The following is a 144,179-nucleotide window of genomic DNA, read 5'->3' as shown; positions in this document are numbered from 1 at the left end:
AGGCATAGGCAACCTTGGCTCTCCAGATGTTTTGGAACTACAACTCCCATGATCCCTAGCTAACAGGGCCAGTGGTCAAGGGTCATGGGAGTTGTAGTTCCAAAACATCTGGAGAGCCAAGGTTGCCTATGCCTGATCTAGCCCAACATTGTCCACACTGACTGGCAGCAGCTCTCCAGGGGTTCAGATTGGGTACCTGGAGATGCCAGAGGACCAGGGACCCCCCATCAGATGCTGTGCCACAGAGCTACAGCCCATCTCTGTGTGACCTACAGGTACTGTTTTACCAGATCATCACTAAACCCTAATATGAAGCTCTGTTTCCTGTGCAAGCCCACATTGAAGTAAGTCCCATCAAGTTCAATGGGACTTAGCTTCCTGCTAAGTGCTTACAAGATTACTGCCTTCATCTCTCAAGCATTGAACTCAACCCAGGGCTTGGTCTGAGCATGAGAACCTTAGGAGATCAGGCCCCAACTTGTCCCTGACAGGAGCCCAGAGGAAGACCAGATCAGTTGTTCTTGGGTCTGGGAATGTGCTAGTGGCGGAGCCTGCGAAGTGATTTTAATCCAAGCCAAAGCCTGGGGTGTCCAGAGTGCGGTGGGGAAACCAAAGCTCTGACAAGCTTTGCAGACAGATTCCAGACGTGGCCCCAAGTGGGAGTCCTGACCCACAGTGGTTTTTGAAGGGAGTCGGCCGGAACTGGGACCGATGCCGAGAATAACACTGGTACATTTCAAAGTCTGGGGGAAGGGAGCACGCCTCGCCTCCCAATGCCTCTCAGCAGTCCTGTGCTTGGCTCGGACTGCAGGGTCAGGTCCTATTATTCCGGATTAATTAATGCCGCCTTGCTCCAGTTCCTTCTCCTGGCAGAAGCTGCTCCCTCCTCCAGTCACAATGTTTACGTAGCCAGCCTTCCAAAGAAAGCCCCTCTTGCCGACGATGAAAAGCTGCTCTCAGCCCAGTGTTTGTTTTTCCGCACGCCCCTTCCCTGTGGCATCCTCGGCCAGAGAATAGCGGTTTCTTTGACTGCACGAGGGCCAGTATGCCTCCTTCCCTCCTGTCCCATCCTGTGCACAGTACAAGGCCCTTCTGTTAGTACTCCATGGCAGGCAGGCAAAGGATTAGCCAAACAGAACACAGATCTGCCCTTCTTCTCCCAGCGGCCCCCACAGAGGGCACTGTCGAATTGCCATTTCCTTTCCAGGTCTGGGAAAAGTTTGTGCAGCCCTCCCTTCTTTTCCCTCCTGCCCCTGCAGAACAAAGCAAACTGGAGGATCTGCTTGCTTCTTCTTTTTAACCTGTCCCAATATTACGCTCAGAACTGGACTGGTCCAAAGGCAAGGAGGAAAGTGGAGAGGCCTCGCGATCCTGAGGGTGTTGCTAGACTCCAGCTCCCATCAGCCACAGTCAGCATGGACAAAGGGAGTTGTGGATAGTCACAGGTTTCCCCACCTTCGTTTTTAAATGAAAAGCACATTGAAACCTCAAGAAACCGAGCACACGAGAGGCACTGGCAAGGAGAAAGAGGAAGACATGAATTATACCTGAGGCTTGGATTACCAGAAGGAGAGAAGCAGTCAAAGCTGCAAAGACTGGGGCCCAGGAACAGAATCAAGGGGAGACTGTCCTTGGACCTCGTAGGCAGCCTGCAGGTAGCAAGAAGAGTTTAAAAAGTGTAGAAGTTTTATCCAAGGGTTTGATATCTGAGCAGCCATGTTTGCCCACAGGATGGGCTGGACCTAGGAGGTTGTACATGCAAGGCACTGAAGCTCTGAACTGAAGTGTAGGTGGGTTCCCACAAGGCAAGAAACAGTGATAACAGCAAGGACCTTTATTGAATTAACAGAACTCGACAACAGGGGCACTCCCACTCCCAATGTGATTGGCTGTCTAAACTTCCAAGCTGCGAATCATGACTCAGAGTTTAAGGGCCAATGGCAGAGGCCCAAATCCTGAAATGTTCTGTGACTGGATATCATGTATCGAATCAGAATACAGGGGCTTAGAATCCTTAGCCCTGACTCAAGCTCAGGCAAACAGAGACCACTGAATACGTAACATGATCCTCACAACAACTGGTGCAGCATCAAAACACAACTAAATATTTAGTATTAAAAATGCACTTGCTGACTGCATGCTTGTTGTATCTCCCCCGCACATCATACAAAAATAGCATGCAGGTGCTGCTGTTGTTTCCCTTTGCAGAGCAGGTAGAGATGTGACATCTAAGGCCATTGCACATCTTCTGAGGCCCTTCTTTGTGTGCCTCCTCCACAAGCGGTCTGTAGGGTAGCAACATGAGACCAGGTCTTCTCTGCAGTGGCTCCCCATCTATGAAATGCTCTCCCCAGGGAGGTTTGACTGGCGCCTTCATTATGCACCTTTAAGCGCCAGGCGAAAACATTCATCTTCAACCAGGCCTTGGGCTGATTGACATCTAGTGCTCTTTAAAATGTGTTGTTAGGGGAAGGGGGATTATTGGTTTGTTTTGGTTCTTATTTTTATTACGTATTTTGTGTTTTTTATATTGTAATTTTATGTTGTGAACCGCCTTGAGATCTACACACTATGGGTGATATACAAATTCTAACAGCAACAACTAATTGTCAGACTAATAACATATCTCTAATATTGTATTCTTAACATGAATGGCAACTTAATCCATTGAACATGAGTCTGACCAAACTGCGGGAGGCAGTGCAAGACAGGAGTGCCTGGCGTGCTCTGGTCCATGGGGTCACAAAGAGTCAGAAACGGCTAAACAACTAAACAACAACAAAGCAAAGGTCAGGTTGCTTGCATCACTGTTTCCCTTCATCTTCATACCTCACAGCTACCGGTAGTAGTTCCACCCAGCTTTTTTGCTCTCTGCCTCTAGGCAAAAGCCATCCACACACACACACACACCACACCAACTATATCCTTTCTACTATGCCATCGCTAAGCAGTTGCTAAGGGACCTTACCTTTTTTTTTTAATCTTCAAGGTTGGAACAAACAGCTAGTGAACTTCAAAGCTTCATCTATTATGCTTAAGTTTTCATTCTATCTGGGTTGCAGATGCTAGCTTTATAATGAAAGGATAGGACAGAATTAAGAGGTGCTGTATATTCTAAAAGCATTATATGTAACAAATAACGAGCATAAATGTCTCAAACAAGCGTTGGCAAAGGTTGCCAAATACACAAGTTGACACTGGTGCTTCTGTTTATATTAGGGTTGCCAACTTACTAGAACCATGTGTAAATAACACAAGATGCATTTTCATTGTGCTAAGTAATACTATTTAATTTTCTATTTGAAAGAATCATTCCATACTAAAATTAAGCTGCAGTGAACACAATATTCTTCCTAGTTTGCCTCCATCTTTCTTCTCTCCCATCTGTGTGAGAGGAAACACAGACCCCCCCCAGCAGTGCCCACTCAGATATAAGCTCCGTTGACTTATTTTGAAACTGAGTTACACACAGGTAAGTATGTGTAGAATGGCTTAATGATGTTAGTTAATTTATGGATAATGTATATAGCCAGTCTTTCCACTGTTCAATGTTTAAGGCATTTCAATATGAATATGCCTGAAGCAGCCTGAATGCTCTAAACTAAAGCACTTTAGGAATGTGAAGTATCATTATCATCAATTACTACTTTTATTATTATATAAACTTACAGCTAACATGCTCTTTTTATGTTTCCCTTGAAAGATGACTTGTCTGGCACTGCCAACCTTTACCTGCCAGATAATACCTGTGTGTGTGTGTAGGGGGGGGGGGAGAGAGAGCTACTGTTTTAGGTTTAGATCTACTGAGTGCTGACTACATTGGAGATTCCTGCAAACAAGAGATTACACGTCACCAAAAATTATCTCAGGGTCCTTTTTGGTGACCAAGGATTAATTAAAGTCCAGAACAATAATGAAATGATGAAAATTACAAATTTAATCTTACTGAACACTTGCAATTGGCAGGTGATTTATTAAAATTTAGGAAATGTCCCAATCCAACACCCTAGAGTGGATAATCCCCCCCCCCCGTGGGGTCCTGTGACTTTCTCAGCTAACATGATGAGTGACAGGGAAAGCTTCACTTTCAAATTTTCCACTTACTAGATGTTCACAAGAGGTGCTGGGGCTCAGTCAACAAAACAGCTGACAGCCCTAATCCAGTGAAAATGAAACATGGAGACAGGCTTCTGTATGTGGACCTGATCTCTTAAGGATCCATATGCTGCTGGGTGGTTGGGGTGGGGTGCCTTATTTTTAGAAAGCTGCAAGTTGTATATCTGAAGGAGCGTCTCCACTCCCACCATTCAGTACTGGGCAGAGGCTGTTTAGGGCTTTAAAGATCAGCACCAACACTTTGAATTGTGCTCAGAAACGTACTGGGAGCCAATGTAGGTCTTTCAAGACTGGTGTTATGTGATCTTGGCTGCCACTCCCAGTCAAAAGTCTACCGGTAGCTGGATTAGCTGTAGTTTCCGTGTCCCCTTCAAAGGTAGCCCCACATAGAGCGCATTGCAGTAGTCCAAGTGGGAGATAACTAGAGCATGCACCACTCTGGCGAGACAGTCTGCGGGCAGGTAGGGACTCAGCCTTAGTACCAAGTGGAGCTGGTAGACAGCCGCCCTGCCACTCCATGATTGACCTGCGCCTCCATGGACTGTTCCTTTAGGTAGTGTGGAAGCAGGGGGTACACCTTGGACATAAAAATCCTTCTCCCCCACCTTTGCCTGAAAGGTCAGTAGGAAGCATAATTCAGAGGTGGGAAGTGGAGGGCAGAGGAAGGGTGCCCACACTGAGAGCCAACTGGGGCTGAAGGAACCCCTGACTGTTCTTTGGAATACCACCCACTGGGGCTGGCATGGCGGAAGGCAGGGAGACCAACATCACGGGAAGGCGGAGCCAGTGAGTGGCAGAGCCACTCCCTGGACCAGTTGTACGTAAGAAGATAGGCAGGTGGGGTCTGGCTGGGGACAGACATAGGTTGGTGGGGCAGTGCCCCATTCGCCCTAACAGAGCCAACAAGGAATGCATCAGCAAGTACTTTCATAGCACTAGGGTCATTTGCTTAAACTGAGACTAGACTAAAATTAAATTGAGCTGGGCAAGCAGAGAACTTGGCAAGTGGTTCATTGGAAATAAACGGGCAGGTTCCAGCAACACACTCGATTTCAATTATACTGGTTGGGTATGTAAACAGGAATAAATGAGGCCCTTGTATTGACTGAAAAACACATTTGTGCATATAAACCCTGGGAGTGTTAACTTTACTCCCTGTGTAGAAGATGAACCCATTGGACCATAAAGTGTAATTGAGCTCCTGCTGTTCCAGGAGCACGCCTGATTCAGCCCCCACCCCCCGTGTAAAATCCCGAGGATGGGAATGCTAATGGGCTTGTGCAGCATCCAGATCCCTCCGTTGCTATTTCTGTTTCCCCTTCCCAGCCCATTTTCCCTTGCTGGTCTCGTTTAGCCTTGCGGTCTGCAGCGCACACTCTTCCAGAGCTTTGAGCTGGAATAGAATGGAATGATTAATCAGCTTCCAAGCCAGTTCCAGTAAGAACTCAGGAAACAGAGATCTAGGGAGGAACCCTGAGATGTATGCCTCAGCTCAATTGTCTGAAAGCATTTGCAGATGGTTATAACGCTGGCTCTCCGCATATGAGAAGGTATCCCACTGCAGGATCCATGGCTGTAATCAGCCCTCTTCTCTTTCCCATTTTATCTCTGTATCTGTCCTCCCTGCACTGAAAACTTTAACAACCACCAGGACATAAATGGTCCTCTTTTGCGGGTCTAGGCACGGTGAAGCTGTGGGTGGTGGAGCCAAGGCATGGGAAGTTGCAGTGAGCACAGCACAAACATTTGGGGATTGAACAGGCCACAACTTTATCAATTACAGATGTCAGCAGGTTTTGGCGTAGGCAATGGGCATGTATCCTGTGTCAACCTGCCTGCCTGCTGGCTGATTATTTGGCAGGGTTAACCAAATAATATACATCAAATTGGGGCAACCCTTCCAAGACCACCATTTTGGGAGTGCTATGGCCCATCAGCCCCCATCTGGGCATCTAGTAACAGGGGCCACTGGAGAGCTTGCCATGCACTCTCCAACCCCATAGCCCCTCAAGATGACAGAGAGTAGACCACACAAAATGCAAGAAATTGCTACGATCGAAAACATGTTCTTTAAGGGTAATGATCTGGCTTGGGGTGTGTGTGCGTATTCTTACAGCTAATTAAGCTCAGGGGTTTGTTTTTGTTTTACCAAGCATTGTTCAGTCAGCTCAGCTGCCTTATTCCAATTCCACCCCCCCCCCCGAGCCCAATGGATCTTTCATCTGAAGTTGCCAGCTTTCCATGATCTTGCCTACTGAGCCCCTTTAAGTTGTGCCAAAAATGAAAGCACTCTGCTTTGCCAATAGCAATACAAAATGTGCTGTGTTCCAAACAGCATCTTCCAGCTGAGCTTCCCAGAGCACTTTGTAAACCACACCCTTACGAAGGTTTCGGCCCATTTGTCGGCTCTGGAGCACAAAGATTTTAACCTCCGAAGCCACTTGACAGCAGTTGGGAGATTCCAGCACAGATCTGAGCAGTTTTATTTGGATCGCCTCGTCGCTTTCCCAAAATATTTTCGCTCTCACGTGCCTAACTTTCTGTGCTCTTCCTAGTAGCATAAAGTAAAACAACAAGCCAAAGGGTAAACACGCTGAAGTTCCATTGATATCCATGAAGAGACTGAAGGATGCATTTTAATTCTTGTGTTGAGGCTAAAAAGTGCTAAACCTGGACTACTATAGTTTCTGCAGTCCTGTTCCTCTGCTTGCATATGCACATGTATGAGAAGGACCTGCTTGTGGGTCAAGCCAGCAAGAGGCCAAACGCTGTTGGAAGTGCAACAGCAAGGATTATTCAGGTTGTAATTTAAGCGTTAACTATGGGCTCATCCACATTTCTGCTCCTCCTACGCCTGGAAATCACAGGTCGAAGGGGTTTTGCTTTTGTCCTGCCAGTTTGCCCTGGAAAACCCACTATTAAGCATTAAATTGGAACAAGTGGCAATCCACAGAAAACCCTATTGCCATTTGTTCCAGTTCAACACTAAACTGTGGATTTCCCTAGGGGAAAGTGGCAGGGCAAACGGAAGTGTGGATGTTAGTGCAGTTCTGAGAGAGTTTTACTCTGTGTCTTTGGCTGAATGTCTCCCTGCTGTGTACAAGGTCTGACTTAGGAAAGACAACAACAACAACAACAACAACAACAACAACAACAACAAAAACCCTCTCTGTTCCTTCCTCCTCAAATGATATAAGGTTTCCTTCAGTTTCCTCAGTCAAGTGTTATCAAAGACTTCTCTCCGGACTCCATCAGTACAACTTTGTTATCAAATGTTGCATGTGGATGGACATGAGCACTGCTGTGGAGGGCACAGCCTTGCTGGAATGTATATTCTGGTTCCACCTTCCCCTATCCCTCTTCGGTCTTCAGCTGGCCCCATGGCCCCCCTTTCCCTGGGATATCAGTACAGTTGCTATTTTGGGCTGAGTAGGGATTTTTTTGCTCTGATTCTCAGTTAGCTTATGGTATGGTCCAAGCTAAGGTTTTTCAGGTGGGGATGCACCGCCACCTCTTGAAAGGCAGCAGGCCTCTTGATTGTTTTGATTTGTGTTTTTGTGTTTGAAACTCTGAGCGGGCAGGAAACACTGGCCACTTCCTGAACTGCTTCTCCTGGGCCTTTAGTTGCTGCCTTATGTGTTTGGCAGGATTAAACAGCTCTTTTTGGCAGAGTGCGCTGGAGGACTGAGGTCCAAGTCCACCTATTAAGAGAGCTCGGAATAAAGGCAGAACTGTGGCAGAAGAGGGAGGCCAAGAGATTCCAACATTCCTTCTGGGATGGCTTCTGTGGAAAGTTCAGAGCTGGAAAAAAGGAGATTTATGGTTTCATCTGCTGCTAGAAAACTCTGTTCACTTTGTCTTGAGCAGCTCCAGAGGCAGGACACAACAATTCTTACGAAAGGAGAGAGAGAGAACTAAATTTCTGGCTTTGAAACCTTCGTGGCAATAAAACTGCTAGCACATTTTCAAAGCTAAGCAGGGTCCGTTATGGTTTCAGATTGGATGGGGAACCTCCTGTTGAGATTTCTGCATTGCAGAGGGTTGGACTAGATGATCCTTGGGGTCCCACCCAAGTCTAGAATTCCAGACCCTCCAAGTGTCCCTGTTTTCCAGGAATGTCCCTGATTTAGAGAAGCCGTCACACTTTCTGATTTGATCCTGGAATGTCCCACTTTTCCTTAGGATATCCCTATTTTCATAGGAGAAATGTTGCAGGGTATGGAGTTATCTGACCCCCAAGCCACCTGAAGGCAATCCTTTATAATGTATAATGTTTTATATATATGTTCGAAGCTGCCCAGAGTGGCTGGGGCAACCCAGTAAGATGTGTGTGGTATAAATAGTAAAATTATCGTTATGGAATAGGATGTCTCTAGTTTCATTGGTTGGAGGGTATGCAATTCTATGATTCTGTGTGCATTATCTGTGTGCATTATCTGTCCAACACTAAATATCCTTTACTTTTACGGATGGTGAAAGAAGAGCTAACTGAGGGAAGAAAAGGCCTCATTTGCCCATTTCCACCTGGACCTGTTGGGAAATGACCATACCTAGAGGTCATCCTGAGACCATCCACTGGAGGGGAAGTATGTTAAGAAAATTAGCTCCAGAAGACTATGGGTCCCCCCAGACTTCACTATTTTGTGGGAGAGATTCTGCTCATACCAGAACTTTAGGCCTGGGAACTTAAAGTGGATCATAGTGTTCTGGCACCCTAGTGCAACAAATCTAAGTACTTAAAAAAACCAGCTCACACAGACCTTTTGCAGTTAGAAAAGTGATAGGGAAATACACTGAAAAGTGTGGGATGAATGAATCATGAATGGGAAGTTGTGTAAACACCCTGCAATCAAAGAAAAATGAATGTTATATAAATGCCCTGAATCAGAATGAAGAAGAAGAGAAGAGTTTGGATTTGATATCCTGCTTTATCACTACCCTAAGAAGGCTCAAAGCGGCTAACAATATCCTTTCCCCTTCCTCCCCCACAACAAACACTCTGTGAGGTGAAGCAAAATAAAAAAATTCCTTCAGTAGCACCTTAAATACCAACTAAGTTTTTATTTTGGTATGAGCTTTCGTGTGCATGCACACTTTGTCAGATACACTGAAACAGTTTCAGATACACTACCTGTAACTAGATCTGTGAGTTGAGTGAGGCTGAGAGGCTTCAAAGAAGTGTGACTAGCCCAAGGTCACCCAGCAGCTGCATGTGGAGGAGCAGGGAATCGAACCCGGTTCACCAGATTATGGGTCCACTGCTCTTAACCACTACACCACACTGGCTCATTACTGAATGCTCAGTCATGAGCAGGCACAATCTAAACTTTGTGCAAGCAAATATGATTGAGTGCTCAATAAACAGGCTGTCAGGAGGAGCATTGAATAAAGTCAAGAAATGTGTAAATTAAGCAATAATGGTTTCTGCTGCACTGGCACATGTACATCAATACTTGGAAAGAACATATGAAATGTATTGCTCAAAAAGACCAGAGTGAAGATAGTAACTGAACATTATTCAAAGAGAAATGCCACCAGTTCCCATAAGGATCATTTTCTATACCTGTTCATAAATGGTTTGGATTAACATGATAAAGTTAAATATATATATGTGCAAGTAACACTGTCATATATGTCACACAATTAGTTACTAAAGTCTTTGCTTTTCTACCCGCTTTAATATATATTCTATTCTCATTAATATTTGTGATCTTTCCTGATTTGGGGGGGAGGTGGATATAAGGATGTATAAAAAAATGTTTTAGATAAATGCAAATAAATAAACATTGTGGGACACAGTGGCTGCCTAGAATGCATTCCAGTTATTGACCAAACAGTCTATCGTGTTCCTTGGAATAAAGCAGGAAGTCTTGTTTACTTCAGTAAAAGTTACGGAGATTTGTTTTATTTAATGTATGAGATTGACAACCTACAAATTTAAGAATCACGTGTTCATGTTCATGAATCATGAACATCATGGTGAAAAAGAACTCTTTCACAGCTGAATTAATCACCAACCTAAAAACTACAAATTCAGCCCCTTGAGAATTTATGGTTTACTATTTCTCACTGATAGCCAAGGAGAAGTCTAATTCTTTGGGATGAGTCCTTTCCTTCTGAGAATACTGCCATTGCAAGCACTAAATGTTTCCACCTCGCTCCCTAGAATAATTATTTACTCAGGACAAAGAAGCACTGTATAGGAAGTGGTACCAAGTTCTAGGTATAAACACCAAGCTGTTAATCTTTCAAGACCCTTACACAAAGCAGGTATCATGCCTTGGTAAAAGCAAAGAAACAAACAAACAAAAAAACCCATCCAATTGGTTTTTAAGTTAGTCTGGACCACAAGCTTCTGACAGGTATCTGGTTGGCCACTGTGAGAATAGGATGCTGGACTAGATGGGCCATTGGCTTGATCAGCAGGGCTCTCCGGATGTTCTTAATCAGCTGTGTATAAGAGACAAGTCATTGACCTTCTATCGCTTGGTGGTTGGCATAAATTACACTGAAGCACATGTATACTTGAGCCCACATCAGCCAGTATTCCTGTGTTTATGATGGCATAATTGTCTTTTTATCTATTTATTGCATTTCTGTTGTGGGAAGACAGAAGCTGGACAATTTGAAGGAAGCAATGTCTAGACAATGTGGTGAGACAATAAAAAGTCAACAAGGAGGGAGAAGAATGTTGACATTGTTGAGATTCTTGGGAGTCGTAAGTTATTCTCTGGGATTTATGATTGCAATATTCTAGGACTCTAGGAAGACCCCACTTGAAGCTTTGAATTACATCCTGGACACCACATGAAACGGTGCTCAGGTAACCAACAAAACGCATTCCACTAGATCAGGCTTCATCAAACTCGGCCCTCCAGATGTTTATGGCCTACAACTCCCATGATCCCTAGCTAGCAGGACCAGTGGTCAGGAATGATAGGAATTGTAGTCTCAAAACATCTGGAGGGCCAAGTTTGAGGAAGCCTGCACTAGATAAACTACACTAGGGAAAATGTCACCCAGGTTTGTTTGGCTAAAGTCTGGTCATCATTTCTGATCATTATTCAGAATTTCAGATATGAGGGTAGGGGATTAAAAATAATAATTGCAGTGCCAACTTCTGAAAATTGTTCAAGAAAAACTTAGCTTCATTTAAAAGCATTTCATTATGGACTGTGCTCTTCAATCGCAACTATTCAAAATATTTCCTTCAATTCCTCAACCTTGAAAGTGAAATATTCTCTATGACGGAAGACATTTCTGTTTGTAGGACACCAGAGCTATTATATCAAACTTGCGTATATGCTGTGCGAGCAACACTAGACCTTGTCATAATGTCTAACAGGAAAAAGCCTTTCTGATCATCACAATTTTCTTCTTATAAAATCCTATCCCTATTGGTTTTGAATAAAGGGTTGGAAAAATATGTACCGTTTGAGCAATAAAAAAGTATAGCTTGAGTTGGTAGTGTGATTTTGGGGTGTCAGTAACTTTATCTAGACTCTTTAAAATAGTAAGTTGGGGCCATTCACATAGAACAGGCTGCCAACAGCGGGAAAGTGTAGCACAAGACATTAATATCAGAGACTAAAGTTAGAAGATGGGCAATTTTACAGTAGATCTAGACCAGGCATCCCCAAACTTAGACCCTCCAGATGTTTTGGACTACAATTCCCATCTTCCCCAGCCACTGGTCCTGTTAGCTAGGGATCATGGGAGTTGTAGGCCAAAACATCTGGAGGGCCGCAGTTTGGGGATGCCTGATCTAGACATTCCACCATTGGTACCTTTTTCAATAAACTGGTGACTACTGCCTGCCTGTCATTGTGATACCAGCCACTGTATTGATTTGGGGACTGGAAGCACTTTTGAAGAGTCTACAAGACAACTCTTCTATGGAAACCTGTACCCAATTGTCCAGGAAATGGGAAATAAAGGTCTCTTTGATAATCTCTTACCCATTTTGGTCTGGCTCTCCAGTTACTATTTGGTGACAAAATGTACTTGGCAGTTCTTAGAACGCGAAATCACTAGCAAAGATGGTTTGTTTCTCAAGCAAACCCAAAGGCAATGAAACACTCGGACTCAGTGTTTGGAGACACGATTTAGGAGTGACAATTTTTCTCCAAATGTATCTCTCCTAGACATCAACATCTCCAAGATTAGCTTCCTATTGCAACAGGGCAGAAGGTTGCTTCCTCTTGCGTGTTTTCTATTATTTATTGTTGCTTCAGCAACAAGCTATAAAGTGTGATTAATTGGTTCTGGCTAAGTCTCTCTCACAGGGCGACATATTTTCTGGGGTTCATTGTCCTTACTCTTTGCTTCTGAGCTAGGTATATCAATTTGATATGAATCCTGTGCCCCACATATTTATTTCTACTAATTAAAATTAGTGGGATCCTTTCCCACAAGCATTTACATACTTAATATGTGTTTTTCCATAGCACTGTTAAAAAATATGGGCTGGGAGGGGGACCCTTTCTATTTGTTACCTCCCTCCTTCTGTAAACTTCAGCATCTCCCTCCCACCCTTACCACCTGCCATTTCCTTGTGGTTGAAGTGAACCATATGCTTCTTTCACAAGAAGCTATTGTATCCCTCCCAGTGCCGCTTATTGAAACCACGTGTTGAAATGGGCTCTGGGCCTGGAGACATGCTCGCTCATTAACTCTGCGAAGCCCACAAAGAACGAGGGAGCAATTTCCTTCTTAGCATGTTGCTTCACTTGTAAAAACACACCCTATGCAGAAGACCCAAGGCCATAGCCAATATGTCACCTCCAGTCAGAGAACCATAGTTCTGTTTAGTAATGGGCCATGTTCCTAAGAACTCAGAATACTGGCTACAGCATCACAGAAACAAGGTCATAATTTTGTACTCTATGCTAATTCATGTGGGAAGCCTCTTGAGCCATACACACAGCTGTATGGGCACAGGAGAAGACACAGCTAGTGTACTATCTCAGTGGTTCCCAGCCTTCCTGGAATGGTGACCCCTCCAAGTCCAAATTTATTTATTTATCTGTTTATTGTTACACAAATTTTGGACCTCAGGTCTTTGGGAGCCATCAGTTTTGTGCATCTTAACTGCAAGTTTCCTTGTATTTAACCATCACTTCAGGCACCCAAGCAAAATTTTGCTTAATGTCCCTATTAATGTGGAAGTTGTTGAAATAGAACTTACAAAGTTAGATGCATTATTCACAGTTTTGCTCATGGGAATGTAAGCACCCCATGGGTTATTTGGGTTCACTTATACTGTAAAGCCTGTGACCCACCTGGGCAGGCTTTGCAACCCATTTGTGAGACAAGACCCACAGGTTAGTAAATGTTTAGGCTTGGGTTGAGGTATTGTTTAGGCAGGGAGTTCGTTGCTGTTATTGATATGGATAATTTTTTTGTTTCTTTATTTTGAGATCTTATGATTTATGTGGAAATTGGCTGATTGGGTTGTATACTTTTTGATGTGTTTTATTTATTGTTCAGGACTACTTTTATTATATTTGTAATTATCTATTTTTTCCATGTTGTAAGCTGCCTTGAACATGGTTTTAACTATGGAAAGGTGGCATACTAATAATATGAGGTATGCAAATGCTGTACTATCCTAAACTGGGCAAAAACACTTCTGGCCACAGCTGAAAGGCGTTATGTACACATATGACAAGGGGTTCACCTGGCAGGTTGGACTACAGTGATGCATGGTCCCTTCTGAAAAAACTCCCTCTGGTACCTGATCAAGAAGGCAACATGTCTAAAGATGATATGAGGCAGGCTTCCTCAACCTTGGCCCTCCAGATGTTTTTGGCCTACAACTCCCATGATCCCTAGCTAGCAGGACCCAGTGGTCAGGGATGCTGGAAATTGTAGTCCCAAAACATCTGGAGGGCCGAGGTTGAGGAAGCCTGATATGAGGCAACCAACACATTATATCACAATGTTTCTCACTGTGGGCCATCGTTTTAACCTTAAGAACCCAGGCCAAAAAACAACAACCCATAACACGAAATATCAGCTGTGCTGCGGCCTCCTGCAATGTAATGGCAGAGGTACCAGTTTGTGAGGGTGTGTGTGTGTGTTGTGCGTGTGGCACCAGGATGTCGGGAGGAGCTGGGGCACAACAGAATATGGCAACCACGTGGCTTCAATGGCCAGCTGCTCCTCCTCACAGCCCCACCAGTGCGGGACTGCTTTGACCCTCCTTCCTCTCCATGGCAGGAAGAGGAGGAGGAGCTGGTCATTGCAGCCATGCCACATTCGGCTCTGTGCTTCACCTCCATGCTTTTTGGACGCTGGGGGGGCTGCTCCCCACCCCAAAAATATTTGGGGGCCCAAAAGGGCTCAGCTTCCAGGAGCTGGCTCCCTTGTCTAATGGTGTGTGTATGCATGTGTGCATATATACATGTTGTTGTTTAGTCGTTTAGTCGTGTCCGACTCTTCGTGACCCCATGGACCAGAGCACGCCAGGCACTCCTGTCTTCCAATACATACATACATCTGCCTATAAATATTTTTTATTAAAGTAAAATAAAAAAACCTTAATGTTCTAAATATTTTTTTTGTTTTCTGTTAGCCAAACAGAATTTAAAAGGTTAAATGCTGAGACCCTCAAGGCAATAATAATTAGGTAGGCTGGGAACCGGTACCCACCCGCTGCCCTGAATTCCACCCCTGCTGGCCTCTCATCCACTTTGCTGAATGCGTCATTTGCCCCATATCTGTTCCACACAATCTGTAGCTGATCCATATGCAGAGAAATCTGTTTGTACATGCCGATTGCAGGCTTTATTTACTGGGCAGTCCAATTCCTAGAAAAGAGATGGGGAAACTTCCTCCAAGGCATTGCTTTCTGCCACAGTTTACTCCCCCCCTTTTCTTTTTTGAAGTGGGAAGTGATTTCATGCTGCTCTTCTTAAAATCTCAGCCTTTCTTTCTTCCTGGAAACCAGGAGGAGTGTGGCTTATTCACTGAGCAAAAATAGTTTTAGTTCTATAAATTCTTCTTTTGAATGCAGCAAAGATTTACAGTATTCTTTTCTTGCATTTTATGTAAGGAAATATGAGTCTCAGAGGTAAACTGGAGTGGTTTTAGAAAGTTACTTAGAGACACTTAAAAAAAGGGGGGGGGGTCGGTCCGTATATTCCAGTTCCTTTGATGTGTTGGAGCACCAGATTCCTGCTCACATTTATGAACATTCCAGGCAATGTCTAGCCACCAAGTCTTTTCATTGCATTCTTCTTTGCAAGACCACAGGCAGGTAGAACTTTGGTTGGGTTGCTTGATGGGTAGCTGACAGCAAAGTCTGCTGGTTTCTCTCCCCCCCCCCTTCATATAATTTTCACATGGCAAAGCAATGAAACTCTTGATCCAAACAGCTCTGAACTCTGGGGAAGCTCCGATCTGTCAACAAGGCTTGCAGCTGTCTTCTGATTCTGTAATGGGAAATGGAATGACCTGTGCTCTGTGTTATTTTAATACCGCGCTCCATTGTACAAGCTGAAACAAGCATGTTTCAACCCTCCCAACACCTCTGCCACAAGAGGAGGCTGTGTAGGTAGAAGCAGGTGAAATGTTAGAAGTCGGAAAGGGAAAATAGATTTCCTATCCTATTCTCCTTGCTTCGTGAATCTGATTGCCCAATCATTTAATCCAGGCAAACCAGGGGGGAATGTAAAAACATACAGTAAGTGAATATACTACAAGATCCTTCTGGCACACTGGGTACATTATTTAGCAAGATATTTAGGTGAACAGAACAAGATTCTATTTATCAGAGAAGGTTCTTGGTGATGAGTCCATGGGTCAAGAGTGCAGTTTGATTTCTTGATGTCTGACCAGGAGAGCTAAAATTAGGAATGACATGAGTCAGGGAGTTCTTCCAAAGCACTCTGGGATACAAACTCAGCTTGCTCACAAACTGGTGAGCAGAACCTGAGCTCCGTTAACCTGGGGAAAAACTTGACTGTTCAGAATTCCAAATTGAAGTGTTACGTGTTCCAGAGAGCATGCGGCTTGGCTTGGCTTGAACTCTCATTTCTGGGCTGCATACAACTGCAAATTTGTCCTGAGAGCATGGTAGAGGAAACAAACAACACACCTAGATACCGTGTTTTCCCGAAAATAAGACACTGTCTTATATTTATTTTTCCTCAAGAAGACACACTATGCTTATTTTCAGGGGATGTCTTATTTTTACTACACTTCCAGCCTCGCCTCTTCCTTGGTGCCCTTCAGAACCGCACCTATCACTATGTATTATTTTCGGGGTATGCCTTATATTGCGCAAATGCTTAGAAATCCAGCTACGGCTTATATTATGGGTATATCTTATTTTCGGGAAAACATGGTAGTGAAAGCAAAGAATTACGAATTTCAGATATTAACTATTGGCAGTGCTTTTTTTCCTGGGAGTATGCAGGGGTACGCATACCCCTAAACATTTTGTGAATCTTTGTACTTTTGTCCATTTGCTGTATTTATTTCCCCCAATTTGAACTATAAAATGGTGCTTTTCTTGAGTCAAAATGAGAGTATCTCTAAACTTTTTTTTAAAAAAGAAGAAAAGCACTGACTATTGGATGATAATTAAAACTAGTAGTCTGACCATCAATCATTTTTAAAATTCTCCAAACATCCCAATTCAATAGTGTTTTGGAGCCTACCGGGGACATCCAATCAACTTTGGAGCTGTGAGACTCTACACACACACACACACACACACACACACACACACACACGGGATTGTTCAACCCAAGCACTCCAGCTGTTGAGTTGGCAAGAACACCTACCCCAGTCACCTAGTTCAGGGGTTTTAGAGAGGAGAGCAAACACTTTTGGGGGATGGGTGGGTGGGTAGGGAAGTGGCAATTTTGAAGGAAAGGAAGCTGCTAGGACACGCAAGACTAGACAGCCAGATACATTTATTCTTCAAAGGCTTTTGGACTCTCCACCGCAGCTTACTGAAGAATACTACTACTCTTTTTTGCAATAGTTTTTCATCCTGAAATGAAGGAGCAGTGAATTAAGTGACCCTAAGTGCATAGATAAATCTCACTATGAAGTGAATTACAGTACACGTAAAACTCAATATGCTGCTGAAAATGTTTCTGTGTCGCCAAGCATTTTCAGAGAATTGATTTAATTCAGCGTTGCTCATTTGTTCTACATATTTTATGATGTTTTAATTATTTTATTGTGGACCACCATGATCTTTTTTAGTTGACAGTTTATAAATATGCTTTTAAAATGACTGATTGGGGTCTAGATATTTTTTAATCCTATGATTATCAATGGATGTAGTCAAACCTCCATGTTGCTAATACCATAGCTGCCAAGTCCGGGTCGTAAAGATCCGGGATCGGCAGCGCGCGCATGACCGGAAGTTGCGTGACGCAACTTCCGGTGGCGCTTCGCCCTTCTATGGGCATCAGAAAATGGCGGCGCCAGCGCCGGAAGTCGCTTCCGCGCATGACCAGAAACACGTAAAAGTGACTTCCGGCGCCGGTGCCGCCATTTTCTGATGCCCATAGAAGGGCGAAGCGCCACCGGAAGTCGCGTCATGCAACTTCCGGTCATGCGCGGAAGCGACTTCCGGCGCCGGCGTCGCCATTTTCTGGTGCCCATAGAAGGGCAAAGCGGCACCAGAAAAATGGCCGCCGGGAAGAAGCGAATTTAAGGGAGAATGCCGGGATTTATCACCAAACGGGATACCGCCGGGAAACAGTAAGAAAAAAGGGGTTTTCCCGGCGGATACGGGATACTTGGCAGCTATGGCTAATACTCATTCAGGCTCAAGTGCTTTCTCAGCTATTGGAATACATAGTATGTGATACGTATTCTAATTATAACTTTTTGCTAGCTGCCTTTGGGAACCTGTGAGGTCCTTGCAATAACTGGTGGAGAGTGATAGACAGAAAGGCAACCTATTCTTCCCTTGCTGATTCCTAGTTGATTCTCAAGCTTTACTTCCTTCTTGCTCCTTCTTAAAGAAGTGAAGGCATTATTTGCTAAATATTAGGCACTTACTGATACCGGTAAGAGGCACTGAATGATAGGCACTATCGGAAGTGGGGAGGGTCTAGGAGGAATTGTAGGTAAACAGGCAGAGGGTCCAACCCCCATTTCATAGTTCCAGGCTTCTCCTGACCTCCATTTCCTTTCCTTATATATTAGCCACAGAATGTGGCTACGGCCTTTCACTGAGGCTGAATGATGTTTATGTATCATTTGACTGATTTGTTTAAATACTGCGCACGTTTTGTAATTTGCATAATTTATTTCTGGCTGCAAGAAGAGTAGGAGAATTCTGGGTTATCTCACAATAGTCCTGTTACACCCAAGTGCTCTGTGAGGAATGAAGAATGAGTCAGAGCCAGAGCTGCTTATGCAGCCTTATCAGCCACAATTTAGGGAACAGCCTTGGTGCTTCAGAAACCATTGATGGTGGCCCTAAGCCACAGCTGTTTTTCCAAGACAGAATCCAAAATGTTGTGGGTTTGGATGTGCAAAGCAACTTCGGGTGGGTGGGTTGTGGCTTTTTTGTGCCTGACTGTGTGATTCAAATAAAATGCAAAGCTAGATTTATTTAAGCTCTGCGTCTGCTAATGAGCTACTGCCAAAGCAACATCATACATAGTTTTGTTCTACAACCCTTCATAATATTCCAGTCACAGAGACATGATACAGTTCCACCCACCCTTGAGCATTCATTGATTGAGCTTCAGTTTGTTGCTGGGAAACACCGATCTCCAAAGTGCTGTTTTGCTCATGTCCAGCATGCAGGCTTTCCACAGGCATCTGGTCGGCTACTGTGAGACCAGGATGGACTTAGATGGGCCCTTGCTCTGACCCAGCAGACTTGTCATAGGTTCATATGGAACAGGAGATCGCGTCCTCCCTAACAAGAGGGCACGTGTTGCTGTGCGACCTGGCAACCAGACCCTGTGTTGTGGGTGGGAACATTGGAGCGGCCACAACACCCTATTGGTGGTCCCTCAATCTTGGGAGCAATTGGGCTAGAGGGACGCCAGTCAAAGCTATCGAGGGACCACTATTTAACCCGCTGCGCATGTCCCTGAGATTCTCTTCTGGACTCATTGCATCGGAAGACCCGCCCACCTCTCTCTATATTTAGGGCTTGCGCTTGACCTTGCTATGCCTTCGTGTGTCGCCTGTCGTTGGGACGGGCATGGCAGGAATTTCCCCCACTTGTCTGATTGGCTGGTGCCACTTGGGTTTTGCCTGCTGTGTAGCAAATCGTCACAACTCGTAAGTTTGCGGATAGGCTCTGGTTCAGGTGGATAGGGATGGCAGGATGCCTAGCCATCCCTATGCATTGGGTATTCCTTTAAGAAGGAATCCACAGGCTCATGGTTTGTCTCCCCTGTGAGGGGTTGTGCCTGGAGCCTGAGTCCAGGACTCATCTGGGTGGAGGCCTAGCAGGGCTCCTGCTTGCCACTGTCCCAGGTGTTCACCCATGGCTGACTTATGGTTGGTGCCCAGAGCCAGCGCTGCCTGCAGGGCTGTAGGTAGCTAGTCGAACCAGAGCCTATGAGTGGTTACTCACTTGATTGTAATCAATAAAGTTGTGGCCTAAATTCTGCTAAAAACCAAACCAAAATTTTGAGTCTGTCTGAATTTCTTTCTTGGGGATGGTTAAAAGGTCTCCACACGAAAAGACTGATCTAGCTTGGGATTCATCAGATCCCAAGTCAGATTCACTGCTGTCATGTCCGACCTGGATCTGATCACTGCACATGTTTCAGGATGGTGCTGTGATCTTGCTCCCCTTCACCTTCTGCCCCAATTGCCATGATGGCAGAGCTGCGGATGCAGTCATGACCCCATTGTTCTGCACAGCCCAGCCAGTTAGCTTGGCTTGTGCTTTAAAACCAATGAGCAGGAACTGGGAAAAGTTTGGAATCTTCAAAGTTTGCAAGGATTTGAAAACTAATAGTAATTTGTTAAACAAACCAACCAAACCAACCAACCAACCAAACAAACAAACAACACATGCCAAATTCAAGCCATGGATACAAAGGAAGAATCTTCTTCATATTACCTGCGGGTTACACAATTTCGGTGGTTTCTTATTAAAAAAAAAAGCTCAACAACTTTCGAGGTGTCCTGGTTTTTACTTTTTGAAATATGGCAACCCTACATATAGGGAACAAATTATATACAGATTTGGCAAAGTGAACTGGTGATTTTAATAAGTTTCTCATAAAATGCAGTGTATGAAATAGAAGAGGCCACTAATACTTCTGGGCCACTAATACTCATGAAACCTCTCATTGCTCAGTCTCCTCTAGCCAAATGGAAGATATTAAACGGACAAAGGATGGTCACATTTAAGGAGCAGAGTCCTCAGCTTTCTCAACGCAAACCACAGGCATGAAAATCTGTGCGCCTGTTTAAAACAACACCACAAGGGCGATGATCTAACGGCTATTTCATTTCTCCCTTTGATATCAGCGAGCTTTGGACGATTTCCTAAGAGAACACCCTGCCTTGCTTTCAGTATTTTGCTTTTCTTAACAGATGTGCCTTTTGGAAGGATTTTTATTTATTTATTTATTTTTAAATGAGCACATTTTGCCTTCCACATAGCTCCAACATGAACGCTCCAGACCACTTGAGTACATTTCTCTATAGGCATTTTTGTGCCTTATTTGATTGCCGTGTTCTGCACAGTCATCTTTCAGTTTACCTAAGCAGTGCAGGCATGTGCTTTTGGACAGAGACCATTTCCCCATTTCTAACCCATTGCAGAAATCTGTATATATCCAGTCAGAACAGAGGAGCCCATTCTTGCTAATGGTGTCAATGCCAACCCTACTTACTAAGGAATCTTGAGGATTGCAAAGTACGTTGTTTTTATCTTTGCTTTCAGGACCGTCTTGTCCACCTGCTGTGGAAAGAGATTTGAGATGTGGCACCATATGACACAATCAAGAATCTTTGTAAAGCTGAGGATGCCCTGCCAGTTCATGACAAGACCACCCATGAGATCCTCCCAGAGCCAGCAGCATACTGACAATGTGCAAGCTGATCTGGTTAGTATTTCTAGGCCAGTGGACAATGGCAAACATATGTTTTGCATTCTCCCTGGATGTGTGCAGATTCTGCTGGCTCTTTCCATAAATACCGTATGACAACCACAGAAGCAAACGCCATTCCTCGCACCCAGCCTGACAACAATTGCAATTCTACAATGACCACGGTGTAGTCACATCTTCTCCAAGCCACAGTATGCTGCAGGGCTGCTGCCTCAAGCAGGGTGATGCTGGGCCAAGGACAAGGCAGGAGTCTGAGAAGTGATGCTCACCCAAAAACGATTCCAGTTGGGCTGAGAAATTTAGCTAGCCCAGAGAGGACGTTTGGCATTTGCAAGGGTGTCTCCAGCCTTAGAGTTCTCTCAGAATTCTTAAAGCAAAATCCTTGAGCAGAATTAAGCTGGAAAGCAGACACAAATTGCACTGACATAGGCTGGACAGCAGTAGCAGGTGTACAGTGTATGAGGAATGAAGTGCTTTGTGGTTCACAGTGACTTGGCTACTCTCCAAATCCAAACAGAATTAGCGGCTTGTATTCTCTTACTTAGGGGGTTTCCACCACCCCCTTTCTTAATTTGCCAAAGTGTTCTTTCAGAGGTTTAGGGCCCCAATGAGTCCAGCCTGTGTTGCATCATTTGTTCTTGAATCTGAGCTTTACGCTTTTGGCCGAAGCGGCTCACTGATCCGAGGGTTATGAAACCTCTGATGCTAAAAGAACCAGGCTGCTGTGCACAGCTGAAAGTGTGTCATTAAAACTGACACCCAATGCTAGCTCAGCAGGTAAACATGATCCCACAGCTGGCTCCCTATTGCCCAGCGAGAGTCCAAAGTCTTACTCAGCCTCAGCTCCAAAACATTCTGCAGTGTGTCTCAAATCAACACGGTCAGCGTGTGGATTTTAAAATATTGTGGCGTTTTTTGAGGCAAATGTGGAAAGCTCATGTTTCAGGAATCGAGAAGTAAATGTAAGCCCTGTGTTGCTCAGAATGTGGGGCTTCTTCACATGCTCCACTGCTGAGTCATGTGACACCAGTCTACGACAGTCCCTTGCGGTCCACACAGTCGATGGGGACCAGTACAGCTCATGCACTCTGACACCAATTCCCTGCAATGAGTTTGCCAGTGCATTTGCCTCTATTTGTTTACAATATGTATAAACCATCTCTCCCAACCAAAGCTTGGAGAACTGTGGTCTAGATGTACTCTGGGTAGAAAAAGATACCATAAGAAGGAGGGACCAGGGTTTCCGACTGTGGCACATGAGCCAGTTCTGCTAGAGCACTTTGAGATGACCTCTTAATTAACCATCAATCTTGACTTGTTTGAAGGCAGGTTAGGCAATGTTGCTTATTCATTGCAGACACTGTAATTCAAGATGGTGGTGGCGTTGATGGATTTGGGGAGGCTCGAAATTTTAAGATCCTCCACCCTGAGTCGGTTGAGATCTCAGTAGAGGGCCTCTAAAGGATCAATGGTACTAGCTGCTCTAATCTTGAAACTTTCCCAAAAGTCTAAGGAGAAGAGCCTGGAACTTTCAGTGGTGTGGAGTGGGGAAGAGGAGGTGACTCACAGAGGGTGGGCAGTTTAACTGAGAACCCTTCCATCACAAGCATGCGACCAACAGAGATGGAAACCGAATGCCAAATGATTCCCCCCATCTCAAGCAGAAAAGCAAAATCCGTTTTCTTAGTCTTGCTTAACAGAGCGCAGTCTGCTGGCCCCTTCCAGAGACAGGAAGTTTGGACAGATGTTTTGTTTGATGTTTCCCTATCATACATCTTGGAGCAGCAAAATCTATGGTATGACAGTAAATGGACAGGAAAAGATACTTGGGTGCCCTGGAATGTCTAGAGCTGTCCACGCACCATGCACACTTACTCCAGCAGGGCTCTGAGTTGTGACTGATGGGTTTGTTGCAACAGCAGAGGGTTGAAGGACTCGGCACTAGCCATAACAGTTAGGTCTGGAAGCATTCCAGTATCCAGATGTTCAGTTTCTCAAAGAGTCAGTGGAGTGAGCGGGCTGAAAAAGATGGGAGTTAGCTGGGCTCCTCTGTTCACAGCTGCCTAGGTTTTCTGAAAGACATTTGAAAACTGAAGGGTGAAGGAGCAGCTGCAGTTCACAGCAGGGGGTGGGGTGGGAAATGCCCACATTTGAGCTTAGATCCTTTGGATCCATAGTAATAAAGCAGCAAGCCTTGCAGTCCCCATGGACATGGTAAGAGCTTGTATCCCAAAGAGGTGACTGGAACCATGAGTGTAGCCAAAGGGCACCAGGGGGACTACTGCCCCTCCTAAATAAATAAATAAACAAATAAGTGACCAAGCATGTTGCAGGTAGCTTGGTTCTGCCCCTCCTAAAACAAACCCCGGCTATGTCCATGGTTGGGACACCAATGGACTAAACAAGATCAATGCAGTTGTCTCTGTGTTTTCATTTGGCAACCATGAGCAATGAATGGCTGCCTCTCTTTCCTTCTGCAACATGAACACACAGCCATTGCTCCAAACTTTTACTTTGTGGGTTGTTTGGAGGTGCAGATGAAACAGGTTTTTTTTTTAAGTGCATCAGATGCCACTTGCCAACCAACTCAACCTTCAGTTAAAACCTGTACAAATAGAAAAGTTGTTAACATCCAACAAAATACTGGAGGCAGTGACTTCCACAAGACTGATGCACCAGTCTAGTAAAAAGCATTCCTAGGCACTGAGACCACCTGAGTTTCCAGTGATGATGGATCAAGGATTGTTCCTTCGGAGGTAGTGCAACCCCATTCAGAACAGGTAATTGACCAGTATCCCAGACAAGAAAGCCAAAGAGCCTCTGTCCTCCCAGGATTCAGCTTGGGTTTATTGGACCTCATCCAGCCCACTACTGCATCCAGACACTGGCTCTGGGCTTGCACAGCCACACTTGATTTTAGGTGTCACTGAGAAATAGAGCTGTTGCACCACAACTCCCACAATCTCTGACCGTTGGCTGTGCTGGCTAGAGCTGATGAGACATGGAGTCCAACAATATCTGGAGGCCTGCCCACAGTTATCCCACCCCCATCTATAGCACACTGCTTCCCTCTTATATGTGTGCATATTTCAGAATAAACATATAATTTGTAAAGCATGGTCTCACTGTGTGTTTGCCTTTATGAATTAGTATTCCTTTCTTTGAATGCATTACTTCTAATGCTTTTTCATTCTCTGAAGTTATTCAGTAAAGTTTGGTGGTCCTACCTTATCTCATTACACATGATAAAGCTAATTTTAGCCATCTCACCCCTTGCTTTTTCCTGTAAGACCAATTGCAGTCGTTAACAGTCGTCAACAGGTTTACCACACCTATCAGCCAATCACCCATTCTCACCACCCTTCTGAGTAATACCCCTCCCCACCCTCTCACTATATATAAGGGTCTGGTGACTTCTGTTTCAGTGTATCTGAAGAAGTGTGCATGAACACGAAAGCTCATACCAATGACAAACTTAGTTGGTCTCTAAGGTGCTACTGGAAGGAATTTTTTTATTTTGTTTTGACTACGGCAGAGCAACACGGCTACCTACCTGTAACTACCTGGTGTCTGTTTATTTCCTGAATCTTCACTTCTGAATTTAAGCAGAAAATAGATTTTTTTTAGATAGATAGATAGATGGTCTCTATGTAGAAGGAGGACTAAATTCTAGAAAATAAAACCCCGACAACACAATCAGATCAGCATCCAGGTATATAAACACATGAAGGTACATTGACTCCTGTATATAAAAGGTTTCTCTCCACTCTACCGCCACCACGACTGAGTCGGGAGACTTTCATGAACTGAATCCCTCAAAGCAAGCCAGAATAAATACAGCATGCTAGATTACCATCCCTAAACATTATAAAAATCTGCACTTATGACCCAAAGCCATGGAAGGATTTCCAAGCAGCTGGTGAACACATGAACTATTATTTGGCATGCTTGTCCCAGGGGTGATCCACTGGGAGCTCTGTGTCCTGAAGCCAGAAGAAACTTTTGAGACACAATGTTATTAGGCGAAAGTTCGGAGACCTAGCTCTAGGGCTGCTTTCTGGAGCGATGCTAAGAATGTAAGAAGGAGCCATTTTAAGTCTGAGTGGTAGAGGCCCCATTCCATATGTGCATTAAGACCTTTAACCTGAGGCTCCTGAGGTGATAGGATTAGAAGACAGACACCTCCACCCAATCTACTCCCCCCCACCCTGGCCAGCTTAGTGCAAATGGGTTTTCGTTTGCTTTAGAGATCAAATTATGTTTACCTTGAGTGTCCAGACACATGGTGTGGAAATGAAACTGTGCCTTCACATCTGTCAAGACCCTAGTAATCAACACATGGGAAATTATTTTGAATAGGGCACCTGCACACAAATCCAATGCACTTAGTTCTGAACTGTACACTCAATATCCTACTTACAATCCTGAAATAGTGCTGTATCTGAAGGGCTTCTGGAGTCTTCTATCTGGAGGACTGTCTGGTCCAAGTTCAAAGGTGAGATGATGCTCATCAACAATTAGCTGTTGGATGGGACCTGGTCGCAGTCTTCCCCATTATGGTGAGATGTATTTTGGCTTAAATTAATATGATTATTTCTAAATTTGTGTCTCTCCATATAAATTAGCATATGCAACAAACCCATAGCTGTCAACCCTCCCATTTTTTGCGGGAAAGCCCCTTATTTAAATCGGTTCCCCGCTGTTACCCCGGATTGTAAAATATCCCGTAAATCTCCCAGATTTTAAAGGAAGCAGCTCCTCTCCCTCCCTGCCAGCCAGGGAGGCTTCACTCGGCACCCCCCCCCCCCCCGGTGAGTGAGCAGCCAGCTGCCACCGGGTAAAACGGCTCGCTCGGCAGCTGGCTGCTCGCTAACTTGCCGAGTGCTGCTAGAAATCGCCTCTGCGCATGCCAGGGCATGCGCAGAACCGATTTTCGCTGCTGCTCTGCCCATGTCTGGGCATCGGAAATAGCTTCTGTGCATTTCCAGGCATGCACAGAACCGATTTCCAGTGCCCAGACATGCGGACATGGGCAGCCTGGCACCGGAAGTTGCTTCTGGAGAGCCAGTGTGGTGTAGAGGTTAAGAGCGGTAGACTTGTAATCTGGGGAACCGGGTTCACGTCTCCGCTCCTCCACATGCAGCTGCTGGGTGACCTTGGGCTAGTCACACTTCTTTGAAGTCTCTCAGCCCCACCCACCTCACAGAGTGTCTGTTGTGGGGGAGGAGGGGAAAGGAGAATGTTAGCCGCTTTGAGACTCCTTCGGGTAGTGATAAAGCGGGATATCAAATCCAAACTCTTCTTCTTCTTCTGCAAGTGATCCCTTATTTTTAAATCTGAAAGTTGACAGCTATGAACAAACCTGCTTCCCCCACCCAAATTGGACTTTTCGTGATAAGAAAAGTGTTGAGACAATGCAATGGAAAGTGTGGGATAATGACAGCTTGACACAATGTTCCATAGCCCAAAGCAAAATGTCATCTAAACAGCCCACAACCTAGTGCAAACCAATCAGGATGGGTGTTCAATAAGCAGGTTGCCTGGAAATGACCCAAAAGGGATGAGCTATTCCACCTACCCTTTCCCACCCCCTTCCCCCAGATCTAGGGGAAGTAAGGCGGTTTCCAACATTGCTTTGATTCCCTGTGTTGAAGCGAGTCGGTGATGAGTCAGGGAGAAACCAGGAGTTGCATCCAACACTGTACAGCATAGCTGGCTGAGCTCCACACCTCAGAGAATGTAGCAACAATCTAGCGCAGCCATGAGTGGGATTGAATGCAGGAAACGTATGGGGTTTACTAGATGTAAGCTCTCTGCGAAGCGGTTTTTTTTTAAAAATCTGACAGATGGCTAGATAAAAAGAAAGGGACAAAAGCATGAATAACAGGTGACTAAAGAACTATCATGCACCTGTGCCTCTCAGATGAGAATCAGGTCACATTAAAGTCAACTATGATAAGTCTTGTTTTCTTGTTTTTCTTTTTAAAGATAATGAAGCATTGTGCTTCCTTACAGGGAACCAGGCAGAGGGCCTTCTCGGTAGTGATGCCCTCCCACCAGATGTCAAAGGAAAAAACAACTATCAGACTTTTAGGATGCACCTCTGACGAAGTGTGCATGCACATGAAAGCTCATACCAAAATAAAAACTTAGTTGGTCTTTAAGGTGCTACTGAAGGAATTTTTTTTATTTTGCTTCGACTCAGACCAACACGGCTACCTACCTGTAACTAGACTTTTAGGAGACATCTGAAGGCAGCCCCTGTTTAGGGAAGCTTTTAATATCTGAAGGACTATTGTATTTTGGTGTTTTGTTGGGAGCCGCCAAGAATGGCTGGGGAGGCCCAGCCAGATGGGTGGGGTATAAAGAATATATTATTATTATTATTATTATTATTATTATTATTAAATGTTGCTCACACAGTCTCTGTTCCTAATTTTTTTGATTGTATTGGTGTCTTTCCTGATTGCATCCAACCTCTGTCAGAAGATAAAGTCCTCAAATTCAGCGAAAACCAAGTGACATTGCATTGCTATATGCAAATGGTAGGAAGGAATGAACTGCAGGTGGGAAGAGAAGAGAAGAAGAGTTTGGATTTTATATCCCGCTTTACCACTACCCGAAGGAGTCTCAAAGCGGCTAACATTCTCCTTTCCCTTCCTCCCCCACAACAAACACTCTGCGAGGTGAGTGGGGCTGAGAGACTTCAGAGAAGTGTGACTAGCCCAAGGTCACCCAGCAGCTGCATGTGGAGGAGTGGGGAATCGAACCCAGTTCACCAGATTAGAAGCCCACTGCTCTTTAACCACTACACCACACTGGGAAACACAGTCTGGCATTATCTGAAACCAAGACTGGTAATGTTGGGTTTTTGTGGTGGATACAAATCCCACCACTGCCTAGCAATTTGTGAAGGCCCTTGGCTGATTAATATTCCACAGCCTTTTAAATGTGTCTGTGGGAAGGTGTGTGTGTGTGTTATTGTTTTTCTGTTTTGTCTTAATTATTTACTTGTTTTTCATCCTGTATTTTATTCTGTGGACCGCCCTGAGATCTTATGATGAAGCAATCCTGTGGCTACTACCAGTTTGTCATGGAGGGTCTGTGGGGGAGGTTTACTTACTCACATGTTTATATTGGGGTGTAGGATCCCTGCCATATATACCATAGATTAAAAGTTCCTGCTTCCCTTATCCTATTTAAATCATAACTAGGTATAGGCATGAGATGAAAAGACCAAGATACTAGTGTCTGACATATTACAATCTATTAAATCTTGCCATAACATAACATAAAATGACAAGTTTATGTGTGGGTAGGTTATATAATAATACTTAGTTCGATAGCTGCTTGAAGATATTGCCACTGCAATAAATAATAATAATAATAATAATAATAATAATAATAATAATTTATTATTTATACCCCGCCCATCTGGCTGGGTTTCCCCAGCCACTCTGGGCGGCTTCCAACAGAAAAATAAAATAATCGATCAAACATTAAAAGCCTCCCCAAACAGGGCTGCCTTCAGATGTCTTCTAAAAATCTGGTAGTTGTTTTTCTCTTTGACATCTGATGGGGGGGCATTCCACAGGGCGGGCACCACTACTGAGAAGGCCCTCTGCCTGGTTCCCTGCAACGAGGGAACCGCCAGAAGGCCCTCGGTACTGGACCTCAGTGTCCGGGCAGAACGATGGAGGTGGAGACGCTCCTTCAGGTATACTGGACTGAGGCCATTTAGGGATGGCCACAGTTCAACACTTTGAACTGTGCTCGGAAACATACTGGGAGCCAATGTAGATCTTTCAAGACCTACATTATGTGGTCTCAGCGGCTGCTCCCAGTCACCATTCTAGCTGCTGCATTCTGGATTAGTTGTAATTTCCGGGTCACCTTCAAAGGTAGCCCCATGTAGAGCGCATTGCAGTAGTCCAAGCAGGAGATACTGTAACTAGAGCATGCACCACTTTAAGGATGCTTCATGTATTTTAATGATGTTGCTTATGCTTTAGAGGGGTGTCCATAGATTTGCTCTAGTTACTATCTATCTCTACATTGTGTTCCAATAATAGTGTGTTGTCCAAACCAGGACCTGTAGTTAAGCTGTCTTCTCGCCAACCACAAGCTGTAACCAAGTTTTGTTTGAGTGGATCTGATGTCTGGCGAAAGCTGTGTGACTTGCATTTGGTGCAAAATTTAAGCACTGCTGAATGCAAGCAGTGCTGTCGTGGAACAATTCAGTGCAGAGTTTGAAAAATTCATTTTCAGCTGTATTATCCACTTCTGATTATTAGGGTGTGTGTGTGTGTGTGTGTGTGGATCACATATAGTAATGCCCCTTTTAAAAAGCTAGTACTGTATAGCAGATAGATGAGTGAAGATGTGTTTTCTTTTACCTAAAATGTTAATTTTCCATGTACAGGAAGAAATATATTTGGGAGCGTTCAGAAACGGTACCACAAATTATCCTGAATGAGAAGCACCAGGATCACACATCTGACATGCCATAGACACAAATGCATGCATGGCCCTATATACTCATTCCCAGAGCACCTCTTCTGCGTGTGTGACGGCGCTTAAACTCAGGATGAAAGAGAGAAACATGCTAAGAGGAAGGCATGCTCGGCAAACCCTCACTGTGATCAACTCCTGCCCAGAAACCTAATGGGTATGTCCCCACTGTGGAAGGATGTGTGAATCCAGAATTGGCCTCCACAGTCACTTACAGACTCATTGTTAAGACCGTGTTCATGGAAGACAATCTTACTCGGCTACGAGTGATAGAAGAAGAAGAAGAAGAAGAAGAAGAAGAAGAAGAAGAAGAAGAAGAAGAAGAAGAAGAAAGCATGCATGCACACATACTTACATCTAGAGAACCTCTAATCCAACATTTGACAAATATACGCATTTTGCAAGTTTGATATAATGCAATTTTGTGTGTTATTATTATTTTTTACTAATATTAGTCCTTACCCTAAGACTTGGCTGGAGAACTGCATTGCAAAATTCAGAAAAAGTGTGAATTAGGGAGGATGGTTGTACTGTGGTTTGCATATGCCTTTGCAAAGTGCTAGTGTGGCAAGTTTGCCTTTAAATGTGAACTGAATTCCTTCCTATCCTAATTGAGGAGTGTGTCCTTTCCCTCTCCCTTGCTCACTCTTACCCTGTTCTCTGATCTGCTCTAACGGCACCTGTGCCTCTGCACTATATGTCCCGGGGGCAAGGAGCTGCTGCTGGCAACAGCCCCTCCGAAAGGCTACGGTGCAGCCAGTGGGTGGGTTGCAGTGTCAGGGCCCGCTGCCCATCCCTGGCTCACAGCTTGTGAAATGCTGGTTTAAAACATGATAATTCAGATCATTATGATTTTTTTTAAAGCCAACCTAGTCTGAAAGCAGTCCCTTCTCCCATTCCCAGTCCCTGTGACTGATGCCAATAAAAGTCACTTTTAAAAAACCTCTCTTTTACTAAATAAAAATTAGGAAGTACATTTGCTCGATTTATCAATGCTTTGTGTTCATCTGTCTCTGTTCAACATTTGGCTTTGTACAGTGAACAGGAAATGGGAGATGTATTTCTTGGTAGACTTAAGTTTTTCTGTAAACAGATTGAACTGCTTGCCTGCCTGACCCAGCCTGAGTGGTAGCAAAGAGCAACAGCCCGGGATGTTTACATGTGCACAGAATAATTTTTCCCCTATTCATGTTTCCTTTATTTGCTGCCTTCCTGATTAGATTTCTCCTTTGCCAAGAAAGTGACATTTGAGATTCAGATGCATTTTCCTTGTGCATCCAACTCCAGATGTGCATCTGATCCTAAATAACACCCTAAATTCAGCCCAGACTGGTCCCCAGATTGGTCCCCCATCAATGCCAACTGATGTGGTCTGTAGGTTGGTCATGACGCTAATTAATGTTTGTGCGTGAGGCTCTCCTACATATGAGTCTATTTCTTGAAATCTTCTGCCTCCAGTAAGAACAAGGCCTCAAGAAAGGGCACATGTTCTGCCACTCTTCCAGCATGCTGGTATTTGATACTACTAATAAAAGCAAAGCAACAAAAATTACACACACACACACACACACACACACACACACTCATACAAACTGCAGGAAGTTCTTCTCTGCAGCCTGATGAAAAGCAAAACAACCTGTGTTCAGCAACTCACTCAGGGCACTTCCAAACTATCACTATTTTGAGGTAGGATTCAGTCCCCACCAGGAAATTCAGGGGGCACAATTATAGTTGATGATCGTTGACCATTATCAATCATCTCCTTTCCACAAGGTGGAATCTGAAGAAGTGTGCATGCACACGAAAGCTCATACCTATGACAAACTTAGTTGGTCTCTAAGGTGCTACTGGAAGGAATTTTTTTAATTTTTTTGTTTTGATCCAAATTAGTTTGACCAAAATGGCATAAGACACAAACAGATGTTCATCACTGCTTGGACGTGGAGCTTTTAAGTGTGGATCTGTGCCTGGAAAGAACGGGGCAAAAGGTAAGTGAAATATACTCGGAGTCCTGTAGTGACTTCATGCTCTTTATTGCAGCTTGTAAAACAGTGAATGAAATGCCCCCCCCCCCAAAACACCTCAGGCTTTTATATACATTATTTACACAATGAGTGCCGTCTGATTGGTTGATTCTGCTTCCCTCCAGGAGCCTTTTCCTGCAGGCCAATCAGTTGTTGCATTCTACGATCCTACCAGCCTAATAGGCTGATTAACTTCTTCCTGGAGCCTGATTGGTCTTCTCCTGCAAGCCAATCAGTTGTTGCATTCTAGGATCCTACTTGCCTACTGTTCTAGGATCCAAGCTTAGTACATAACAGTAAGTGTGGACTGGTCCTCAGTTTTCCCAAACGAGGACCACCTCTTTGGCATTGCAATCAGGCAGCAGTTTCTTAGTAAGGCTTGCAAAGACAGAGGGGTGGGGTAGGTGAAAATGCACCCCCCCTGGCAGTTCCTCTTTTGCCTTCTTAGCTCTTCTCTTTTTTGAATCTGCAACTAGAGACATCAATATTTGAACTTGAGGCCATATGGATGGGCAGGGGCGTCGCAATGGTGGGGCGATGGGGGCAGTCCGCCCCGAGTTCCACTCTGGGGGGGGCACTTTGCGCCCCCACCCCCGCTACTCCCAAGCCGAGCCTCCAGCCTCCCGGTAAAAAGTCCGCTCGGTGCGATGCGGACCACGCTGAGCGGGCTTTCTACCTGGAGTTTGTAGCTGGAGGCATGCAGCTTTGGAGGCGCGGAGCGGCAGCGATACCCCGCCACGTAATGACGCATGCGATGCATGCAACACCGTTGCCCCCCCCCCCCGGGTGCATGGCAATTTGCCGCCCATGGTGTCACGGCAGCTTGTTACGCCCCTGTGGGTGGGAAGTATGTCCTCTACAGCTGTGGTACAAAGAGTTGTGCCTCAACGATCCAAAGTGTGGAGTTCCAGTAGACACATAGGGAAAAGAGCTTTGGGCACTTCCTGGCCAGCACAGTCCAGATGGTCCAACAACAAACCCCAGTCTCATGTCTAGATTTTGAGGATTGCTCACAAGCCCCTCCTATTCAATGTCCCATAATTTGTCTAGCTGCTTTTAGCAATGCACGCAGTCATATATTTCATGTACCGTCAATATGCCATGCCAGCTTTGTGACCCTGCAGCATGAGATGCGTAAACTATAAAGCCAAAGCCCCTTCTTTGTTCCCTTCAAAATCCCCCCATACAAATCACCACGACTGCGATGCTTGCAAAGATATAGCTGCTGACATCAGTTGGATTGCTGTGCATAATACTTATCTTGCTGACCAGAGCCATTCCCTTGTTGACCCTTAGTCGGTCTTCCATGGGAACCCTTTTCCTCTTATCCTGTCTGCCCAGCCTAGTTTTTGAAGGCTAGCATCCTCTTCTGTGGGTGAAAATCTGAAAATCACAGGGCTGCGTCTCATGATCTCATTTGCATTTTTACGTTACTAATGTTCTTGAGTTTGAAGAACTTGCATTAGTTGTGAACGGTAACCATATATCGTTTGTGACCATTGAAAATACTCACAGGCCTCCCTGGGAATTGTTGCTAAGGGATGTTTGAACCATTTCATTGCCCCTCTGGGTCTGGTTTTAAGGAAGCAGGGGTGTGTATACTTGAGCAGCTATGGCTTCTCCCAGGCTCCTTTTCACATTTCATGTTAAAGGAATATGGGTGTTTTCTTACAAATCATACCTTTGTCTGAAGAATAGGGTAGATATAGCGTGAGGTTTGATAATGGATGTGACAAGTTCAGAGAGAGACACCTCACGACCTCACGAACAGGAAGAGAACAGAAGCCAAGTGTCCCAGACTCATTCCATGAAAACAGCAATTTCTGGGCAAGGGTGTGTGTGTGTGTGTGTGGAGCTTCCCAGTGCAAGTTATAATTAAAAAACCAATGGGATTTGTACACTTACAAATCCCCCAGTCATCTTGATCTTGTCTCAGCAAACAAAAACCTACACTTGCCGTCTCCATTTGACACATTTGATACAGAAGGACTTAAAAGCCCCAGCAGTTGCAGGTTGCTATTGGGAGGGGGGGCATTTTGAGTGGAGATGTGGAGTGGAAGATATTATTGTTGTGCTGGGGTACCTTTGGAAGCTAGGACAGATAGCTGACCATCACGAGGAAGGAAGAGCTGCTGTGTTTCTCTGGTACAAACATTTCTGTTTTTCAGGGAGAGTTATGGGTCACAAAATTCCTTTAATTAGCCGGCCTTCCTTCTGACACACATTTCACCCAGTGTGGCTTAGCTTCTGTAAGCATTCCTCTGTCTCTGAGTTGCCCTTCGATTTTTTTACAGAACAGCAGCCATTCCAAAAGCCTTCTGTCTTTCTGCTTCTGACTTTGCAGAGAAGGGAAAAACTGAGGTAATAATTGTTATTTCAGAGACCAAATCCCTTTGGAAAAATTCCTGCTGCTTTTTCGCAGATGGTGCTGGCTGGTTTGTTTGTGGTAGCTGTGGAAAGGCTCTCCCTGCCAAGAAACACATTCACACATTGGGGTTAACAAGCAGAAATTCAGCAGGTAAAGCTATTCCTAGCAAGGGGGAAGCAACAGTCTCTGTGCACCATGGCTACCACCTGCATCATTTGACAACCACATAAAACTGAGGTGGTACAAGAGGCCACCAACTTGAATAGCTTTAAAAGAGCATTAGATGAATTCATGGAGGATAAGTCTAATAATGGCTATAAGCCACAATGGCTGTTTTCAGCTTCCACTGAATACCAATTGCTGCCAATCACAAGTGGGAAGAGTATTGTCACACTCAGATCCTGCTTGCAGGCTTCCCACAGACATTTGATTGGACACTATGGGAATAGGATGCTGGACTAGATGGGCCTGATTCAGCAAGCGCTTTTTATGTTCTTTTGGACTCACAGCTGTCCATGGAGGGGCAGATCAATTCTGGGTCCAGGGCAGCTGTCTATCAGCTCCATCTGGTACGCAGGCTGAGACCCTACCTGCCTGCAGACTGTCTCGCCAGAGTGGTGCATGCTCTAGTTATCTCTCGCTTGAACTACTGCAATGCGCTCTACGTGGGGCTACCTTTGAAAGTGACTCGGAAACTACAACTAATCCAGAATGCGGCAGCTAGACTGGTGACTGGGAGCGGCTGCCGAGACCACATAACACCGGTCTTGAAAGATCTACATTGGCTCCCAGTACGTTTCCGAGCACAGTTCAAAGTGTTGGGTGAAGCCCTAAATGGCCTCGGTCCAGTGTAGCTGAAGGAGCGTCTCCACCTCCATCGTTCTGCCCGGACACTGAGGTCCAGCACCGAGGGCCTTCTGGTGGTTCCCTCATTGTGAGAAGCCAAGTTGCAGGGAACTAGACAGAGGGCCTTCTCGGTAGTGGCGCCCACCCTGTGGAACACCCTCCCATCAGATGTCAAAGAGAAAAACAACTACAGTACCAGACATTTAGAAGACATCTGAAGGCAGCCCTGTTTAGGGAGGCTTTTGATGTTTAATAGATCACTGTGTTTTATTTTTCTGTTGGAAGCTGCCCAGAGTTGCTGGGGAAACCCAGCCAGATGGGCGGGGTATAAATAATAAATTATATTATTATTATTATTATGAGTTCTCCACCCTGTGGCTCCTTCCTATATAAGCCTAACTCAGAGGGGCACCTATCTTTTTGGGCTTGTGGACACAGGAGAAACTGCTATGCCTTCTTACCTCATTGCAACCTCATTTCTATTTGCTATGATATAACATATCGGTTCCCTCACTGTGACATTTAGAAAACACATAAAAGCAGCCCTGTTTAGGGAAGTTTTTAATCTGTGATATTTTAATGTATTTTGGTATTTGTTGGAAGCCACCCAGAGTGGCGGGGGAAACCCAGCCAGATGGGCGGGGTATAAATAATAAATAAATAAATAAATAAATAAATAAATAATACTTATTTCAAGCCTAATTTCAGGGAGGGGGGCCCCTCTGTAGACACCAGATTTGGCCTCTGAGACCACATGTGTGCTCGTGGGTGCCACAGTGGAGACTCCTGGCCTAATCTTTCTTGAAAACCAGAGTACCACCGGTAACATAGGCAATCATGGCATAGACTCCTGACATTGGGACCACAGGCATTCAGCGTTGTAGTCAAGCATAGAGCCATTGAAATTAATGGGCCCTATAATAGTCATGTTCATTAGCTTCATTGGATTTGCTCTGAATAGGACTGACATTGGATACTAGCCTCAGTGTGGCCAAGTGGAATGGAAATGAAGACTTTGGTAGGTCTTCATGAGAATATATGGACAGTTTCCATGATAGGCAAGGGCTTTTTCTTTATGTCCACCCATCTCTATACCAGTTTCAAGAGGGCAGAAAGTCTACTTGAGCAACGTTGTGCTTTGTCTGCTGAATTTGTGTTGTCAGCCAGCTTTCAAGGACACAGGAGTCCTGCTTGAGTGGGTGGGTGGGTGGGTGGGTGGGTGGAACTGGCCACCCTAAAAAGAGAGAGAACATTTTTCATCTCATACAACAATTCAAAATGTGATGCTTCCTCCGCACCTGACAGATACCCAAGAGGCACTGCTTGTTACATCTCCAGAGTCCCAGCCTCATTTATATTTGCTTGTTACAGGTAGGTAGCTGTGTTGGTCTGACGTAGTCAAAACAAAAAAATTTAAAAAATTCCTTCCAGTAGCACCTTAAAGGTAAAGGTAAAGGGACCCCTGACCATTAGGTCCAGTCGTGACCGACTCTGGGGTTGCGCGCTCATCTCGCGTTATTGGCCGAGGGAGCCAGCGTACAGCTTCCAGGTCATGTGGCCAGCATGACAAAGCTGCTTCTGGCGAACCAGAGCAGCACACGGAAACGCCGTTTACCTTCCCGCTGTAGCCGTTCCTATTTATCTACTTGCATTTTGACGTGCTTTTGAACTGCTAGGTTGGCAGGAGCTGGGACCGAGCAACGGGAGCTCACCCCATCACAGGGATTCGAACCGGTGACAGATAGATATCTATTGTCATTGTCCCCTTGCGGGAACAATGAAATTACCTTCTGATCAGCAAGCCCTAGGCTCAGTGGTTTTACCCACATAGGTATGAGCTTTCGTGTGCATGCACACTTCTTCAGATACACTGAAACAGAAGTCACCAGACCCTTATGTATAGTCAGAGGGTGGGGAGGGGTATTGCTCAGAAGGGTGGTGGGAATGGGTGATTGGCTGATTGGCTCATTTATATTTGCTTGTTTGACAAGGTTAGTTAAGATGTTTTGGCAATCTCCACCCATCCCAAAGATGATTATGAAAAGGATTTTTGGGGCCCCAAATAGTCTAAACGGTGGCAGCAGTCATAAAAGAACGAAGCTGAGGTTTCTTTGCTCAAGTCTCATCTGGGCAAATTTCTCAGAAGCAGGTGATTCCAAACAGGAAATCATCTCTCTCGCTCTTGCTTTTTTCCTCCAGAAATCTGAGCAAAGGAATGGCAGGCGAATGGTCACAATCTGTTTCTACTCTCTCACACATTTAAACATCACTTTTCACCTCATCAGGACAGAACAGTGCAATGCTTATCCCTCCTTGACAGCGCTTGGAAGACAACTCTTGATGCCTTCTCCTTTAGCAACAGGTTTCATTGTGGCTAATGAGCTGCCCATGTTGCAGAGTTCTGCCATTCCTCCTCAGAGGAATCTTATCTGATTAGCGGGGGGGGGGGGGACCGACTCCTCCATCCAGTTAAATTATGAAGAATTTGCCGCTTCCTCCCTATAGTGTCATCTTTGCTCTTCGTGGCTTTGTGTTTGTGTTAAGGTTAAATGCCACTCAGCACTGGCATAGAGAGGGAGAGAATGCTCCACTCATATTGCTCCCTACTGTTATTCCTTCATCTCAGGGTTACCTTTTTTTCAGCTGGTTGAGTCACCAGTTGCACTGGGGTGTGTGTGCAGCGGGCCACATCTCCAAGCTGGAGAAAGTCCTGGGCACCCCACACAACTGCAAGCAAACATGCATGTGTGCCCAGCAATCCCACTCACCCCTGCCAGTCTTGAAAGAATTGTTTTCACTTATTTCAGGTCTAACTTGCACGTGATCTTCCTGGAGAGAGCAGAGGAGGAGGCTGCAAGCATTAGTCCTCTGTTGGAGCTAATGCAAGGCTTTCCCACCAAACCTAATTGCAATGGGGGAGGCAATGAGGAAGAAGGGTATTGCAGCTATGGAGGGAAGCTTTATCCCTTATTGTTTCTCCTCCACACCCTTCCTTGGTGTTTTTGCCTGGCTGGAACGTGCCATTGAACTCTGATAATGCTTGGTGGGATGCAGAGGAGTGTGTGTAGAAACGAGTCGACGTACAAAGGTAACATTTCATTCATTGCTCTGCCCACTTATGCCACTGCCTTTGGATCACTGCTCAGAGGGGAATGTGTGTTTTGGGTTGAAATATGTCCCCCATGCCTGCAGTACATAAAGGCCCTTTTCCAGATGAAGTGCAGGTAGGTGCAACTAAGGACCAGCCTTCCTAAGTGGCAGTGCTCTGCATGTGGAATGTTCACCCCAGGGAGACTTGCTTGGTGGTGACGTCTTTTTTGCTGCAATGGCTTATTATTTTGATTTTATTGTGCAATCTTAATCAGAAGTAGGCCCCACTAAGTTCAATAGGACTTAGTCCCCCCAGCTAAGTGGCTGTGGGTTTGCAGGTTTGATGTCTTCTCTGTTGTTAGCTCTCCATATGGGTATACCTGTATTTAGCAATGATTCTTCAACATAAACTTCGTTGGACTGGTCATGTTTATTGGATGCCTGATGATCGTCTTCCAAATCAACTACTCTATTCTGAACTTAAAAATGGAAAGTGTAATGCTGGTGGTCAACAAAAGAGGTTTAAAGGCTCTCTCAAGGCAAATCTTTAAAAATGAAGTATAAACACCAACAACTGGGAAGCAGTGGCCTGAGAGCACTCCAATTGGAGAACAGCCTTTACCAAAGGTGTCATGAACTTTGAAGACACTCAAACGCAGGATGAAAGGGAGAAACGTGGTAAGAGGAAGGCACATTTGGCAAACCTTCACTGTGATCAACTCCCACCCGGAGACCTATGTCCCCACTGTGGAAGGGTGTGTGGATCCAGAATTGGCCTCCACAGTCACTTATGGACTCACTGTTAAATCTTACTCGGCAACGAGTGATCACTGAAGATGATCCCCAAGCCAAACTGAGGACACAGATGATGCCTTCCTGGAACAGATGGCCAAGCATTCCAAAGGAAGTGAGATAGTAGTAATGGGGGATTTCAACTATCCTGATATTTGTTGGATGTCAAACTCAGCCAAGAGCATAAGGTCGAACAGATTCCTCACTGGCCTTGCAGACAACTTCATTGTCCAGAAAGTGGGAGAAGCAACAAGAGGATCAGCCATTTTAGATCTGGTCCTAACCAATAGTGATGACTTGGTTAGTGGGGTAGAAGTGGCAGGATCATTAGGTGGGAGTGACCATGCTCTTCTGGAGTTTATTATCCAGCGGAAAGGAGCAACCAAGCATACTAAGGTCCAAATTCTAGACTTTAAGAAAGCCGACTTCAGAAAACTTAGGGAAACGCTGGGTGAAATCCCATGGACAGTAATACTAAAAGGGAAGGGAGTTCATGATGGTTGGGAGTTTGTTAAAAGGGAGATATTAAAAGCACAACTTCAGGCAATACCAATGAGACGGAAACATGGAAGGTGCCTAAAGAAGCCAGGCTGGCTATCTAAAGAACTTTTGACTGAGTTAAGATTTAAAAGGGATATGTACAAAAAATGGAAAAGGGGGGAAATCTCCAGAGAGGAATTCAAACATATAGCCAGCACGTGTAGAGACAAAGTCAGAAAAGCTAAAGCACAGAATGAACTCAGGCTCGCCAGAGAGGTTAAAAGCAACAAAAAGGGCTTTTATGGGTATGTCCGTAGCAAAAGGAAAAACAAGGAAACAGTGGGGTCACTCAGAGGAGAAGATGGTGAAATGCAAACAGGGGACAGAGAAAGGGCAGAACTCCTCAATGCCTTCTTTGCCTCTGTCTTCTCCAAGAAAGAAAACAACGCCCGACCTGAAGAATATGGAGCAGATGATTCAGCAGGGGAAACACAGCCCAGAATAAGTAAGGAGGTAGTACAAGAATACTTGGCTAGTTTAGATGTATTCAAGTCTCCAGGGCCAGATGAACTACATCCAAGAGTATTAAAAGAACTGGCAGAGGTGATTTCAGAACCACTGGCAATAATCTTTGAAAATTCCTGGAGAACAGGCGAAGTTCCAGCAGACTGGAGGAGGGCAAATGTTGTCCCTATTTTCAAAAAGGGGAAAAGAGAGGACCCAAACAATTACCGCCCAGTCAGCCTGACATCAATACCAGGAAAGATTCTAGAGCAGATCATTAAGCAAACAGTCTGTGAGCACCTAGAAAGAAACTCTGTGATCACTAAAAGTCAGCATGGGTTCCTGAAAAATAAGTCATGTCAGACTAATCTGATCTCATTTTTTGACAGAATTACAAGCCTGGTAGATGAAGGGAACGCTGTGGATGTAGCCTATCTTGATTTCAGCAAGGCCTTTGACAAGGTGCCCCATGATATTCTTGTAAAGAAGCTGGTAAAATGTGGGCTAGACAATGCTACCATTCAGTGGATTTGTAGCTGGATTACTGACCGAACCCAAAGGGTGCTCATCAATGGCTCCTCCTCATCCTGGAGAGTAGTGACTAGTGGGGTGCCACAGGGTTCTGTCTTGGGCCCAGTCTTGTTCAACATCTTTATCAATGACTTGGATGATGGGCTTGAGGGAATCCTGAGCAAGTTTGCAGATGACACCAAGTTGGGAGGGGTGGCTAACACCCCAGAGGACAGGATCACACTTCAGAATGACCTTAACAGATTAGACAACTGGGCCAAAGCAAACAAGATGAATTTTAACAAGGAGAAATGTAAAGTACTACATTTGGGCAAAAAAAATGAAAGGCACAAATACAGGATGGGAGACACCTGGCTTGAGAGCAGTACATGTGAAAAGGATCTAGGAGTTTTGGTTGACCACAAACTTGACATGAGTCAGCAGTGTGATGCAGCAGCTAAAAAAGCCAATGCAATTCTGGGCTGCATCAATAGGAGTATAGCATCTAGATCAAGGGAAGTAATAGTACCACTGTATTCTGCTCTGGTCAGACCTCACCTGGAGTATTGTGTCCAGTTCTGGGCACCACAGTTCAAGAAGGATACTGATAAGCTGGAACGTGTCCAGAAGAGGGCAACCAAAATGGTCAAAGGCCTGGAAACGATGCCTTATGAGGAACGGCTTAGGGAGCTGGGTATGTTTAGCCTGGAGAAGAGAAGGTTAAGGGGTGATATGATAACCATGTTCAAATATATAAAAGGATGTCATATAAAGGAGGGAGAAAGGTTGTTTTCTGCTGCTCCAGAGAAGCGGACACGGAGCAACGGATTCAAACTACAAGAAAGAAGATTCCACCTAAACATTAGGAAGAACTTCCTGACAGTAAGAGCTGTTCGGCAGTGGAATTTGCTGCCAAGGAGTGTGGTGGAGTCTCCTTCTTTGGAGGTCTTTAAGCAGAAGCTTGACAGCCATCTGTCAGGAATGCTTTGATGGTGTTTCCTGCTTGGCAGGGGGTTGGACTGGATGGCCCTTGTGGTCTCTTCCAACTCTATGATTCTATGATTCTATGATTCTATGAAGAAGAAGAAGAAGAAGACAACCTATATTTAACAGTAGGTGGACAGATATAGGACCAGCTCTATTTTTAGGCAGGGTGAGGTGGCTGCCTCAGGTGGAAGATGCTGGGGATAGAGAGCAGTGGTCAAGTACTGGAGAAGAGAGCTGTCTGTACCATGCATATTGCCCCTCACCACCTAAGCTAGACATAATGTCAGCCAAATGTTGGGCGATGCCCTGGATGGCTAAAACATTTGGTTTGAATATTAGGATGTGTTTTGTTCCTATGAATACTCCTCTTCATTCTGTCCCTCCAAATGTGTGAATATTCATTCTATAACACACATCTTTCCATGTTAGTTGTGGGTAAGAACTGTTCTGTTGCAATGTTATGATTATTGTCCCCAAAGTTAGCTGACTTGAGGGTCCAGTCACATGCACTGATATGCCAACAGATGTATTGAAGATGTGCCACAGGGTGCTTTGTTGAATTTCCAAAAAACATAGAGGCTGTGTACACATGGCCGTTTACCTGGCATCCAGTGCTCTCCCATCATTGGTTTGGGAAGTGGTGTACCTACAAATTCAGGCACAATCCATATCTATCCTGTCCTTTCCTGGAAATACTGCATTCTGGTGCATTTCTCCCCAACCTGCCTCAATCCAAATTGAGAAAAAGAGCCTCCTAGGTGCATTTTAAGCTGGCAATGTGTACACATCCCAGGTGTTAAAAGATCCAGGGAATGACATTCTAAAACAAATTCCTCACATCTCATGCCGTTCAGTGTAACGTTCTAAGAAGTTTCTGTCTGTAGGCTTTGAAACAAATCACCTATATGAGAGAGAGAGAGAGAGAGAGAGAGAGAGAGAGAGAGAGAGAGAGAGAGTCCTGAGCCAAACTTCACTCACTTAGACACATAAAAACCATGCATGAAATGTAGCCTCCACATGGGAAGCACATGTGTCTAGGCTCCATATGTTTTCTCAGTAAGGAAAAACCAGGGGAGTCCCTAAGGTTTTGCCTTGCAGCTGTTCAGCTATTCTATATGGTCACAGAAAGTGTTCCCCCACCCCTCCTGGTCTCTCTCTCTCTCTCTCTCTCTCTCTCTCTCTCTCTCTCTCTCTCTCTCTCTCATCTTAAAACTTTAGCGGAACTCCTAGGATGGCATTTGTAATACAGTTCCTCATATTTCAATGCACGCTGCCTCAGGCCTCCCATTAACAAGTCAGACCTTGAGCGGAACACAAGCCTCCAATTTCTCGGCAATCAGGATTCAAAAAAATGCGAACTGACCCAAAGGGCAAATGGAGGAGAAGAGGGAGGGCTGGGAGCAGATCTTCAGCTGTTTCTTGTTACTGGACATCATTTCTTTTAGGAATGAGCCTTTCCATCCTCTACTCCTCCTGCTCGTGTTAGCTATTGCATCTGGTTTATTGCATTAAAAAAAGAAAAAAAAAATGAAATTCCTTTGCATGAACATTTTTTGGTGTTAGTTCAAACAATTACTTTTAAAGGGAAATGCATTTTGTGTGTGTTTTCTGTACATTTTATTGCAGTATCTGGCCTTTCTGCTGTTTTTCTGGTACTCTCTTCAAAGGGAAAATGAAAGCCTAAAATGAAAAGTATGTGTTTATGCAAGAAATTTCCTCTACTCTCTGCCTAGAAAACTCCATTGCAGATGGTCAAATGCCTATCAAAGAATTTCTAGTTGTGTAGGACCAGTTAGCTAAGACCATGGTAGTCTCCAGCCTGTGCATCAATGGATTCCTAGATAGTTTTTGAACTTCATATCCTACCAGCAACTCCTTGTGCATAACAGCTTTCAATCTTTTCTCCTTCCAGCTCTCTGTTACATCCCTTCCTCTTGGAGATCTAGGTGAAGAACATGGAAGGTATAGAGTCTGAAGGTTTATAATGCAAGCATTAATATAGGGAATTTTCCTAGAAAATGCATCTAAGCTTGTTCCTTCTTTCTTTCTTTCTTTCTTTCTTTCTTTCTTTCTTTCTTTCTTTCTTTCTTTCTCTATCCTCCCCCAACCATATGCACACTGGATTGCATTAAACTACCTTGTACTCAGAGTAGATCTATTGAAATGAAAGGCCATGACTAACTTAGGTCATGGGTCTACTTATTGGTCAACCCACTATATACAACTCTCTGGAAGATACAGATTCCTGCATGAGCATTATTTCCCAGACTTGTGCATATATATATACAATGCACACCACACCACACCACAACACTGGCACTCGCTAGCACACAAGCAAACACGTACTCTCTCTCTCTCTCCCCCCCCATATTCTGGCATAAGTCCACCTTCAACAGATAGTAGTAGTTGTGGAGGAGGAAAGGAACTTTGATTCCTTTCTGCCAGGCAGCCAAAAACAGCATGGGAAATGGAATAGTTCTCCCCCCTTCTCTACCTACCCACAGCCTAAGTTCCTTCCTTCCTTGAAGCTTATTGCCTTAGGAAAGTACTAATCAGTTGCTGAGACAACCAAATCCAGCAGGACCATAGAAGGCCTGACAAATTTATAGTGAGATGTACTTTCGTAGGATAAAGCCAAGTTCATCAGCTGCTGGGACGAGCTCTGCAGTTCAGTGGGCTTCAGCTCAACAGCTCTGAAGCCCACCCAGCTTCTTCTATGTTGGCTGTAGCCACATTTGTACAGCTCCCACACCCCTCTCTGCAGGAATCTATTGATTTGACATGTTCCCATTGCGCTTTCAGAACATGCCTTAGACACAGACCATAGAGACGAGTTGTAGATCAGGTTTGGGGCAAGGTGGGCCTAATTCGCAGGGCCTGGTAGAGACAGCAACACAGATTTGTCCTCTATATCCTTGTCATACTCTGTTCTTCATACAGATAAACTTGACAGGTCAATCTTAACTGATTCATTTAGGGTTTGTGCCAGGATCAGAATAAACAAAAATGACTATGTAGTCATGCCAGGCATCTGTAGTTTATATCACTCAGAATTTTTGTAACCAATCTGCCTATCCACCCACGTGCCCATTAATGTATCTTGCTTCTAAGATGTTGCAGGAATACAAATCTTTATATAGTTCTGGTCTATGAATAGTTGACTGTGGATTTCCACTCCTTGCTGTAAGCGGCTCTCACAACATCAGACACATGCTTGTTTTTATATTTTGCTTGGTAGGGCCATGTGATCTACTAATACTGAGTCTGAATGCATTTTCGCTGTGCCCTCTGGTCTGGTGGTGCCACAATAAGCTCATGGATGGATGGGCCAACTTGGCATGTATTACCAGTACTTGGATGGGTGAGCTGGGTGGGTCTAACCTAAGTCACCTGTTCCTATCTGGGTCCTAAGTACATCACCAGGGTAGACCTAAGGGTCGAGGCATGTGTTTGTGTTTGCAATTGTCCATGGAAGACATTGCTGGACCGGGAAAGCCTGGTAACATGCACTGTTTACTTCAAGGCCATGAACTCACTGTAGGACCCAGAAAGTGCAGAAGCTGCAACCCAGTTGCTGGCAGGAGTGAGACCAGGGCAAAAGAAGGGTTTCTTTCACCCCTGTCAAAGACCCAGTTTGGCACCTCCCCATGCGTACTTGCATCCACACACAGAGAGAGACTGGGAGCCTCAATGGCACCTTTCTGGATGCTTCACCCAGGGCAAAAAAACCCATCTAGCCCACCCGTAGCTATGGCACTGCACTGCACTGCACTGCCCTGCACTGTGGGGTGGGTCACTGAAGACACAAAAGGCTTATAATAGCTCGGTTTGTTTGATAATGGGAGCCATCAGCCAGGCGGAATATGATGGTGGCCTGGAGGGGGAGGTTGCCGAGGTAACAGAGGGAGTGATGTCCCCAAAGGGAAAAAGGTGTCCCTTTAAAATGAGGTTCTGAGCAAGGGTTTTGGGGGAGGAGAAAGGAGGTGCCAGAACTGTGTTGGAGGCTGCCCCAAGAGATCAGGAGGTGAGGCTGGCAGACGCTTTGGACCCAAGCTTGCAGAAGCTATAAGAGGAGCAATGAGATACATGCTTGAGGTGTAATGTTCTGCAATCCCTCCATCAAAGCTCAGGTTTTATGTGTAAAATAAAATATATTGCTTAAAGACACTTGCTTCCGCTGTGCACCATTCCATTAAGGAAAAACAAACCTTCGTTAAGTGCCATGGCCCCTGGAATCTTGCTACAGCTGTAACAATATCTTTGCCTGTGACCTTCACTTCTCCACTTCCAGCCCCCTCTGTCATTTGAAAGTCTCTTGCTCCATCTGTCCTCCCTCCATTGCTTCCCCTGATGCCTGGAACAGACACCTCTATCAGTTGCCTTGTAGAGCAAAGGGCAGTTTCAAGGGCAGACCAACTTGGATTGGGAGACTGGTGCGAGGAAAGGGTTAATACATGTGCACACATATACAGACATGCACACACATCTCCAAGGAAGTTCAGCCCCACCCCCACCCCACCCATTTTTGAAGACTGTGGAAGATGCAACTCCACTGCCCCATCCAGCTGCAATCCAGCAACCCTATTCTCAACACTCTGTCTCAAGGCCTGTGCTCATCAATTCCTCCTTTTCCAAGGCTGAGAGACACGTGGCGCTGCATCCATTGCAAAATGCACATTTCTTTCTGACATGGTAGAGATTAATGTGCTTCCTTTCACTCCAAAGGGCTGCTCTGCTTTGCTGAATTGAGGAAGTCTGTCATTTATAAAAACATGAGGTTAATGTCAGGGCAGTTTGTTAGACAGCAGGGGTGAGCCCAGACGGCACATAGGCAGGGGACATCAATTAAGAAATGGAGGCTGGGGGGGGGATTGTTCAATGGCATAGTCCTGCTCAATGAAATGAACAAAAAGAGCTTTCTTTCTGGTACTGCCCAAGGGAAGCTGCGCTGGTTCAACAAGGGGTAAGAAAAGCCATGATTTGCGTCAGAGAGGCTGCAAGGCAAATTTCTCAGAAGAGCTCTGGGAATGAATGGGAGCCTTACTTGGAATTTGCTTTTTCTCCAGACAGTGCAAAAATCTATGCTGCCCTCAGAGGAGCTGGTTTGGTATCTATCAATTCCATTCTGCGCAATCCGCTTGTTGCACAATCAATGCACATTTGTTTTCCTTTTATATGCTCTTTTACTGCTTATGATCCTTGCTTGATTGGCATTTATGTGGCTGTGGTGGGATTTTTGAGGGGGAAACAGAGTTCTGATATAAACATTTTCCATTTTGTTTTTGTTTTTTATGATGACCATGGTGGAATTCCAGAAGAGTGTCTTATGCCAGGAGGGCTACATTCCTTCCTCAAAACAGTGCCCAACCAATTACATGAACTTTCTTGTTCTGTTTTTAAAATGTGTTTATTGGAAGCTCTGTACTTGGTCTCCTAAACACAGAGTGCGTGTTTTTAAAAATGAAAGGGGTTTAACCAATAGCACCCACACCTATGCACTCCTGCAATAAAGCAAAGTCCCCCACTTCTCACATGCTGACAGAATTTTGCAGTGTTCATATTTTGCGCAAAGAGCAAGATGTGACTGGGCCTCCCTTAGACTTATCAGGCTCAAAAGGCCTTAAAACACTAGAGACTTCTGCTGTCAGTATATTCCCTGTAGCATTTTAAACAGCAAGCGCTGAACTGAATTATCTGACGTGATAACTTCACAGCGTAATCCTCAGGTGAAAGTCTTCTCAGTCAAGTGAAGGTGCGGCCTGCTCCCGGTTGTTCATCTTCAGAAGCTAGCCGGCTTGTTATGCAAAAGTACCTCAGTGATGCAATTCAGCCTGCATGATCTTTTCTCTCACACAGATTGCATCATGCTGCTATTCCTAAATTAACAGCACTCTGCAGAGCCCAATGCCAGCCATTAAGATTTCAAAACTGGGAGCTGGGAGAAACCTCTGGGATAAACGTAAGCAGAGGAGCCTGAGCAGAGAAAACGCTGTACGGAAGTAGCCAGGGATGTGAGCATTCAAAAGACTGGTGAACTAGCAAGGCATCTACTGTAGGAAGTGGCACTGTGAAAATCTAGATGTTCGCTTTATGTTGTGGTGGCAAAGAAAAACACTGCAATGGTGTGGGGGCCCGATGTAGATTCTCCCCAGCAGAGCACAGGTGAATGAATACAGGTGTGCTGGAAGCCCATGGTGTGCAAATGCTTGAGATCAAGAGAGGCAGAGGATGGAGGGATGGTGCTGGGGAGGCAGGACAGGCCTAGCAGAAACAGCCTTCTCCAAGAAAGAAGAGAGAAATTCAGTATACACTTAGCATTCCGCCCCCACCCCAACCTACCTATTTGCACTTCCTGAAACAATAAGCAAACTTACCTTTTGGAATTTGCATTTCTCTGAATGTTGCGATTCACTTCTCCAACCAAACGATGTGTACACAAATGCATATGCAAGGTGATAGTGGGCATAAAAATGCATGTATTAGTGAAAATAACATACAAATATGTATTCTGTTGGGGGAAATGCTTACAAAATGTGTATATTTGGGACTATTGCAAACAAAAATGCTGAATTTATGGTTGGAAAATGAGAAATGGAGAGAAACCAAAACTGATGGAAGTAACCTTCCCTGCCCATACCCAAGGAATATTTGGTTACAGTAAGACTTCCTCACGTAGGACTTCCTAGCTTACATTTGTGCAACATAGTCCTATATATGTCTCCCTAGTACAGATACTAGAGGAATCTGTTGGAAATGGACTATCAAGCAGATAGATTCTTTCTATCCCCAACTCAACCCTTATCACGGCACAGACTCTTGGTATGAAATGGTTTTTGACTTAGTTCTCTACAATGTAAGAGGGTTTTTTATTTCAATATTCACACATTGTGCATAAATAGATACATAAATTGCTTTGCAATTGTGTGTTATTTAAGACTCTTTGTTGTTTCTGCTGAGAAAGGATCAAGGGGCTACCCCTGCTCTGGGAATTTGTTAACTTTGATAGGAAAACACACAGAGATGGTAACCAATTTGTAAATATCTGATGATGCACGCCCGTTGTGTGCTATGAGATATGTAAAATAAATAAATGCATATTTTCACATCAGCAGCTGAAAAGATGGAAGAAAGTCTTGGGCCAAGTAAATCAATTGCAGTGGTTTAGAAAACACCGGATTAAAGTGCCGATGAGCGACAGATGAAGCCACATTTGCACATCCCTACTTAGAAGAAAAACCTTCTGAATTTAAAGGGACTTACTCCCCAACAAAAGTGTATTGGATTGCCTTATCTACTACACCACACCAGCTCTTGAAAAATCACAGATTTGCCCACACAGACACAGACACAAATCTGGTTTTGTCAGAGATGGAACACCGAGCCTTGCTTCCTTCGTTAACTTCTGTGTGAACAAGAAAGAAAGAGTGAGAAATGGTCCACCACCACTATGAAAAGCCAGTCCTGAACAGTTCAACCCCCACATAATGTGCCGCTGTTCTATATTTCTGTGTCAGACAGAAGTGGCTCACTCTAGAAATATGCAAGCCCTGATGTGACAAGGCAGCTGGCTGATTAGAAGCAGTTAGTATTCTTCACAATGCCAACAAAATATTTTATCAAGATCCCCCCCCAAAGACTATTTTCCTTTAATGCAAACATGAAATGGTCTGCGAGATAAGAAGTCCATTTATACAAGTTCAGCCAAAACAGTGCCAGGGGAGCAGAAATCCCTCCCCTCCCCTGCCCCCTGATCTCCCCAATCAGCTGGTCAGCAGGCACACACCCCACCATTTCCTCACATTCTGCCTCTGTTCTCACAATTCCCACCACAAACTTTGGCTGCCCAGACTCTTCCTGCCTGCTCTGCAGACTTCCACTAATGCAGACAAAGCCAAGGGCTGTGAGGCTGGGGGAGAGATAAGCTGAAGAGAATTCACAAGCGCCTTGGAAATGGCTCTACTCCACCCTGGTGAAGTGAGACACTCTTTGCTGTAGCTAAGCCCATGTCTGTCAATAGTCGCCTTTGGCAGCTCCAAAGAAGGAAATCCTGCTGACAACTTTCCTAGACAATCACATCCATTGCCAAGTGCGCTTATGGTTGGGAGGTTTATCTTAATAGCTGCTAACCAATCTTTGCCTCTCTGTAATGTAAATCATCTGCAGAACCTTTACCTCTGTTTTGCTACTTTTATTATATAATATAGAAGGAGCAAACCCAGACATGAAGATTTCCAGTATAAGAAAAGCTGGATGTTGGAGCAGACAACCTAAGGAAGTTATAAAAGTTCCTTTGTTATTTTCTTAAAGAAAAGCCTGGATAGTGATTGCATATAATTAGTGGTGATGGCATATAATTAGTTATATTTATTCATACTAGTAAAGCATAGCACTTCAGAGCTGTTTAGATGTTGCTGCATTACAGTCTATTCACACTTGAAAGCGTGTGATGATCTAGATGGCGTTCATACATGAAATTAAAAGTGGTGTTCTGAATGTGTACACTAACTTTTAATCCCAGTAGCTCAGCTTTCAAGGGACATACACATTGTGATGTGTTTTACATATTTCTTGGTCTCTTTGAAAATTTGTGCATCACAGGTAAAGGTAAAGGACTCATGGATGGTTAAGTCCAGCTGAAATCAACCATGGGGTGCAACACTCATCTCCGCTTTCAGACTGAGGGAGCTGGCATTTGGCCACAGACAGCTTTCCGGGTCATGTGACCAGCATGACTAAAACCACTTTTGGCGCAACAGGACACCATGATTGAAGTCAGAGCGCACAGAAATGCTGTTTATCTTCCCGCCACAGTGGTACCTATTTATCTCCTTGCGCTGGTATGCTTTTGAACTGCTAGGTTGGCAGGAGCTGAGGCAAAGCAACAGGAGCTCACCCTGTCGTGCAGATTCAAACTGCTGACCTTACGATCAGCAAGCTCAAGAGGCTTGGTAGTTTAGACCACAGTGACAGACACACACAAACACACACACATCACTTTTCACAAACAAGTGGGGCTATTGTTTTTGAGTTGATCTTGGGGTGAGCAATGAGGTGACCAAGTGTGCAGTTCTTTTCTGCTGTCTCAGTCTTCAAGGGAAATAGTGTGTTGCATTGCATTGTGATTTTCATACACACACGGAAACTTTGCAAACAAGTGGGGGAGTTAAGCTGGGAATAAGATTTGAAATGCAGGATCTTGTTCTGAACACAGACATTGACTTTCTGAACACCAGTCTTGGTGCGTGTGGGAGACTATATGCATTGCCCTCCCTCCCTCTTTCTTTGAAAAAGTGTGGGTGTAGTTAAAGAAGAAGGACAAGAAGAAGAGTTTAGGGAAGCTTTTAATGTTTAATAGATTATTGTATTTTAATCTGTTGGAAGCTGCCCAGAGTGGCTGGGGAGGCCCAGCCAGATGGGCGGGGTATAAATAATAAATTATTATTATTATTATTATTATTATTATTATTATTATTATTATTATTATTACTATTAGATATCCCACTTTATCACTACCCTAAGGAGTCTCAAAGCGGCTAACATTCTCCTTTCCCTTCCTCCCCCACAACAAACACTCTGTGAGATGGGTGGGGCTGAGAGACTTCAAAAAAGTGTGACTAGCCAAAGGTCACCCAGCAGCTGCATGTGGAGGAGCTAGAAACTGGTTTTTTACTTGTAACACAGGTAAGGCGTCCACCTTCACATCACCATTAAAGAGGAAATGAATCACCACCACCACCAACAGCAACAAAAAGGACCCAGATTTGCACATTTTCCCAAAAGGAAATTTAGAGGGGAAAATAATCCAACTAGACAATACACTGCATCTTCCTCATCTGTGTGTTCAGTTTGCTCTCCACATGCTAGATATTGATTGGCAACTTCCTGCATGGCAGGGGGTTGGACTAGATGACCCTCTACAATTCTATGATCCTTGACCCCTGTTCTCCCTTCTTAGGTCCTTTACCTTAAACTGTAGTTGGACCGCACACTCTTTCAAACAGAGGCCCTGCTTTCCCTTCCCTTTTAGAATGCTTAAAGCAGATCACGGGATCATAAAAGGACTGGAAACATTTCCCAGAAAACTAATAACATTTATTAAAACCTCTGAGCAGTGATTTTGAAAACCCCCAAAATCTGACATACAGCCAGTAAAAAAGCACCAATTATCTTTAAAATCCTGCTGGAACAAGAAAGCTCCTGCCCTCTTCCCGAAATCCTGTAATGTTAGGTGAGCCAGACCAAGAATGCCCTTGAGAGGGAGTTCCCTGGCTGAGGTGCCTCAACTGAGAAAACTCCTGCTCTTCCATGTTCTTACAGACTTCATCAGCTGGTGTAATCTGAAGCAGAACTCTTTGAGGTATGCTGGGACAAGGCCATAGATAATAGTGTAGGAAACTGGCAACCTGCATCTTGAATTGAGTCTGGGAACTTACATGCAACCATGTTACATATTATCTTTACATTATATGAAATCTTTGCCTTTCTCTTGTCATTTGGCATGGTACAGCATTGTGCACTAGCTGCATTTCCTAAGACATTTTCAAGGGTAGCCCCAATAAGGATGCATTGCAATAGCCAATATAATGGTTTCCATAAACATGGATGACAGATACTAGGTATTTGAAGAAGGAATAGTTAGTTTGTCAGCTGTAACTGGATCTGGCGAGTTGTCTACAGTATTTCATTTTATTTCGTCGTCGTCTTCAAAAAAAGGGGTGGGGAATCCAGTTAAGAGAAATTGAAATCCAGTTCAGATTTCGCATTATCTGAGGTCTCATGTTATCCACAGTGATAATCACATCCATATTGCCCAGATACAAATTCAGTGTGTTTGATCTATCGTCTCTCTAATTACCATATGACATAATCTAGAACCAAATCAGCTGCTCCTGAGTTTGAAGGAAAAGAAAAACAGAACTGGATGCTACCTAAAAAAATGCTAATAACCCCAGTCATTAAGAGATTATCATTTCCAGTTGTTCAACTCCTATCAACTCCAGAAAGCATGGCCAATGTGTTATGTGGGCTAGATCTGATGGGAATTAGATTCAAAAACATCTGGAGGGCACCGGTTTGGGGAAGACAGACATGAATATTAAATGGGATTGAGCCTGCAGTAATTCGCAGGCATATTCACAAGCTGTTGAATACACAGCAGCACACTGGGGACCCTCAGATTTAGGAAGGTCCAAAATAACCTAAGGCAGAACCCACTCCCCAGCCACATTTCTTAAGTTGTAATGATCAACAATGTTGAAAGCTTCTGAAGCTTCTGAAAGATCTAGAAAGAGTATTGCACCACCTATAAATTTCTAGATGTAGATTATCTACCATTAACTTTCAAAAGCAGCTCTGAAGCCACTTGGAGCTAATCCAATATCTTTGATTTGTACAGTTCCATTACTGTATTTCTGCCATTTTGAATGTTTCTACAGGCAGGAAATGTACATTTGAATGACCAAAAAAATAGAATTACTGTCTCTTGCACAATTCCTGACTCTTGAAAGACCTTGCTTGGAAAGCAGACACTGGAGAGACAGATCTCCAGGCAAGATGAGGAGGAATGAAATCTCCTGAAATGTAAACTATGCAAAATTACTTTTGAATTCCAGACTTTGCTGGGATCTAAACTTATTTTTCATCTTTTAGCCTGGGAAAAGTTTCTTCCTGCTACTATCTTTTTGTGGACTCCTCTTGATTCCTTAAGATTAAAAATGACGCATGCATCCCTGTACACAGCCCCACCATTAACCCAAACCCTTTTGGAACATCTACGGAGGCAAGAAGCTCAGTCTTCTTCACCAGTGTTCTATGGCAAAAGGAAGCTGCCCCTTTGCACTTTCCATCAACAAACCATGTGATCAATGAGTTTCACCACGGGCTCTTTAGGTTGCCCTGATCTGGATGGATAGGGTGGAGTACCACTTCATCTTCCTGCCCCAACAAAGAACAGGAGAAAGATGGAAAAGGGAAGGATCTGCTAACAGCTGCTTGTTCCTTCATTAGTATGGCATGGTTCACACTTCCAGAACCACAAGAACCAGTTGCCATGGCAGGCTACATCTGTATCAGTGAGAAGCGATGCATGTTGCTCATTAACTATTATGTGGTTTGTGGCATTTGCCAAGTTATATATGTACATGGTTTCCGTGAAAAATGTTAACCAGATGCAGACCTGCTTTGCTTTTGAACAGAGCTGGGGAAGCTTATGGCCCTCCAGATGTTGTTGAACTACAGCTCCCATTACTCCCTGACCATTGGCTGTGCTGACAGGGGTTGATGGGAGTTGAAGTCCAGGAACATCTGGAGGTCCACAGGTTCCCCACCCTGATTTAGAAAGATTGCATCCTCTGGAAGCAATACATGGGACAATGCCGTTTCTGCCAAATGTCATCCCTTTTAACAGAGTACAGTTCTTTAATCAACTCTAAAAATGCTTCCACTTTACATTCCAGCTGCCTCTTGAAAACAGTTCCATGGCACTTTCTTTTGGTTCCGTCTTGCAATACATTCAATTGCAATGCTAGGAGCTCCCCACCCCCACCTTGTCAATCTGCTACGTTTCAGGCCTGCAGCGATGTTTACGATTAAAGATCAAGGCTCTCATAATCAAAGGCAACCAATCTTCCCAAAATTACATGATCACAGCGCAACATGTATGAATAAGACTTGAGTAGGGGACCACCCAGCTCTTACATTTGTTTGCAAACCATAATGAAACCAGAAGCCAAGGGCATGAGCACAGATCATGAGCACTCAAAACATTTGGAGAAAATTTGAAGAGTTGTATTTGCATCAGCTGGAATGTTATTAAAATTCATCAGAAGATTCAGACATGGAGAGACAAAAGGAGCATCAGTGATGGGTAATAATGACATTTTCAGACATCATTTTACTTTAAACATCAAGTAGCCTCCATGACTAACAAGGTTCATATAGTCATATTTCTAATGTGCTTGCAGCTTCTTATTTATTCATTTTGCCTTGGCAATTGCTCTTTCAAAATCTGTGGTGAATTTACTTTCTCTTTGGTCTGAAAGTAGTCAACAGCCATATCTGTAGAGTCTAATAAACTCTTTTCTGCCTCACACAATAATTTCCACCCGTGACTAATGATGAGCAAACTCAGTAGCAGCTGTGCCCACTTGGACTGGTAGGGATTCAGTTTTATGTTGAGCAGATTGTTCCATCAGTGCAAGGATTTCTCCTTGTGCAATGGAATAATCTCCAGCTCCTCTCCCCATGCACACCTTTAATCTGTTCTGGGGGTTCCACCAATGTTCTAGAGCAGATTTATGGATGGCATGCACAAGGGGCAAGGGAGGAAGTCCCATTGTGCTAGCAGGAATCTTTTCGTTGGCTTCTGTTAGCACAATGATTTAGTGGAATATGGCCCAGTGAGTTGACCTGATCATGTATTTAAACAGTGGCAAAGAAGAAACACAGGGTGGTTGGATGTCTCATTTTTATGGGTTTGTTGTCTACCCATAGGCATCCAGTAGGCCACTATGGGGAAAAATGATGGACTAGATAGGTGTTTGGTATGATCCATCAGTACCCTTCTTAGGTTCTTAATGGGAGTGAAGATTGCAGTAATATAGTTACAGTACTGCCTTCTTTGCCTCAGTCTTCTCCAAAAAAGAAAACAATGCCCAACCTGAAGAAAATGGAGCAGATGATTCAGCATGAGAAACATAGCCCAGAATAAGTAAGCAGGTAGTACAAGAATACTTGGCTAGTTTAGATGTATTCAAGTCTCCAGGGCCAGATGAACTACATCCAAGAGTATTAAAAGAACTGGCAGAGGTGATTTCAGAACCACTGGCAATAATCTTTGAAAATTCCTGGAGAACAGGCGAAGTTCCAGCAGACTGGATGAGGGCAAATGTTGTCCCTATTTTCAAAAAGGGGGAAAGAGAGGACCCAAACAATTACTGCCCAGTCAGCCTGACATCAATACCAGGAAAGATTCTAGAGCAGATCATTAAGCAAACGGTCTGTGAGCACCTAGAAAGAAACTCTGTGATCACTAAAAGTCATGTCAGACTAATCTGATCTCATTTTTTGACAGAATTACAAGCCTGGTAGATGAAGGGAACGCTGTGGATGTAGCCTATCTTGATTTCAGCAAGGCCTTTGACAAGGTGCCCCATGATATTCTTGCAAAGAAGCTGGTAAAATGTGGGTTAGACAATGCTACCATTCAGTGGATTTGTAACTGGCTGACTGACCGAACCCAAAGGGTGCTCATCAATGGCTCCTCCTCATCCTGGAGAGTAGTGACTAGTGGGGTGCCACAGGGTTCTGTCTTGGGCCCAGTCTTATTCAACATCTTTATCAATGACTTGGATGATGGGCTTGAGGGCATCCTGAGCAAGCTTGCAGGCGATATCAAATTGGGAGGGGTGGCTAATACCCCAGAGGACAGGATCACACTTCAAAATGACCTTAACAGATTAGAAAACTGGGCCAAAGCAAAGAAGATGAATTTAAACAAGGAGAAATGTAAAGTACTACACTTGGGCAAAAAAAATAATGAAATGCACAAATACAGGATGGGAGACACCTGGCTTGAGAGCAGTACATGTGAAAAGGATCTAGGAGTCTTGGTAGACCACAAACTTGGCAGTGTGATGCAGCAGCTAAAAAGCCAATGCAATTCTGGGCTGCATCAATAGGAGTATAGCATCTAGATCAGGCATGTCAAACCTGCGGCCCTCCAGATGTTTTGGACTACAATTCCCATCTTCCCCAACCACTGGTCCTGCTAGCTAGGGATCATGGGAGTTGTAGGCCAAAACATCTGGAGCGCCGCAGGTTTGACATGCCTGATCTAGATCAAGGGAAGTAATAGTACCACTGTATTCTGCTCTGGTCAGACCTCACCTGGAGTACTGTGTCCAGTCTGGGCACCACAGTTCAAGAAGGATACTGACAAGCTGGAACGTGTCCAGAAGAGGGCAACCAAAATGGTCCAAGGCCTGGAAATGATGCCTTATGAGGAAGGCTTAGGGAGCTGGGTATGTTTAGCATGGAGAAGAGAAGGTTAAGGGGTGATATGATAGCCATGTTCAAATATATAAAAGGATGTCATATAGAGGAGGGAGAAAGGTTGTTTTCTGCTGCTCCAGAGAAGCGGACACGGAGCAATGGATTCAAACTACAAGAAAGAAGATTCCACCTGAACATTAGGAAGAACTTCCTGATAGTAAGAGCTGTTCGGCAGTGGAATTTGCTACCAAGGAGTGTGGTGGAGTCTCCTTCTTTGGAGGTCTTTAAGCAGAGGCTTGGCAGGCATATGTCAAGAATGCTTTGATGGTGTTTCCTGCTTGGCAGGGAGTTGGACTGGATGGCCCTTGTGGTATCCTCCAACTCTATGATTCTATGATTCTACTGACTTACACTTGTATGCATGAAGGAGTTAACCTGAGCCCAGAGCTCAGGTTGCAAGTGGGTGTGGCTTAGCAGGCTGTCAGCAGCCTCTGCTCTCATTCTTTTCAGTCTTTTCTTTTTGTGCTTCATTGAAAAAGCAAGGAGCCATGCAGCCAATGGCTCACAGCTACAAGAAGAACCAAGTGAACTGAATCTCTCCAAAAGAGAGATTTTAAAGTCCGTATCTTTGGTAACCCAAAGATTGCATGATCCTTTTTGTAAGAAAACCAATTACTTTTAAGTTGCTTGAAACCCTTTTTTCATCTCTGTTTTACTGGGAGCAAATGGAGACTTGCTTGCTGTTATTTTCTGGAAACTCTGTGAGTAAAATATTCACTTATTTGCAAGCTAAGTGCCTGTGATTTATTCTAGCCTAAGTATTTTTTTTACGAGGAACATGTGTTTAATGATGGATGAGGGCAGATGTAAATCTAGCCAAGTATTAATGTGTTTAACTCTGTGCTAAACTCTGCTATGAGAAAGTAAGAATCTCTCTTCCAAACCCCTCTCTCCAACAAAGGTAGCCTTTCTGCACTGTGCTATATTGGTGGGTATAGTTGTGGTCTCATGGGCCTGTCTCACTTGTCACATCCATGCCATACATTTGGCTTGCACATGGCTTCCCCAAAGAATCCTGGGAACTGTAACTTATCCCTCACCATGCTACAATTCCTTAACAAACTACATTCCCAGTATTCTTTGGGGGAAACTATGCACTTTAAATGTATGGTTTGGATGTGACTGCAGTTGCAAATGGAAGATAAAGAACCACAGCCAAAAGGGGCTGATTAGAAGAGCTTAATTCCGTTTATTTTTCAAAAACATTTTCTTTATTATGGGCAGATGCTGTTTCAGAGGATGACTGCTAATGACGGCCAGATTGTTTGCACAGGACTAACTCCCTAGAAGTTCTTGTTTGTTTTATCTCAGCTATATGTTGCAGGTTGAACATATCCAATCAATGGCCTCCTTGCAATAGCCTGGGGGGCAAAATATGAAAGTCTACGTGAGAGGAGAAGAGTAAATGACAGCCTTTTCCACGTCATCTACCATAAAGTCTCTTTTGTCTCTTTTTGTGGGGGTTGCTCGGTGATCCAAGGCTTAGGGCTAGCAGTGCTGTAATATTAACTTACCCAAATCTGTAATAAATTTGCTTTGCTGCCTCATAGTAATCAGTGGCCCCTCCCCTCCTTGCTATGGCACTACAACTTTATGAGCTCTGAAGAACCATAAAGCCTTTTTACTGGCAGCTTTTACAATTGCAAATCAGAGCATGCAACTGGATAAACATTGGACAAAGCACCAATTTGCCATGTGCCCTCACCCCATGCACAGCATGTGGACCGCAGTTGTAGTGACAGATTTATGGGGCCTCATAATTAGCCGCAGTCCCTAGCTGTGGAACACTCACTCCTTTACCCCAGTTCCTGTGTGCATTAGAATAACCTTTTCATTTCAATCTATTCCCCTGCCAGATCTTCTAAGACAGTAGAAGGAGAGAAAGCCTATTGGTCACACTGGATAGAAGCAGGCTGGTGGACTGCCCAGGAATGAGACTGGTGTGTCACATGATGACTAGCAAAAGGAGACCGGTTTTGTGGCATTTGTCCTTGAGATGTGTTTGGGTGACAGAAACAAACTGAGAGGAAGTTACAAGTTGAGAAGCCCCTTAATTTTTCATAAGAAGCGTAGAAAAGGCTCATCCAAAGATCACTACTTAAATCAGAAAAATGTGGACCTAACCCAAATGTTTGAATTTGGATCAGGTGGCAGCCGGTTTCATGAGCATAGCATTTATCTCCAAAGCTTGTTGAAGAATAAAGTCTGGAAGCTTTGTGATGGCACAACTTTCCAGAATTCAAATTCCATGCAGACCCTACTGGGTCACACTAGCATTAAAAAAATGTGAGGCAACATAGCCACAAACTAGAGGTCAAAAAAGAAGTTTGCAGCTGTAATGGAAATACAGTAACCAACTCTGTTGCAGGCTCTAGCAGCGGCCCAACTTCTCTGCCAAAGATTCATATGACACACACCCCACTCACTTTTTGTGTGTGAGATCTGCTTTGCGTGAGTTTTGTGTTCCCTGCCATGAATTCACTAATCTGCAGCTTGGCTCAGTTCCATGAAAAATCTGCTTTGTATGGGTTCTGAGTTGTCTGCCACGAAGCCACTGATTGTCATTTGAATTAGAAACTGACAGCCTCAACGGATAAATGGTTGGCCTGATATCACGGGCGAATGTATCCCTTACTAGGAGGGGATTTGTGAACACATGGAACAGCTTAAAAACTTAGAGAAATTGTATTTTCACATCCTTTTACCATTGGGCTCTCACAAAATTCTGTCCCTTGATCCTAGACTTCATCTCTGAGGTCTCACCCAGGTACCAGAATCTTAAAGGCTGGCAACGTTATTGTACAGCCAAAAATAAATAACATTTATATTGTATTTCAGAATCACCTCGTCTCGGTCATTTACAACTTGGTTACTTGAAGTGCTTTTCTATCTTGGCTTCTTTCTTTTTCTTTTTACAAGGGCTGCGTGAAAAATTACCATTTGTAGCCCTATACTAGGCTCTTTCAAATGGTTTATTTGGCTTTGTAAGGGTTTGGGACTCAAGATAAATATTTATGCATTTCGAAACCACTGCCAGATGTGTGGAGTCTCTTATCTTTGCCACTGCATCATATCCCATGTGGGTTAGAGCTTATGTGCTCCAAAATTCATTGGACACCTCTACCTCTTCCCCCGCTACCCATTTATTAGGATTTGGTAGAGATGTGCAAATGTTTGGACTGGGTTCAATTCCAGTGGGGCTAATGAAGTGTGGAGTAGTGCAGAGACCGGGGGCGGTAGGGGGACATGACTGTCCTCTTTCAGCACCAAGCCATGCCTCAAAATCTACAGAGAACACGCCTGCCTTTTGTGTAAATGTGCCTTGGAGTGAGACCTCAGCCAGATGAGCAATAAAAAAACTTGGTTAACACAGATCGTCCACAAAGGCTTGTATATAAATCTGTGCACATGTATCCCTTGAATTAAAAAAAGAAAGGGAAAAAAACTGCGTTGGCTTTCAAAGCATCTCAGTGTGGACTGTTTTCCTCTTTCTCTTTTTCTTTCTTTTTCCCCCTGTTTGGATTTTGAGGAGCTCCCAACCCTTCCCAGAGTGTGTTTTCAGAGAGCCGGGCATGAGCTCCATGTATACTTTTGAAGTGAGCTCTTAAAAAATATAGGTGGCTAATGTCTTCAGTATGTACGAAATATACCATATGTTGTGAAACAAAAGGGGCTCTGTGCTATTAAAGTTTCAGCTCCACGCTCCCCTTCCCTCCCTCCCTCCCTCCCCCTTCCCACCCCCACCCCCTTTCACCCTTCCTTCCTCTGTTCCTGCTCAGGCAACTAGGAGGGGAGGGAGAGAAAGAGGAGAAACCCAGTTGCTTTGAGATGCAGGCTGAGGTGGATGGAGAAGACAGAATCTGCTGGCTGGCATGGTAGCCGGGGGGGAGAGCATCATTTTACTGCTGCAGGTAAGGGGGCCTAGCGGAGGCCGGAGGGCAAACTTTACTCAAGGCTGTAGGTTGGAAATGGATGGGGGGTGATGAAGCCCAACAGTGATCAGATGTTTGGTATATTTCACAAGTGGCATGTACAGGTCAAGAGACCAAGAACTTGGTATGTTCTCAGTAGTAATGGAAGAGTCGAGGAGATTCCTTCTCCACAGGTTTGGCTTTGCTATCTGTGTGAGGCACAGCCTTTTTCTTGCCACTCCAGTTCGATTTGTGCATTTCTCTCAGCAAGGCAGCTTCATTTAGATCATGAGTGCTTTCCTAGGATCAGGAAGCCTGTCCTGACTGCTTAAAGACACTGACCCGTCTGCCCTTCAGTATCTGAGAGCCAAAGGGCAGATATGGACCTCCAGAAATGGACACGTATATCATCCCTTTCCTGTTCTTATTTAACAATGAGCCTTTCATTAGGCAAGCGTGGTGGAATAAAGTACAGGAGCATCACGTGGTTGGGGGGAAACCAATCAGCATCATTCGCTGGGTTCCGTTACCTGAAGGAATGGAAGTGTGTGTGTGTGTGTGTGTGTGTGTGTGTGTGTGTGTGTGCAAAGAACCATCCTTAGTGAGCTGCAGGCATGAATTCAGCTTCACACAACTATGCACAAAATCTCATTTGCTCATGCTAAATTAAAAGAGGAAGCTTTGAGGGGCCAGCATGTTCATTTGGGCCCTCAGACTTTACAGATTGTAATGACTTATTGACTATTTTTGTGTTCTGAAAATCATCCAGTCAGTGGAATTCTATGCATCTTTACTTTATTCAATGGGGCTTACAGGTAAGAGTGTAGGATTGCAACCTGAACTTTACATTCAACTTGGGGTCATCCACACTTGCTTTCTACACATGGGTTTGCATGGTTTTCCATTTGTGTCACCATTTTCCCTGGGAAAACCCACTTTTTAACACTGAATTGGAGCAAACGGCAATCCATGGAAAACCCAATGGATGTTTGCTCCGATCAGGGGTATTTTTCTAGAAAAAGAGATGCCGGAACTCACCATGAATTTCTCCTCTGTTCTCTTATAATGGCAATGGTGCCCACCTGAGAGGTGCCGGAAATGAGTTCCTGTGAGTTCCAACTGGGGGGGGGGAAGCCCTGGCTCTGATTCTGTGGTAAAGATCAGGTTTTCCCAGTGGAAAGCAGTGGGACAAGCGGATATCTGGATGAGCTCCTTCTCTTTAAAATGCACATATGCAGACACAGATACAGACACAGACATGGGGTACTTTAGCAGTAAAGGTCCTCAAATTTCTGTGTGGGTCTGGAAAGCGTGAGTTAATTCCCTTTGCCTTTTGGATGGCTGAAGGTGCTGACATCTGCCATCGTGATGAAAGGCCTTCCTGATCACCCTTAAATCAACAGAATGTCCTTTGATTTGTCTGTCCTGTCAACATGTTGGGGTTGCTGTTAGTGGTGAAGAGATGCATGGAAGAGGAGAGGAGGGTAAAGGGAGTAAGCAAAAAAAGTCAGGAAGGAAATAATAGTGGGGGGAAAGAAAGATTATAAATACAATGCCACCTGACTGGCACATTCTGAAAGTTCTGTTGTCCCTTGGCCCTGCCTTCGCTTGCCATTACTGCATAACAATGCATTTGATATTGGTGATTCTAAAGCAAGGATTTCCAAACTGTGGTTTGGGAACCAGTGATCTAAAGGAAGACAACAGTTTCTAAAGGGAAGTAGGGAAGTCCAACCACAAATTCATCACAATGTGTTCTCGAAGTTTCTCAAAGGTGTAGACCAATCCAAAGTTTGAATAAAAAGTGGTATATTTAACAATAACAGGGTTAAGAACAACATGGGCTGGAATAGAATGGAGACAGGAGTGGGTGAATCTTTAAATGGAAGTTTCTCTCAGTTTTTCATTTTTCTAATATTAAATTCAAGTTGTCGCATTTCCATATCAGATTGTGATTAAAAAAACAACAACAACCACGATAAAAATTCACCAGCATTTTAATGTGCATTGCTCCTAATATGCATGTTTTTGCAAGGGCTTTTTCTCACCAGGATGCATTTTTGCAAGCAGTTTCCCCTGTTTGCACAGTTTCTCCATATTCATTCATTTTCTTGCCCATGTTTTATGATTGGGGGACTGCATCATAAAATTGCACCAAGTGTGGATCTCAAAGGATGGCTGCAGTTAGGTCTGCACATTTTTTAGGGTGGAGTGGGAGTTTGATAGATTTGCATTAAAATGTTAACTGGACCAAATTGCTCCCACCATCCCTAGTGAGCGTTGGAGACAGACACCCTCAGATTCAGACTACATGGTTTCTATTGATAGAATGGTAAGGAAGCCAAGGGGTCCTTGTAGTCCTCTTATTCTGCATGCCTGTGTTCAACTTCCTCTCTCCTTTCCCCACTTTTGCCTCAAAGGCTGTAAATTCTTTGCACAATCTAATTTTCTCTTACAGCTGTGTGATTCCAGCTCCCCAGCCACGGCTGTCTCCCGCCCACTCCAAGCAATTCTCTCAATAAATGCATTATATTTATTTTGACACTTATATCCTGCCCCTGTCTTAATATAAATCCAATTATTTATTTAGCACAACTGCACCCCACCACCCCCTCCAACAGTTCTCTGTTGAAAATAGGGACATCCCATTCCATAATCTTACTGGGTTGCCCCAGTCACTCTGGGCAGCTTTCAACATATATAAAAACATAGCAAACATTAAGCATAGAAAAAGATTCCCTATAAAGGATTGCCATCAAACGGCTCAGGGGTCGGATAACTCCATAGCCTCCAACATTTCTCCAATGAAAATAGGGACATCCTAAGGAAAAGTGGGACATTCTGGAATCAAATCAGAAACTGGGATTCTCTAAATCAGGGACATCCCTGGAAAATGGGGACACTTGGAAGGTCTGCCCCATTTTCCTCAAAGGAGAGCAGGGGGCAGCCTACACAGGACTATCACTTTCTGTTCAAAGCAGATTTTTATCCTACCCCTTCTCTGTGGGACTCAAGGTGGTGTAGATGAAACCCTCTTCCCTTTATTCTTACTTGTGAAGTAGGTTCCCTCAACCCTGCAATGTAGGTTAGGCTGACAAAGGGTAACAGGCTCAAGGTCGTCCTGACTCTATACCTGTCATGTATAGGGTCATCATCCCTAAGCAAGGATTTGAACCCTAACCCCCTAGCATCGATCTAGCACTCTTTCCACTACAATGGCTGTTCAATCCTTCCAGCAACCTTCAGAGGTTGGTTAGGCCAAGAGAGAGCGATTTGCCCCAGGTTGCCCAGGGAAGTAAGCAAAGATGTTACCAACTATTTGAAAGCAAGTGTCTCCAGCCCAAATTCATCCCACTCTAGTAGCTTCCAGTGCCATCAACCAGCTGGACAATGGTAGCAAGTGCTACATGGGGATGCCCTGGATAAATTTCAGAAGTTTGTGTTGAATGCAGCAGCCAATTTCCTAATGGAGCCACTCAGGTAACGGCTATGCCCTTAAGAGTCTTTGCTGGACCCCTGTTGTCTTTTGGCCACAAGACAAGCTCTGCTCTCAAACTGTAGACCCCTTACTATTCCCGTATTTCTAAGAAGCGGCCCTTCTCCTTGTCCTGGCCTGATTCTCTCCATGTTGCTTAATTAGTGACAGAGCAATTGTGCCTATATACAGAAGCCTGTGCTGCTCCTTGGCTCCGAAGAAGTTGAGGATGGGTAGTGGAAAGGAAGAAAAGAAAAGGAAGAAAACACAAAGTGTAGGCATGAAATGATTGACAGAAGCTATTTGTGCTGCCATGCACATGCCCTTGCAGTGTGCATTTCTAATTCACATCGAGTGTTTGTGGGGAAATGGATCCAGACAGTTGAATTCATTGAATGTTATCAGCTGCACAGAGATACACAGGAAAAGAGAGAGTGAGACGCAAGCCTGCACATCTGTTCTTCCATAGGAGGAAATGTGACTCTGGCCACATTTTTGCACCATGCATTTAAAGCACTATGATACCACTTGAAACACTCAGAGCTACGCTTCTGAGAGTGGTTTGACAATCAATCCCGTTTCACTGGGAAGTGGGAATAGGAGTCTCCTAACAACTCTCAGAACCCTTAACAAGTTGCAACTCCCAGGATTCTTTAGGGGAAGCCATGATGATTTAAAGTGGTATTACACTGCTTTAGATATGTGGTATGAATATGACTTAGCCCCTCTCTTTGTGCCCATCCCCCATGCATTGGCTAGAACACGTGTGCGGTGACTACACATGTAGACCATGGTGCACAGAGGTTGGAATGAGGTTGTATTTCCCCTATTCCTGCTAATTTTTATCTAAGCAGATTGTTTTTGTGTTTTTTTAAAAGAGTATTTTAAACATTTATATCCCAGCTTTCCATCAAGGCACTTTACAGTTCAACATACAATTAAATAATTAAAAGGTCTATTTTAAAATGGCTAAAAGCACACACTGAGTTATGATTAGTCACAGCAATAAAGTACAGTACATTATATTACTCAGCAAAAGGCTGAACAAAATGGAACCGTTTTCACTTGGTGCCTAAAGGATAAAAGACTGAATGCCAGGTAAATATATTTTGGGGAGGATGTTGTACAGTTCAGATGTCATCACCACCTCTGAAGACACCCAGAGCATGGTCTTGAATGATGGATTTGTTCATGTGGGAGAAGGTAGTTTTCTAGAAACTCTGGTTCTAGGCCATGTGGCGCTTTATAGCACAAAGAATCTCCATGGGGCAGATCTACATATTTAAAGAGCATCCAACATACATTTAAAGCACAAAGCATTCTGGGAACTGTTTCTGGGAAGTCTAGCTCTGTGAGGAGCAAACGACCGTTCCTAGAATTCTTGGAGGGAAGTCATGTGCTTTAAATGTACATTGGGTGCACCTTAAAGGTATGGTGTAGACCTACTGATTGTAGAACAAACTGGCCACAAACAGTACCTCCAGCTTCTCTGGATTGACTTTCATTTTGTTAATCCCAATCCAGTCCATTATAACTGCAGGCATCTGTCCAGGACACACACTGCTGCATCTGGATTAGATGAAAAGCCGAAATAGAGTTCTAGTGACACTTGAGCCCCAATCCTTGTATCTTGCAGTTTCATATGGATATTAAATAATATGTGGTGGTGTGGGAATAAACTTTGTAGCACTTTGTAACAGAATTGTGAAGAACCAATAAAGCAAAAACAAAAAACAAAAAAACAACTCCACCAGCACCATTGTCTATCACCTGCCTTCCAGATAGGACCAGAACCATCAAACTGTGCTGTCCCTAATTCTCAAACCAGACAAATACCATGGTGGGTAGCATAACAAACTGCTGAAAGGTCCAGCAAAACCCATGTGTTGCATTCCTCCAGTTCCTGGTGTGCATTGTCCAGCAAAGCAACCAAGGTTAATTCAGTCCAAAAACCTACCCAGCAGCCAGACCAACATGGGTAGGGATTATCCATCTTGATTCAGGAATGTCTGGCGTTAGCCATACATTGGTTGCTCTGTAGTCTGCACATATTCTGACCAATGCATAAGAAGGGTGGTCACATGATAGGGGCAGAGCCTCCTGCCACAGCCTCCCTCTTCCATTCACACAGTGAACATCTGTGTGCAATCCTATCCACTAGACCACCTTCCCAAACCTGGTGTCCTCTGGATGTTGCTGGACTACAACGCCCATCATCCCTGACCCCTGACCATGCTGGCTGAGACTGATGGGAGTTGTATTCCAAGAACGTCTTCTAGAGCATTTCCAGACTCTGGATTGACAAAGTAGAAACAGATTTTCCTGCCCCCCCCCTGCCCCGCAGGTGAAGGACATGTTCAGGCATTTCCCAAGCTTTCTTTTGGAAGGTGTAAATAACTCATATCAGTCATCACCAATGGCACAGCCCTTGCGTCTATTTGTCAGGAAACACAATGCGTAATTACTTTAAAGCCAGGGCGCTTGCTTTGAAATGCAATAGCACTGGATGTGAGCTTTCTTTCAAGATTGATGTGCTTTATGGGAAATCTGGATTACTGCCCCAGATGTTGCTCAGTCATGCTACCCTGTGGCAATGCAAAGGCTGCATCATACTACTGTAATTCCCCACCCACCCACCGCATGAATCTAAATGTATCAGTGCTGCAAGGGATATGACTAGCACTATGGCTTTCCCTTATATTCTGTGGCCAGACAGGATCTCATTGTTTTGAGTCTGTCTGTTACACTTGCAAAAATAGCAGGTACTGTGAGAAAGAAGGAAATGAACTGAGGGGTCTCTACCCCTGTGCACATATAATATTGGCATGCAGTTCTGAATTTGGCTGATGATTTGTACTTGCTGACGGTGATTAGCAATAAGAGGAGAGGTGATTCTAATGCTTATGATTCTGTTCTAGCTACTTTGTACCTAGAAAAATCAATCCATACAATGGCTTGATTTTCATGTATAATGTATCCAGTCCAAACAGTCTATACCACCACCACCACCACCAATTTGCCAAGTCTGTCTGGTCTTGGTGAGGCTGATCTCACAGCCAACTCGGAAGGTGAAGAAGCAGATGTGGCAAATCTAGGTTAGGAGGAGAGAGCAGCTGCAAGCAGACATGTTGAGTCCATCCCAAGCAGTTGGGCAGATCAGAATGAACCAAGCAAGCAAACCTGGGGAGCAAGGGGTATTTCACAGTGATGGACAGGTCACTGAGTGTAGCACATTCTCAAAAAAAATGTCATTATATAGTCCTTGGCAGGACTCTCTTTCCAACCTCCACCCCCCACCCTTAATGAGGATTGGAGATCCATAAAGGGGTTCCTATCTTACCTTAAATCTAGCTTCCCATTGCCTTTCTTCTATCTCTCACTGGGAACATTGTCCACAGTGGTGACTGGACTTTGTGGAGTGTGAGACTTTGGGGGCAACGATGCTGGTACCTTAGTGGTATTTAACTCAGAGGCTGCAACCTCTATGCCAGAGTCTTTGGTCTGAGAGTCCCAGGCTTCAGAGGCCCACTGTTGCTGGACTGGTGCTTGGTTTGAGGGGCAACTTGGTTTGTCTGTGCAAATAGGCCTCCCAACTCTGGATGCACCTATGTAGTGCCTCCCATATGGCCACCTCTTTCAATGAAGAATGTAAAGAGCATCATTTAGTGGGAATTTACATTAAGTGAACCAAGCACCAGTGGAGCAATGTCCCTCCTTCCCCTTCCAAAGGCAGATCCAGGGTTATGGGGATGAGAGCAATGGGCCAGATTTAGCTAGTTGGTCCTGCTTGCAGAAGCCCATACAAAGACATCTACAATGGGGCTTTTCCTCCCCATGCCTCCCCAAATTGGCTTTGGAGGGGGGATGTCAGGAGAACCTCCAGAAGAGCACATGGTGGGGGAGGAGAGGGGAGATTGTTCCATCAGAGAAGCAGATGGATTGAACTCCTCACATAATGTTTTCAAAGTTCCATCCATCAAAGATCCAGGGACTTGGTGCAGGAAGCAGGAGGAAAGCTATCACTCCACCAGTTCCATGGTGGTCCTTGTTGCCGATGCTTCTGGTTTGGGACGGGGCAGCATTCCTCACTTCCTTCTCCTGTTTGGTTTGGGAAGTGTTGGGTTTGGATAAATAGTCCTGGCTCCCCATCTCTTCCTCACCCCCTCCCAACAAAATTGTCATAGTCTCAGTGATGCATGGGAACTCTCCACCCACACTTACTTGCTAGCCTATTCATTTCTGAAGCTGTTGCTGTTGAGAACAGGCCAAGGAAGAACTGGGCTCAGGCCAGCTTCTCCACTCAGGGAGTCTGTGCATGATGAATGGATGCGGGTGGGTGAAGGCTGAGTGGGAGTGGGGAAAGGTCTTGATGTCTCATTCCCTCCTCCACCTAGAGTTTGTCTTGATGTTCCAGACTTTCAAATGCATCCTGTGGTTTTTTGTATGGGAAGGTACAAGAAGGTCAAGGATGGTCAAAATGGAGTAGGAGGGGAAGAGAAAGGCAGCAAAGCAGGCTGCGTGAGAGAGCAGGGGTCTCTAGTTCACTACGAAAGCACCTGGAGCAAGGCAGTAAGAGACTGTAAAAGGCACAGAAAAGTGCTTTAAAACCATCTCCTCTCTTCTACTCTTTCTTTGTCCAAGTTTTAAAAGCAACACTGAGTGCTTCCTCAGATCACATTACTGGATAAGCATGCAGGCTTAATGAAATCCAGTGCATCTTGGGGCTAATGCAACACAAGCCAGACATCATCTCCATCCCATTAGTTTTCTTTTATGGGGCACCCTTTGCCCCATCCCACACTGTCTCCACCCGGAAGGCCTCAGCTCATCTGCTGCTTGGCTAGCACCACGGAAAGGAAAGCAGGAGCAGTAAACAAATCAGAGACAGAATTTTTATTTTAAAAAAGGCTAGATTTTGGACAGGCATCTGGAATATGTTATCCTTTTATAAAAGGTAGTAAATGAATGGCTGGAATGTTTTTTTTAAAAAAACAAACAAACAAAAAACAAGCAAAATAAAAAAAATTCCTTCAGTAGCACCTTAAAGACCAACTAAGTTTATATTTTGGTATGAGCTTTCGTGTGCATGCACACGTCTTCAGATACACTAGAAAACAAGCAACAACACAGTTCTGCACAATGTAGAACATCCCTGTTGGAGGTCCAGGAAGCACAGCAAGATTTTGCCTCATATTTGGGGAGGGTGGGTAGATGAATTATTGGACAGCTTTTCTTCAGAATATTGTTTTCAAATAAATTTTGGATTGCTCAGTGTTGAATGAAATGCTATTGCAAATTCGTACTGGTGGATGAAAGAAGAAATAGGTTAAGACAGGAGGACTGAAAGAAAGAAGAGTTTAGCCCCTCGCTTCCTTTAAGAACATTAAAGGAATATTGAATGCTATGAAAACTGGATCCACAGCTGCACCCAAAATTGATGAATTGGGAAATTGGGGAGGCAATTTCACAGAAAAGTCTCCATAGGAGAGACTACATTCTTCAACAACTCAAGAATACTGTACTTCTTTTTTTCCTCAAAAATTTGTCAGAATGGGATTGATGTGGGGGAGTTTAAAGTCCAACAACTTCAGCAGCGCCAAAAGTTCCTCATCCCTCTTCTAGTGGCTCCATCCATTATTTGTCCCCCAGTACAATGTTGTTGGAAGTTCTCCCCATAAGAAAAAGGTGCAAGGGAGATATTGCAAAGAAGCTCAGAGGGACCCTTTATGCCAGTTCACTGATTGAGCAATATTAGACTGCAACAGATGGCAAGCAAAATATGTAGGGCTGCCCTGTCAGCTCTTGCTATGCATCAGATTTTATCCAGAGCTATACCTGGAATGGCATCTTGGGTATCAATGATTGCATCACTAGGCTTAAGTAGCATTTCACTCTCCTGACCTCTGAATTGACCAGCTGCCCTTCTGAAGTGACTTCTAGCACTCAATGAGGCTGTAAAATGCCCTCTGCTATATTTTACTTTGCCACCCATCCCCAATTGATGTGAAAGTCTAATGTCCTGAGGAGAATATTTGATGAAATGGTTCCATCAGTTTTGTCATTCACAAATAACATGGAGAAATGGGAACACTGTTTGTTCATCCCTCTCCTGTACCATTTCCGTGATGAAAATCTCACCTGCTCACCAAACTTAAATGTATTGCTTATTTCTACATGTTTTTCTTTTCCTAATGGGACTAAGAGCAACTGGAGAGGGCATTTTCACTTGGGAAATGGCATGGAGAGAAGGGTTAATTCCTGCCACCAGCACTTTAGTCCTGATATGGATCCCACCCATCCCTGTACAGCTACCATTTGCCAAAATTTAGAAAACCCATTCATGGATCTCTGTTTTCTGGTCTGGTTGGGTCCCAATAACTTCTTTTCCCCCAAGGCTGCCTTATTCCATTTCATGCAACCTCTTATATGTATTTTTGCTTGAAGCTCAAAAAGGGATCCATTTCAGTTACCTGGTCACTTTATGCACATCTGCAAGCTTTTTTTCATGGCATGGCATAGTATCTCAGAAGTGGTCCCTGGAGAATTCAGTTGACTCCTATCTCATATTCCAGAGTTTTCCCCTGTGAAAGATCCTGCTGACACTCAAAGTCTCACAGGATAGGCTTCTAGGTCTTATTAAAAGGACCCACCAATAATGTTTCAGATTTGTTAGGGGCCAAACTGGTGCTTTTGTTGGTCAGACCACTCCTTGACCTTGTGGCCCTTGATGCCTCAACCATTCCTGGGAACCTGCAAGACTCCCATGACTCATTGAAGGGTCTTGGCCAACCAGCTGTGAGTGACCTTAGGGTTGGGATTGCAATTTCCAATGAAGAGGTTCTGGTTGAGAGAGGGAATCATTTCCACTGTTGTCACAATGAAAACTGGTGAACTACATTAACACGGTTAGAAATTACAGTTTCAGCAATTATCCATACCATAGATGGACTATGATAGTAATATCCACAGTAAGTGGGATCGGAAGAAGGCACATACACCCACTATTTGGGATCTCTACTGTAAAAGGGACCACAGAAACTTAAAAACAGAGGCAACATACCATTCCTGTTGCTAGAGGTCCCCTACTGAGTTGCTGCTAGCACTGATTATGTAATGTTTATTTACAGCTCTATTGAGTAGGGAACAAATGTTAAGGATTATCACATTGTGAGGTCATTTTCATTAACCTTAAAGCAGGACTTCATACAGCAGCCTGCACTAAAAATATCAGAACTCTGTATCAAGATGACCCAGATTCTTTGTGGGTATGTTTGTTCACACACACACTCCAGATTCTGTGCCAAGAAAGGCTGAACATTGTACACACACCACACAAATATACTAGCTTTGATATATTTGCATCCTATGTGTAGGATGGTGATGGCATTCTTGAGGAAGGACAAGAAAGCTACACAGAGCTGTAAAACTTCACCCTTGATCACTCCAGCCCTTCACAAACATCCTTCCTCCCAGAGCTTCTGATATTTCCCCAGGCATTGCTCACACGCTTTTACCTACCTTTGCGGCCAATAACAGAAACTTGCTTTTGAAACCAAACTCTGCATGAACTTGAGCAGCATGAATAATACTTGGTTGCCGAAACACTGAGTTTGCCTAAGACATATTATGGGATTATCCTGCCCATTTGGGCGTTGCAATATTTATGGGGAATTAGGCTGCTGAAGCACTCACCTTCCCCACCAGATGGGGGTAGCTGAATAAGAAGCTTTTTCATGGCCCTTTTCCTCCTCAGTTTGACAGTGCTGAAGAGAGCCGTGCCTGCCAAAACATATTTGTGTAGGAGGTGGAAAGTTAACTTTAGTATTCCTTTTGGAAGGGGGCGTATTCATTCCTTTCATCAAATAAAATGCAGAATGAGTATGCAATAACCTATATCATGGGGAGAGCTTGATACAGTTTTCTTTTTCCACTGTTCTCTGAAAGGAAACTACTGCATTACTGTTAAATTATCAAAAAGCTGGCAGTTCCTGGTTTCAGAGGTCATGCTGTGTGATATTGGAAGCATACAGAATCTTACAGGCTAGGTTCTATACTTCTGAGTCCAGAAGGCTAGAAATTGCAGGGTGCAAAATGTACACACACATATATATATATATTGATATATTGCCCAGGACCGATATGAGGAGCAAACTGCGAAGTCGGCTTCACTCAAGAGTTCCTTCCTCCCATGGGCGCTGCTAGCAGAGGGACTCAGAAGGGGGGGCGGTTTCACCAGTGATATATCGCTGAGTGAAACTGCTATCCCACTCTGCCTTCATACAGGTGGGGGGGGGGCCTATGTGAAACTGCTCAGCTGAGGGGAGTGCAGTTGCCGCTCCCTGCAGTGAGTAGTTAAAGGCCCCCTGATGCTCCACTCGCAAGTGGCGAGAGCACATAGGCTGTCTCAGCTGGGGTGGTGGTGGTATTTCCTCCCCCCAGCTGAGTGCTGCAAACAAGCTGCATTGTCCCAGCCCACAAGCCTGGGTGAAACTGCCTCAGCTCTCAAGGTGAGAGCTGGGGCAGTTTCACCCAGTATCCCGTGGACAGAGGTAAATGCATCTTGTTTTTCAACAACGCAGTATATCGCCAAACTGCGATATTTGGCTGGCGATACACTGTGATGTTGAAAAGTTGATACCCCCCCCCCAGCCCTAGTACACATGCAGACTTCCAAATCTGGTTCTAGGAAATTCAATAGAGATTGCTGGATGTTCACACCCATTGAGGTGTAAGCCACATTTAGATATCTAAACATAGCCTTTGGATTCCTACCTAATACCTACCAGGACTTTCCAGATGCTTAACAGGGCCTAAGTAAATATGACATAATGCACAAAATTAATGCATTCCCTTCTTGTGGGATTGCCAGTCTCATATAACCAACATGCCCACATCTAATTAATGCAAGAAGAGGCTAAAACCATAGAGTAAGCTGTCCTGCCAGGCTTAGCTTGTTTTGGGAGGGACTAGAGACAAGCTTTGTTCCCTTCCAGTCTACCAGGGATGCTCAGTGTGTGAAGAGCATGGCTCTAACAAGGCTCTCTTGAGTTCATAAACCAATAATTTAAGAACTTTCAGGACTGTAACTACGTTTTACTGCCTGTGCAACATTTCCAACTGATGTACAGAAAATCACATGAACCTGACCTTTGAAAAGTTTGAAAGTTAACCATTTTTTAATTTAACAAATGTGTGGTCGTTTTTCTATGGTGGGGGAAGAGGGAGACTTTGGAAAGAAACTATTTAAATGGACACTTTTGGAACTCACAATGGCACATATTTTAAAGGTCTAACAGCCTATATATCCATGCTTTACTATTATCTATCTATATCTATCTATCTATCTATCTATCTATCTATCTATCTATCTATCTATCTATCTATCATCTATCTATCTATCTATCTAGATATAGATATATAGATATATATAAAATTTAAATCTCTGCTAGGGTTCTCGCACCCAAGAGTTCTTTCCCCAAACTTGGATCTTGACATCCAGGAGGTCTCCTTTTATGCCCAATTTTTTCCTTGTCACTAACACTCGTGACATCTTTTTCCCTTGCTAAAAGGGAATGTGCAGGTGAAGATTTATAGATCAGAGCAGCCTAGTCAGAGGGGAAATCCTTCGCCTTCACCAGTTGTTCCTTTCAGGGTTTCTAAAACCTTGAGGGTTTAAACAAGCAGACTGGGTTCAAAGCCCTTTGCAATCAGCCTTGCAAAGGGCTTTCAGATAGCCAGTGCAGTGCTTTAAAGTACCAACAATCAGGCCTTCAAAGCACAACATCACCTGGTGTCACTATGATGTCAGGTGATTGACATATGGGCACACCCACCCACCTGCAGATTTGGCCTGCCATGGGCTGGTGTGATATCTGGCTCACTGACCAGAAAAAGTTCCCTACCCCTGATAGAAGTCTACCCTCTCTGCACTAATATGCAGAAAGCTTGGGACCTTGCATCCCAATAAAATCAGCCTTATTCTACTGTTGATACAAATTCTTTGTGGATTGGGCTCTTTGGCTAGAGTGTTTTGTTTCAGAGTTCCTTGTTTTGTGTCTGCTGTGCACAGCACAATGCCTTATGGACCACTTTTGAAGCAACCATTGAAGTTTGTTTGCATGTCAGGATGGGCAAACATGTCAATTTTGGTTTTTCTCAGTTACTCATTTTTCCAATCTTGACTTCACTTCTTAAGTTGATCAGTTTGGGTGGGGGCGTTGTTCTTGTTTTAAAAAGCTCTCCTGAAAATACACCAGTATTTTAGTGGAAATTCTCCTAATATATACATTTTTTGCTGTATATGAAATTTTCCCAAATTGTGTGTATTTCCCCCTAATATACAATTTTTGCAAAGTGTTTTTGTGTTATTTTCAGTAATATATGCATTCACATGCATACTTTACACTAGTACATGCATTTTTGTACACCTTACTTGGTTGGAGAAATTTGTAAAAGCGTGAATTTTGTAAGATTGCAAAATTTCAGTTTGCCTATTGTTTCAGAAAGTGCAAACTGAGTAAGTTCTCCTTTAAATGCAAGCTGAATCAAATTTCTTCACCATCCTTGTAAATTGCTAGGTTTAACCTGTTGTTGGTTTGTTTGAGATACCCGTTTGCTATTCTTTAGCTATGGCAAGCAAAGAACATCAAAATACAAAGGAATTCACCATGGTAAAAATACCCAAACCTGAGCAGTTGGTTTTAAAGAAACACAGGACAGAAAGCTCTGAGCAAATAAAGAAAGTGGTTTCTAAAAGAAAATAAAGACTCAGAGGAATCTCCCTTGGGAATAAGTTGCACGATCAGGTGGCTACCTGTCTCTCCTGTCATTTTCTGCCTTAAAGCAGATAGCAGCAGGCAGGGCTGGAGGCGGCTGACACATGGAACAAGACCTCTGAAGCTGATAAGGCGTGAATCAAGCAGGTTAATGTGGAGGAAACTGGCCCTTTAAATTGGTTTTACACTGGGAGGTTCCTTGCTAGAGAAAGACAGATAAGCTCTCCCAACACTGCCGCCTCTTCCTCTTCTTCTTCTGTGGGTGTCCAGCTCACACTTGCAAAAGAACAGCAGACAAATTACTTGTGAGTAAGCACTCCCATCTGCCTGCTCCATTTCAAACAGTGAGTGTTTGTGTGTTTGCTTGTTACTCACTCATCAGTAGATTCTCCCCAGCAAGCCTCTTGAAACAGAGCCATTCCTATCTGAGAAGTATGGCGGGAGGGCGGGTTTTTTTGTGGGGGAGTTCCAGCCTGCTGCCTGAAACTGATGCCTGCCACTCCTCAAGCCAACAGATGCTGCAGGCTTTAAGTCACAAGCAGATATATAAATATATATATACCTGGTAGGCAAAGTTCTGTGATGTTGATTCAGGTGGGACAAAGTAGAATGAGGAGAGCTCTGCCATAGAGGGCAATACAGAGACTAGCAGTTCCCAAACTTTTTTGGGCCTCCACCCACTTGGTTCTATAAACTCATCCCCAGTTTCCCCTACTTTACCCCTACCAATAGGTGCTGGCTCCCTGGGGCCCGGGGTCCCTGAGCACCCACAAAATCCCCCATGAAGGGGCTGGGCATCCACAAATTTCAGGACCAGGGCCATGCACACTACATGGTACCCATAGCCCCGGGCACCCACAGCTGTGGGGCCAGGCTGGCATTCCTGACCCTACACTATAAAAGCATTATTCAGAACAGATGTTTGGAATGAATAAAATAAAATTCAAAACAGTTACAATGATATGTTTAGTCAGAAGCCAATTAAAATTATTTGTTTTAATTAATTCAGCAAAACTGAGGAACTTGATCGAATGATGCCAGCTTTTATTTACACATCTCGTGACTCCCTCCCCGCGCCACCCTCATGCCTCTTAGCATCTTCCCAGGTAATCCCATTCGCCCCCCCCCCCCGGATTATTATTATTTAAATGTTCCATTGTTTTGGCTTTGCTTCTAGCAGGAGTCTATTGTATCTATCTTTGTTTATAACTGAAAATCAGAGGTGGAAGAAAAGAGATATGCAGCACGAAAGAGTTTGTACACCTGCCTGTGCCTACCACATCTCTTCTCTTGTACCCAACAGATTCTTTTCTGTCTGGGCCCCCTTTGAATATTAGCCTGGTGATGTGACTCTTGATGAAAAAGCAGTGTGAACTCTCAGGTCAGGGAGATTAAGACTGCCATCCCAGAATGTATGGAATTTTTCAGTGAACTTGAGTCATCAAAGAAGCCCCTTTGGGTGTTTTATCATCACTTCTTCTTTAAAAAACAACAACACAAAGCCAAAAATGAATGAAGCACATATCTTTGAGAAGAAGTAAAATTAACCATTTCTTGGACGACAGTTAAGGGATGTAGTCATCTCAGTACTACAGGGATGACTCAGTAAGAAAAGTCTGTTCTGTTTCTGCCTTGAATTCTATTTATTTATTAACCTAAAATAGGGGTGGGAAATCTTTGAACACCCCCCCCCCCGATGTTGCTGGACTACAATTCCCATCATCCCTGGCCATTGGCCAAGTTTGATGGGAGTTGTAGTTCAGCAGTATCTGGAAGGACACCTGGCTTCTGGACACCTGGCTTAGAGCAACTTCACTGCCGTCACTTTATAGAGTTCTTTTCCTTCCTTTCCCATATGGTGCCTGCTCTAATCCACCCCACGTAAATTCTAGCATGTGGATGAAAGATCACAAAGTGATTGCAATGTGCACACAAACACAACAAAGGAACGGGGAAGCTTTAACTAGAACAACATATTATTTACACTCCATTATAGCCACAAAGTCAGTAAAGCAGGTATACATGTGTAATACAAAATTAAAATTGAGTTGAATAGATATTGACAGGACGATGTTGTTGTTGCTGTTGTTGTTTAATTTTCTATATTGCCCTTCATCCAAAGATCACAGGGTGGTTTACAATATAAAAACACAAAAATACATAGGCCTGGGAGAAGAGGAATGCTTTTGCCTGATGCTTAGATATATATAACCTCAGTTGTAAGTGTAGATCACATTTTTATTCTCCATGTAATAGAATCTAACTTAAATCTGAGACTAAAATTTAGAGCCAAACATTATTGACTGTCCATTCATAGTGTAGGATTTGTAATTTGACTCTTTTATGCACAATACGTCATATTTCAAGTACCGTATATGAGAAGAAAGAAGCATTTCTGTAACACTATAGCTTGCCTCTAACCCAGAAATGTATGTATGTGGCCCAAAAGTGCAATGTCCACATTTATAATTTACTTAGGAGACCACTGTAAGCAGATGAAAACATTAGCAGGATTTTAATATCACTTGTAATGTAACAGGCATTATGGTTAATATGGATGAATACAAAATATAGATTATGAAATAATATGCAGTTGAAAATGTTCACAATAGGACCCATGGAAGGGATGGGGGAAGTCGTGAGATTCAGAGAAATCTCTGCATATGGATATGTATTTGGTATTGTTATAAACTCATTTTTGTAAAATCGAATAAAAATGATTTTAAAAAAACTACCAACCCATCTCCAACTACCAGCAAAAAAACACAGGGTGGGATTCACTAGTGCAAAGCCACCCTTTGTTATTTAAAATATAACAGTATAGCCACACATCTAAGTAGCCTATGGAAAAGCTGGAGATACTGCAAGAGACAAAGTCTAAAAATTAAATGTTGTGCATTTCTTTCCTTTCTGAATACCCGCAGGAGACAAGGAGAATTCCATAAGATGCTCCACTTTGATCATCTTGAGCAGCTAAAGGCCGTAAAGAAGCATCAGAAAGATCAGCTTGATTCCCAGAGAATAATTCACAGCAAAAGGTCTGCAATTCCTCTTTGAAAAGAAGAAATGCAACACCCACACTTGGTATCCTATTCTCTATTCCTGCATTCAATATCTTCTTGTTCAGGCTGGGGCAAAGATTAGTGCATTAAAGCATCCTGGCAATTATTTACTCAACCTTCTTCCCTGGACAAGTGTTCAAAATTGTAGAGGTTTATCTTTTTCCCCTTAGAAGGAATCAAAGGCTAGTCCTTGCTACACCCAATCAATGAAGCCCTGTCTGAATCCTTCCCAGTAAAAGAGTGCAGAAAGGGACAAAATGCTAGAGGCAACCTTACGGCAACCTTGTCTCCAACCTCAATCCAGCTGTTCTGGGACCAGCAAAGCAAAGCAAAATCCATACAGTTTTAAGAAGCCCAAGCCTGACTTGGTTGATGGATATGGCTGCTTGGAAGGCCTGCGAGGAAAGGAGAGAGAAAGCAGTCAAAGATGTCTCCCAGCTGGGAAGAATCGCCCAGCAGAGCCAGAAGAGCACGAGATGAAAGAGTCAACAAGAAAGGGTTTCTTGCAAGAATCTTGGAAAGCCAGTGGAGATATGCTACCGTTCAAGGGAGATGGCAGCGGGCTGATATCAGGGGGCGGGTGCCCCGCGATGAGAGACTCTCCAAGGCCAGCTTTGGACTTGCTCCAGTCTGGGTTTGGCAAAAGCAGCGACCCGAGTCAAGAATGGAAAGTGGTGAAAGTTAAGCGAGTCCTTATTTCTCCTGTGGCTGAACCTAGGAAAGCAAGTAAGTGTGGCCAATTCTTGTCATGGGGAAGATAGAAAAACACTGATGGTGCAGCCCTGTGCTGAGTTACTTGCCCATAAATCCCATGAGATTCAGTGCTGCTTCTACTGAATCACACTGCATGTATGGTTTAGCGGCCAGTACTCGCCCACTCCTGTGAGTATCCTGCAGTATTTTTCCGTCACGGTGAGGCTCTTCACCCCTGCTCTCCTTCTAATGTGGGTGTTCTTGCCACACTGCCTAGAGCAGCAAGCTAATCACTTGCGTGGGGGACGGGACGGGACGACAACCTCACTCTTTCTTGTGGGTAAGGCAAGTAGCTGCTTGTTTGGCCATTATGAGGCTGAGATGGTGATCATAACTTTCCTAGGATGCAAAATTAGCTGGAAGTAACTTCCAGTATGACACAGAACAGAACAGCTTTTAATGTGTGTGTGGAGATGGGAATTATTTAGCCAGTACTGCACTCACCTGATTAGTGGTTGACAGAGATCAGCTCAGTTGGATCTGAGTTTCCTTTGACTTTTTATTTCTCGATTACTTTAATGATTAATTTTTATTACATTTCGCCACCTTTTGTGGTAAGAGAATATAGGAAGGGCCTGACCAGGCATCTACCAGGTCCACGATAACAGCATATTTTGCCCCAGCAAAGCAACTGAAAATGGCATATAACATGTTAGGTGCTATTCATTATGCAGAGAGCGTGTTCTCAGTATATAATTTTTCTAAATGTGGTTACTGTACATTTAAAAACTGGGGGGTTAATGTGAGCCTTGCTTCTCCAGGGTGCCTGCAAGGGCACTGGCCCATGAGATTCTGCCACCTGAGGCAGCTGCCTCAGTCCAGGTGGGCCAGCCCTGACCTAGCCAAGGGTGCCCATGAAAACTCTATCCTTCAGTTATTCTCTTCCATAGTATGTAGGATCTCTTGCCCCAGGTTTTGATGCTAGCATGCTCTGTGCAGGGTAAAACAGCAGCATAATGTCACGGTCTAGGGGACAATATGGTTGTCTGTCTTAGAATCTCACATAATAATCTTTCATCTCTATAAAGCCACATATATATATATATATCTGCAGATGATTGTCTAAAAACCTTGCTTTGGGATTCCCATGATTAGACTTGCTGAATCTCATGGGAACCAATTAGGGTTAGAAACTGATGAAACTGTGGCACCTTGAAAAGCTGCCTTTGGCTCAGAATGCTGAGATGGGTGGACCTTTTAGCTAATCCAGCATGGCCATTCATATGCTTTGATGCCTACCAACAAACCATTTCCAGAAATTGTTGGGTTCCTTTAAGAGTCCAGGTTGGCAGACATGATGGAACTGTAGTCTGTTTTCCAAAGTGAAAAACAATTGTCCCTGGATCTTTTTTTTTTAAATGAAAATTACCGGTAAATAGCAGAGCTGCTACATAAACCAATAGAAATTAGACATATGTGGTGCTTTGCCCCAAAGCATAAGGTTTGCACTGCCAACATTGTTAATGATAAACTTTAAACTGTTTCACCTAGAGTTCTCAAAACTGGGCAGTGATTGGAGATGCTTGGACTTTAAAACTTGACTGATTAGTTTTGTAATGTTTTATAGGGACAACTTGAAAGATATAGCTTATTAGCAACAGCTTATCTGGTGCCTTTGCTGTTTTGACACTCGGCAGTCATAAAGCTACCAGTATTATAACTGAAAGGCCTATCTAACACAGTATTGTCTACAATGATTGGCATGGCTGTCTGGGATTTTAGACTAGGGTTTCTCCCAGCCTTACCTGGAGATGCCAGGGATTGAACCAGGGACCTCATGCATGTAAACTAGATTCTCTACCACCAATCTACAGCCCTTCCTCATGTACAGCTGCCACTTTTGTAATCTGCTTTCGCTTGGCAGGTTTCAGGAAGCCTCTGTGCACCAACCTATTCTGTGAATGGGCCCTTGCTGTTGCGCAGTGGATAACTATATTGGTGATAAGGGTCTTCTTGCCTTGGAGGCAGTGTCTGCACTACTTGAATCTATGGGTTTATTTATTTACTTGTTTCAACAATTTCTATACCACCTAACACCATAGTTTCTAAGTGGTGCACAATGAAGTTACAAAAAATGTTACAAAGGATAAAATGAGTTAAAATTAAAAAGTCAGAAAGCCTCGCTTAAAAGGGCTGCTGAAAACTCTTCACCGGTTGCCTGAAGTTTGATGATGATGATGATGATGATGATGATGATAATTTATACTCCACCCATCTGGCTGGGTTTCCCCAGCCACTCTGGGCAGCTCCCAACAGAATTAAAAGCACAACAAACCATCAAACATTAAAAACTTCCCTAAACAGGACTGCCTTCAGATGTCTTTTAAAAGTCAGATAGTTGTTTATTTCCTTGACATCTGATAGGGAGGGAGTCTGTCCGAAGAGAGTTGCACAGAATTGGACCCACAATACTGGCTATGGGTAGATGCAAGTCATGCATCCAAGCCATGGGGAGACCATAAAGACCTCAGTGATTGGGCAGGGATCTAAGGCATCAAGCATTCCTTAAGGTGCCATGGAACCAAGTTACTAAAGGCCTTGTAAATTAATACAAGAACCTTGCACTTCACCTGGTAGCACATGGGCAGCCAGTGCAAACTTTTAAGCACCAAAGGTATGTGCTGGTGGTAGTTTGTTCCCATCAAGTCTAGCCACAACATTCACCAGCTGGAGCTTTCTGGACTAAGTGTAAGGATAAAGCATTTGCAATAATAATCTAGTCTTGAGCTTAGTGGTGCATGAATTACTGTGGTCGGGCTCTCCAGGTTGCACTGATTTACTGTGCATTTGCCACAGATGTACCACAGAACAGAGACTCTGGAAAGGGAAGAGATAACAGTGCAAAGACCAACAGGGAAGTAGTTAAAAGCTTGGATGAGAGGAGAGACTGGTGGACAATGCAAGTGGGGAGAGGTAGAGAAGACATCAAGGTAACCTTCACCCACCTGGTGTACTGCAGAGGTTTTGGACTACAACTTCCATCAGCCCCAGACACCACAGCTGGCTGGAGCTGATGGGAGTCATAGTGATTGCTTTTTGCCCTTGGTTCCAGTGGATGGATCTTAAGGTTCTAGTAAAAATAAAAAAAGGAGGGGGATAGTAGACAAACTGAACATGAACTGAAGGTACCGTCTGCATTATATTAGAAAGATGTTAGGGACTTCACAGTTGATCTTTGACTTGGGGAAGACTGGTATAGAAAGGCAAAGACAGGTGCATTTAAACGTATTTGGTTTCAGAATTCACTCAAAAAAAGATTCTTGAAATATATCCCCAAAACGGCCGGGGAAAGCTACAATTTCATGCACATTAAAATATCCCAGTACCAGAGATGTCTGCAGATGGGACATTTCTACATTTCTGCCTCAGAATTAGCCGCATGTGGGCTCCCAAAAAGTGAGTTACTGCCACAGTAGTGTGAATTTGGTACAAAGGTAGACCTAAACAGCATAGCTTCTTGAAAAATCTGAAAAGGAGCCATTTTTTCCGTTGTCTCTGATTATCAGCTCCTCCCCCTGCATCCCCCCGAAATCTGTTCCAAAGCTGATGTTGAGGGTGTGTGGGGAGCTGGAGGGCCCAGGAGAGGAACACTGTCTGCATGGAAGCCCCCTTGTGTCAGCAGAGCTTGCAGAATCAGATATGACCCTTTGCCCCTTATCCTCCAAAAACATGGGGCATGAACGTTACCTCTCAGTAGAGGCAAGCACAGTGCAAATCATTCCTCACCTGGGATTCCTCATCTGTGGGACTTCTGTTCATTCATTCATTGAGGATGGAGAACATATAAATAGAAATACAGTATAGAGGGTCACGTTGCCTTGGTAACCTGTTGGGGTCATTGCAGCCAACTCCTAGCCCCCCATAAAATATTTGAGGGGGCTGCCCCCTGAAGTTGATGGGCATTGTGCATGCACCACATGTGCATAATTGTGGTCGATTATGCACGGGGGGGGGGGCGGTTACTGGCCCTCCTCCCAATATTTTATTCAAGTTGGAATCCCTAATTGGGGGCTACATGCCTATAGTGGGCAGGGCACCCCCCTCCCACATTTTCCTCCCACCTTGTCACCTGCATGAAACTGAGGCTGAGGGCCATTTCCAGCTGCCCTCCGGTCCCCTCCTCCTGGCATCTATGTATATACACTGGGATCAGCTTCGGATCAAGGAGGGGCGTGCCTGCATTTCCAGTAGCCGCCCGGAGGACAGAGTGGAGGAGCGACTGTTTTGATCTCTGCGCTTGCACAACGCGTAAGCTGCGTTTGCTACTATTAGGTAGGCTACGACTCCTATTCACCTTTTAGGGAACTGACAAGTTGTGTTTCTTTTTTTTTTTAAAAAAAGCAAGGGGGCGGATAATGCTGCAGGAAACCAAAAGGGCTATATATCTGATGGGGAGAAATTTGTGTGATGAGTTAAAAAGAAAAGAAAAAAAGAAGTGCGCGTGGCGATCGGGGGTGGGAATGAGCGAGCGAGCGTTGAAATAAATAAATAAAAACCGAGAGCACCTCGTCAGGCACTGAGCTTGCGAGTCCCAGTGAGTCAGCCGGGCTGAGCCCAGCGCACTCCCTTCGGCTCTCTGGCTGCCGCCGCTGCACACGCAGCAAGAGCGTGTGGGGCAAAGTCAAGTCCCCGGCTGGCCCATCCTTGATCGCCGTGGGGAGTCCGAGAAGGGGTTTGGGGTGGCGGCGGCTCCCCCTCCCACTCCACCCCTTTTTCCTTTTGACAGACGCGGCCAGTTGCTGCGAAAAGCCGGGTCACCCGATCTCCCGTTCGGAGGAGCCCAGGGAGCCGCCGCCAGCAGACAAACAAACACAGAGCTGCTGTGCAAAAAAAAAACCACAAAAAAACCCGGCAGCGGGAGAGAGAGGCTGGCGGAGGAGGCGCCTGGAGGAGAGCGAGGAGCCGGGCGAGCGGCAAAGCGGGGAGTCGCGGGGTGCAGAGCGGAGGTAAGAGGCGGGGGCGTGGAACGTGGAGGGGATGCGGGGGAGCGGCGGGCAGAAAGGAAAGTGAAAGCTGCGCCTGCCCTCCTCGCCTCCAGCCGGATGGGCTCTCATTCTGAGCAGCGGGCGAGCTGAAAGGAGGGCCGGATGGGTGGCTACTACCTAGCAGCTGGGCTGGGAGGCAAGGGGCGTGCCAAGGCGACCTGCCCCACGAGGCCCCAGGTAAAACCTCTTTCCGTCGGTTCCCCCCCTCCCCCACGTCCACAAGCGAAACCTCCTCGGATCCCCACCCGGTGCGCTTGTTTGGTTGCGCTACTTGTTGCTGGCGGAGTCGAGGGGCAGCTGATGTCACTTCTTTGGCCGGCTTGCGATGTTGGCGTCTCACCGCTCCCTCGGAGTCCAGCGATTGCCGCCCAACTTTCCAGCTGTTGCCAGATAGGGATCCGATCGCCTCCTGCTGCGACCTCAGCGAACTCCTGAGGGTTGTTTCGGGGCGTATATTGGGTGGTGATGGCGGTGTTGGAGAAGTCTAAGGACAGCCGCTGTTGGAGGGGAAGCGTCCCTTAAGGGTCTCCCCCATCCGTAAGACTTAACCTCTGGTATAAGGCATCGATCAGTATATAAACACTCGCAGGATGAAGGACTGAGGTTGCTGCTGCTATTCCCTCTGCTTCTTTCCCAAAGTTTGCACTTTCTGTGGGTTGAGGGGATTTACTGCATGTCCCAACGCATTGATTTGGCGAATCCGATTCCCCCGTACAGGGCAACGGTGATGCCCACAGCCTTGCTGGTGTCACCAGTAGCTGGCATGGCAGAATAGAGGAATTGCAATGGTCAGCAGCAGGTGTTGGAAATGCCATTTGGGAGGGATGGAGGGAAAATGCCCTTTCCCAGTACCTCTATTCCAGGTAGTGCTTTTCACACCTTCGGGATTTGCACTAACAGAGAGCGCACTGGGAGCTCCCATGATGTAGGGATGAGCTCATTCCAAAGGCGCATGGGTCTCTTTGGCTGCTTGGGCTTAAAATGCAGTGAGGTCCTTCTTTATCTCAATTCAGATTGAGGCTGGTTTTGGGGGGAAATGCATGAAAAGGCACTATTTCATAAGAAATGTCAGGAGAGAAATGGACTGTGTCTAATGTGTGTACGTTGCTTCCCAAACCAGTAGTGGAAGAGCACTGGATGCAGCACATAGGGGAGTGTAGACACAGCCTTTAATTATATATTTGGCCTCTAGCCTCTGCAGACCTTATTCATGTGGTGGTCTAAAAGGAATGGGTTGGCTTGCGAATTTGTAGATTGTGGTTCCTGAAAGCAGAGGCAGGAGGAGAACAATGAAGGGAATCCTGTGGGATGGGATGGAGCTGAACATCCTCCATATTTTGGTCATCGAGTCTTGCATCATGTTATTCACTCTCCACTCAGCCTGTCGTTCAGGGTTAGTTTTTCCCTTCCATCTATTATCACCTTGAAACCCAACAGGCAGGAAGAAGGGAGTATAAATAGAAATTATAAGTCAGTAAAAATAATCTGCCAACCGGAGAGCAATTCTGGGGGATGAGTCCATTCACAGCCATGTCGTCCTTTGCTCAGAGCCCAGGTCTTTGGGCATTGCAGCCAAAGCTTTCTATGCATCAGGGATCCAGACCCACCATGCATATTTTGAAACTACTTAAGCTCCCTGTCACTTTACTCATTTATTTATTGCATACGTATATCCCCCACCTTTCCTCCAAGGAGTTCAAGGTGACATAGATTTTATCTTCACAACAGTTGGGAAGGGTTGGTGACTGGCCCAAGGTGAGCATCATGGTTGGTCCTAGTCTATCATTCTAGTCACCGCACTAAAAATACCCAAGGAGAAGAATACTTCTGAGCCACCTCTATGATGTCTCTTTCCCTGTGTCTAGCCAACAGTTCTCCTGCTAGCGCTAAATAAGGTGAAACCTCTTGAGAGATGTGGGCAAGACCTTGCACAAAGCCACAGAAAGTTTAGTTGCTGTAGCTGTCCCTCCCACTAGGCTGTCACACAATGCTGGGCAAGTCACCTTAGAACCGTTTAAAAGTGAGAAAACCCTGAATGTCTGCACAGGGACCCCTCTGTGTTAGAGAAGAGTCTGGTGCATGCTGTAAGGAACACTCAACAGGCCACTGGGTGCCATCAATGTTATATATATATATTTTGCCCTGATTCAAAAACGTATCTTCCACCTCACTTAGGACAATCTGCATGAAGCCCTACATGTACTCAGAACATACTTTAGGATGTACCCAGTACTGGATTGAGAAACTGCCTTAAACTGAGTCAGACTAACTCAGAATTGTCTACATTGACTGGCAGTGGGTGTCCTGGATTTTGGGCCATGGGTCAATCTTAGCCCTAACTGGCGGTACCAGGAATTGAACCCGGGAACATCTGCATGCAAGGCAGATGTTCTGCCACTGCGCTGTAGGCCTTCTCATTGAGGAACCTCTCATAAGCAACCAAGGATGACTGAGACTTCTCCAAACACAGTTTAGAAACCACTGCTTTGTGCTATGTTTAAAAAAATCCAATGTCCTTTTTCTGAGGAATGGGCAGGTTGAACATTCATACTTACAGCTACAAAGAGTACCTGTGGATGTTTATGACACAATAAATGTGCTAGTCATTAGTCTTTAAGGTGCCGCTGGATTCTATGGTTTTGGAGTGGATATTTTGCTACAGTAGCACTAATCTCCCAAAGTGTGAGCCCAGCAGCTTTCTTCCTTGAGTGAAGTAGCAAATGCTGCACCCACAAGTCAAGATACATGGTACCCAAGGCCACGCAAGTTATTTTGCCACCTGAGGCAGAAAAATCAGAAAACATATCCTTTCCATGTCAGTAATGTGTCAATAACTGAATAGCTGGCAATGTGCTGCCCTTTCACTAATGATCCCCCCAAATCAGCTGCCTAAGGTGACTGTCTCACTTTGCTCAATGGTAGGGCCAGCCCAGCTTGACTTTAGCAATTCAACCAAAGTAGAGTGTTCCACACCACAGTGGAAGCAGTGGTGAGTCTGTTGCCGATTTGAATTACATCCAGCAAGTCCCCTAGTAGGGCAAAGAATTGGCAGGTGTAATACTAAACGACTAAACAACAACAACAACAACAATGCATGATTTACAAAAGTGAGAACTAGATAGAAATTAATGGGGGATTTTTTCATGTGTGTGCAAAACTAGGATGATTCTTGGTGGGTACAAGTTTCAGCTTTTTGAGCAGCTTCAAATGCTGATGACTTCAGTTTTCTAAAATTCTCCAGTCATTTGGATCTGGCATTCCTTTAAACTCATATTCAGACATGACAAAATTAGCCCAGGGCTACTCTCTCAGTAACTACAGATCTGCTGTGGCACTGGAAAAATGCCGAATGACTACTCAGGGCAAAAGGGTCACCCTGTGATTGCAAAGGAGTCATCATGAAGTCAGCCTAGAATACTGGTGTATTGCGCAAATGATAGTTGTCTTGGGCAGGTTTTGTGGTGGTGCCATGTGTGAGCTTCAGTGCCGTGCATAGACTGGACTAGATCTTTCTTGGAAAACAAATGCCATCTCCCACATTGTGCTCAGGAGATTTGAGCATAGTTGCCAGTGATGATCTATACCCTTTCAGATTCTTTGCTCATCATCTATGGTTTGTGTTGCTGCATGTCAAATGGACTCTTTTTGTTGATCCTCTCACTAGGCGTCAGGCCAGGCACAATCCACTGGCAAATTTTATTTTATCTCAGATTGCAGTTATAGCTTCACTTGAGTGTGTATTTTCATCACAAGTAAAGAGTCCCGGCTGACAGGGTCTGTGAATGGTTTTTATCCATGTGCTGTTTTTTTCAGTGGTGGAGATGGTATGAACCATTCCCCAGGAGGAATTCAGTGTTGCACTATTATAATCCTTCCATCAAAGCAAACATTCCTGATTGCCAGATGGAACAATCTCCCTTCTCCTCATCCACTCCCCCCCCCGCACTGTTCTGGGGGTTCTCCTTACACCCCCCACCCTCAGCTGATTTGGATAAGGAGAGAGGAAGAAGCCCTGCTGTGCTAGCAGGATTCCTTGTGCTGGCTCCCACTAGCACAACTGTTTAGCTGAGTCCTGCCCCAGCTTCCAATATGCTGTGTTGGGGGAAATTTGCTTTCAGAGATAATAGCTCCACAGCTTCCATGGCTTCTTCGATATTCCACAAGGGATAAGGCAACTGTCCTCTAAAGAGATTTCAAGCAGAGCAACATTTCATAAAAACATCTATCTGAATAACAGTAGCTTTTTGATGAAAGAAGCTATGGAAGTTTATGACTTCCTTGGAACTCTTTATTTGGAACAGAATGCTCTGGGAGGAAGTTTTTTTGTGGTTTTGCAAATTCTTAGGAAATGACAAACTTAAGTTCAACCTTTGCCAGATAGGTATCTGTATCACCAGGCTGTTTCCAACGGACGATACCATCTTCTGATCTCATGGTCTAGTGGAGACGCCCGTTCTACTCCTTTAAGAATGAACAGATGAGAGCCAGCCACACTTCTTCAATTTGAAAGGAATTCAGACTAGGCTTTGTTACCTGGACCTGTGAGGCTGTGAGATGTGCTGGCTGCAGGGTTGTGCTTTGAGAACAACATGATGGCAACAGATCTCAAGGAGAAGCACCCTAAAACATCTGCCCTCTAACCCAGGCTTCACCAACCTGGTGCCCTCCAGTCATTGCTGGATTAAAGCTGCTGGGGTTGGCAAAGGCTGCTCTGGCTCTCGTTGTTTACTGTTCACAGCATGCTATTAAAAATAGGTTCAAAATCACAGGTTGTGGTGGTATTGCCTAGTCCTGGGAGGTTGAATAACCTTAGGACATCACTTGTGTTTTAGTGTAATCTGCAGAAGTTCTCATCCATTGTGTTGCTCTGTTACTGTTAACTTTTTAATATGATTACAATATATATTTCAAATAATCTCCAAAAGGATCTGCCCAATCATTTACTTGGAATATATATTACAACATATATTTCAAATAATCTCCAAAAGGATCTGCCCCGCCATCATTTACTTGGAATGTGATACCTACCAGCAATATTTAGAGACCATTTGTTTTCTTCTGTACTATTGATAAGAGTGAGGCGCTATATTTTGTCTATACATCAGCCAGGGTTGCCAGGCTGCAAGCTGGTGAACCTGCCTTTTCACTGTTGATAAAGGTATGTTTTCCAGCAGATGCAGTGGTAGACATTGCAGCTGCTGTGCTGCTAACTGCTCTAGGATAAAGTTGAGCGCTACTCATTTGAACAGACGGGACAGTATGGTAAGGGATGCAAAGCGGAAAGGGCAGGGGTAGCAATTACTTCCACTCTATTAACATTGCAATTGATAAAAATAACTGTGGGTTCTCTAGATTGCTGCTTAATAGCTCTCATATATCAGCTACATGCAGATGTTGCAGAGAGAGAGAGGGGGGGAGGAAAGGCAACATTTTCCTTTTCTGGTCCTACAGGGCACTATTTATTTCTACCTTGGGCCATTTATGTTTGTGTGTGTAGGCCTTGGGTCATTGCTGAGCTGCCAGCAGGAGTGGCAGTGCTTACACCTGCTAAGGCTCACCTGTGATGTAAAAGAAGCAGTTCTTTGCCCCCACTGTTCTATCTCCCACACCCCCACAGGAGGAGCACGGCAATGCAAGAGCTACTTTTTGGGAGCTTTACTCAATGTTACAAGTGCTCTGAATACCTTCTCCATCACAAGCCAATGCACATCAAGGGAAAAGTCTTCCCACCAGGGTCAATGAGTGTGCAACATCCTCAGAGGAATCAGGGTTCCTGTTTCACTTGGACCAGATGGACCTGCAAGCCCTGTGTTCTGCAGAGCTTTGATGTGTGGGAGCAAAAGTCTGAAATTTCATAGGCGGACAAGCAAACGCGTATGTTGCCTTACATGGGGGTGGGGTGGGGCGGGGAATATCCCACACAGCTGTTGCTAAGGCAAAGAGCCAGTCAGTTGTCTTGCCAAGAAACCTGTCTTTATTTCTTTATTGTCAAAAACTTGAAGCATTTGAAGGAAAATGCAGTGTTTACCTTCTCTGGTTATATATAGGATGCTACATTATGTATTTAGATTATTTATCTTAAATCACTACATGGGATGAATATATGTGTGTTTGTTTGTGCACATGCACACACATGCACACACACATGCAAACACACACACACTAGGTCTTGGGTTCATTGCTTGTAGGCATGCTACTGCCCATGAAACAAAGAAAGGAAGAAAGTCTCACCTGCAAAGGTATTGCTCAGATGACTCAATCCACCCCTGCCTGGCTCATTTTTCCTTACCACTGAAGCTGACAAACCCTACCATAAGCTCGTTCAGCCACACTGGATAACATTCCTAACATAATAGACCTAGCCTGAACAAAGCCGTAACTCACACCAGATACAGTCATGTTTCTACCGGAATGGAATCCAGACAATAATCTTGCCTTGCATTGTCTGGTGGTGAGTACCTTTTACCAAAGGCTCGGTAGAAAATATAGTTAGAATGAGGGGAAAGACAATAACCCTGCCAGCTCCACCTGGTTTTCTTTTAACCCTCACAATATCCTGGAATGGAAGCAAGGAGGCCAGAATCCAGCAGGAAGAATAAGTGTGCTTAGATCTGTGGACTTCAGCTCTTTGCTTGATGATGGGCCCAGTATATTAAGCGAGAATGTGCCTCTCTCCTCCTTCTGAACATGTGGATACATCTGGATGGTGCTAAATTTCCTTGAGTCCATCAGACAGTGCCTCTGCATTCTTTAATCTCTGATTTCTGGGAGTAGCTGGGGAGCTTAAAACAGGGTTTTTGAAAAAGCATTTTTTGAAATGATATACTTTATTTTGATTCCATGTAGCCCATGGGTTATTTGGAGGTCTGTAGATCCCCTGGGCTTCTGAGCAGTCCTTTCTCTTACTATGTGAAAGAGGGTAAAAAGCTTTGATGAGCAATATATAGCCAACCACTATGAACTATCTGGTACCTCTCATTGTCTTGTTTCTAGCCAGCTATTAAAATCCCTCAAAGAATAAAAAAGAACAAATAAAACACTTATAGCAACAAAGCAGATAAAAACTGCAGCCAGTATTTTGTTTTTGAGTTAGCTGATAAACATTAAAGCTGGAGGACTTCTTTTAAAAATAAATCCTGTGACTGTTTAACAGTTGTCTTTGGGACTGATGATGGTGCAGTAATGTATCCAATAACTGGGTGAAATTCTAATTGCCTTTATTTTTTTAGGAGCTGGGTCCTTAGTGGTACATGGTTTTTCAAGGATGCAGTTTTAGATATTATACCAGGTGAGGAAATAAGTGACAGAGAGAGATCTAATTACCAACCATTTTCATGTTCCTGATGGTCATTCAAGGCTGCAGTCCTATGCTTCCATGGATGCAAATCCCCATTTCCAAGTTAGCATCTTTAGGATCAGGCTGTGCAAGTGTTAGCCCAATATGCAGCCGTTCAGCCTCCCTAAATCATTTTACTCCAGAGGGTGAGATTCAGTGTAGTGTGAGTGGGTGTCTGCTCGTGCAACAGTGTTTCTCCTTCCTGCCCTACCCCAAACCTGCACTGCAGGGGGTTGGACTAGATGACTCTTGGGGTCCCTTCTAGCTCTATGAGTCTATGATTCCATGACCCCTGCACATACCCCAAATTGGTTGTGGATGGTTGGGAGACATTCTGGAGCCGGTTCTGGGGAGTCGGGGGAGAAGGTAATCTAGAAGTCCTTTGCAGAAGCAGATTTTCACTGTGCAAGCAGGCTCCCACAATTGGATCCAACCCATGGTTGGTTTCCTTTGTTTGAAAAACCTCCACTACACACACACTCACAGCAATTCTTCTAACATTCATGCAGCAATCACACTGCTGTTATAGGAGTATTAAAGGAATAACATGGCACTAAGGGAATCAGTTGTTCCCTGAAAAAGTTATTGGCTGTACAAATCAGAGGAGAACTCCAAAAACAAAACTTGATTTATTCATGAAGTAATATGAAGTAGACCTTCCAAAGACAGCAAATTCCAGATTGGGCATTTTACCACTCCTAACTCTGTATGTGTAATGATTGTATTCCTATGAATCACCCTGGAATCAATTTCTGATCAAGGGCCTTATGCAAATACTTTGAGCAACCCCTCCCAGTGGCATTAAAAGGATAAATACCAACCCAGAGAGGTGGACTCCCCCGCTGTGAGTACAAAAATATGTCAGGCTGGCACTAGAGCATTGCTGCAGCTGGCCAAGTCCATTAGTTGTTTTTGGTGGGCGCACTAGATAATATAGGATAATCAGCTCTGAGTTCAGATGTGCTGTATCTTTGCTGCTCTGCCTGCACTGAGTTACTGGGAACTAGAATCATAGTGTCATATAATTACAGAGTTCGAACTGACCCTGAGGGTCATCTAGTTATCAGGCTTTGGGGATTGGATCCCCCTATGGTGGCAGCAAAGAAGCAAAGAAAAAAAAGAGTTCTTACCAATTAGTTTATTCAATAATTACAGTGAGAGACAAAGGAATGCGGCCTCTCTCTCTATCATGGTGTTGCTCCAAGTAAAGTGCCCCCCCCCGTCTCCCCTATTAGATGTCACCCCTGCGTCAGCTAATCTGAGCTTTCTGCTTCTGAACTCTCTGTTTTAATACCTTCAATGCCCGCCTGGCTCTGGGAGGGGTTGGGGGTCAGGAATGCTTTCCAAGGACACTAAGTCTGTCAGCTGTCCCTCCCCTGGTGCTGCAGCTTCTTCCTGCTGTTCCTCTCCCAATATTTCCCAGCTTCTGCCCTCTGCAGCCTCTGAACTATGCCCTTCTGCAAACCACTGTTCTAAATCTATACTATCCTCCTGTTCTTGGGAAGGTTCAGGAGAGGGGGGGTGGCCCTCAGTCCAGCCCCTGACACTAGTCCAGCCCAAGTGTTGTTGCAGTCAGGCCCTGCTTGCATGCTTCCCATTGGCACTTTGAGAAAAGGATGCTGGACTAGACAGGTTTTGGTCAAGCTAGTCACTTCTTACATTCTTAATTCAGGAGGTCAAGTGTAATGATTTTTTTACATTCCTCCCCATCCTAGAATTTTTTTAATTCATACCAACATTCTCTCTTATCTTCGGCACTCAGCTTCTGAAGAAAGGAGTGGAAGTCCTTGCCGCATAACGGTTTGACTTTGACAGCATGGAAAGAAAGCATGAAGCTTTCAGTTTCAGGGATGTTACTGGAAGTCATGACCATGACATTTAGAAATCCAGGGAGCTTGTCAAGTGACAAATGCGCAGGAATAAATTCCAGTTGCTCTTAAACAGCTCTGGGCCTGTCAGCATTTTTACTGAATGCTCTCTCGACGTCCCGCCAGAGAGGCCGTGCAGGCAACTAATTTTCTGCTTGTTTTTCAATTTACACTTTTTAATCCACAATGGGTTGCATCGGATTATATAAAGTATCAGGTGGATTTGATAGGGTGGCTCGACACACTTGTGACCAGTTTGTCGGTTTCAGACTCACTCAGTATGGATGCATGTTAAATCACTGACAGTGCAGCCCTAAGTATACCGTATTTACTTAGAAGTGAAGCTCGTTGTCTTCAGCCATTACAATTTTTATCCATTGAAGGGGCATAGGGGGCAGAAAGCACACAGACATTGGAGGCAATGTACCATCCCTCTGCCATTATGTTCCAATTCTCTGATCAAGCATAGCGCATGCCCAGCTTAAGTGTGGATAAAATAGTAGCCCCAGAGAACAAGACTGGGGCAGGGCAGGGAGAATTAAAGTTTGGAGGTGGGGGGGGGGAATGAGATTGGGTTGTTTGTGTGGGTTTGGCCACCACTGTAGAAAAGTAAACAGCAGCAAAGCACTTTGGGTAAGTCTGCAGCAGCTTATTTTGGCATGATTTACCGATAGAAATAGCATGAAGACCTTGAGGGTTCTGCCACAGTCTGTTTACTGATGCTGATTATTGCTCCGCTTTAATGTACCATTGCTCTTGGTACATTATTCAGAAGGTACTAACCTTTTTGCGGTGAGTGTGGACAAATACGCTGCGATGTCAACCCCTCCCAATCCTGGCAATTGTTCAGCTGGTCTGTTCCATTATTCCCCTTATCGCTTTCATTCTCTCTCTTACTTTCTTTTGTTGATTTTATGCTTAGCCACTTAGTCACCATAATTTCTTTTTTCAGGGTAGTGAGAGGCAGTACTTTCCTGACTCTGCGTAACTCTGACTGCTAAACAATCCTATGGCAAACTCTCGGGGTGCTCCCCCTTTCCATGCCACATCACGGACTTTAACTTGATAACTAAGTTTAGGCTCCAATCCTAACTCCAATAACCTGGGAGTAAGCCTCCTTCAATTCAGTAGAACTTATATCTGAGTTAACATGATTAGGGGTGTAAGGATTTACTTTTAGAAACAGGTTGACTCTACTCTTGCCATAAAGCTCTAGAGTGCACTAAATTTTAGTGACTAAAACATTCCTGTGTCTACCTTGATCCTATGTGTTTTTTTTCTCTGAAGTTATTTCTGTTGTGTGCAGTTGCAGTGCTCCAGTGAGTAAATATGGAAAGGATTGCAGCCTTAAAGGGATCTAGCAGTTATCCCCTCCCACAGGCAACCTGGGAACTGTAGGTGCAAAAGAGGATAGGGAAAATCTGTTTAAGAAGATAGAGAAAACCCTCAACACTATTGATAAGTTATGATTCCAATGATTCTTCCAGAGCAGGAGTTGCGAACCCTAGCCCATGGGTCATATATATAGCCCCCCAAGAGGTTTTAGTTGTCGTCGTCGTTCCCACGTTTCTGTGACAAGTTAAATATTGATTGATTGATTGATTTATGCATAGATGCATGCATTCATAAAAACCAAACCACTCACCACCTTTCCATTTAGGTGAATTTAGGATAAGGGAAGAGGCACTTTGAAAAAATAATATTAATTAGGAAAATCAGTTAAACTAAATATCATTTTTTAATTTAAAAAAAGTAAAATAAAATAACTGGTAGGAAATAGGGAAAGGAATGGTCTCACTTTGGATAGATAGCATCATCATCATAAATGCATTAAATAAAAGAAGTTTTAAAAAGTAAAAGAAAATGCAAATAGAATGAGTTTGGGAGGATTAAGGAAGGGAATGGACTGGCTTTGGGTGGAAAGAATTTAACATGAGTTTGGGATTAAGGAAGGGGAGGGATCATAAAAATGAATTTAGACGGTATTAATTTTCCACTCTGACCATGCCCACTTGACCCCCTCTGCTTTAGTCTATGTCATGGCCGTTAAATTGCAGCATACCTCTACCCTCAGTCAGACTTGCTACTGACAAAGGGCAATCTCTGGGGTGCTCATTGCCCCTGAGACTTTTCTTTCACAAGTGCCCGCAGCTCCGAGAAAGCCAAGGTGAAAGGTCACAAACACTTTTGGGTTCGTTGCAGCCATAGTCTACAGACCCTGGCAATGTTTGTGATGCCTCCAACGAAGGAGGTCAACGTTTATACAATGTCTTGTGAAGCTTACAAATATTCCGTCTAGGTCTGAAATCCTTGGCCTCATTTTCTGCCTTCAGTGGCAACAGAGCAGAGCCATTTCCCACCTTCCTGCACGGTGGCCTTCAAAGTAGCCTTATTGAAAATCTGTGGCACTCCTCTTCACCCTCAATAAGAAACTTAACAATAGTGTTTGTGTGGCATTATTCACTGTGGGAAAACATAACTTGCTTCTCCATTAAGAGGCTTCACATAATAGATGGCACACATAAACATAATATCAGCAGTCCAAATCACTATAGCAATTTTGCCGTAAATGCCTGTCATTTCTGCATTGTATTTTAAATCATGTGTGGAGGTTTAGCCTTCATACAATATAGGCTTATTTTTAAGGGGGCACAAGTATTTATGAACAGTTGGTGCAAAATGAGCCTTTATTTTGCTTCCCTCAGTCTGAAATGAACATTAAATGGATGGAGACTCTCTTCTTATGGCTTCTTCCCCTATTTTCATTTAGTCCTTTATAGGTGTATTCCCCACTGTGCAATAGACTGGGCCATTGAACTGTTTCATAAGGCCAACAGGAGGTGGCCGAATGAGACCCACTTTTTAAAAACAAAAAAAACAACAAGCAGTATCTTTCTCACATCCTTGTTGGAAAAAAATTGCCTTTCCTATCCTCTTTTCTTCTCTTGCGCCCTTCAGATTTGCCAGCATTTCATAGATTTGTAGAAATCAAATGACTTATTGCTTAGGCACTTCACTCTATCACAGGTTCTGTCCCTGAAATATGAAATCAGATTCAGATCCAGAGTTGGATTTTGTCCCTTGAAAAGCAGTTCTGTTGAACTTGATACAGGAAATTCTATCTGCTACATCTTTCTGCACCTGAGTGCACAGAGCCAAGGAGCCTCTTCATGTTCTCATCCTGCCTCCCCTTGCTTCTGCCTGCCCTCTTCTTTGCCCTCTGGAATTCACTTCCAGTCCCAATGGAAGCAGGGAGAGGGGCAGTTCGAGTGATGGGGACTGTGGTTACGAACTCAGCAGACTGGAGGATTTGTAGCTGCTTCCATGCCTGGTGATATCAGCACAATTTAAAATGTGATGTAAGCAGCATCCAGATCTATCCCAGAGAAAAGAATGGGCCAACTGGTCTGGGTTAGTAGCACAAGCGTATTGTATAGCAAGCCATGCTCTCACAAAATCGAGTATATTTTCAGTAATAATCAAGAGACTACCCTGCCCTGAAGAGGGATGATATTTTTAAAAATTCAGAATAATGGAGTGACAATCAGGACAGCTGACAACCCTGCTGGCAAGTCCAGCTCAACGTGAGAGTGGATTAAATGACATCTTAGTGGATTAAATGACATCTCTCTTTTTTAATGAGAGACTTATTTGGGGACCCAGGTGACGCTGTGGGTTAAACCACAGAGTCTAGGGCTTGCTGATCAGAAGGTCAGCGGTTCGAATCCCTGCAATGGGGTGAGCTCCCGTTGCTCGGTCCCAGCTCCTGCCCACCTAGCAGTTCGAAAGCACATCAAAGTGCAAGTAGATAAATAGGGACCGCTCCGGCGGGAAGGTAAACGGCGTTTCTGTGCGCTGCTCTGGTTCGCCAGAAGTGGCTTTGTCATGCTGGCCACATAACCCGGAAGCTGTCTGCGGACAAACGCTGGCTCCCTCGGCCTATAGAGCGAGATGAGTGCCGCAACCCCAGAGTCGGACAGGACTGGACCCTTTACCTTTATCTTTTTTATTTGGAACTGGAAAGGGGATGAAGGGCTCCACCCCCTGATTTACAGCCATAGAAGCTGAAACAGAAAACATAAAGAGAGCCTGTTGGATCAGGCCAGTGGCCTTTCTAGTCCAGCATCCTGTTCTCACAGCAGCCCACCAAACAGCTATGTGACCTGAGTGCCACATCACGAGACCTAGTGCTTTTTTCCTAGAAAAATAGGTGCTGGTACTCACCATGAAGTTGTTACAGTAAGTGCCACACTTTTTAACCAAGAGAGAGAGAAGTGCCGGTACTGCATACCCCTGAGTAAAAAACACCGACAAGACCTAAGAGCAGCAGGCAAAGGTTCTGTTATTTTCTCCTCTCTTACGTGAACACGGGCAGATATCTCATTTTACTATGCACCTTTTGGCCAAAGAACTCTTCCTTGCTACAGACACTTTAGCAAGCACCTCCCCTGCGCCTAAGCTGCTCATTCACACTCAATGGACTCATGCTTGGGAATTATCTGCTAATAGGAGAATTCTAGCAAGGCATCTGTTCACACTGTTGTTGAGCCCTTCACCTGTTTCCCGGAGCTGTGGAAACTCCCCCATTCCTCCCTGCATTTGGAAATGTCTGCTGCATGGTCTGGGCACCACAGTATTACAAATTTCTACATTCTGCCCAGAGGCAGGCATAACCTGTGCTCCAGCTCCTTTCAGTGAATACCTGAGGTTCATAATAAGATGAGCGCTCTGCCCAAGGCCGCGATGCTGTTGACACCAGGGAGGAGGTTCGAGGTTCGTTTGCTAGTAAGCATTTCCTTTCTTAGCTTATCTGGCCTTAAGATTCAATGACAGAATGCAGAGTTGAAGATAAAAAAACACACCCTGTGAGATTCTTGTACTGTACCAGAGAGCCCTACAGCACAAGTAACAGCAGCAGCGTGTAATCGGAGTGGGTGTCCAAGCGGCAGTGGTACTCTCCTGACTGTTTCTTCCAGTTTATCATTTTCCCATTCTTCAGTTCATCTCTCTGCATTTCCACATCAGTCTGCATTTAAAAAAAACAACAACCAACCTCCTGAAAATTCTTTAGCAGTTTAGTGCAAATTTCTCCTAAAATATACATTTTTGTATAGAATTTTTCCTAATTACCGGTACACATTTTGGCAAACCAATTTCCCCATATAGAATGCAGTGTGTGTGTGTGTGTGTGTGTGTACAGTAGGAGAATATATACAGTAGGAGAAAGTGTGCATAAAAATGCATATACATGTATATGCATTTTTATGCACACTTTCTCCTACTATATGCACTTTTGGGCACATTACATGGCTGGAGAATTGCACTGCGAAATTTGGAGAAGTGCAAATTTCAAAAGATGGCCGTGTTTCGGTTTGTGTAATGTTTCAGAAAGGGTGGATTTGGTAGGTTCACCTTTAAATGAGAACTGAATCAATTTTCTCTGCTGTTCATAGATGGAGTGGAATGAGGCAGTGGTGAGGTCAGAGTTGGCAGGGGTGGCCTTGCCACCACCTACTCTGCTTCGTCTTTGTCTCAGTGAATGCCAGGAAGGCAGCACTGTTCCTCTAGCCACGCCCCTGCTGCAAAGAAAAAGACCCAAATCACGTTATAATAATTCTTTCCCTGGGCCAGTGGAGTTGCGGGTCTGGGCATTATGCTCCGCAGTCCACAACCTGCAGACAAATAAAGGACCACATAGAATCAAAACAGGCCACAACCTTATTGAATACAGATGAAAGAGGTTTGGCTTGGGCATGGGGCAATCAAAATACTTCTGGCCCGCCACCGGTAGTGACACGTAGGTCAATCCTAAGACTTACATCAAATAGGGAACCCGACAAGGGAAAAGCAGGTAGGGCCCCAGGTGAAGGCTGCTTAAATGGCCAGGGAGCAGACCTAAGGGAAGCCTTCCTGCTCCATGGACTCCGCCCCCCAGTCCAGTCCATGTCCTAGCCTGCATCCCTATTTGCCAATCTGGGAATGCACGCCAGGATCCTGTTTCTGATAGGTGGTACGGGCTTGTGCTCACGCCCCCTATCCGAATGGGACTCCAGTGAAACTCTTCTCTTGTTGGGGCCACAGAGAAGCCTCTGCCGTCCTGCAACGCCTCCTCACCAGAAAGGGACTTATAATACTGTCTCAGTCAGCTTTGTCTTGCGTACTGAAGCACACTTGGGAACCAGAAGCAATTTTCCTGTAAAAGAGACTCTTCCTGCTCTTGCCTACTGGAATTAGAAGTTATATTTCACCTGTAGGAATTTGAAAAAAGGTGTGTGGTTTTTTTTCCTAATGGATGTTTTAGCATTTACTAATGCTTTTACGGAAGGTTGTACTTATATTTGTACAATGCAGGTACTCTTTGGAAATAATGTGGGTTTCTTTATTTGTGGTGGCCCAGGCTGTAATACTGAATAAGCCAAACTCTGAGGATCCAATAGTTCTAGTTACAGGTAGGTAGCCATGTTGGTCTGAGTCGAAGCAAAATAAAAAAAAATTCCTTCATTAGCACCTTAAAGACCAACTAAGTTTTTATTTTGGTATGAGCTTTCGTGTGCATGCACACTTCTTCAGATACAGGTATCTGGTCTTTAAGGTGCTACTGAAGGAATTTTTTTTATTCTGAGGATCCAAGCTACTTCTTAGAAGCCTGCCAACTGGTTATTTGTTGCATTGTGGCTTTGATGCTTGTGAACCCCTTTTCTTTTTAAATCAGAAATATCTGCATTAAAACAAAAAAAGTAAAAATAAAATAAAATCCAGAAGTGAATGGGGCTCGCACACCATTCCTTTTCCCTCTCTGTTTCGGAATACCTGGATTTTTATTTATTTATTTTACACTTCCTTGATTCTGGGCTAAGCCTGAAGAGGTGAGGGAAGGTGAGGAGAGGAACCTAAAGCCCGCCAAGGTGCTCCCAACCTGTCAGAGATAGCAAGCGAGGGATTAAGAGCTCATTCGCTGGGGCAGTAAGTCAGGCGAATGGAGTAGGATGTGAAAAGCAGATGGGAGAATCCTGCAAGACAAGGTCACTGGGGCAAAAGAGACCTTAATGAAGCGTAACAATGAAGAATAAAATTACATTGGGGTCATTTGGAATGCTCTGCCCGTAGCAGGCAGAAGACCAGTTAGCGACTCCTGAGGGGAAGTGGGGTCTGTGAGGCGGGGGAACCCCTCTCCTCTTCTATATGGGATAGGAATGTTAGGACAAGTTGAAATGCCACATTCCATTTCAGACTCTGAGGTATGAGAAAAGGGTAAAGTGGATGAGCAGGTGAAGAGTGCTTCGTTGAGCTTGGCTGTTGACAGGACACAAATTCTTGAAAAATAAGAGTCTGATGTGTAGGGTAGCAGAGGTATGTGTAGGGTAGTAAAGAGGTATGCGACAAAATAAAACCACAAAACCAAACAATAATATTACAACAAGTTAAAAGCAAAAAGAAATTAGAAAAAAACCCATAAATGGACCATTGTGGGGGTATGTACTCTTAACTGCTGGCATAGGCTTGATGGATCAGAAGAGTTTTCAGCGGGCGTTTAAAAGTTGGCACAAAAGACGCCCGCTGAATCTCTAGTGGCAGGGTGTTCCATTAGGTACATGGTTTTTAGGAATGTTTCTATATAACGCTGATAAAAAAATGACAATGCTTGTGTCCCGGATGTGTTTCAACAGGCATGTGTTCAATGTAGGATCAGCCGAAATGGAGGCAGGTAGGTTTCTGAGGTTGGCAAATGACCTGACCAAGCTATAATTCTGTATTTAATAGTGGGGTCCTTCAAACCCTCTCTGAAGGGCCCTCTTGGGACACCGTGGCGCAGTGGCCTGAGAGTGCTGGGTTCAATTCCTAACTCAACCATGAAGCTCCCTGGGTGGCCTTGGATAGGTCACAGCCTAACCTGCCTCACGGATGGTTATAAGAAGAATTATGAGGCACTCTGAACACAGAGAAGATATTATAGAAGCATAAATAATAGTATTCAGAAACAGTTCCTGCAAGGGCCTCGTTTTTCTTCCTCAAGCAGCCTTCAACACTGCAGGGGGAAAATGTTGGATTTGTGTTCAGAGTGTTTCAGCTTCTAAGCCTGAAATTCATAATCATCTGGCCCCTGCGGTTTGTTTTTTAATAGTCCCACCAGCATCCTGCAGCCATATTTCTTCCACATTCTAGGAAGATAAACACTTGAAAGGGTGACCCACTGGAGGATGAAACTCAGGCCTGCTCTGGCCCATCTCCAGGCGGGGTCAGTCTCTCTGGCCAACTGAGGAAACTTTTCTCTCTGTGCTGTTGCCAAGGAAAAGAGAACTGCAATGTTACTTAAGATTGAAAAGAACAGAATATTTTGTACTTGATTCTCTTTGCTGTGTTAGGTCTAGACCTGCTGTTTTGCATATGACCATTCACACTCTTATATCCCTCCGTAGCCAGCAACCCACGCTTTTGACACCTGATCTTAGCTTCTTTAACAGATTCTTCCCTAATGTGGCAACAAATAAGTCATTTTAAATGCAAAGAAGCATTGGTGGCTGCTTTTTCCTCATGAAAAGGACCTTCAGAAGGGGGCAAGAAGATGTTTGCTCATGTTACAAATATCCCCCACACTCTTGATGAAACAGTTTAAAATTTTGAACATATGCCCTGGTTTCTAATATTTGTTGGTAATACAACATTTTGGGGACTCGTAGTCTTGGTTTGCACATCACATTAGACCATTGTTTAAAACAAATGATGGTTTAATGTGAATGAGTGGTGTGTTGTTGCATGCTGCTCAAAAGTTTTCATTGTGCTATGGACGAAATGAAATGTTTGTGGTGGACAATGCACTATGCGAATGGAACTTCATGGACAGACATTGGGGGGACAGGAACATGAGCAGAGTGTGACCATGTTTTGCATATGCTCCCTAAATCACAGCAGACTATGCCAGGTCCTAACCATCTCCAACTCACCCAAAACACATTTAAAGGGCTTATAGCTAAAGCATTTAAAGTAGGCAAGACAAGCTTGATGGTTTTACAAACATGCTGGCTGTTGGTTACATAATGGCTGGATTGCTGCAAGATGCTCTACATGGGACTGCCTATGAAAAGCTGGTACAAAAGTTTTGGCTAAAGTTTTGACCAGAGATGAGGGTTTGGAGCATGTTAATCCCCTTTTATACCATCTTCAGTGGCTTAGGACTTCCCATCTTCCCTGACGAGCCTCTCCATCCACTCAGATACCTTTTTGACTTCTTGGCCACTATTTGAAGTACGGTTCTTGATAGAAAGGCTGTGAGTCCACTCTGTTGTTGTATCTAGACTACACACACACACACACAATCTGTTCAGCACTCATCTTGATTATATACGTCACTGCCCAGAGACAAAAAAAGCCTGTTTTGCCAGGTTTTTCACCTTGGTTTTATCTATCTTGTCTTCCTTGTTCTGATACTGCGTTCATTTTGTTTGCTTTGAATAATATTAAAGTCTATTTTGTCTCTATATAAGTCTCTATATAAAATTTATTTGGATATATAAATCCAGTGCTTCCCCCCCCCCGGGGGGGGTACTCAAGGGTACGCAATATTGGCACCTCTTTTTTTTGTTGTTAAAAAGTGTGGCCCATACTGTAACAACTTCATGGCGAGTACCGGCACCTATTTTTCTTGGGGGAAAGCACTGTATAAATCTATAAATCATTAATGAGGTCGACGGTGACAATTTTTCTGAAAGCCACATCAGACATTTTATCAGATAATGAAAGTGGGATGCAAATGTCCGAAGAAGCAAAATAAAAGCAGTGCCTGTCCACGTGACTGCATGACGCAGGCGGACACTGCTGAGTCTCTGTTGACTCCTTCTAAAAAGGACCAGATCACGAGGCTACAGCTAAGTCATAATTTACCATTGCAATCAGAAGGCAAAGGAATGCTCCCAAGCAAGGAGGATTCCTGGAGCCTCTGTCCAGTAAACCAGTGGGGTGGCTCTTTGCCATCACTTCTGCAAAATTTCAGAGATAGCCACTTTATTTTTTAAAAAGCTATTATTATTATTATTATTATTATTATTATTATTATTATTATTATTATTATTGGAATACCATTTTGTTCATTTGTCTGTGTTGCAGAAAATGGTAAAATGAAATAAATAGACCTTCCCGCGATAAAGAGCATTTTAATCCCCCCAAAACGATAGTAGCAAAAGGGAAGGAACTTTGAGTTGCTACGTAGCCAGCTTGACATTTTTGAAAATCCACAAAAGTTCAAATAAACATGCAAAATCAACAGAAAATGTGGAATGCTGTGTGAGTGCTTCTGGAGGCAGTATATGCTATAGGGTGTGCAATGCACCTGCATCTACAGTATAGCGGTGGCTTATGCTCAGACACAGGGCTTCCTTGGAGGGATTTTCTTTGATATAAGATGCTGTTCTTCTAAATTGTTAACCCTAAACATACTCACTGGGAGGTAAGCGCTGATGAACTTAAGTAAGCATATTTCAGAATGAGCTGCAAAGCTCTTAGACTTCATTAATTTAGGAGATCAAAAATGTTGCTTTTTGAGGAGGCAACTGTCTCTAAGACAGGACATGGTGGAAAGACTCTCTGGCGAAAGACGAGAAAGCGCTTACAGCAAAGTGCTATAAGTTGTAGTGTTGACTGTATTGTGTGGGCACATTCATATTTGGTTTAATTATCCATAGGATGTGCAGCAATGTGTGCATATGTGTCACATGCAGGCTTAAGCAAAAAAGCTAGCCCTTCTCTGTTCTTATTCATAGGTGGGGAAACTCTGTATTTCAGAAATCATAGGCAGCAACTACACTGGTTATCCTCTGTTGTTGTTGTTGTTGTTGTTGTTGTTGTTGTTGTTGTTGTTGTTGTTGTTGTTTAGTCATTTAGTCATGTCCGACTCTTCGTGACCCCATGGACCATAGCACGTCAGGCACTCCTGTCTTCCACTGCCTCCCACAGTTTGGTCAGACTCATGTTGGTGGCTTCGAGAGCACTCCGGCCATCTCGTCCTCTGTCGTCCCCTTCTCCTTGTGCCCTCCATCTTTCCCAACATCAGGGTCTTCTCCAGGGAGTCTTCTCGTCTCATGAGGTGGCCAAAGTATTGGAGCCTCAGCTTCAGGATCTGTCCTTCCAGTGAGCACTCAGGGCTGATTTCCTTCGGAATGGATAGGTTTGATCTTCTTGCAGTCCATGGGACTCTCAAGAGTCTTCTCCAGCACCATAATTCAAAAGCATCAATTCAGCACCATAATTCAAAAGCATCAATACTATCCTCTAGTATCCAACAAATGCAACCTATTTCTATTCATTTATATAACAACAGGACTAGATGGAAGCTACAGCTGTTATTTGGTTCACTGGTTACCAGTTTGCTTTCTGGCCCAATTCAAACTGCTCATCTGGATCTTTAAAACCTTAAATGATCTGAGACCATCTGTATGTATTTACTTGAATACTTAGATCATCTTCAAAGGTCCATGTGATGTATGGCAGGTGAATACACAAGATAGGTTTTTTCAGTCATGGCAGGATATCTGAAATGGCCTGGATCCACGTGACCCTATCATTGCTGACCTTCTCCTACACAGCAAATACATGACTTCTTCCATCGAGTGTTTGATGTGGCACAGAACTCTGTATGAAAGCCCTGCTGTTTCTGCACGATTCTTCTGTACAGACATTTTTATTATGCATTTTGAAATATTATATATAGTCCATGTTTGAGGGTGCAATCGAAACTCCCTCCTGCCCTGTAGCCATAGTAGAAAGTGCAGGTCAGCAAGATCCACACTGTCTGGGACCAGACATCTCCCACAAAGGCAGTGGGACCAACTGGAGATCCAGCAGATCCCAAACTAACTCAGCTCTGCCCTTAGAATACTCTATGTCAGGGCTACCCTCTGGCTTTCCACAGCAGGGATCCCACCAGTGGGCCTCCTGTCTGTCTGCCCATTCATTATTCAGTGCTGGGAAGAGGGAGCCTGGCACCAAGAGAGTGGGGCTCATGTTGCTCCATCTTTGGCGGAGAGAGGGAGATCAGCTGAGCCAAGAGAGAGCTGGACTGCAGACTGACTCTGCCTGATCCAATCCCCTTCAAGTAAGGGAGGTGGATTTGGATTGCTCTGCTATTCAAGCAATATTTCTTAGCTGCCTTGGGGGGGGAGGGGTGTTTTCTTTTTTAAAAAGGTGGGTTATAAAAATAATTAATTTTAATGTATCCTGTGGCAGCATAATGTCTGTGAAGGTGAACATATCTGTTGACACCAATGCAAAAGTCCAGTCCCTGGTGACGTGGTTTCCTATGACACAATTGCGGTGATGTGGCTGTGGGGAAGACAGCTCAGTCTAATTCATGTTCATCGCAACATGCATATTTCCATTATTTGTTTCCACCGATTTGCTGTTTGCCATGGAAAAACTGAAGTCTGTCTCCAAAAGAAGCTGCCCTTTTATGCTAGAGTTCAGGTGTGTGTGTGTGTGGTGTGTGCTTCCTCCTTGCATAAACATGGAATGTGACAAAAGCACATGGTTTGCAGGAATGGTTCACAGGAAGCACAATTAACACATTCCTGTCCCGTGAGTGCCATGCTCTTACTTTGGCTTCCTTTCCTTTGCTCCTCTCCCTCTTTTCGCTCCTCCTTCACACTTCCCTTCTCCCATTGTTATTCATGCAGTTATCATGCACTGGCTTGGTATAAACATGCAGTATGAATGGTCACCAATATGTAATAGTACCTGAAATACTCCACCATTGACTTGATGTATTCCTCCCCCCGCATTTGTGATACATTGCCCAACATCTTTATATCTTTCAATAGGAATGGGCTGCATGCACACAGCCTGTGATTTTAAGGCACAACCTGGTCTGTGTTGGGTGGTAGTTGTTCCCAAGGACTATAAACTGTATCTGTGTGGCTTCAGGTTAAGCAAAGAGGCAGCAAGAGGGAGCAGGAAGGGGTTGTTTAACCTTTTCATTCTCAGCTGTTTGTTCTCTCATCAGTCTCTGCCCCAAGTTATCCCAAGAGCTCTCTGTAAAAATAATAATAATAATAATAATAACCTATTAGAGAGAAAAGCAGTTTAGGGGAGGGGGTGCTTTTGAATGGATAAATTCCTTAAATGAAAGGGTATAAAAAGTTCCCTCTCCTGCCGTCCCACAATTACTTTATCTAAGAAGAAACCCTTTGGAGGGCGGGAGGGACATAAAGGAAATACAGGTCATTATTTATTTTGCTTTATTTTTTTTGCTTTCAATCTAATTCAAAACCTGGAATTCCCTGCTGTCTGCTGCCAGCCAACCCTGCCAGCTCTCTATCTCTTATATATTTTTGGTCTTTGTGAACGCTGAAATTCTTACTTTGAAAATGTGATGGCAAAATAATAACGTACTACAAGCAAGTTTATAAGCGCATGGAAGCTAAATAAAGCTGTGTTTTGACACCCACAATTTCATGTACAAAATTATTATCAAGCTGAAGGAAACTGCATTAGAATACTGCAGACTGAGGCTGCAATCCTAAAACTGGGTTGGAGGTGGAGGATGAGGGAGAAACAAAGGCTTGCTGAATTCTCATATACCGTGTTTCTCCTAAAATAAGACACGTCTTATATTTATTTTTCCTCCAAAAAAACCACACCACGGCTTATTTTCGGGGGATGTCTTATTTTTTTGAGCGGGAGCTGGCAACAGCATGCTGCGCCGAGCCCCGACCTGTTGAGAGCCGGCAGCAGCGCACCGCGCGGGACCCGTTGAGAGCCGGGGAGCAGAAAATAAAAATGGCAAGGCTGCCCTTGTAACAAAGCACAATAATACCGTAATACTGTGGAGCTGCGGAGCTCAGCGGGGTTCCGGCCCTCCCATTTGCGTGCTGCTGGGGAGCAGAAGAAATGCCGTGATCCAAGGATCCAAACGCGTCGGCGGAGCAGGAAGCAGCCGCAGAGGCGGCTGTGAGAGAAGCGGCAGCGGAGGAACCGGCAAGAGGCGGCTGCACGGGAGCCGCTTCGGGGAGCGCAGCGCAGCGCGAAGAGCCTGGTGAGAGGCAGCTGCGGATGCAGATGAAGCCCGGGATCTGCGTGGGCGACTGGGGGCGAGCGCCCTGAGCGCTGCGGCAGTGGCAAAGAGGCGCCCGATCAGCTGAGAAGCGGGCTGATCGGGCGCCTCTTCGCTACCGCCGCAGCGCTCAGGGCGCTCGTCCCCAGTCGCCCACGCAGATCCCGGGCTTCACCTGCAGCCGCAGCTGCCTCTCACCAGGCTCTTCGCGCTGCGCTGCACTCCCCGAAGCGGCTCCCACCCCCGCAAAACACAGTGAGGCGGCTGTGGGGGAAGTGCCGAGAGCGCCCAGGAGCGCGGCTGCAGCGACGGTAATCCCAGGGGCTGCGGAGGTGGCTGTGGGCGTGCGCCAAGCCCCAAAGCACGGTGGCGGCGCTGGAGACAGCCACTGCGAGTGGCATGAAAAGAAGAAGATCGCCAGCAAGCGCGCTGTTGCCTCTTGCTGGCTCTTCCGAAGGCGCTTAAATGCCTTCCTTTCCTTGCCAGACCTGCTCCCCCCCGGCTTATTTTCGGGGGATGTCTTATATTTATTCTACTAATGAAAAGCCTGACATGGCTTATTTTTGAGGACCGTCTTATTTTAGGAGAAACACTGTATAATGTTTTCTCCCATTGGTGACAATGAGAGTAGGGAATTGGGATAAATTCAATTCTGTTCACATTTAAAGGCGAGCCGACCTGATTCGCACCTTCCAAAACAATGCACACACCGAAATACAACCATCCTTTGCACTTTTCCAGATTTCCAATGCAGGTCTACAGCCAAGGGATATGTATACAAATGCATAAGCTAGGGGAAAGTGCATAAAATGTATGCGTTTGTGACAATAACATACCAAAAGGTGTTATATTAGGAGGATTGGCCTTTGCAAAAAATGAATCTATTAGGCAAACTCACTTACAAACATCATGTATTCGGAGACATTCCCTGATGAATTTTCACGAGGATTTTTTTTTTAAAAAAAAGCAAACTGATGTCCAAATTTAAGACTGTAAAAAATGAGAAAGTGAGAGGAACTGAAATTGCCTAGATTCACCCATCCTTACATGAGAGGGAAATAAAGGAGATGCAAGCTGTTCCCTTGTCCTACCCCAGCATGTCCCCAGTTTGCCCAGGCACAGCCATTTCTGGGACTTGCTGACATAGGTCTGACTTCTGCCATTCACTGATCTCTCACTCTGAAGATACCGTAGTCATCTTACTTTGCCCTGATGCTTCCTGTGTGGTCACTGGGACATCCTGGGTCTTTGTGCTACATTAAGAGCATACAGTTTGTCACCCTTCAGGTTCATCAAGACCAGGCATCCCCAAACTTCGGCCCTCCAGATGTTTTGGACTACAATTCCCATCACCCCTGACCACTGGTCCTGTTAGCTAGGGATCATGGGAGTTGTAGGCCAAAACATCTGGAGGGCCACAGTTTGGGGATGCCTGATCAAGACAATATGCATGTTGTATCACTGCCATGAGAAAGAGATGTGCAAATTGCCACTCAAAACTGCTGAGTTGTAGAAAGGTCATAAAGTGACATAACGGACACTGCGGTGATAGTATTAAAGTTGCATTATATGTCACAATACATCTGTGAAAAGAGAAGATAATATAAAAAGAATCCAGGATGTTGGGTTGTGTGTGTGTGTGTGTGTTTAAAGTAACACTACAGAGCTATGAAATGCTATACTAAAACATTACAATGGCAAGGTGAGGAACTCTATAACACTCACAATCTCCTGGAATGCTGACAAGTAGCTTGAAAATTCTGAACTGGATCATCTTAAATGATACAGATGATGTAAACCCTCTTGGGTGACCTGATTCACTTAATGTACTTTATTTGAATAACTTCACAAGGCATGAAATATATAACTCCAGCTCAGACAGCTCTACCACAAAATGACAGTCCCAAGAAGCTGTTGCTTCAGGTAGCGTATTCCACAGGGGATGCTTCTATTTTCTTGCATCTGGCCTTCCTTTCTGTGTGTCGCTTAAAAAGAAAAGAGCACAGGAGGGAGCCGTTTTGAGTTTTTTGCTTCAGGTGGGGAAACATCCAAGGCTAAGACTTGCTTGCAGTTCATTGTGGCTGAATGAATGAGCCTGGGTTGCGTACCTACCATGAATTTAAAGCACCTGGCTTCCTTCAAAGAACCCTGGGAACTGTAGTTTGCCCCTTGTGGAGCTACAGTTACCAGCACCCGTCGCAAAGTTCTGTGAGGGACAAACTACAGTTTCCATGATTCTTTGGTGGGGGAAGCCAGGTGCTTTAAATGTATGGTGGGCATGTTCCCATCAGAAGTATGGCAAATGAGACACACACTACAGTTGTTGTCCAATGAGGACAACTTCTTCTGATGGAGTGGCTTCTTGGAAGGAACTTCACTGCAAAGTTAAGGGAGAAAAGGGACAGAGTTGTGGCCATGGATTAACAGACATATCAAGTAAACACTTACAATAGCAGGGATGGCTGAGATACTACTGCTCTCAGTGATACCAAATAATGGAAGATCAAGTTTGCATCTTGGTACTGCCAGAAGGGAACTGCCAGAAGGCCCTCGGTGCTGGACCTCAGTGTCCGGGCAGAATGATGGAGGTGGAGACGCTCCTTCAGGTATCTTCCCATTACTTGCCCTACCACAGAAGGTCCAGTTTGTTTGTTTATTTAAAAGTAGGTTTGTTGCACAGGAACGCCAAATCCACTTTAATTGCACAACCCGAATTTGCCAGTGTGTGACTGAATTGCACTCACAAAATGGCAGCATTCTGGAATCAGCCAGATTTAGCGCTCTGAAACAGTAACATCAATGCTATTACCGAACAAGATCAGGAAACAAAAAACAAATGAATTGAGAAATGGGAACAAGATCTAGGAACTATAATAGAATATAATAAATGGAAATAATTTTGGGTGAAACAAATAAATTTTACGGCATGCTATACTTTAAAGGAGAATTTTATGAAGTTACACTACAGGTGGTATCTAACCCCTGATAGGATAGCAAAAATGAGTAAAAATGGTAATAACAAATGCTGGAAATGTCAACATGCAAATGGGATGATGTACCACATGTGGTGGTCATGTCCAAAAATTAAAAAATTCTGGGAAATGATTCACGAAGAAATCAAAAAATTAATAAAAACATCCTTTAGTAAAAAAGCAGAAGCCTATTTGTTAGGTATTCTAGGTAGTGATATACCTCAGGATAAAATAAACGTCTACCTATATGCCTCAACAGCAGCCAGAACAATAATTGCAAAAGCCTGGAAAGGACCAAATACTCCAACAAAGGGGGAATGGATTGATAAACTTTGTGAATAACTGGAAATGGCAAAGTTAACAGATTTGATACGAAATAAGCCTAGAGATAAAATTAAGAACCTGTGGAAATGCCTAAATGAATATTTAAGAAAATCAGGTCTGGGGAACAGAACATGGCTATGTCTGGACTAACGGTGCAGGATATGTGAATAAGAGGGAAATGTATTGTTAGGAATTTTTATTTTTACATATGTCAATGTAATTGGAAAAAGAGGACAGAATAATGAATAATGAATTGTTATATTTCTGTGTGTAAAGCGGTGGAAGTGCTGTAGGAAATAATGACTTTATGTTATGGTAGACTGTTGACTCAGTCATTCTTTTTCTTCTATTCAATCTTTCTTAAACTTTCATGACTTTCTTACTTTATTTCTTTCTCTTCCATCTTTAACTTTTTTTCTATCTCTTTCCATATTTTCTTTTTTTGTTTTATTTTTTTCTCTTTTTGTCTCTTCCCCCCCTTTTTTTTCTTTTGTTGATTGTTTTGTTAATCGCTTTTGGACTTATAATTTAGGTACAGAATAGAAATGAAACAGTGTAGGATATAAAGAAAGGGAAAGGAAGTATGAAGTGATTTGAATTTGAATTTGAATATTATGTATTTTAAATGTGAGTGTGTATGTATGTATTCTTCTTTGTGAAATAAAATAAAATTTAAAAAACAAAAACAAAAAAACCATCAATGCTATTACCATTGTCATTGCAATGTGGGATTGCTGAACTGCAGGCTGGTATCATGATGGTTCATCAAACTGACTTCTCCTCCTCCTCCTTCTTCTTCTTCTTCTTCTTCTTCTTCTTCTTCTTCTTCTTCTTCTTCTTCTTCTTCTTATACCTAGAAGCACCTTCACTGTTCTCAGTGCAGGTGGATAGCACATTTGCTGTTCTTAAAATGGAACTGGTTCTCCCAGCTACATTGTCGTCATCCCCTTATCTGCACTGCATGTTAAGTGAGGACAAGAGGAAGTCTATGACGGTGGAATGGCTGATCAAACAGGAAAGGGTCTTTGGAAAGGAGCCACAGATGAGAGTTACATAGAAATCCCGAGGGAGGAAGCTTCACAGCTGGTCCCATGTCCTCCCCCTGCAGCTCAGAGCGTGGTGCTAGAAAGCAGGAGGCAAGGCAGTGAAGGTCAATTGCCTTATGTGCCTTTACTGAGATGCTGGGTAAAAAGAACAGAATTGTATTGAAAGAACATGAAAGACTTAGTACTCCCAGGAGCGAGCACATGTGCTCACTAGCATTCTAGCTGCCAATTCCAGTTTGTTAGTTATAGGACTATCTGAGTTGATTCAGAACCTGGTTGTGTCACACAGCATTGCTGGTGGATACGTCATGAATCTCATAGCTTATTTAATAAAGGTTTTGGTCAGACTCAGAGCAGAGGTCCCCAGACTGCTAGGACCCATCTCTCTGACGTAGCCTGAAATGGCATTGTTGACCATTTCATCTTTACTTTCATTCCCAATATTCTTCAGCAACTGCAAGCCATTGGGACAGGTGTCCCCAGTTTCTATGTCACCACCTCTTCTTCCCTCTTTCCCTCCCTCAAACCACCAAGACATCGCCACATCAATGACTTTTTGAAAACAATAGTTGAGATTATTTTTTTAAAGATGATTTTGAGAAATACCAGGCCCTAGGAAGCGGTTATAGAACTCTGATCACTTTTTACAAGTGCCACATAATGCTCATTCCACTTCTGCTAGGAGCCTGTCAGGGATGCTGTAGTGGCACGTTGCCAGCACTGGCAGGGAATTGGACTAGAGAACTCTATGTCTCTCAGTTAGACAGCTAGTCTTCTCCAGCTTGTGCTGAGCCCCAAGTTTCATACTGTCAAATTTGCTGCAACTTGGTGGCTTTGCACTGGAACCTCCCTGCAAAACTTTTTGTTGGTGACTTTTATATTCTACCGGAGGGCGTCCTGGAAGAGAAAGAATGTCTGGGAGGAAATTTACAGCTCAATATAGGCTTTCCCTTAAAGAAATCTATCTTTCTTCCCTTTACCTCCATCTGGCTGAAGAGCTTTGAATTAGTAATTCCATTTCCCTGCTGCTGGTACATTGAAGGGGTTGAACCACTGCTTAAAATACCCTGGAAAGATTCCAAGCAGCACAGAAGGCAAGAAAATGAAAAACATATTAAATGAATAAAAAGTTAGACAAGCTCTGAGTGGGTGGAATTGGTGGCAGTAACAACCCACAGCATACCTGGCAGCTCTGTAGAACATCCTACTCTTTCTTTCTTTCTTTCTTTCTTTCTTTCTTTCTTCTTTCTTTCTTTCTTCCCCCACCTCCCCATCCCCAGCACCATGACATTTTAAAGCAACAACACGTAATTTAAACAATGCTAACTTAATTGAGATTGTCCTGAGTCCTCAAACACTGATGCAAGGAGGTGGAGTTGCAGAGGATTTGTACAAATTCCTCCAGCAACTAACCTCCCCTTCCCAGGACAAAACAAAAACAGTCTGCCTTCCTGGTCTCCAGTTTTCATCTCCAGCTACCTAGCTATCACAAGAGCTAATTTAAACAGCACTGATGATCCCAACATGGATTTGGGTGGGGAATGTTTCTCAGTCTGAGAGACACATTGCCACATACACTCGCACACATAGAATCAGAATGGTAGAGTTGGAAGGGACCACGGGGGTCTCATCTAGTCCACCCGCTGCCATGCAAGAATCTTTTGCCCAACGTGTGGCTCGAACCCACAACCCCGAGATTAAGAGTCTCATGCTCTACCAACTGAGTTATCCAGGCAGAAATGCATCTTCCCATCCCGGCAAGCAAGAGGCATTACCATAGTTCAAGGACAAATTCTAGCCAGACAAAAGTGCTTGAGGAGGACATGGAGTAATCTTGTGAAAGGTGTGGCTTAGGTGGGCGGGCAGCCTGGGTCAGATTCCCAAGGGCTGTATAGAAAGACCTGGGGAGGGGGCACATTCCTCCCACCCTTCAGATTTGTGGTTTCCCACCAGGGAAAAGGGACGCAGGTGGCGCTGTGGTCTAAACCACAGAGCCTCTTGGGCTTGCCGATCAGAAGGTCGGCAGTTTGAATCCCCGTGACCGGGTGAGCTCCCGTTGTTTGGTCCCAGCTCCTGCAAACACAGCCGTTTGAAAGCATCTCAAAGTGCAAGTAGATAAATAGGTACTGCTCCGGCGGGAAGGTAAACGGCGTTTCCGTGCGCTGCTCTGGTTCACCAGAAGCGGCTTAGTCCTGCTGACCATGTGACCCGGAAGCTGTCTGCGGACAAACGCCAGCTCCCTCGGCCTATAGAGCGAGATGAGTGCCACAACCCCAGACTCCTCCACGACTGGACCTTACGGTCAGGGGTACCTTTACCTTTACTGGGCTTCCTCATGTCTCGCTATCATTCTTTCCTGACTTGCTCATTTTGAGCCTTAATTTCTCTTAATCCACAACCATGCTGTTCTTGATTCACCCATAGTGCTCTGGCAAGGTAGGAAAGGTAAACTTTCACATTACTTTTCAAGGGTGTGTCAGGAGAAGAAATCATTGGGCAGCTGCCAAGGCCTACTACTACCACAAGATCTTTGCAATCTCCTTTTGGTGAAACCTGCATATGATTTAGTATTTTAAATGACCTCCTTCATGTCTTTGGGTATCAAGCTACCTCATAGGAGGCATGCCCAATTTATGCAAATTGTTGTTCTATTTATTCATTCCTGTGAATCTTCCTTTTGAAAAGAATGTCTTTTTATGGCACTCCTTTCTCCCCCTCTAAATTTAGTAAGTGCCCTTACAGCGTATAGTTCTGTGGAACTTTTGGTTATTTACTAATGGTCCCCCACAACCCCCTGGCCACCTTTTGGCAATTTCCCCCTCCTTCTTTGAGGTTTTACCTTTGAATAAACTCACTTGTTGGAGGCAAATGCTGTTAAAACCTGTCATGAATGGATTTGGCAAACTGCAGGTCAAAAGAAAAGGAAAGGAGATGGAAATATTTTAAATTCCCAAGAATATCTCTCATCGCACAAGCATCAAAGGCTGTGAGTTATTATCTTTCTCAATGCATAATCTATGAGTACATGTAGCAATGGTGACAGCTAGATGGACAATGGAGAAGCCAGGCTTTGTTCTCAAATGACTTGTGTAAAATTAAGAGTTGTCAGACCTCCGGCTTCAGGGAATGGCTAAGAAACAGCATGTGCATGGTGCAAGCAAAAAGTATATCTGCTTTAGTCATCCTTTGTAGACACACCTGCAGTTCTTTTATCACTGAAAATCCCAAAATATCTGTGAATCTATAGCTTTATCTTGTCAAGAGGAGAAAAGGCCACGTTCAGCCTACAACATGATCTAATCTGTGTATTATTTTCTCCCTAGTAGTAACTAACAGCTTGTTAACTTGCACCTCAACATAGCTTAGCCTGGCTTCTCCCTGCCACCTCCCTGTTTTGTATTGTGTAGAGCAGTTTCTAACTTCATGCCTGGGCAAATGAAAATGGAGCTGGTGCCTGTTGACACAGCCCAGCTATGCCAATGGTAAGGTGATAGGGAAATGGTTCCATAGGCTAGAAGTCCCAGTTCTGATCATAGTTTTCTGTAACAAATTTCCTGAACGATCTTGGCACTGTAATATTATCAAATGGACCAACCCATGGTTCCCTTATACCAGGGGCTGAAATAATAAAAGACTACGAGGTCACAGGTAGGTGCCAGTGAAATTAGCATGTAACATTCACATTGGATGGAGTGCTTTCTCATAGAAGTGAACAGAGTTCTCTTGGAAGCCCAACTTGGCTCGAGCCTTCTGTGGTGGGAAAACCTACTGGGTATGGATAATGGGACAGAAGAATTCTCTTTAGTCCTGGTACATTTCATCCTATCAGAAAATTATTGCAATGAAAAGTTCAGGGTATGTTGCGGGTAGTCAACATTGCTGGACTACAACTCCCATCATCCCTGACCATCGGCCATGTTGACTGGGGCTGATGAGAGTTGTAGTCCAACACCATCTGAAAGGTGCCATGTTGACTCCCCCTGTTCTATGACCTGGCCAGGGATGGGGTCTGACCAGTTTCTGGGGTAGTTGAGCTGCCTGGTTTTGCCTTGCCCACTGTTGACTTAACTCAGACTCCTTCTCTCACTGTGCTTTTCTCTTGAGATGTGTGGCATAGCAAGCTTCCTTCCCAAGCAGTCTCCTTGGACAGATCTTGAAGCAGTCAGACCTGAAAAGTTTCAGAGCACCTGCTTAATATTACTAGATTGGCTAGAAGAGAACGGGAGAGATGAGGACCACTGCACTTGCTAACATTTCTATTTAGTTTGCAAGATGCAGGATCGATATTCCACTCTTGGTGTCGGTTGCCTGATATTTCTTTTTGTCATTTGTTAATTCTGTTTCCTAAGAGGTTCTATTTGATTTGCAGTTGATGTTAGCCACCATGGGGACCTATTAGATGGAAGGGTGGACTACAAACATATAAACCAATCAATACGTTTTGTATTAGTTCTGCCTTGCTGTCAGGAGTCAATTGTTTCCTGTGATTGTGTCTCTTTCTGCTGCATGAAGTGGGATTTCCTGTTGGTTGGTTCTAAACCAGCTAGTGTTTAATGTGAGCATCTCCTATGGGAGCAATAAGGAGAGGGGTCAGGAAGGAATATGTTTTCCATATTCTTTTGGAAACCTAAACACATGACCACACCATGTCTGCCGTGCACTCACTTTTCCTGTACACAAATGCTATCCATGCAGTAAACTTGCCATGCTTAAAGTGGTCATTAGGGCAGATCCACACCACACAATTAAAGCACACCCAGTGCACCTGACTTACCCCAAAGAATCCTGGGAGCAGTAGTTTGTTAAGGATGCTGGGAATTGTATATCCCTGAGGGGGGAAACTATAGCTCCCATGATTTTCTGGGGGAAGCGGATGTGTTTTAAATATATGGTGTAAAAAGGTAAAGGGACCCCTGACCGTTAGGTCCAGTCGCGAACGACTCTGGGGTTGCGGCGCTCATCTCACTTTACTGGCCGAGGGAGCCGGCATACAACTTCCGGGTCATGTGGCCAGCATGACTAAGCCGCTTCTGGCGAACCAGAGCAGCGCACGGAAACGCCGTTTACCTTCCTGCCAGAGTGGTACCTATTAATCTACTTGCACTTTGACGTGCTTTCAAACTGCTAGGTTGGCAGGAGCTGGGACCAAGCAACGGGAGCTCACCCCGTTACGGGGATTCAAACCGCCGACCTGATAGGCAAGCCCTAGATCTGCCTTATAGAGCATGAAGACTGCTTGAAGGCTTGTGTTAAAGGCGTATGGTTGTGGAAGTTCCAGGGGCAATGCTTTCCTGAGTTTGGTTTCCACAGAACATGGGTGGCTAACCCTCAGTCCAAGGGCCTGATCCAGCTTCCAAGTAAACTTTCCTCCTCCGTAATACCAACAATTTTGGCGTTGGTGTCAAAAAGAGAAAATAAATAAATCAGTCACATCATGCTGTGATTCCCTCAGTGTGTGTGCACACACACAAGGGTTTGTAAGTGAGAATTGGGGTGGTCAAACCCACTCTTGTGGTTTATTTATTTATATTTACATTCTACTTTCCCTCAAAGGAGCTCAAAGTGGCCATAATAATTCTGTGGGGATTGAACCATGGTGAGCCAGTGAGCTTCATGGCTAAGTGAGGATTTGAACCCTAGTCTCCCAGGCGTTAGTCTAACACTCTAACCACTACACCACACTGGTTTACAGCTTACTGCTCTGGGGAAGAGGCAGCGAATGAAATGATTTAACTCCCTCAGTCCACATGAAAATCCCTCACCCTCTCCCTACATAGGCTATTAACCGACAGTGACAGGCTTTCTAATGACACCTTTAGTATGGTGCTAAAACTGCAGCTTCTTTTGTTTCTTTTCACTCATATCTTCCTGGCATCATCCTTAAATGGGAAGCGTGCAAGGCATGTCACTAAACATCCAGGAACTTCCAGCTTTATTTCCTTAGGAACCAAGAGAGATCATCTCCTGGCCACTTAGTTAGAAATCTCCCCAACAAAAGGAATGTATAGGCCAGAGGTTGGCAACCTAAAGCCCATGAGCCGCCCCCGAACCAAGCCGCCCGCTCGGCGAGCCCCCGTGCGCTGTGCTAAACCGGTGCAGTGCGGCGCAGCGCAGGGACCCTCTTTCGCGGCTCCAGAAATTGCTTCTGCGTATGCCCAGATGCCGGAAATTGCATCTGCGCATGTCTGGGGTGCTGGAAATCGCTTCTGCGCATGCCCAGACATTGAAAATTGCTTCTGCGCAGGCACAATTTTTGGCGTCTGAGCAGACGTGATTTCCGGCGTCGCACTGCACCAGCCCAGCCCAGGGAGGATCTCCAAGGGAGTGATCCGGCCCGTGCCGGGTAAGCCTTGCCAACCCCTGGTATAGGCAGACCTGCCCAGAAGTTTTGTCCAACTGAAGTGGTGCTTGTTACCCCATTATTAACCCTCTCCTGCTTAAACCCCTGAACTTACAACAACAGTTGAATCTTTTGGGATCTGCAAAGTCTGCATGAAATGTTTTATGGAAGTTTCCTCTTCTCTTTCTGTTGTGTCAACACCTTGGAAATAATAATAATAATAATAATAATAATAATAATAATAATAGTAGATTATTTATACCCTGCCCATCTGGCTGGGTATCCCAAAGAAGGCATTTACAGTGTTTGTATTATGAGAATGCTAACTAATGAGAGAAAATGTCAGCCTTTTATGAGAGCACAAAAATTCCACCTTCCTATCACAGTTTCACATTTCTATTTGCCAACATTCTGCTTGGTTCGAGGGGGATGGTGTATATATATATAAAATAGCTTTTTAAATAGATACCGTTGTTTTATATGTGCTTTTATTGTATTGTGAAATCACTCTGCGATGCTTCATAGAAAGCAATTCATAAGTGAAATTCATCATCATTATCACCCTGCAATCAATGATTCAGGATATATTAAAAGAGGGCAGCAACCATTGCCAGGCACTGACTTTGCTCACCTCCGGCTATGAACTTTGAGGGTAGACATCAGTCACAGAACCCAAGACTTTGAGATGCAAGTTCCAAGATATTATGTGACCCTTGGGGCACCTGAAAGAGAGACACAATGTCCTGGCTTTCTTCGCTCTTCTTTTTCTTTCCTTCAGTGGTCCTTTGAGTCTTCTTTCCTATCCTCTGCTTCCTATCCTCCTATCCTCTACATTCACCCTTTTTTCTCGTCTCCCTCCTTTGTTTGTGTGTGTAAATCACTCTCTGTCCTCTGTCTGGGCTAGGGTCCTACTTTCTCATTACATTCCTTATGAAGGAAGGAGCTGGCATCCCTATTAACAAAAGTGTTGATTCTCCACAAACAACACTGCCCTTGCTGCAGTCAGAATAATCTAATAAAGGGTGCCTACACACCATGCAGTTAAAGGATATGACTCTCTTCCCCCCCAAAAAAAGAATCCTGGAAACTGTAGTTTTCCCCTCACAGACCGACAGTTTTCAGCACCCTTAACCAACCAGTCCCCAGGATTCTCTGGGGGAAGTCATCGGTAGAGCATGAGATTCTTAATCTCAGGGTCGTGGGTTCAAGCCCCATGTTGGGCAAAAGATTCCCAACTAGATGATCCTTGTGGTCCCGTCCAACTCTATGATCTGTGTCCTTTAAATAATAATAATAATTTATTATTTATACCCCGCCCATCTGGCTGGGTTTCCCCAGCCACTCTGGGCGGCTTCCAACCGAATATTAAAAACAGTACAGCATCAAACATTAAAAACTTCCCTAAACAGGGCCGCCTTCAGCTGTCTTCTGAAAGTAGGATAGTTACTTATTGCCTTGACATCTGCTAGGAGGGCGTTCCACAGGGCGGGTGCCACTACCGAGAAGGCCCTCTGTCTGGTTCCCTGTAAGCTCACTTCTCGCAATGAGGGAACCGCCAGAAGGCCCTCGGTGCTGGACCTCAGTGTCCGGGCTGAACGGTGGGGGTGGAGACGCTCCTTCAGGTATACAGGACCGAGGCCGTTTAGGGCTTTAAATGTGCTTGAAAGGTACGGTGTATATGCAGCCTATTTGTGGAAGGCATGTTTTAACATCGATTCCCTTTGCTGGTCTTTGACCGTATTAAAGTTTACTTACTTACTTACATCGATTCCCTCGTATAGTGGTCCACCTAATCTGAAATAATTGAATATGTCACCTTCTGTTCAAAGAAACTTCACAGGGCCCTCACTAGACGCCAACAAGTAGCATGATTCTGACCCCAGCTGTGAGCCAGAAAGCCTAACGGGGAACTAACTGGAAGAATCCTTTGCCTGGGCAAGCCACCCTGCTTCTCCCTCGTGCCACCGTCCTCAGTAGGAATGTCAGCAGTTTGCCTGTAAACTTTTTATAACTGCCCTTTGTCTCCGATGTTTCCTCTTGCCAGATGTATGAAATCATGGGAGTTTCAGAAAAGTTGCTCATAGGAAATGGCTCACCCAGAGAAAATGCATTCTGTGTCCTTCCACATCCTCTCTGGAACGTTGCTAATAGCCACTTTTGCCATGACCCATGGCCAGACAGTTTTTAAAAGCTGGCAGCTCCCCACCTCCCCTAGGCAGTTAAGGTGAGTTAGGAGGAACCCAAGTGGCCTATATTTCACGCTTTTATGAGATGCTAAGTGGGCTCTATTCTAGGAAGCCGTTGGCTAATTAGCTGGATCCCTTATTGGTTAGGAGTCATACAGAAAGGCCCCAAATGATGAAAATTTATTATCAGACGCTGCCATCTTGTGTTTAGGTTCAAACAAAATTATTAGGCCGGCACTGTGCATCTGCTGTGCAAGAGGTGAGCCTCCAGCAGTGTTCAGAGACAATTGTTTGTTTTTCTAAAAAAAATTGATAACCCGCCGCATTGTGCTTAGCCAAGCCTCTGTAGAAAAGGGGAGACCTGTGAGACAGTTTCGAGCTGGCCAACTTCCTGCTTGGAGCATGTTTGTACAGGGTGTTTGAAACCAAGTGAACTGCAACCTGAAACCATTTGAAGTCTTTCAATAAATTCCTTTTGCATGCAGTCATTTACAATCACAAAGCAAAGCTACGTATGAAACAGGGACACGATCTCCCAGTGACTTTTTTTCCTTGCATTTTCTTGCAAAAATTGATCTTGAATATGAAGAGAGTAGAATGCCTGGGATTTTTCCATTGTAAAAAAGAAAAAGCATTAGAATGTCTTTGCTGGCAGGCAGTTATACACGTATGCAATGGTCCTGGGAGTAGGAACTTGTGGTGTGAGGGAAGGTCCACATAATTCACTAAGGAGAGTGAAAAAATTGTATGCAAGGTTGGGATGAGGAGATCGTTCCCGATTCTTGCAATCAATGATTAACTTCCAAGCCCTCCCAAATAATGGGATGACTGCCCACTCTGTTGTATGTCTGCTTTAATTACATTAAACCTCATTGATAGGAAAGGCCAGAATAGCTTAAATTTATTTTGGTTGGCATTTACCTGAAAATCATATGTATCCTGTCCTGTGGACCCTTGCTCTATATCTGATATATTTATAAGACAGATTTTTGATGCTTATATAACCTATAAGGCGTGGCACATGATGTATAGTAGGAATACATAAAACATTCATATAGTGCTTAAGCTGAATTTTCTGAAAAGTGGAAGAAAAACAATGTGGACTGTTATTGTTGCTCTCGTTTTTGCTGCTCTTGTTTGTTGCTTTCTTTATTCCTTCTCAAACCCATTTAGAAACCCAGTCCCCAAAATTTCTAAAATTTCTAAACATTCTGAAATGCACTTGAAAAAAACACCCCAGCATTTTCTGCCCTCTGACACAGTGGGTCATGGTGAAGTTTACAGTATTCCGAAGAGCATCATCAAAACCCAGTATTTCTGCATCCATGGATAGGCGACAAGGCTTCTGTATTCTAAACTCTTTTTTTTTTTTGGCCACCTGCAGCATAACTAGCAATCATTCTGCAGGAATGAAAAAGCCTGCCTCCAGGCTGCCAGTATTTTATGGAATTCAAGTGCATACCAGAAATTTAGGCTAGAGCAATTAAAGTGAGTTAAAAGCGCTCTATTGGCCTAGTGCAACGAATCTTACTGTTGTCCCCCAGCAACTGGTATTCAGAGCATACAACAGAGTACTGCTGTCCACTTTTTATTAATAATATCAATAATTATGCAGCTATTACTGGTATTTAAAGCAATGACAACCATATTCATTTTGGCCAACTGTGACTAGTAGGTCATGTTTTAATTCTATGTTATGATTACAACTTAGTATCAATGGCAGTTATCTGCCGGAATACATTAGCATCTTAAAAAAAAAAAAAGCCTTGACAAATATTTACCTCTGTGGCTTGTGATTTTGTTGGCTTTGAGTTACTGCTTTCTGAATATGCTTTGCATGCAGATACAGGTAGTCCCCCCCCCCCGGGTCATGACCAACAAGTTTTAGTTTAAATTAATCAAATTCCAGTTGGGTAGATGTGTCGTGTGTAGGTGTGTTTTCTGGGACCCCTTTGATTCTTGAGTTAACACTGTCCTCTGTATCCTTTCTCTTCCTCAGACGTTTCAAGAAGTGCCAGCCTTTCTGAGAAGGAGCTGAAGGAAGCGAAAGCCAGGAGCCAGAGAATTGCTGCTCAGCTGACAACCCCACCCAGCTCCAACTCCAAAGGGGTCCTTCTGTTTCACCGCCGCAAGCAGCGGGTGAATGCTTTTACCTTAGAAGCCCCCAAGACAACAAGCGCCAAGCAAGCAGGGGCTGATCGCACCCCCAGAGCTAGTCATAAGCACCAAAGCAGCCCAAGACATGGGAAAGAGCCCCATTTGAAGCAGGCCTCAATAGACATCGGAGCTTCGGAAGGATTATCCTGTGCCAAGAACTCTGAGTTGGGGCAAAAAGGCAGCATGGAAAAATACGAGAAAAGCCTGGCTCTGGAGCAGACTCTAGGTAACACACAGGGCTCTCAAAGGCATAAAATAAGAAGCGAGGAGGCCATTTCCACAATCCACCCCACATTGTCCTCTGAGGAAATCCCAGCTGAAGACTTTGAGCAAATCCCTCTCAGCGTGTACCTGAAGGAAACTACGGGGACAGCCTCCACCAATGGAATGCATGAACTTATCGCCAACGAGTTTGAAAAGGCACTAGTTACTGAGCAAGTGCCAGTTGTTGACAATACGGAAAAAATTCTGCCTATTTTTGATGCTGTCCCTGTCGCTGACAGGGAGAATAACAGCACCATTCTTGAACAGGCGCCATGCGTACTGCATACAGACAGGGAAAACAATGTTCTCGATAAAGAACCATATTTGCCAAATATTGACAGCAAGAATAACAACAACAACATCCCTGACAAGGCGCCGTATGCACCTGTTCTCGATCAGGAAAACAATATTTTTCTTGACAAGCCAATGAGTGAACCAGTGATTGACAGGAAGGAGAATGGAGAGATTCTCAGCAAGGAGCCAGATGTACCGATCTTTGAGGACAAGGATGTTTTGCCTGCTGCTGAGGAAGAGAAACCCATGCTAGCTACCGACAGGCAGCCCAGCGAGACCGTGACACACACTAATAAGCAGTACTGTGAAGTACGCCTGACTTTGTCTAAACCATTGCCTGTGAAGAACCGAACTGCAAGACCATTTGGGACTCGACTGCTGGCTGCAGCTCAGGCGCCAGCAGAGAAGAGTCCTGTGGCTGAGTTTCCTCCTCCACCCACCTATGCAGAGACGTTTTCCAGCCCTCCTCCAGTAACTAGGGTCAGGTCACCTCCAGCCTACTCAGCGCTGTATCCTACTGAAGAACAGAAAGCTCCTGTTCCCCATGAGGCTACGTATGTGGACAGCGGACCAAGGCCTCTTCCTGGAGGGGAGGACAGGGAGACACCAGCAACCAAAACAGGCCTTCTGGAGGAGTCTGTAGCCCGCAGAGCAACAAAGAAGTCCATGTTCACCTTTGTCGAGAAGCCCAAAGTGGCTCCTAATCCAGATCTCTTGAATTTAGTCCAGAGAGCAGATAACAAGAAAAAGGGGAGAGGACAAGGAGGAGCATCGAGTCTGGAAGAGGAGCCATTTGCTCTGGGCGCAGAGGCCTCTAACTTTCTGCCTGAAAACAGATCAATAGAAGGACCAGCCCAGGCTCCTGCAGATAATGCCCCAGAGTGGTCTTCTTGTTTAAGGTCACCGAGAATACAACCCAAGCCGATGATCAAATCCAACCAAAGCCTATCAGAGGCGAGAGGAAAGGGGGCAGAACTATTTGCCAGAAGGCAGTCGAGGATGCAGAAGTATGTCATTGAGTCTCCATCGCACCCAGACATAGGCAGGTCACCTTCTCCTACCATGTCCCTCCCTCCCTCCTGGAAATATGCTTCAGAAACTCATCTCTCCCCAGTCACATTCCAGGCCCCTCCCAAAAGTCCGGCCAGATCTCCCAAAGCTCCTCCTCTGCCTTTGTACAACAGCAACATGTCGGAGAGCGAGATTTCCAAAAAGGAGCTGGAGATCTCCAAGCAGCAGCCTTACCAGCTTCAGTCCTCCTTGTTCATCCTTTCCCCAGCCAAAGACCCCGTGAGGTCCTTACCAAAAGGGGCACCACCGCCCAAGCCTGTGGTTGCTGAGCCCATGTATATGAGACAGGCCTCTTGCCCAACATCTCCCTTGCCCCCTTCTCCTGTTTTTCATCCACTTGCCCAGTTCAGCCAGGGCAGACCATATCCTGCTCCTTTCGCCCCGTCACCCGGGACTGCGCTTGCCCCTCAGAATGTCCAAACAAGCATGGAAGCATCGCAGGAGCCGCCTTTTGAATACCCTTCCAGAATTTTGTCGCCGAGAGCAAAAGGAGTCTTCCAAGCTCCAAGGCCTTCTTATTCCACCAAGAATGCTGGAATTGAGCCTCAGGTGTGGAGACCTTTTTACTACAAGTAATGGTATCTATACAGGGGTTTGGGCAAATGGCCAGTGTCATCATTAGCTGCTGATTGGTGGTGTGCAAAAGAGAGAGCCAAAAAAAGCAAAACGAAGACAGCTTGCAGGTTACAAATTCAATAGGATTTCCATACGATATAGCCATATCTCAAACTCCAATGGGCCAGGCAACGTTTACACTAAGGAAACTGAGCTCAAGTGAGCAGACAGGTTCTCCCCTCAGGCATTTCTGCGGCCAAGGTCTGTGGTGGAAGCCCAGTCTAACATAATCCTGGGATGCCTTGGCTGTCCTAGCAGAACTTGTGCAATCGGATCCATACATTTGTGCAGATTTAAGTTCCAAAGGGAGCTAAAGAGTGTGTGAATGCAGTGCACAGTAGGAGCATAAAAGTAGTCCAAGCATAGGAGTCCTAGAAGATTGTTAGCAGAAGCTTGACTGAAACAGGAGGAGCGTCTGGTGCCTTCTTTCTTCTGCTGCCCAGAAACTTTATGGAGCATCAAATCTCTGGCTTCATCTCTCCGCCTTGCCTTCTGAATTTCTTCCTTGCTCTGCAAGACTTTTGTTTCTCTGTTCTCTATGCATCTGGAGACCTGCTTGCAACCTCTGCTCTCTGCTGACATGCCAAAAGGCATGTGCCCCTTTCCCCACTCAAACAAACGTCTTTGATTTCGGACAATGTCACTTCCACTGATACCTGTTTCTGCCTCCGTTATGTTTCTGCTTTGTATATTTCCCCACTCTCTACTTTTCTTTCATTGTCTCCTTTAGACAACAACACTGAGAATCACTTCGGGGTGAAGAGAAGATGCAAATAGCCTCTAAGCACCCCATTTGTAATGCACAGCCATGCTGATGTCCTTACCCTGTTTTGCTGATCTGGGAATAATAATACTATAATAATAATTTATTATTTATACCCCGCCCATCTGGCCGGGTTCCCCCAGCCACTCTGGGCGGCTTCCAACAAAACATTAAAACACAGAAATCCATCAAGCATTAAAAGCTTCCCTAAACAGGGCTGCCTTGAGATGCCTTCTAAAGGTCTGGTAATTGTTATTCTCGTTGACCTCTGGTGGGAGGGCATTCCACAGGGTGGGCGCCACAACCGAGAAGGCCCTCTGCCTGGTTCCCTGTAACTTGGCTTCTCGTAGTGAGGGAACCGCCAGAAGGCCCTCGGCGCTGGACCTCAGTGTCCGGGCAGAACGATGGAAAGCCACGCAATAGCCACCCCACCCACCCATCATAAAGGGTCTAGGCTAAAGACACACTTGAAATTGTTCCTTTGGTGGCCAAAGAGGTTTCTGCAGGTGTGCTGCTGTTATCTTACACAAAGAAATCTGTACCCAGACCTATTTAGGATAATGTTCTTATTAAAGTTGGCAAAAGCAGACTTCTAAGCAACTGTGGCATAGGCATAACATGTAGCTCGGTGCCACTGTTTAGCCCTGGGTGAATAACATAGTGAAGTTTTGTACAGCAGACGATAGGATGATTGTGAAGATTGAATATCAGTAGCATTTCTCAAAGTGACTCTGCAGTTGCCCCACAGCAGAGGCAAGATTGTCCACACTAGCAAATACTAACAGAAATCAGGGGTGTACAGGATATGATCCCATGGTGCAGTATCTTCTGTTAACAAATATGTTTCTGGCCCTCATGGCTGTTGGATGAGGGCAGAGGAAGCATAGAATGTGCTCTGAAAAGACCAGAAGGCAAATAAAGCAAACCTCAAAGTATCTCTTTTAATTTTACTGTTCTTTCATTACCTCCCATGGATTTGAGTACTGAGTATTTGGGGTTGACAACACCACCAACACACTGGTCAGGTCAAAAAGAAATTTAGGTGCTTACTGCATTTATATACTTCCCAATAACTGAAGTTCTCCAGGTAGTTTATTTCTTCTGGGATTTGACTAGGAAGGAACCCCCCTCAAAGGCTAGTGGCCTGCGGTGTTTTACTTCCAAGCAGACTTTGAAGTCTTTCAGCAGAGCATCGTCTATGGGGATCTATGGTCTGGTACTGTGCAGAGTAATCAAGCACCAGTCATTTTCTTTCGAAAGAGACACACCAGACACTACATAATACAGTTGACAACCTGGGGTGGCATTAAGACCATGAGGAGCCATCCATTAGTTGCAAAACTGAGAGGCCGTTAAAGTCCTGTATGCAGAAGTGCATACCGCCATACAAATGGATTTCATTCATTCATTAATTTTGGGCTTTAAGGTCTCTTTAAGGAAGCTAACTACAGACTGTCCTTTGGGAACAGACAAGCTCCATAAAACCAGGTGCTCGTGTTGAGCAATCAAACTTCCATTAAATCTAGCATGTACAGGTGAAACTCGGAAAATTAGAATATTGTCGAAAAGTGCATTTATTTCAGTAATGCAACTTACTATTTTTAATTTTTCTTTTAATTTTTTACAAATGCTTTCCTTTGGAAATTCCACAGTAATAAAACAAATAGTTACAAAAATAAACATCGCTATTACATTTCATTAATTACATTCCATTTATAATTGACCCGCCTAACGACAAATAATTACAATTACAACAAATAAAGGCTTGACATATCTTGCTTTGCATGTCATGCATCTATCTCATATATTGGTTTCACCTTTTAAGTTGCATTACTGAAATAAATGCACTTTTCAACGATATTCTAATTTTCCGAGTTCCACCTGTAGCACTTCATAGATCCCATGGCAGTTTGGATCAACCAGCTCAAATAAATTCTCAACCCATTGCCATGAAAGCACACAATCTAGTTCTCTTCTCTCTCTTCTCTCTCTCTCTCTCTCTCTCTCTCTCTCTCTCTCTCATTCTCCATCTCTGTCTTTTCTATGTGATCCCACAAGGCTGCCAGACAAATCCTTCTGTGAGGACATAACTGAAGGGAGTTAAAGTATTAAGCATTTCCAGATAGAAATCCCAATCAAGACTCGTGAGCCAACAATCTCCATTGGTTGGTAGAGCTAAATGCAAATCCCGCATGGCAGTGTTCATTCAGTTCCACTTCTTCACCCCTGGCCCAAATTAGTACCGTGCATCAAAGCTTCGTACAAGTGAAAATTCCCAACAACAAAACATTACAAGCTTGATACCTGGGTTTGGCTCCAGACTCAGCCATGCTAAGAGTGGGCCCGTTGAAATCAGTAGCTAATTTTTAAGTCCATTGTTTTCAAGGGGTCTCCTTGAAGCAGGACTAAAATGTGGATTCAGCCCTAGAGACGAGCCAATTGCTGTAGGCTACATTCCAGCAGAGCTGGCAATTGTAGGCCATGTCCCCAGTAGGAGAACATGTGGAGAAGCTCTGTAATTCTAGTGAATTTATAGGGCAAATGCCTGAGGAGGAGCAGTATTCATAGGTTGGAAAAGATGGGGTAGTTACAGGGATGGCAGGAAAATTACAGGGTAAGTGCTATGGGATAGCTGGGTATTTATAGAGCAAAGGCTTCTGTCATCAGCTCTGAAGTTACATGTCCACATAGGGCGCAAGCTTAGGCTGCTGCTGTTTATGGCCACAGATATCTGCAGTGTAGTTGAGGTATAGCAGTCTTTTTTACCATTTCCTTCAGAAATGTCTGACAGAATCCTTGAGGAGTTAGTTAAGATGGAAGCCTTTATGCACGTGTGCAAATCTCTAGCCAGTTTGATAGAGAGTTCCACCAATGTTGACAACTGAGTTTACCGTATTTTTTGCTCCATAAGACGCACTTTTTTCCTCCTAAAAAGTAAGAGGAGGTGTCTGTGTGTTTTATGGAGCGAGTGCATGGTCCCTGGAACCGAATTGCCGAGGGACTAAAGGCAGATCGTGCTTTTTTTTTTAAAGAAAGAGCTAAAGGCTAACAAGTGTTGAAAGGACCCGCTCAGCAGCTGATTGCAAGAGATCGGGGAGTGAGATAAGGGAGCCCTTGCCCAGGCCTCAATTGTTGTCTGCAGAGAGAGGTTGCTTGTTTCCCCAGCTACATGTGACTGGCTGATTAGATTATCTGTCTGGAAACTGTAGAAATGGGTCCCTTTCCTTTCCTAGAGAAGCTGCAGAACAGGATTTTTTCCCCTTTGCAAGGTAAGCTCAACAACTTTGAGCTGATCCTCAAAAATGGAGCTTTCCCCCTTTGCAAAAAAGATGCACAACTGTGAGGTGACCCCCCCCCCAAAAAAACCGGGGCTTTTCCCATTTGCAAAAAAAGCTGCACAACTTTGAGCTGATCCTCAAAAAAAATGGAGCTTTCCCCCTTTGCAAAAGAAGCTTCCTCAAATATTTAATGGGGGGGGCAAAGGCCCCTAGGAGTTGGCTGCTATGCCTAGGACAAAGCAAAATATTTTTTTCTTGTTTTCCTACTCTAAAAACTAGGTGCGTCCTATGGTCAGGTGCGTCCTATGGAGCGAAAAATACGGTATTTATGAAAGTTTTTCTGTGCTGCCACGTTATAAAATCCAGGGAGGTGTTCAATGATAACCCATAAAACACCATTAAACGAAATTGCATGGGAGTTGTCTTGATCTGATGAGGGGCAAGTAAGGCCCTCTTCACCTCCATCCCAATTGCATTTCAATAAAATGAAAACACATCAGAGGGGACCAAACCATTGTCTTTTAAGTGTTGCTGCCTCTTCAGAAGAGAAAAACAAAACTTGGCACTTCCCATCTGCAGGTATTCAGGTGTGCACATTTTAGATTTCTCATAGTCTAGCAATGAAGAAATAAAAGACTACTGTGTGTGTCACAAACAATATTCCCTGTAAAGGCATTTTCAATGGTTCCACACAGCACAGGAGTTTTTGGTTTGTTTGTTTTTAACTTTCTGGTCAGGTCTGGAGAAAGTCAGACATTTGCAGGAGCAATGCTAAATTCACTATAGGATGTTACCCATCATTGGAGAAAGTGAGGGGGAATTTTGGTCTGGTTCACAATTTTATGCAAACCCACCTAATTTGCATGTCCCAGAACAATACGAGAATCAAAATATGCTTCCGAGTTTGCACTTCTTGAATTTTGCAATGCAGTTCTATAACAACATGTGAAAGCATTATGGGAAAGCGTGAATAAAAATGCATATATTAGTGAGGGTAACATACAAAAATGCATTATATTAGACAAACCTGCATTCATAAATTCCTGTATTAGGAGAAATGGATGCTTAAGATGCTGTTGGATTTTCATGAGGACTTTTAAAAAATTTATTAATGCAGAACTGAGCTTATGATTGTAGAGAAGTGAACTTAAAATTGGAAACTGAGAGGTAGCAAAATAGATTCATCCATCCCTATCCACCACAGGGCTGCCTTCATTCATGATGCCAGTGGGTGGTTAACAGTTCTTTATGACAGTGCTAGAGGTGGCCATATAAGAGGTCATTCTTGTAGTAGTAGTAGTAGTAGTAGTAGTAGTAATTTATTTATACCCCACCCATCTGGCTGGGCTTCCCCTGCCACTCTGGGCGGCTTCCAACAAACATTAAAATACATCAAATATCACAGATTAAAAACCTCCCTAAACAGGGCTGCCTTTAGGTATTTTCTAAATGTCAGGTAGTTGTTTATCTCTCTGACCTCTGATGGGAGGGGGTTCCACAGGGCGGGCGCCACCACCGAGAAGGCCCTCTGCCTTGTTCCCTGTAACTTGGCTTCTCGCAGCGAGGGAACCGGCAGAAGGCCCTTGGCGCTGGACCTCAGTGTCCAGGCAGAACGATGGGGGTGGAGACGCTCCTTCAGGTATACTGGACCGAGGCCGTTTAGGGCTTTAAAGGTCAGCACCAACACTTTGAATTGTGCTCGGAAATGTACTGGGAGCCAATGTAGGTCTTTCAAGACCAGTGTTATGTGGTCTCGGCAGCCGCTCCCAGTCACCAGTCTAGCTGCCGCATTCTGAATTAGTTGTAGTTTCCGGATCACCTTCAAAGGTAGCCCCACGTAGAGCGCATTGCAGTAATCCAAGCGAGAGATAACCAGAGCATGCACCACTCTGGTGAGGCAGTTCGCAGGCAGGTAGGGTCTCAGCCTGCGTAACAGATGGGGCTTATAGACAGCTGCCCTGGACACAGAATTGACCTGCGCCTCCATGGACAGCTGTGAGTCCAAAATGACTCCCAGGCTGCGCACCTGGTCCTTCAGGGGCACAGTTACCCCGTTTAGGACCAGGGAGTCCTCCACACCTGCCCGCCTCCTGTCCCCCACAAACAGTACTTCTGACCTGTCAGGATTCAATCTCAATCGGTATAGGATCTTTTTCTGTCATGGAGCCCTGAGGAAATTTGGTTGGAACTTGCAGTTATATTACCTCCAAAGTTGCTGGCCGGTGCAGCAGTGGCAGGAAGCTCAGAACCTGAGCTTTTTGCTACTGGGGGACCTGGGTGAGATTCCAGCAGCATAAATCTGGAGGGGTTCACAGTCTCTTCCTGAGGAAGGGATGGGAGAGTGACCAAAGTCTGCCTTGTAACAAAAGGCCATCGAAGGCAACGCCCTGTGAAACAAAGCAGCAAGGAAACATTCCTCAGCTCAACTCCTTCCCTTTGCTGCTGAGCAGTTGGGTTTTTAAAGTGTAATAGGAACTTTTAGGATAAGATTGCAAGATGCCTGAGTTAGGCTAGAGCAAAAACTAGGAGCAGGTTTCTGTTTCACTAGGCTAACACACACACTTAGGGAAGTGGGTTTGCTTTTTATTTAAAAACCACTCTACATTTTTACATAGCATTAAAAAAAAACCATAAGCTCGCATTGCACTGAGCCTTTTCTTCCGAATCAGCCTAAGTATTGTGTTCCAACCGCATTTTAGCCTTTGCCCGGTGTACACCCACAGCCACAAAGACCTGGCATCCCAGCTGCACATAATAGAGCAGATGGGGCGGGATAGACTTGCCCCTGTTGGTCCCCTTTAAAAAAAGGAAGTTTGCCTGTGCATTCCAGCACAGGTAAGAGGGAGTACACAACCTCAAAAAGAATGGATTACAAAACCAAAACAAAACACAGAGGGTTTGCAAGATGACAGGGTGTCTCTGCAGAGAAATGGGAGCAGCCCTGCTGAGATTCAGCACTCCATTAAAAATAAATATGGCTGGATGAAGTTTCTGTACTGAAACCGTACAGTGTCCGGCCTCCAAGGTAAACAAATGCAACAAAGAGTCCTGTTCAGCACTGCTACCACCTTTGCCATCACCACACAAAGTGAATGACTGAAGGCTTTTCCCCTCCTTCACCCGCTTCCCCCCAAAGCAGTGGCAGTGATGGCAGTGGTAGTATTAGGGAGAACTAACTAGGTCAGAGGTGGGCTTGCTGATCAGAAGGTCGGCGGTTCAAATCCCCACGAAGGAGTGAGCTCCCGTTGCTCGGTCCCTGCTCCTGCCCACCTAGCAGTTTGAAAGCATGTCTAGTGCAAGTAGATAAATAGGTACTGCTCCGGCGGGAAGGTAAACGGCGTTTCCGTGCGCTGCTCTGGTTTGCCAGAAGCGGCTTAGTCATGCTGGCCACATGACCCAGAAGCTCCAGGCCACTGTGGATTGAGCTCCCTCAGCCAGTAAAGCGAGATGAGCGCCACAACCCCAGAGTCGTCCGCGACTGGACCTAACGGTCAGGGGTCCCTTTACCTTTACCTTTTTAAGCACTTCCTACACTCTTGGGCAGGCATCCCCAAACTTCGGCCCTCCAGATGTTTTGGACTACAATCCCATTATCTCTGACCACTGGTCCTCTTAGCTAGGGATCATGGGAGTTGTAGGCCAAAACATATGGAGGACCGCAGTTTGGAGATGCCTGCTCTTGGGTGTAGCCTCATGTCACGCCTCCTCCCAAGTCACAGTCCTGCTCCACACTCTCCTCCAGGGTTTTTGCCCAGCTGGAGTGTGCCCTTGAATGGTGTTGACAAGGGCTCTTGTTGCCTGGATTAGGGATATGGGAGGGGGGATTTTGATTCAGTTCCTATTGAAAGGTGAGCCTACATTCTTTCGACAACTTTTCAAAACAGTACCGAAATACAACCAATCTTCAAAATCTGCCGTTCCTCCAAATTTTGTAATGGGGTTTTTCCAGCCAAGTAATGTGTAACACACACACACCCCAAAATGTGACTGCTAGGGTAAAGTGTGCATAAAAATGCATATACAGTATTAGTACAAATAACATTTAAAAGTATTGTATTAGGGGAAATTGTTTTGCCAAAATCTGTACACTGGCAAAAAAAAATTATACTGGGAGAAATACTCTTGATGAATTTACATGAGGATTTTTTAAAAAATCGCAAAACTGACATGGAAACCTGGAGAACTGAATTGTAAGATTGGAAATATGTGAAAATAAGGCTGTATACGTGCTATACCTTTAAAGCACATGGGTGTTCATGGGTGCCATCTTTATGCCCCCTTGGGCCACTGTTATGGGTCTTCTTAGACAGTGGGAGGTGTTTGCGAAATGCTTTTGGTTTGACAGATACTTCATGTCTAAACTTCCTCTGTTTGGCCGTGTCTGGATCCCCTTCCCTTTGCTGAAACATCATAGTGACAGTGGAGAGGGAACAGAGCCTCCATAGACAATAGGGTATGGAAGCCAAGGAAATTTAAGCACTCTTTCCAATAGTTTCTGCTGTGATGTAGTTATGGGTGGGATACAGAGCATGAACTAAACCTCTGTAATCCTTGGCACAGAAATGTAAGCAAACCACTTATTTTCATGTGTCAGCATTTCCGCTAGTGGCAGACAGTGAAATGGTTGGTAGCACGAGGAACACACTGAGAAAATAAAAGAGGTTCATGCAGTGGAAGCCTACAGCTGGATAGGAAGAACAAAGAAAGGGGGAGAGAGAAAAAGAAAGAGAGGGAGAGGGAGATTCTACTTCTCTTTGTAATGTTTGTTGCCCAACTGCTGATATGACTTGGAAAATCACATAAAGCATCTGAAACACCTTTCTTGTAGTTTGGAGTGTTTCTATAGGCTGGCAGGGTCATAGATCAGTAGCTAGGACACATGCTTTGAATGCAGAAGGTCATGGGTTGAATCCCTTGCCACTCTAGGCAGGACTGGGAAGGACCTCTATCTGGAACCCTAGAAAGCCTCTGGCAGTCAGTGTAGACAATAAGAGCCATTTGGATCAGTGATCTGACTCGGTATAATGTCTGAATAACCGTGACATCAGTCACTGAAGGGATCACACAACTGGTGTCAGACTCAGCACCACCCCACCTCTGATCCATCATGGCCTTATCCTGCTTATTCTATAGCTAGTTGCCCGAAAGCAGCAAGTGCTGTTTGCAGTGCTTTTTTGTGACAGTACTCACTGGTACAAAGTACTCTCACCTTCTTGCCTGCCTTTTGCTGCCCTTGGCAACCATGTTGTGCTGGTACCCACAGCGCTTTTATCAAGATCTGAGTACCAGCGCCTTGGTTTTTGTGTTAGTTTCTTTTTTAAAAGCAACAACAAAGAACCACTTGCCATTCTTCTGCATTAATGAGAGGAACAACAGACTCATTAATGAATTTCACTTCTCCCGATCTGGGTTCATATGCTAAGCTGGGTCAGCAGCACTAGTCCCCCTAGCAGGATCTGGAGCAATTATGCTCTGAGTTCAATGGCTACCCCTGACCAGTTTGTCAGATTGTACAGTAAGTGATCAGAGGATCCTCAAAACCTGTGCTTAACATCCCAGCCTTTCTTTATAACATGTAGCACATGCATTGGACCTAGGCAAAAGGAACAACAGCAGTTCTGCCTTGACTGGCCTCCTGCCAGTCGCTTGTCTCTCAGTGTTCCTCACTTATAAAATATGAGCATTCACTTACTGTCTTTGATAAGATCTTTACAGGTGAAACTCGGAAAATTAGAATATCGTCGAAAAGTGCATTTATTTCAGCCTTGCAACTTATTATTTTTATTTTTTCTTTTAATTTTTACAAATGCTTTCTTTTGGAAATTCCACAGTAATAAAACAAATAGTTACAATAATACAAAAAATGAACATTGCTATTACATTTCATTAATTACATTCCATTTATAATTGAACCGCCTAATGACAAATAATTACAATTACAACAAATAAAGGCTTGACATATCTTGCTTTGCATGTCATGCATCTATCTCATATATTGGTTTCACCTTTTAAGTTGCATTACTGAAATAAATGCACTTTTCAACGATATTCTAATTTTCCGAGTTTCACCTGTTGGCCAGCTGCAAGGTTTTCTGCTAAAATTCCTAAACTGTAGTAACTCAGATGTATATTTGCCCTAACACAGTCTCTGCCACAGCCTCTGTTTGGGACTACAACTCTCATCAGCCCCAGCAAGCACAGGCATGCTGACAGGGGTTTGATGGGACTTGTAGTCCAAAACTCCTGGAAGGTGGCAGATTTGGGCAGGCTATACTAGTGTCTGAAGGTTGCCTCGGTGTATGGCTCATTGCTCACTGCCCACAAGCTGGAATGTCTCCAACTTGAGTGTCATACCTCGGAAGTCGAACAGAATCTGTTCTGGAAGTCTGTTTGACTTCTGAAATGTTCAAAAACCAAAGCGCGCCTTTTGTTTCCTGCAGCCAATCAGAAGCCATGGAAGCCCCATCAGACATTTGGCTTCCAAAAGAATGTTCGAAAACCAGAACACTCACTTCTGGTTTTTGATCGATCGGGAGCCAGAACATTCGACTCCCAAGGCGTTCAGGAGCTGAGGTACAGCTGTAAGTACCTATTTCAGAATGCCTTGGGTTAGGCTGTCCCAGGATTTATACTGGTAGATGGAGAAAGACAGAGGGGATTCAAACTACTTGTTGGTATATGCAGAGATAGGACGTGAAAACTCCAGTTGCTGCCTAATGTGGTGAAGAAAATTGAGTGTGCCTATGTCTTCACCTAAGACTTCCAGCTTCACCTAAGACTTCCACCTAAGACTTCCAGCTTAAAGGGAAATGATGGTTTGAAAACAAGCAACATATTCCACAGCTAGTTAAGCCACCAGATAGCAGCGTCCCCTGCAGACTCATGCCTTGCTTTTCTCTCTTGCCATTCCCCTCCCCAGACCCTATGCTAGCAGATATTAAATGCTTGGGTGGGAGATACTATCAAGTGGAAGCCAAACTGTCATTGGTTCTAGAAGCGCAGTGTTTGTACTAGGACCTACCTGTATCTGGCTGAAAACTGTATGTCATTTTCTGGGATCTCTCTCTCTCTCTCTCTCTCCACCTTCTGTTTTCAAGGTTTTTCTCACATAGTTCTCACATATGAACCCAGCCCTCTTACAGTGATGTCAGCAGGATATTCTATTCACTGAACTCATTGAGAAACGCGTGAGATCATGTGCCTTGCCCAAGGTCACCCATAGAGAAACTGATACAGCTGGGAAAGGAATTTCAGAGGTCCTGCTCTCTGGACCCATACTTCCTCTTTCAGTGACCATTTGAGACTGCCAAATAGACCAACTTTCCATTGATAAACTTAGCTTGAAGGATGTCAAAGGGGCAGGACACTGACCTCATCTCTTGTTCCCCTTACAGGAAAGAAAGATGTCCCTCCCTGCTTCCCCGACGTGGACTCCCCGACTGCTGCGCCGACCACCTAGCAGTTTAGATGGCTGGGTGAGCCCAGCCCAAACTCCAGAGCCCGAGGAAGGCCTTATAGAGGCCTTTCGAGTAGCCAGTGTCATGACCCCGCCTCCTCCGCCCATGTCTCCATCCTGGAGCGAAAGATCTGTGTCCCCATTTCGGCAAGAGGCCGACCCCAAGTCCAGCCGACAAATGCAGGTGCTGCTGGCCAGAAACATCATCAACGCTGCCAAGAGGAAGAGCTCTTCTCCCAAAGCAGTGGCCATAGAGAGCTTCAGACCCTTCACTCCTCCTGCCACTCCCTCAAGCGGCAGTCCTAAGAGCGTGGGCAACCATTCCCCAAGCCCGCTGCCATCTCCCAGGCCAACAAGGACGGACGGATACAGGCGTGTCTCTCTCCCTGTCTCCGCTGCACCGCCACATGCCAGTGCGTCTTCAAACAACAGTCCCAGGTTGCTAGGCAGCCAGTCTCCGACCTACAAGAGCCCACTGCAGTCTCCCAAAGCAGTGCGGATGAATGGGAACAAGTATTTCACTATGCCTGCCAGCACTGGGGCATCCCTCTGCCACGCAGCAGCATCCAACAATGGCCTGAGAACAGCAGGCACCCATTCTGTGGCCCAGTCTCCGAAACCCTCCATCGTGGAGAGTCACAGGATCTTCACACCCCCAGGAAGCACAACCAGGAAATCATCATGTCCCAGCCCTAAGAATGTGGGCACCTGCTCCCCCACCATCAAAAGCCCTTTGCAGTCCCCCATGGTAGGAGTCCGTTCTCCGCTGAAGCGCTTCACCTCCCTGTCACCCACCAACTCGGATGTATCCCTCGACTCGGAAGACTCTGGGATCAAGTCGCCCAGCATCCGCAGCTTCAACATTTGTCCCCGGGGCTGGAATGGAAGCCTGAGGCTGAAGCGGGGAAGCCTCCCTGCAGAAGCCCCCTGTACCTCCTAAACCTAGGATAGCAGATGAGAAGGAGAAACAACTTGCAAATTTGCCTGTTGCCAAAATATTATGCAGTCCTACTACAGCCACTTAATCCTACCCATCTCATTAAGCATCAGGAGGAAGGAGCTGGGCCTGCAGAGATGTAATCCCTTCCCAACAAGCCTGCTCCTTTCTGGGGGTTTAGAAGAATGGATCAGAGCCCATTTGTTTGTGGGGAAGACCTTTCAGATCAGAGGTATTCTCAAACCGAGAGAAACATGGCTGAGATTCTACCCACCAACACACCAGATCTCCATGGGCTCCATCCTCACAGCATTTGCCTGCTTTTTTTGGCATTCATCTGTCTCTGCTAGACTGGAGCCACCAGTGACTTCCTCACTCAAGGGAGTCTAATGAGGCTTTGGCTGCTTTTGTTGTCACGCAGTAACATCCTGTGGGATGAGGACAATTGTACACTCACCGCCTGCAGCGTAATCCCCGGCAGACTGTCAACACGAGAGAACAGGAGAGGCCTGCCAACAGCTTTGTTTGCCTTCCATATGATAGCTGTTATTGGCTTTCCCCCTCTATTCTGACGGTGGCTACTAGTCAAGTCTGCCCTCCCACCGTGGGGGCTGAACATGAAGGTGAGGCATGGCCAAGAATCCCACCCAGCAGTTACCCCTGGTGGCTGATCTGTGCAATGTAGCTTTAGCTCCAAAGAGAAGGCCTGGCTTTACCCAAGCCCTGTGTATCCAGAGAAGTTAGCCTCATGGAGGTCTTCTCTCTAGGGTGCTGGAAAGCCACATATGGCCCAAGCAATCCTGTATCCTGGGGCGGAGGTGTGGAATATTCCACCACAACACAGGTGGAGTGGCTGCTCAGTCCAGAAGGCAAAAGCGAAACACTCAACATAAAAATGACATCCCCGCAGCCAATGTCCAGAAAGTTATCTAGGTCCCAAAATTGATAAATGCCTGGAACATTTCCTACAGAAAAATAATTATTAGCCAAGCAATAAAAGAGATGAAGACCACTTTTCCTCAGCAATACTATATCAAGGCTAATGCGCCCTAAGTTGGCCCCTGGCAAACATCCTCTTTGTTGGGGGACAGGGACCTAAGCATTTGATATAATAAAGCTTGTTCTGATGAGGATCTGTGTGCCTGGAGGTATTCCTATGGGAGGCCGGAGGCAGTATGACTCTGTTAAGACTGCAGATCTCCTGAAGGGGTTGGGAAGAGAGGCAGGGCCGACCTAGGACTTGCAAGACGGACAGCCAACTGACTCCCAAATCAGTTATATTTCTCATGACAGCAATACTGTATCAGCAGGTTGAGGCCCATTTTAAAGACTGAATAAGACTGTGCAAGGACGACGACTCCCAGAGAAAGAGACTCCTTCAGTTAGGCTCCCCTAGAAAAGAGGCTGGATACAGCAGAAGTGGGCCTTGCCAATGGGCTCGTGTTCCCAACCCACTTGCTATAAGGTGGCATGAATAACCATTAATAAATGGCGAGTGGGCCTTGTTTGGCCAAAGTCAGGAATGCCTCCTTTGTAATGGAAAGGTCAAAAGGAGGCTGCTTTGGACTAGAATCGGCTGACTGGACTTTGCTTCTTTGCTGCGTCCTTTCCACTTGCCACCACCATCAAGGACCTGATAAACGGACTTTTCTACTTTGTGCTACCCAGAGAAGCTCCCTTTCAAATCTGGCCACCCACGTCCAGCCCATTTCCCTGTGCGATGCTGTGTAACACACTGCCATGTAGGCGATACTCTGACTGGCATGGGCAGGGCCGTATCGGATGTTTGCCCCACTTGCCCTTGTCTCTGCAGGCATCCTCTATTTTTATCCCGGTAACCTTTAAAGACAGGAGCATGCCTTAGGTGTTAATTCAAGGGGAGCCATAAATGAGTGAGCTAGGCCCCCGTCTTTGTTTCCTTCTGATCATGCATGCCTCGCGATGGGGGAGAGCAGGCAGGGGGCACTTCAAGTGGTGGGTTCCTTGGAAACGTGGCCAAGCAAGCCAGCCCAGCTTTGTCAGGTGGCATGGACGTACTTTCGCCATTCTGCTGCTCTTGGCTGTGCAGACTCATGGCAGACCCCCCCAGTCAAAGGCTCCCATTTCTGGGGACAAGGAGAAGCAGGGTAGGGCAGACCATCAGATGATTCAAGCAGGCACCATTGGAGGCATGTGGAGATCACAAGCCCTGTGTATATATGACCACGAAGAATAATTGGACTGCTTCCATCCACCAAGGCTATCAATACAATAGTTTTGTTCTACCTCCACTGTTGGAAGCTGGAGTAGATGAGCCACTGGCCGGACTCGGCAGAGCTCTTCTAATGCTCTTACATAGTTTCCCCAGATGTATTATAAAGGGGATCCACCAATGGAATCTGGTTGTTTCAGGGAAGAGGACCTGCACATATCCGCCTTAACCTATTGCTCTCCATTGCCCCTTAATTCACTTAATTCAAGCAACCTGTCAACCCAACATTGGAGCCCTTATGCCGCCTCTTGCTGTAATCAGCAACAGCAGGGGCTCAGGGAAGCCAAAACAGAGATTCTGCTGCTGCTGCTGCTGCCATAAGGACCTGAATTCTGCCTCCTTGACTCAGCATGGAGAGGTGTAAGAACACCCAGTGCTACAAAATGTTTGCTTCTTCCCTGCAGCTGCTTGGCCCCTCGAGCTTGGAGGTCAAGCAGATACTTTGCCACTGCTCCAATTTCACCGGAGGAATGGCAAGAGAGAAGAGCATATCGCACACTGGATCCCACACTGAGGCCCTCTGTTGTGACTGACAGGCCTAAGTGATAAATTTCAGTCCCACAGGCAGGGAACTCATGGGTACATCAGGTACCGTTCTCAGATAGCTACCTAACTCTCTCTCTCTCTCTAGCCAGTCAACTTGTCCTTTGCAGCAGCAGCAGCAAAGTGAGGGCAGGGACTGGTGGGGGGGGGTCAAGGAAAGGTTGCTGGTGCCCTCTAGAGGCTCATGGGATCAACGACGAGATTTTTCACTCCTCCCGGAGAGAAGAGGAAAAAAGAGAGAGCAAAAAAAATGTGTCTAAGGGAAAGTTGAGCATAAAAGCAACAAAGTGGAGCTTTTGACAAAGAGAACACTGTGGCAGAGAGAAAGCCTCGGATCTTCCGGGAAGAAGTTCCCGGTTGGTTGGCAGATGGAAGCGTTGCATGTTGTTGAGTGTGTGGGAAGGAGGCACTGACCTGGGAGAAAGTGCTGAAAGATGTCGTGAATCTCTAAAGGACTCCTTGTTGTTCTCAGAGCCATGCGGGCACCCTCTAGAACACACTGTTGCTTGCAGCCGAGGGAAGCTAAGATAAGGAAATTGAAAACATGAGATGCAAAATGTATCAGTAATAGCATATCCCTGAACTTCCTGAGAGACAAGAAACCTCTTGCTTTCCCCAAGAGAGGGATTTTTTTAAAAAAAGAAAATGAAAAGAAAGCAAAGTTATATTTGAAAGAATAAACTTACTATATCCTTGGTTCCTGGTACAGTAAAGACTTTAAAAACTCCCTCTCCAGGTCTAAGTCCTCTTCCAAGAATTTTTTGAAGAACTGCTTAGTGATGTTGCATTTAAAGCAAAACTGGGTGAGTTTAAGAAAAGCTAAAGCTCTACTAGGGTAGAGGAGCAGGTTTAAAAGCATCTGCTTGTCCCTCTTGTCCCTGATTTCACAGGCTCTGTCTTCTCCACCTTTACCATGTATGTGAGATGCTTCTCATTGCTGAGGAGGCCCTGTGCTGTTATGTTTGTGGGCTGGGTGTCTGCAGCTAACCCTCACAGGTGCAAATTTGGAGGTGTCTGATCACATAGCTGCCAAGTTATCCCTTTTTTACAGGGATTTTCTCTTATGCTGAATAGGCTTCCTCGCGAGAAAAGTGAAAACTTGGCAGCTATGGTCTGATCTAGTGTGACTGCATTGATCCAACCTCCTTTGAGTGTGAGAATAAACTATGAAGTGTAAGTTGTATTATCAAACTCCAGGGACTCAAATTCAGTAGCGTAATTCTTCTTCTTACAATTAAGATAACCCTGCTAAATCAATCTGAAGGTTGATTTCCTTTGAAGAGAAATGAGAATTTTTACACTGCTTTTACAAACCAAACCACAATTAATCGATGAAGGGATACCATTTTTCCTAATGGCCTTTTTAAAAGCCTTGTAAAAAGTTTGTTGTTGTTTTTTCAAAATAGTGACAATGAATCCCCCCCCAAACACACACAATGTATACAGATACTGCATGTAAATAGTAGCAATGACTTCTGAAACAATGTATGATATCCACTCTGCAAGAGAATGTGCACAGCTAACCATTTCCTACTTGCTCACTCAATGCAAAGAAACGGTTTCGATAATCAGTTAAAAAAAAACAATTTCTCTATGTTTATTTTCCATTAGGGAATCAGTTATCAAACATGCATTGTTTCGCATAAACCTGCCCCTCATGTAAGTTACAAAGCAGGCTGAATCAGGGACAATATGCACAACATTAAACAGCACAAACCTTTGCACAGCTACTCAGAAGTAAGCCCCGTTGAACTCAATGGGGCAGTTGAGCACCGAGCCTAAATTTAAATCCCATGCTTATAAATCAGTGCCCAGGTCTCCTTGCAAACACCTGGACTCAGATTCACAGCGGAAGCCTTGACCTCCCTGTTCTTGAAAGGTCCCAGATAGGGATATATGCCAAATACCTTATGAGCAAAACTGATCCCCAGTTCACAAGAGCTTTTGCATGCAAAGCAGATGTGTAGTTTCTATTAGTATTGCTGTTTCCCTGGGCATCTCTCCCAGGAAAAAAAAAAGAGCAAGAGGAAGGATGTATTACTATCCCAACTGTAACACACTGCCATGGTTGGAGCTGGCAGCTCAATTCAAGAAGAACACAGAGGAATTGCTGAAGGAGAAAAGATGTTGTTAATTCAATATTGCAAGTGTCTCACTTAGGGGGCCTCTTGGGTGACTCGTGACTTTTTGGCTTGTGGGACGTCTTTGTTCTGAAATTCTATAACCAAGGGCACACTGGGCTTGCTGTCTCTTCACAAGATGCTCTTTGCATTAGCACTGCACCATGCCTCTGTATAACAAAACTCCAAAATAAATACATTAGCCCACATGGCCTCGTCATCTCGTGTTATTTGGGAACCATACTATTAGCTGCAAGAAAAGGGGCCTCTGTGTGTGTGTGTGTCGTGCTTACATGCAGGCTCCATGGGTTCACTTCCATAGAGACATAACGTGGTGTAGGGGTTATTCTGCTAGGACCTGGAAGATCAGGGTTCAAATATCCACTTGGCCACGAAGCTCACAGAGTGACCTCGGGCGAGTTACAATCTCTCTTCCTAACCTACTATTCTGGGCTGTGAGGATAAAATAGAAAGGGGGGGAAGCATGTGTGCCCCCTTCGAGCTCCATCTCAAACTCTGAGGAAAGGTGGGGGTACAGTTGTATAAATATAGTGATAAATGAAAATAATAATAGTTGTTGTTGTTAAAATTTATATACTGCCTTATACCTGGGTGTCTCAGAATAAAATCAAGATATAAAACCACAAAATACATAATAAAAATAAAAACAACAACCCAATAGCCCCCCCCCCAAACCCTTTTAAAAGGGCATGGGGACGGCTTAGGGAGCTGGGTATGTTTAGCCTGGAGAAGAGAAGGTTAAGGGGTGATATGATAGCCATGTTCAAATATATAAAAGGATGTCATATAGAGGAGGGAGAAAGGTTGTTTTTTGCTGCTCCAGAGAAGCGGACACGGAGCAATGGATTCAAACTACAAGAAAGAAGATTCCACCTAAACATTAGGAAGAACTTCCTGACAGTAAGAGCTGTTCAGCAGTGGAATTTGCTACCAAGGTGTGTGGTGGAGTCTCCTTCTTTGGAGGTCTTTAAGCAGAGGCTTGACAGGCATATGTCAAGAATGCTTTGATGGTGTTTCCTGCTTGGCACGGGGTTGGACTGGATGGCCCTTGTGGTCTCTTCCAACTCTATGATTCTATGATTCTATGTAAATCAGATCAACCAAAGGCCTGGTTAAAAAGGAACATTTTGGCCTGACACCTAAAGGTGTATAATTGAAGGCACCAGCTGAACCTCCCTGGGGAGAGCATTCCACAGACACGGAGCCACTGCAGAAAAGGTCCGTTCTCAAGTTGCCACCCTCCGAACCTCTCAAGGAGGAGGCACACAAAGAAGGGCCTCAGAATCTCAGAAATAATCTTTTACTGGGAAGGGGCAGTATCCAACTGAAGTTCTACTGAAGTCCCCCCCCCCCATGCCCTCCCAAAATAGGCTCCAAGTTTCCCCGAAACCCTCCAGAGCAGATTTAAATGGTGCGCAGGGTAAGCAGTTAACACTGCACAGCTAAAAGTCATTGCTCAAAGCACACTGTATCTGTTTAGCTGTATACTGCCCTGTTGTTGTTGTTTAGTCATTTAGTCGTGTCCGACTCTTCGTGACCCCATGAACCATAGCACGCCAGGCACTCCTGTCTTCCACTGCCTCCCGCAGTTTGGTCAAACTCATGTTCGTAGCTTCGAGAACACTGTCCAACCATCTTGTCCTCTGTCGTCCCCTTCTCCTAGTGCCCTCAATCTTTCCCAACATCAGGGTCTTTTACTGCCCTAGGGGAACGATCTTAATGCCTCTGGTGGCAATCACCTGACAACAAAAATGGCTGCTGGAAATACTGTAAAAATAATAGTGCCGGGGAAACTGTAGGAACATAGCTTGCTGAGGTCAGTCACTGGGGCAGGGGTGGGGGAGAGACTCTGTTGAAGAGTGTTTGTGTTTCTTCTTAATCCAATGTGTTTATTTAGCTTCATGGTCCTTTCCATCCCAAAGGTAACAAAAGCAATCACTCCTGCTTCCCCTAGCAAGGCAAAATAAGCCTTCTGTTAAAATACCATTGAAACTGCCGCACCCTTTTCTGATTTAAAGTCCCTGTGCAAACAGTAACCTTTCCGAAAGGCGTTCAGGCTCAAACTTTGGCAAATCAGCTGAGAGGAAAGAAGCAGGCACCAAAAAAACACTTTTCTTTGTGCCCTTACTTCTGAACCTGATGCAGAGATCCTATCGCCAACAGCAGGCATCAAAGCGTCCATTGAGACACATGGGGGGGGGCAGTCTCTGTTCAGGTTAAAGCCAGAGTTCGAATTCTGAGGCAGAGAAACACATCCTTTAATTGCTACATTTCATTCTCAGTAGGATATGGAGACTGGGCGGTATAAATTCTTGCACTGCCATGAGGTTTAGCACTAACAGGACACGATTTGCACCCTCCTCCCTGCCTCACACACATTTCACCCCAAAATCCATTCCAGGGTGATGGGGGAACCCCAAGAACAGATTGTGAGCTCACATAGGGAGAGAACCTGCTGCTGCACAAGGAGAAATCTGTGTGTTGACATAATATTCACCTTATCACCACTGTCGGAGGAAGAGGGGGGCAATGGGAGCACACTGCCCCCGGCACCATGATCTTGGTGGGGTGCCACCGCGGCTCTCTCCCTCCCCCCATGCTGGGCGCCATGTCCCCGCAGGTGGGGACATCACACCCCCAGGACCCACGCCACTCCCCCTTTGGGCGGTGTGTCATGCCCCTGGGATGTACGCCATGCCCCTGCGGGCGGTGCGCCACCCCCGGGACGCATGCCCCCACCTGCTCTCCGCCCCCGGTGCCAGAGCATGAAGCTCCGCCACTGCTTATCACTGTTGTTGTTTTGCCCTCTAGCAAGCAAAGCCTAATTTCATCCTGCAAAGGAGAGGGAGAGATCGATGGTCAAAGGGTTTGCTGAAATTGTGGAGTAGGAATATGAGACAGTATTGCTGCACTGCCCCAGCCTCAGGGCACCTCTGAGTGAGGGTGGCTTACTCTGAGCAAGGCGAGTCAGCAACTTCTTCTGAGGAGAAATGGATGTG

The 144,179-nt window shown here is 44.6% G+C and overlaps 1 protein-coding gene across 3 annotated transcripts; it reads left to right on the top strand.

Annotated features, from left to right (window-relative positions):
* Nucleotides 1-56,816: 56,816 nt before the first annotated feature.
* Nucleotides 56,817-139,669, top strand: SYNPO (synaptopodin). Of its 3 annotated transcripts, XM_060271634.1 has the most exons (6): nt 56,817-57,040; nt 60,119-60,250; nt 77,425-77,584; nt 77,733-78,288; nt 121,410-123,745; nt 135,247-139,669. In XM_060271634.1, exons 4-6 carry the CDS (start codon nt 77,820-77,822, stop codon nt 136,246-136,248), a joined length of 3,807 nt encoding a protein of 1,268 aa, XP_060127617.1. In that variant the 5' UTR covers nt 56,817-57,040; nt 60,119-60,250; nt 77,425-77,584; nt 77,733-77,819; the 3' UTR covers nt 136,249-139,669. The 3 variants fall into 3 exon arrangements, with proteins under 3 accessions (XP_060127617.1, XP_034961562.2, XP_034961565.2); XM_035105671.2 differs by lacking the exon at nt 60,119-60,250 and having other exon boundaries at nt 77,425-78,288; XM_035105674.2 differs by lacking the exons at nt 56,817-57,040; nt 60,119-60,250; nt 77,425-77,584; nt 77,733-78,288 and adding an exon at nt 82,200-82,587.
* The last annotated feature ends 4,510 nt before the right edge of the window (nt 139,670-144,179 follow it).

This window comes from Zootoca vivipara, chromosome 2 (assembly GCF_963506605.1).
Source record: "Zootoca vivipara chromosome 2, rZooViv1.1, whole genome shotgun sequence".
In the NCBI taxonomy this organism is placed as follows: Eukaryota; Metazoa; Chordata; class Lepidosauria; order Squamata; family Lacertidae; genus Zootoca; species Zootoca vivipara.
Note: the sequence above shows the minus strand (reverse complement) of the source record. Positions and strands in the feature narration are given on the sequence as shown.

Coding starts and splice junctions, on each gene's coding strand:
- SYNPO (XM_035105671.2), top strand. CDS start 77,820: ATGCTAGAGGCAACCTTACGGCAACCTTGTCTCCAACCTCAATCCAGC. Junction 78,289..121,409: donor GGCTGAACCTAGGAAAGCAA/GTAAGTGTGGCC, acceptor TCTCTTCCTCAG/ACGTTTCAAGAAGTGCCAGC. Junction 123,746..135,246: donor ATGCTGGAATTGAGCCTCAG/GTGTGGAGACCT, acceptor TTCCCCTTACAG/GAAAGAAAGATGTCCCTCCC.